At 36.9% G+C, this 126271-nt stretch overlaps 49 protein-coding genes across 49 annotated transcripts; 23 read left to right on the top strand and 26 right to left on the bottom strand.

Moving 5' to 3' along the window:
- Positions 1-8436: 8436 nt before the first annotated feature.
- On the bottom strand, positions 8437-8745 carry B0P05DRAFT_570590 (uncharacterized protein; the record flags this gene model as incomplete). The annotated part of the gene is made up of 1 exon (XM_051581320.1): positions 8437-8745. One exon carries the CDS (start codon positions 8743-8745, stop codon positions 8437-8439), a length of 309 nt encoding a protein of 102 aa, XP_051436042.1.
- A 634-nt stretch (positions 8746-9379) lies between these two features.
- B0P05DRAFT_488814 (uncharacterized protein) lies at positions 9380-10771 on the bottom strand. Its single transcript, XM_051575288.1, has 2 exons — positions 10469-10771; positions 9380-10416 (listed from the first exon to the last, which is right to left on the bottom strand). Exons 1-2 carry the CDS (start codon positions 10581-10583, stop codon positions 9473-9475), a joined length of 1059 nt encoding a protein of 352 aa, XP_051436041.1. The 5' UTR covers positions 10584-10771; the 3' UTR covers positions 9380-9472.
- Positions 10772-14525: 3754 nt separating this feature from the next.
- On the bottom strand, positions 14526-16702 carry B0P05DRAFT_536625 (HAD-like domain-containing protein). Its single transcript, XM_051577601.1, has 5 exons — positions 15831-16702; positions 15366-15809; positions 15123-15312; positions 15000-15067; positions 14526-14953 (listed from the first exon to the last, which is right to left on the bottom strand). The coding sequence occupies exons 1-5, from the start codon at positions 16683-16685 to the stop codon at positions 14636-14638; spliced, it is 1875 nt and encodes a 624-aa protein (XP_051436040.1). The 5' UTR covers positions 16686-16702; the 3' UTR covers positions 14526-14635.
- Positions 16703-17329: 627 nt separating this feature from the next.
- B0P05DRAFT_595821 (uncharacterized protein) lies at positions 17330-19516 on the top strand. Its single transcript, XM_051583112.1, has 4 exons — positions 17330-17573; positions 17620-18538; positions 18590-18704; positions 18759-19516. Exons 1-4 carry the CDS (start codon positions 17341-17343, stop codon positions 19469-19471), a joined length of 1980 nt encoding a protein of 659 aa, XP_051436039.1. The 5' UTR covers positions 17330-17340; the 3' UTR covers positions 19472-19516.
- A 284-nt stretch (positions 19517-19800) lies between these two features.
- B0P05DRAFT_507858 (uncharacterized protein) lies at positions 19801-20601 on the top strand. Its single transcript, XM_051575557.1, has 4 exons — positions 19801-20115; positions 20159-20217; positions 20267-20379; positions 20427-20601. Exons 1-4 carry the CDS (start codon positions 19851-19853, stop codon positions 20515-20517), a joined length of 528 nt encoding a protein of 175 aa, XP_051436038.1. The 5' UTR covers positions 19801-19850; the 3' UTR covers positions 20518-20601.
- On the bottom strand, positions 20602-22755 carry B0P05DRAFT_536613 (Dbl homology domain-containing protein). The gene is made up of 7 exons (XM_051577600.1): positions 22304-22755; positions 21996-22251; positions 21903-21954; positions 21735-21839; positions 21495-21688; positions 20979-21448; positions 20602-20929 (listed from the first exon to the last, which is right to left on the bottom strand). The coding sequence occupies exons 1-7, from the start codon at positions 22659-22661 to the stop codon at positions 20805-20807; spliced, it is 1560 nt and encodes a 519-aa protein (XP_051436037.1). The 5' UTR covers positions 22662-22755; the 3' UTR covers positions 20602-20804.
- A 3393-nt stretch (positions 22756-26148) lies between these two features.
- B0P05DRAFT_536609 (uncharacterized protein) lies at positions 26149-26571 on the top strand. The gene is made up of 2 exons (XM_051577599.1): positions 26149-26376; positions 26418-26571. Exons 1-2 carry the CDS (start codon positions 26165-26167, stop codon positions 26530-26532), a joined length of 327 nt encoding a protein of 108 aa, XP_051436036.1. The 5' UTR covers positions 26149-26164; the 3' UTR covers positions 26533-26571.
- Positions 26572-26578: 7 nt separating this feature from the next.
- On the bottom strand, positions 26579-29038 carry B0P05DRAFT_570584 (uncharacterized protein; the record flags this gene model as incomplete). The annotated part of the gene is made up of 5 exons (XM_051581319.1): positions 26579-26965; positions 27011-27300; positions 27341-28030; positions 28074-28887; positions 28940-29038. The coding sequence occupies 5 exons, from the start codon at positions 29036-29038 to the stop codon at positions 26579-26581; spliced, it is 2280 nt and encodes a 759-aa protein (XP_051436035.1).
- Positions 29039-30982: 1944 nt separating this feature from the next.
- On the bottom strand, positions 30983-32072 carry B0P05DRAFT_536598 (uncharacterized protein). The gene is made up of 2 exons (XM_051577598.1): positions 31974-32072; positions 30983-31920 (listed from the first exon to the last, which is right to left on the bottom strand). Exons 1-2 carry the CDS (start codon positions 32032-32034, stop codon positions 31010-31012), a joined length of 972 nt encoding a protein of 323 aa, XP_051436034.1. The 5' UTR covers positions 32035-32072; the 3' UTR covers positions 30983-31009.
- A 672-nt stretch (positions 32073-32744) lies between these two features.
- On the top strand, positions 32745-33242 carry B0P05DRAFT_448711 (uncharacterized protein; the record flags this gene model as incomplete). The annotated part of the gene is made up of 1 exon (XM_051573854.1): positions 32745-33242. A coding segment is annotated over one exon (498 nt), but the record flags the coding sequence as incomplete, so codon positions are not given.
- A 7940-nt stretch (positions 33243-41182) lies between these two features.
- B0P05DRAFT_610344 (uncharacterized protein) lies at positions 41183-42263 on the bottom strand. Its single transcript, XM_051583384.1, has one exon. The coding sequence runs from the start codon at positions 42189-42191 to the stop codon at positions 41661-41663; it is 531 nt and encodes a 176-aa protein (XP_051436032.1). The 5' UTR covers positions 42192-42263; the 3' UTR covers positions 41183-41660.
- A 6083-nt stretch (positions 42264-48346) lies between these two features.
- On the top strand, positions 48347-49427 carry B0P05DRAFT_610330 (uncharacterized protein). Its single transcript, XM_051583383.1, has one exon. It carries the CDS (start codon positions 48419-48421, stop codon positions 48947-48949), a length of 531 nt encoding a protein of 176 aa, XP_051436031.1. The 5' UTR covers positions 48347-48418; the 3' UTR covers positions 48950-49427.
- A 6084-nt stretch (positions 49428-55511) lies between these two features.
- On the top strand, positions 55512-56040 carry B0P05DRAFT_536577 (uncharacterized protein). The gene is made up of 3 exons (XM_051577597.1): positions 55512-55684; positions 55755-55889; positions 55954-56040. Exons 1-2 carry the CDS (start codon positions 55537-55539, stop codon positions 55769-55771), a joined length of 165 nt encoding a protein of 54 aa, XP_051436030.1. The 5' UTR covers positions 55512-55536; the 3' UTR covers positions 55772-55889; positions 55954-56040.
- Positions 55906-56728, top strand: B0P05DRAFT_47819 (uncharacterized protein). Its single transcript, XM_051575003.1, has one exon. It carries the CDS (start codon positions 55940-55942, stop codon positions 56645-56647), a length of 708 nt encoding a protein of 235 aa, XP_051436029.1. The 5' UTR covers positions 55906-55939; the 3' UTR covers positions 56648-56728.
- Positions 56602-57000, top strand: B0P05DRAFT_536572 (uncharacterized protein; the record flags this gene model as incomplete). The annotated part of the gene is made up of 1 exon (XM_051577596.1): positions 56602-57000. A coding segment is annotated over exon 1 (166 nt), but the record flags the coding sequence as incomplete, so codon positions are not given.
- Positions 57001-57982: 982 nt separating this feature from the next.
- Positions 57983-58662, bottom strand: B0P05DRAFT_47669 (uncharacterized protein). The gene has a single exon (XM_051574920.1). The coding sequence runs from the start codon at positions 58180-58182 to the stop codon at positions 57994-57996; it is 189 nt and encodes a 62-aa protein (XP_051436027.1). The 5' UTR covers positions 58183-58662; the 3' UTR covers positions 57983-57993.
- A 269-nt stretch (positions 58663-58931) lies between these two features.
- Positions 58932-60031, bottom strand: B0P05DRAFT_536564 (uncharacterized protein). Its single transcript, XM_051577595.1, has 2 exons — positions 59933-60031; positions 58932-59869 (listed from the first exon to the last, which is right to left on the bottom strand). The coding sequence occupies exons 1-2, from the start codon at positions 59991-59993 to the stop codon at positions 58959-58961; spliced, it is 972 nt and encodes a 323-aa protein (XP_051436026.1). The 5' UTR covers positions 59994-60031; the 3' UTR covers positions 58932-58958.
- Positions 60032-61020: 989 nt separating this feature from the next.
- B0P05DRAFT_47582 (Scd6-like Sm domain-containing protein) lies at positions 61021-63148 on the top strand. The gene is made up of 6 exons (XM_051574865.1): positions 61021-61127; positions 61186-61267; positions 61327-61523; positions 61575-62354; positions 62414-62466; positions 62520-63148. Exons 1-6 carry the CDS (start codon positions 61092-61094, stop codon positions 62650-62652), a joined length of 1281 nt encoding a protein of 426 aa, XP_051436025.1. The 5' UTR covers positions 61021-61091; the 3' UTR covers positions 62653-63148.
- Positions 63149-63737: 589 nt separating this feature from the next.
- Positions 63738-65865, bottom strand: B0P05DRAFT_536554 (uncharacterized protein). Its single transcript, XM_051577594.1, has 5 exons — positions 65388-65865; positions 64959-65324; positions 64541-64905; positions 64358-64490; positions 63738-64309 (listed from the first exon to the last, which is right to left on the bottom strand). Exons 1-5 carry the CDS (start codon positions 65758-65760, stop codon positions 63936-63938), a joined length of 1611 nt encoding a protein of 536 aa, XP_051436024.1. The 5' UTR covers positions 65761-65865; the 3' UTR covers positions 63738-63935.
- Positions 65866-66157: 292 nt separating this feature from the next.
- Positions 66158-70761, top strand: B0P05DRAFT_536545 (TRAPP II complex). The gene is made up of 12 exons (XM_051577593.1): positions 66158-66585; positions 66627-67081; positions 67134-67668; positions 67717-68385; positions 68450-68547; positions 68593-68811; positions 68860-68894; positions 68946-69072; positions 69121-69399; positions 69443-69907; positions 69966-70360; positions 70407-70761. Exons 1-12 carry the CDS (start codon positions 66358-66360, stop codon positions 70574-70576), a joined length of 3675 nt encoding a protein of 1224 aa, XP_051436023.1. The 5' UTR covers positions 66158-66357; the 3' UTR covers positions 70577-70761.
- An 18-nt stretch (positions 70762-70779) lies between these two features.
- On the top strand, positions 70780-71678 carry B0P05DRAFT_47530 (uncharacterized protein). Its single transcript, XM_051574829.1, has 4 exons — positions 70780-70836; positions 70886-70944; positions 70997-71491; positions 71600-71678. The coding sequence occupies exons 1-3, from the start codon at positions 70830-70832 to the stop codon at positions 71255-71257; spliced, it is 327 nt and encodes a 108-aa protein (XP_051436022.1). The 5' UTR covers positions 70780-70829; the 3' UTR covers positions 71258-71491; positions 71600-71678.
- A 35-nt stretch (positions 71679-71713) lies between these two features.
- Positions 71714-72509, top strand: B0P05DRAFT_585960 (casein kinase II, regulatory subunit; the record flags this gene model as incomplete). Its single annotated transcript, XM_051582479.1, has 3 exons — positions 71714-71900; positions 71970-72082; positions 72129-72509. 3 exons carry the CDS (start codon positions 71714-71716, stop codon positions 72507-72509), a joined length of 681 nt encoding a protein of 226 aa, XP_051436021.1.
- Positions 72510-74539: 2030 nt separating this feature from the next.
- B0P05DRAFT_536530 (uncharacterized protein) lies at positions 74540-75355 on the top strand. The gene has a single exon (XM_051577592.1). It carries the CDS (start codon positions 74803-74805, stop codon positions 75331-75333), a length of 531 nt encoding a protein of 176 aa, XP_051436020.1. The 5' UTR covers positions 74540-74802; the 3' UTR covers positions 75334-75355.
- Positions 75356-77201: 1846 nt separating this feature from the next.
- B0P05DRAFT_578601 (uncharacterized protein) lies at positions 77202-77672 on the bottom strand (the record flags this gene model as incomplete). The annotated part of the gene is made up of 2 exons (XM_051581870.1): positions 77202-77342; positions 77394-77672. 2 exons carry the CDS (start codon positions 77670-77672, stop codon positions 77202-77204), a joined length of 420 nt encoding a protein of 139 aa, XP_051436019.1.
- Positions 77673-78199: 527 nt separating this feature from the next.
- On the bottom strand, positions 78200-79265 carry B0P05DRAFT_603229 (uncharacterized protein). Its single transcript, XM_051583289.1, has 5 exons — positions 78996-79265; positions 78880-78944; positions 78698-78831; positions 78441-78665; positions 78200-78399 (listed from the first exon to the last, which is right to left on the bottom strand). Exons 1-5 carry the CDS (start codon positions 79092-79094, stop codon positions 78227-78229), a joined length of 696 nt encoding a protein of 231 aa, XP_051436018.1. The 5' UTR covers positions 79095-79265; the 3' UTR covers positions 78200-78226.
- A 490-nt stretch (positions 79266-79755) lies between these two features.
- Positions 79756-80510, top strand: B0P05DRAFT_536522 (uncharacterized protein). Its single transcript, XM_051577591.1, has one exon. It carries the CDS (start codon positions 79860-79862, stop codon positions 80352-80354), a length of 495 nt encoding a protein of 164 aa, XP_051436017.1. The 5' UTR covers positions 79756-79859; the 3' UTR covers positions 80355-80510.
- Positions 80511-81635: 1125 nt separating this feature from the next.
- B0P05DRAFT_467894 (uncharacterized protein) lies at positions 81636-84248 on the bottom strand (the record flags this gene model as incomplete). The annotated part of the gene is made up of 10 exons (XM_051574400.1): positions 81636-81749; positions 81798-81935; positions 81981-82130; positions 82183-82347; positions 82392-82659; positions 82832-83342; positions 83392-83699; positions 83850-83903; positions 83947-84111; positions 84157-84248. The coding sequence occupies 10 exons, from the start codon at positions 84246-84248 to the stop codon at positions 81636-81638; spliced, it is 1965 nt and encodes a 654-aa protein (XP_051436016.1).
- On the bottom strand, positions 84231-85912 carry B0P05DRAFT_536508 (beta-lactamase superfamily domain-containing protein). The gene is made up of 6 exons (XM_051577590.1): positions 85509-85912; positions 85399-85461; positions 85253-85354; positions 84859-85197; positions 84716-84813; positions 84231-84673 (listed from the first exon to the last, which is right to left on the bottom strand). The coding sequence occupies exons 1-6, from the start codon at positions 85808-85810 to the stop codon at positions 84501-84503; spliced, it is 1077 nt and encodes a 358-aa protein (XP_051436015.1). The 5' UTR covers positions 85811-85912; the 3' UTR covers positions 84231-84500.
- A 2187-nt stretch (positions 85913-88099) lies between these two features.
- Positions 88100-88963, top strand: B0P05DRAFT_536491 (Acireductone dioxygenase ARD family). Its single transcript, XM_051577589.1, has 5 exons — positions 88100-88373; positions 88417-88481; positions 88543-88663; positions 88720-88816; positions 88869-88963. Exons 1-5 carry the CDS (start codon positions 88188-88190, stop codon positions 88934-88936), a joined length of 537 nt encoding a protein of 178 aa, XP_051436014.1. The 5' UTR covers positions 88100-88187; the 3' UTR covers positions 88937-88963.
- On the bottom strand, positions 88964-89769 carry B0P05DRAFT_536483 (calmodulin). Its single transcript, XM_051577588.1, has 6 exons — positions 89696-89769; positions 89586-89635; positions 89441-89543; positions 89314-89381; positions 89031-89244; positions 88964-88987 (listed from the first exon to the last, which is right to left on the bottom strand). The coding sequence occupies exons 1-6, from the start codon at positions 89696-89698 to the stop codon at positions 88976-88978; spliced, it is 450 nt and encodes a 149-aa protein (XP_051436013.1). The 5' UTR covers positions 89699-89769; the 3' UTR covers positions 88964-88975.
- Positions 89770-89958: 189 nt separating this feature from the next.
- Positions 89959-90699, top strand: B0P05DRAFT_536482 (uncharacterized protein). The gene has a single exon (XM_051577587.1). The coding sequence runs from the start codon at positions 90183-90185 to the stop codon at positions 90453-90455; it is 273 nt and encodes a 90-aa protein (XP_051436012.1). The 5' UTR covers positions 89959-90182; the 3' UTR covers positions 90456-90699.
- A 1779-nt stretch (positions 90700-92478) lies between these two features.
- Positions 92479-92853, top strand: B0P05DRAFT_536478 (subtilisin inhibitor; the record flags this gene model as incomplete). Its single annotated transcript, XM_051577586.1, has 2 exons — positions 92479-92551; positions 92636-92853. Coding segments are annotated over 2 exons (264 nt in total), but the record flags the coding sequence as incomplete, so codon positions are not given.
- B0P05DRAFT_536476 (glutathione synthase) lies at positions 92854-94738 on the bottom strand. The gene is made up of 8 exons (XM_051577585.1): positions 94436-94738; positions 94307-94382; positions 94096-94244; positions 93911-94039; positions 93773-93853; positions 93644-93727; positions 93069-93593; positions 92854-93003 (listed from the first exon to the last, which is right to left on the bottom strand). Exons 1-8 carry the CDS (start codon positions 94708-94710, stop codon positions 92880-92882), a joined length of 1443 nt encoding a protein of 480 aa, XP_051436010.1. The 5' UTR covers positions 94711-94738; the 3' UTR covers positions 92854-92879.
- Positions 94739-95370: 632 nt separating this feature from the next.
- B0P05DRAFT_536470 (uncharacterized protein) lies at positions 95371-96598 on the top strand. The gene has a single exon (XM_051577584.1). It carries the CDS (start codon positions 95407-95409, stop codon positions 96550-96552), a length of 1146 nt encoding a protein of 381 aa, XP_051436009.1. The 5' UTR covers positions 95371-95406; the 3' UTR covers positions 96553-96598.
- On the bottom strand, positions 96598-97047 carry B0P05DRAFT_507800 (Spt4/RpoE2 zinc finger-domain-containing protein; the record flags this gene model as incomplete). The annotated part of the gene is made up of 3 exons (XM_051575556.1): positions 96598-96775; positions 96819-96925; positions 96981-97047. Coding segments are annotated over 3 exons (352 nt in total), but the record flags the coding sequence as incomplete, so codon positions are not given.
- Positions 97030-99262, bottom strand: B0P05DRAFT_536468 (multicopper oxidase-domain-containing protein). The gene is made up of 4 exons (XM_051577583.1): positions 99157-99262; positions 98201-99102; positions 97225-98137; positions 97030-97181 (listed from the first exon to the last, which is right to left on the bottom strand). Exons 2-4 carry the CDS (start codon positions 98782-98784, stop codon positions 97095-97097), a joined length of 1584 nt encoding a protein of 527 aa, XP_051436007.1. The 5' UTR covers positions 98785-99102; positions 99157-99262; the 3' UTR covers positions 97030-97094.
- Positions 99263-99430: 168 nt separating this feature from the next.
- Positions 99431-101505, top strand: B0P05DRAFT_536464 (quinon protein alcohol dehydrogenase-like superfamily). The gene is made up of 2 exons (XM_051577582.1): positions 99431-99629; positions 99679-101505. Exons 1-2 carry the CDS (start codon positions 99483-99485, stop codon positions 101239-101241), a joined length of 1710 nt encoding a protein of 569 aa, XP_051436006.1. The 5' UTR covers positions 99431-99482; the 3' UTR covers positions 101242-101505.
- On the top strand, positions 101358-102994 carry B0P05DRAFT_536463 (uncharacterized protein). The gene is made up of 3 exons (XM_051577581.1): positions 101358-101734; positions 101791-101916; positions 101963-102994. Exons 1-3 carry the CDS (start codon positions 101377-101379, stop codon positions 102922-102924), a joined length of 1446 nt encoding a protein of 481 aa, XP_051436005.1. The 5' UTR covers positions 101358-101376; the 3' UTR covers positions 102925-102994.
- B0P05DRAFT_536461 (uncharacterized protein) lies at positions 102995-106031 on the bottom strand. The gene has a single exon (XM_051577580.1). The coding sequence runs from the start codon at positions 105964-105966 to the stop codon at positions 103006-103008; it is 2961 nt and encodes a 986-aa protein (XP_051436004.1). The 5' UTR covers positions 105967-106031; the 3' UTR covers positions 102995-103005.
- Positions 106032-106440: 409 nt separating this feature from the next.
- On the top strand, positions 106441-107423 carry B0P05DRAFT_536460 (RNA polymerase). Its single transcript, XM_051577579.1, has 6 exons — positions 106441-106546; positions 106604-106683; positions 106728-106832; positions 106873-107094; positions 107142-107220; positions 107269-107423. Exons 1-6 carry the CDS (start codon positions 106472-106474, stop codon positions 107332-107334), a joined length of 627 nt encoding a protein of 208 aa, XP_051436003.1. The 5' UTR covers positions 106441-106471; the 3' UTR covers positions 107335-107423.
- On the bottom strand, positions 107399-109226 carry B0P05DRAFT_636340 (uncharacterized protein; the record flags this gene model as incomplete). The annotated part of the gene is made up of 1 exon (XM_051583622.1): positions 107399-109226. The coding sequence occupies exon 1, from the start codon at positions 109202-109204 to the stop codon at positions 107399-107401; it is 1806 nt and encodes a 601-aa protein (XP_051436002.1). The 5' UTR covers positions 109205-109226.
- Positions 109227-109285: 59 nt separating this feature from the next.
- Positions 109286-113248, bottom strand: B0P05DRAFT_536455 (adaptin N terminal region-domain-containing protein). The gene is made up of 8 exons (XM_051577578.1): positions 112453-113248; positions 111609-112405; positions 110982-111555; positions 110465-110938; positions 110303-110416; positions 110114-110254; positions 109784-110065; positions 109286-109735 (listed from the first exon to the last, which is right to left on the bottom strand). The coding sequence occupies exons 1-8, from the start codon at positions 112984-112986 to the stop codon at positions 109310-109312; spliced, it is 3342 nt and encodes a 1113-aa protein (XP_051436001.1). The 5' UTR covers positions 112987-113248; the 3' UTR covers positions 109286-109309.
- A 1853-nt stretch (positions 113249-115101) lies between these two features.
- Positions 115102-116506, bottom strand: B0P05DRAFT_536446 (Cupredoxin). Its single transcript, XM_051577577.1, has 5 exons — positions 116170-116506; positions 115926-116116; positions 115695-115876; positions 115572-115651; positions 115102-115526 (listed from the first exon to the last, which is right to left on the bottom strand). The coding sequence occupies exons 1-5, from the start codon at positions 116339-116341 to the stop codon at positions 115135-115137; spliced, it is 1017 nt and encodes a 338-aa protein (XP_051436000.1). The 5' UTR covers positions 116342-116506; the 3' UTR covers positions 115102-115134.
- A 470-nt stretch (positions 116507-116976) lies between these two features.
- B0P05DRAFT_467461 (uncharacterized protein) lies at positions 116977-117422 on the top strand (the record flags this gene model as incomplete). Its single annotated transcript, XM_051574384.1, has 2 exons — positions 116977-117052; positions 117097-117422. 2 exons carry the CDS (start codon positions 116977-116979, stop codon positions 117420-117422), a joined length of 402 nt encoding a protein of 133 aa, XP_051435999.1.
- A 650-nt stretch (positions 117423-118072) lies between these two features.
- B0P05DRAFT_488725 (ribonucleotide reductase) lies at positions 118073-121223 on the top strand. Its single transcript, XM_051575287.1, has 7 exons — positions 118073-118416; positions 118477-119478; positions 119532-119735; positions 119780-119845; positions 119893-120103; positions 120151-120898; positions 120939-121223. The coding sequence occupies exons 1-7, from the start codon at positions 118395-118397 to the stop codon at positions 121077-121079; spliced, it is 2394 nt and encodes a 797-aa protein (XP_051435998.1). The 5' UTR covers positions 118073-118394; the 3' UTR covers positions 121080-121223.
- A 481-nt stretch (positions 121224-121704) lies between these two features.
- Positions 121705-122457, bottom strand: B0P05DRAFT_467486 (tyrosine phosphatase family-domain-containing protein; the record flags this gene model as incomplete). Its single annotated transcript, XM_051574387.1, has 3 exons — positions 121705-122097; positions 122145-122307; positions 122348-122457. 3 exons carry the CDS (start codon positions 122455-122457, stop codon positions 121705-121707), a joined length of 666 nt encoding a protein of 221 aa, XP_051435997.1.
- A 29-nt stretch (positions 122458-122486) lies between these two features.
- On the bottom strand, positions 122487-123849 carry B0P05DRAFT_536439 (RNA pol II accessory factor, Cdc73 family-domain-containing protein). Its single transcript, XM_051577576.1, has 4 exons — positions 123465-123849; positions 122779-123420; positions 122657-122733; positions 122487-122607 (listed from the first exon to the last, which is right to left on the bottom strand). The coding sequence occupies exons 1-4, from the start codon at positions 123835-123837 to the stop codon at positions 122506-122508; spliced, it is 1194 nt and encodes a 397-aa protein (XP_051435996.1). The 5' UTR covers positions 123838-123849; the 3' UTR covers positions 122487-122505.
- A 434-nt stretch (positions 123850-124283) lies between these two features.
- On the bottom strand, positions 124284-124714 carry B0P05DRAFT_536436 (uncharacterized protein). The gene is made up of 2 exons (XM_051577575.1): positions 124539-124714; positions 124284-124492 (listed from the first exon to the last, which is right to left on the bottom strand). Exons 1-2 carry the CDS (start codon positions 124708-124710, stop codon positions 124398-124400), a joined length of 267 nt encoding a protein of 88 aa, XP_051435995.1. The 5' UTR covers positions 124711-124714; the 3' UTR covers positions 124284-124397.
- A 765-nt stretch (positions 124715-125479) lies between these two features.
- Positions 125480-126268, bottom strand: B0P05DRAFT_467475 (mitochondrial carrier domain-containing protein; the record flags this gene model as incomplete). Its single annotated transcript, XM_051574386.1, has 6 exons — positions 125480-125612; positions 125656-125723; positions 125777-125874; positions 125921-125955; positions 126024-126141; positions 126190-126268. Coding segments are annotated over 6 exons (531 nt in total), but the record flags the coding sequence as incomplete, so codon positions are not given.
- Between the last annotated feature and the right edge of the window lie 3 nt (positions 126269-126271).

The raw sequence follows: 126271 nt of genomic DNA, 5'->3' as shown, positions 1-126271 counted from the left end.
TTGATTTTTTTTTTTTGTGAAGAACCCATTAACGTTAATTTTGATCTCGTTTTTTGAGAGCAATTTGTGTATTGTATCAGCAATCACTTTCGGGAAACCATAGCCTATCAGCGCTCTTTTAAGGAATGTAAGATGTACCCGATCCTATGCCTTCTCTTGATCCAGTAAAAGCGCTAAATCGTGGTCACTACTTCCGCCCTGTCTCGTATCTTGCTGTACTCTGGCTTGTGCGTCTTCGATTATAGTCTGGACTATTACTTCATTTTCTGCGATAAATCGTCCTGGTATAAAGCCAAGTTGGAATTGGGAAATCAATTGTGGAGCAATCATCATTATACGCCGGTTTAGTATCCTTGTAAAGATCTTATAGTCCGTGTTAGTCAGTGTAATCGGTCTATAGTTCTTCATATCGGATACATTGTCTTTCTTGGGTAGTAACACCATCAATGATTCATTCCATGACATTGGAAGACTACCAGCTAAACTATCATTCTACACATCCGTTATCAATGAATGAAGACTTGGGTGTTTCATGATAAGATTCAAGATTTCATATGGAATACCATCTGTGCCAGGGCTACTTTGTCTTGGAGTTCGTTTGAATTCTTCAAATATTTCATTCATAGAGATACTCAACATCATAGTGTCTCTTTGACTGTCATTCAATTTCACACTGTCAGGAATTTTAGCAATCAGTCTGTTCATAGCATGGTAGTTAGGAAGATCCGGAGTATATAAGTCAGAATAGAATTGTTGTACTATTCTCTCTTTAGTCTCTTGATCTCCACAAAGTTCACCACTGACAGAATTTCGTAGATTGCCTACCGATTTTGATGTGTTCGTACTTTGATCAACCTGTTTAGAAAGCCTGGAGACTTCTCGCCTTTTTCACTCCAGTTTTTTCCTGCTCTCTGAGCGTCTATTTCCGCAGCTTCTTCTTGCAATGCTCCCAATTGTTTTTCTACTATGGGTGATGTCCAATCCACTATACCACGATGTTTCTTATTTCGAAGGATTTTGTTACGTCTCCGTTGTAGCCGTTTTATCTGTTTATTTCTCCAATTGACTGTCTCCAATTGAAATGACTTGGTAGACAGTTTGACTTCAGCTTTAATCCAGTCCCAATTTCTCTGAGCAGTGTAATGTTTTCTCTGATTCTGGAGTTGCAGAACTAGTGTATCCAAGAAAGCAGCTAATTGTTGTCTAAAATCTTTCTTTTTCGACAGCTTAGGATTTGCCTTCCATGCTCCTGGCCCTCTAGTACTTTCTTTGCTCAAGTTAAAGTTAACTGCTAGTAGAGCATGATCTGTCCAAGTACAAGAAATAAACATTTGTTCCACGCTCTCTATATTAGCCTGCAATCTATGGTAGCAATATACGTAATCAATGATAGAAGACGCATTTGAACCTTGCCATGTTATCTGTTTGTCATTGAAAAAGCAATCATAAAACGAAGTCTGCAGCAAATCTATCCATTCTGCCGGTGGACCATAGACAGATCCATCCAAAGTTCGTTTTTCTATACTATAGTTGAAATCTCCAAGAATGATAGTGTTGTATAATTCGCTGGTCAAATATAATTGTACCATTACATCTTCCATCATGTTGTTGAAAAACGTTGCTTTAATCCGAGCGCTTTGAGTTGCTGGAGCATATATATTTAAAATAGAAAGAGTAGGAGGGACTAGAAGAATTACTCGTATTCTCTTCTACTAGGTATACAGCCGCTAGAATGTATCTTCTCGCCACATCCGTGCATACTAACTTGAGCATATATTGAGATTGAGTGAGACAACTCCACAATGTTAAGTCCATAAAGGAGTTCGTCTGAAACTGTATATTTAGTTGATTCATATTTGAGCATTATCGGCATGTGTTTTTGGAAAGCGATAATGTCAAGTCTAAGGAGCGAAGATATCGAATAAAAGTTTTTGTTGAGAGAGATTGGAGGTTTTTCGTAGGCTGCGACAGTTGAGTGTCGCAACTCTTATTTTACATGTATTGGACATATTTAATTGATATTGTAGTGTGTTTAGAGTTGGTCGCTAAGACCACCTTGTCCTAGTTCCATAGTCGGAACTGAATTCATAAAGGCTAATTGTGCTTCTGTGAATTGATGCCTGCATTGCTAGTTGTTCTAGCTGCTCCCAGCTCTAGATACTGGTTGCTCGTTCTCTAGCATCCGTATCTGTTCGCTTGTCAAAATCAAACGTTGTTGTTTCAAGAATTGGATCTACTCAAAGTTCCAATTCATTGCGTTTCAGTAGGACGGTCCTGACTAATCTCATCTCCTGCCTTTTGTCCACAGAAACGCTCGTATTTGCTTAGAGTCTCTGATGCTGTAATACGGAGAGAAGGAGAAGGAGAAGGAGTCTCTTGAGCAGCCTTTGGCTTCTCGGGTTCAGAGGTCTCAATATCCATGTTATCCTCTTCTTCCTCTTTTCCTCAACAATGATAGGAGTGACTTCCTTAGGTTTTGCAGTATTTATCGGCGTCTTACGGACCTTAGAAACAATGGTTTTGGCCTTTCTGTTAGGAGCCGTAATCGTCTCAATTGTATTATTATGAGGACATTGTCTCATCATATGACCTTTCTCATTACAATTAAAGCACTTCATGTAGTTTTCTCAAGTCAGGACAGTCTGCACGACAATGATTAGAAGCTTGACAGAGTCTACAGAAGTCTGGCATATTTTCCTATTGAAGTAATACTCGGCGAATCTTCCCATCATCGTCCATTCAAGGAACGACCCGTTGAAGCGGTTCAAAAGGAGGGTCATTGGCGTTGGCTGGGGTAAGGTTCAATGTCGCATAGCCTTGCCAGTAAAACAGCCATGACTTCTATTAATCCCAAGATCCAACACTCGACCATAATCGGACAAGCAATTTTCCATATCCTTCCTCAATCGTTGAGGGGCCTTTAGAGGAAGTCTATCCAATTTGAGGCGCACAATCTCTGCGTTGGCAGGTAAACTAGGGAAGCCTTTAACGAAGGTTCCATCCTCCAAACGGATGTACGTGTTCAAAATGGCCTTATATCCGAGTGAATCTTTTGTCCATGCAGTTTCAATAAATGAACGATTAAGATATCTGCGGGTAGAAGGGAGTCTACCGCAGTAGTCGTCGCAACCAGTTTCTTCATCAGCATCTTTATTGAAGGCTTGGACTGCCTTTCGCAACATATGAGCATCTTTGATGTCAGTGATTTCATGAGTATAGAGTTTTTCTCGATGCCTTTCAAGTACTGTTTGATGAATTCGACTGTTGGTTCATTGGACGATGAAGGGCCTTCATCTGTATCCTCGATTGCTGCAGTTGGACTGGGGTGAGGATAGTAGGTCGGAAGGAGTGAGTGATACGTGCTTGTCCAGAAACAACTTTCGCCAAGAGAAGGGTGAGTTTTAGGTGCTGTCTTCTTGCCTGTAATAGAGGCAGAAAATGCTAAGGCATGGATCTGATTATTACGTGAAAGAACCATGGGGACTTCTCATGAATGTGATGGATTTACAAAAAAATATATATGTGTTTTAGATTCTGATAACATTTATGCCGAAATTACAAGTATGCCATTTGTGTACATAGAAAAATATTTCTCAGAAGAAAAAATAAAAACCACTGCTTTAAGATAAATCAAGAATATTTTTTGTAGTGAAAAAAAAAAAAAATAGAAAAAGAAAGAATTTTCTAATTTTCTGCTTGAAATCTAAAAAAAAAGCTTGTTTTTCAATTTTTCAGTTTTAAATAAATAAACGAGTCTACCAGATAATGATCTTACTGCTTTATTCTAGAAGATAGATTACTGGCTGGTAGACTCGTTTTTTATTTTTAAACAGAAAAATTAAAAAGACAAGCTTTTTTTTAAAACTTTAAGCAGAGAAATAAGAAATTCCTTTCTTTTTTATTTTTCGTCATTGCAGAAAATATTTTTGATTTATTTTAAAGTAGTGGTTTTTATTATTTTTCAAAAAACATTTTTTTGAGTACGAAAATGGCATACTTGTAATTTCGGCATACCTGTTAGTATTTCTATTATTTTTGAAATGCTTTTTTTTTGTAAGTCTATCATAATGATCATAAAGGCCTGAGGCACACAATTCTTCCCATAGTTTTTTTTCATTGCTCTAGCTACTTTTTTTTTTTTAGAGATATAAGTGCCTACATTGTGGTGTATGGTTGCAATGGTTGCTATGGTTGCTATGATGCTATGATGCTATGATTGCTATACTCTATTTGGCTTCGGGCTCACAAGTCAACTACACCCTTCTCTTGGATAAATTTTAGCAGACTCTAATCAAGCAAGCGTCAGATGAAAATTTAATTTATAAAGCAACTGTCAGCCGTCGACGACGTCTTCACTTCCCAAATGACAACTCCAGTAATTTGAACTCGTTCTTGAATCCTTTTGATTATCAATTTTTTGACCAGATTTAACCTTACAGAATGAACACAATAACCATAGACGCCATAGACGCCATAGCAACCGCCATAACAACCACCATAGGGATCATAGTAACCATAAACAACAGTATAAGCGTTTACATTTCTCCATTAGTGAAATAAACCTTCCGTATTCGAATAAAGATTTGGTCAAAATTTTCCATCTCCAAATGCATAATTCTTCCACTTTTGATGAAAAACTTTTTCTATCGCTTACGCTGTAGCAATATCTCTACAAAAAAGTAGCTAATGTGATAAACACTACAATTAAAAAGACAAAATAAAGTCAATCAGAACCGAAAACGGCCAAAAGAAAGTTGTTCTTTATTACACTCTGTTGTTTCTCTCTATCTATATAAAATATAGCATCCCTTGAAGGAAATGAATATCTTTTCATGAATTCCATTGAATGTAATCGTTGGTGTCCTTAAGGATGAGGGGCGCATAAATCCCCTACTGTTTATTTTGTAGCGATAATTAGTCTGACGGTAAATAAAGAGACTGCATAATTTAGAGTACAGATTCACGGTTCAGTGTCAACTTCACTCCTGAATACTCCTGCAGCCCATTACGGTGCAAAGTCACTCTAAATCATAGTCATGTAGATAGCCGTGTATACAACAGCTAGAGCAATGAAAAAAAACTATGGGAAGAATTGTGTGCCTCAGGCCTTTATGATCATTATGATAGACTTACAAAAAAAAAGCATTTCAAAAATAATAGAAATACTAACAGGTATGCCGAAATTACAAGTATGCCATTTTCGTACTCAAAAAAATGTTTTTTGAAAAATAATAAAAACCACTACTTTAAAATAAATCAAAAATATTTTCTGCAATGACGAAAAATAAAAAAGAAAGGAATTTCTTATTTCTCTGCTTAAAGTTTTAAAAAAAAGCTTGTCTTTTTAATTTTTCTGTTTAAAAATAAAAAACGAGTCTACCAGCCAGTAATCTATCTTCTAGAATAAAGCAGTAAGATCATTATCTGGTAGACTCGTTTATTTATTTAAAACTGAAAAATTGAAAAACAAGCTTTTTTTTTAGATTTCAAGCAGAAAATTAGAAAATTCTTTCTTTTTCTATTTTTTTTTTTTTTCACTACAAAAAATATTCTTGATTTATCTTAAAGCAGTGGTTTTTATTTTTTCTTCTGAGAAATATTTTTCTATGTACACAAATGGCATACTTGTAATTTCGGCATAAATGTTATCAGAATCTAAAACACATATATATTTTTTTGTAAATCCATCACATTCATGAGAGGTTTTTAACATCTACGGCTATTAACGTAATTATTCATGGCTCTAGCTTTATTTTCTGTATATACATCACAAATTTTAATGGCTTCCTGACTTTCCATATCTTTGATCTATGTTGGCGTTGGCCATACACGCCTCATTGTTGATGAGTCACACAAGTAGTCCTAATTCATGAGAAGGGCAGCCCGACTGATCTAGTCAATTACTACTTAATTACTCGGATTACTACTTTCAAAGAAATGCTCAAAAAATGCATCAAGGGACTTCTCCAAGGCCAAACATCGCCCTTAGACACTGCTCAAGGTAGTTTTAGAGAATGCAAAAATGTTCTTGACCAAGCTCATAAAAACACTCAAGACTGTCCGCTCTGTACTTTATTGGAGTACCAAATGGACCTCTATAGGTTTGCTTTTATCCCAAATCACCTTTATGTAACGTGCTGTCACAAACAATCTACTCCTTCTAACATTCAATCAAATGTTTCCATTTCTCCTATAGTTATAAACCTACGCCCAGACACACCATTAGATCAACACTCTCCTTTCTATTCCTTTCTTGCCCTCTTAAGGTATTTTTAGCTTAGTATAGCAATTCTAATGAACTGACCGAGTCCGAGCAGTCAAAGGCCACATCGGGTCATGTGTTCAAAAGAATCTTTTCTATAAAGCTAATAAATCAACAGATTTTGAGTACGGATTTGACGAAATTAATACCAATGCGCAAGTATATTTTTGTCAACAGAAAAGCATTTCTGGAAAATAATTACTTGTAGATCAAAAACACACCCTTACCACAGCGTAAGTAATTGCATCTTTCTTCCATCGATGGAAGCGACCTTCTACATTTGAGTAAAAAGTTAGCTAAAATTTTCTATTTCTGCATTCAATGGAAGATTTCTTCCATCACTTATGCTATAGTACTTTTAGAAGAATCAGATTAAATAAAGAAATGAAAATGTTGTCAAAAACATTGATATAAAATTTGTATAAAATTTGTATAAAATTTGTATAAAATTTGTATAAAATTTGTAAAAAACTAAAAAAAAAAAAAAAAAAAAAAAAAAAAAAAAAAAAAAAAAAAAAAAAAAAAAAAAAAAATTCTGAAGTCCGTTGCTAAGGAGTAAACTAATTTCGAAAATCCAAAACACACACATTTTTTTTATTATTTTACTCATCCATGTTCATCTTTGCTATTTCTTGCTAGCTTATCAATGTCGAAATAAGAGCGAGCAAATTAAAATCAAACAAAGAATGCGGTTTATTGAGTCAAATATAGGCTCATTTATAGATAATTGCTTATATCAGGGTGCAGCATGATTTGTAGAGGCCTTTATTCCATACAGAAATCTTGAATAGTAAAAATTAATCCAGATAACTCACTGATTACTACTGTACAAGAATCTACATTAGATAAGCCAATCAATATACAAACAGCTCGGTGTAATTGACAGGTTGATATCTAATATTTCTATTTATTTTGAGGCATTTTATCAATAAGACAATGACTGCATAATTAGACGTACATCATTTATTGTCTATTGAAGTAATTGTATTAAACCATGCAAATGACATTATAGCTTTTGAACTGGTTGCATCTTAACTATAGATAAAGCGAGTGATTGAATCAGAGCTGTAAATATATGGTAATGTATAGCCATTTGAACCAGATTTAATGCATCATAAAATTTTCCAATAGTTTGACACTTTTATGAGCAAACATTCTTTTTATTTTTATTTAAGTGAAGTAAGTGTTTTTCTTTTATCAAGGTATTCTATTCAAATAAGCTACTTGATGGTACATATCTTATGCATATAATAAAGATCTTAGTCAAATAAACGTTCTAACAGTAAAAAAAAAAAAAAAAACGCGACAATTCATATAAATTTTGTTCTTTTTAATAGATATATAAAGATAGTACAGTGCTTCCACCCTCACTTGGATACTTTTTTGAAAACATTGGCCGGTTTTTAAAAAACAATTGGTCATTTTTTTGAACTCAATTGGTCATTTGTTTGGACTTCAATTGGTCAATTTTTTTGAATCCATGATGTTCCTCAAAAAGTTTCAATTTTAAAGATGGTGTCCCGCGGTGGCTCTCATCATTATCATTATCGCTAGTAGTAAATTGTTTGATTTAAATTGTATACATTTATGGAACTAAACTATGTCTTTCATTTAGCGAAAAGCAAGTATTTAGTGAAGAAAAGCCATATCCTGTTGGCAAGTCATTTGGAGGCATGTTTATCCCTTCTGAAGAATTTAAAAGCACAAACCCATACTCAGCATAACTTGGACAATACTTTTCTCCTCCTGAAAGCAAAGATGATCCTCTCTTGATTCCCCAGATATGGGATCATTTTAAGAGTAAAAGAATATATACAGCTAATTCGATAAATTTTCTATTTTTGGTCTTCAGTTTTCTTGTGACTGTGATTCCACTCAATTCCACTCAATTCCACTCAATTCCACTCCCATTCCACTTCAATTCCACTCGATTCAACTCCTGTTGATCAGTGCAAAAGTTTAACTTTGATTATGCCAACAACACCGAACGGCGTTGAATAAGCAGATATCAACACACCCGCTCCATATATGTCATTGTTGAATTAAACAAATGGTTATCATAAGTTTTATTTCATAGTGATGAGGATATAAAGTGTACAAATATATGTGTGCATATCAACTAAAAGCGATATGCATGTACATGATGATGATGGTGGTGGTGTATAACGAATAACTCAGGAGAATATTTTGGATAATCTTTCTTTTACCACTTGATTTGCAGCAGCTAATGAAGAGTTCATTGTTTTAGCAATTGATTGAAGGTGTTTATCCAGATCTTTGTTACCAATTATGCTGATACGTTCATTTTGACCAAAGAGTTTTAGTATTTCTTTTACAGTAGTTGCAAGTTCCCCTCCATCATCTTGATAGTTTTCCAGCGCTTTCTTTTCAATAAAAGAATCGACATTATTTTTAATTGAATCATGGACATTTGATGCAATTTTTTGAAATATCAGAGAGCCATGCTTAGCTTGTGAATCCATTGTTTATGCCGAGTCATAGTCATAAAGAGTCCAAATAGTATAAGGTTGATAGAGATGGCCGAGTGTGAATGTCGAGCTAGATCTACAAGTGAAATAGGTTTCTATTCTGTAAAATTTTGACCTGACTTGTTTGCATTGATTTAGAGTGTCATGAGGGTATAGTTGAGAGCAACCCTTATCATTGAATAGCTTCTCTGCCGCTTCTATGGATTTTTCATGGAGGAATATTTTGGTGTAATTTGATGGTGTTGTGATGATATGACATTAAATAAGTCTTCATTTACATACTAAAATATATCATAATCAATTTACATCAGAAAGAGACATAAAAGAGCCTCTTGTACTGAATGAGTCAATGTATCTTTTAATAGATGTGATGATCTGACATTAAATAAGTCTTCAATTACATACTAAAATATATCATAATCAATTTACATCAGAAATAGTCATAAAAGAACCTTTTGTACTGAATAAGACAATGTATCTTTTAATAGATCAAGACTTATAACCGAAATCCATAATTTACATTATTTAGTTAATTTAAAGTAGTCTATGATAATAAAGACTCAGTCATTTGCATGAACTCTACTACTACTTACTCCGACATCTCTTCATGTATAAATATGCTAGAGTAATTTATAGTAAAAAAGAACAATAAAATTGTATAAAACAGTCTCAAAGTATCTACCTTTGTCTCTACATTATCTTATTCTATAACTCTCTATTATCAAAACATCACAGGTGTAAAACTATTGGTTGATGGGCCGACACAAATGACTGGGTTGTTTGAAAGTGTACAGCTGGATGTGACAAGTAGATTACAACTAAAGAGTCCAATTACAAGCTTGTCTGAGTTATCAGATTCAAAGAGTTTGACACAGACTTGCTTGTGATAACAGTTCGAATCTGGAATAGATGAATTGCAATCATCCTTTGAATATCTTTCGTAATGGGGATCAATCCGCTTTTTTCTTCCATAAGGTTCAACACAGTTGATTAAAATAGCTTTTGTCCCATCCAAGAGTATACATCCAGCAAACATTTGAGATACAGCATATCTTGCTTCTTGGTTTGTTGGCCAATCAGAGTCTGCTTTCTTCAAATGAAGATCGTTCAATTCATGATAAGTTTCATTCTTTAACAATGATGCCATCGAACTGTTTTTCATCAAAAAGGTGAGCAATACGTCGTTAGTCTCATGATGCTTTGGTGGATGACTGAGATCAGGTGGAATAGAGAAGATAACTTTTGGTTGCTTTTCATAGATTTCTTGCACTTGATTTGGACTTCCAAGGAGATAATATGACTGTTGTTTTGATAGCAATCCAATAGGTGTCAGGTTTGTGATTTCAGTGAGAACCAAGGTTTTTTGTTGGTCTTGTATGGTATACTCTAACCCACCAGCAGCCGCAAGTGTTGCAATAGGCTTTGTAAGAGTCTTTATTTCGTTCGATGTATTTTGGGCAGTTTTGATGTCACTTTCACTAAACGTTTTTGGTAACTTGGTTTTTGGTGGCAAACAAGCATCCTTCTTAACCCTTTTTTCTTTTCTACCCCGCGGTGATCTGTTGTGTCCAACTACATGTCTATTGAAGGTTGAAGTTGTCTTTAAAGTCTGATTGCATTTCGGACAAATGAAACCACTCTCAGTTTTATCCGTCGTGTATGAGGCTAAAAATTAAGTTTCAGAAAAAAAAAGTGAATATGCATTCAAGAGTCTTACTGTTTTGAATTGTAACTGTAATTTGTAAAGTATGATGATCATATTTATGTTTGTTGAGCTGCGCTTGTGTTCTGAAAGTTCCTGTGCAATTGAGTTCGACACAAGAAAAAGACATTTTGCGCACAATCCCTTTCTCCAAGCTCTGTTTGAAAAAGACAAAGGTTGAGTGGAATTGAAGTGGAATTGTGGCTGGAATTGTGGCTGGAATCGTAATGGAATTGAAGTGGAATGGGAGTGGAATTGAAGTGGAATGGGAGTGGAATTGAGTGGAATTGAGTGGAATTGAGTGGAATTGAGTGGAATCACAGTCACAAGAAAACTGAAGACCAAAAATAGAAAATTTATCGAATTAGCTGTATATATTCTTTTACTCTTAAAATGATCCCATATCTGGGGAATCAAGAGAGGATCATCTTTGCTTTCAGGAGGAGAAAAGTATTGTCCAAGTTATGCTGAGTATGGGTTTGTGCTTTTAAATTCTTCAGAAGGGATAAACATGCCTCCAAATGACTTGCCAACAGGATATGGCTTTTCTTCACTAAATACTTGCTTTTCGCTAAATGAAAGACATAGTTTAGTTCCATAAATGTATACAATTTAAATCAAACAATTTACTACTAGCGATAATGATAATGATGAGAGCCACCGCGGGACACCATCTTTAAAATTGAAACTTTTTGAGGAACATCATGGATTCAAAAAAATTGACCAATTGAAGTCCAAACAAATGACCAATTGAGTTCAAAAAAATGACCAATTGTTTTTTAAAAACCGGCCAATGTTTTCAAAAAAGTATCCAAGTGAGGGTGGAAGCACTGTATAAAGCCTATTTATGCACGCACAAATACTTTAGGTACCTACAAGAAGCGTTTAGTAATACACACGGTACTTTGAGAGTTGATTTGGACAAAAAAGCGACTTGTAAAATTTGACCAAAATGTTTTTTTTTGTAAGGGAGACTTGCTCCAATTTTATTTTAAGTCCTTTAGACGTCAAAAGAGTGGAAGAAAAGACTGTGGTATTATAAGAACTAGACTAAGGAAAGGGAAATGAGCCTGTGGTAGAAGAAATTGAGAAAAGAATAAGAGTTTAAGAGAGCTTGATAGATACTTGAAATGGAGAGAACATCATGAGTAGTGAGAGAGGCACTGGAAAGGAAAGCGGAGGAGAGAATTTACGGTTCATAATCAAGGCGGGATTCATCTTGCAGCTTATTTGCTAAGCGGAAAACCGTCTTGGTTATAGTTTTGGAGAGGAATGGGTTTTCAGAAAAAACAGATTGCCAGTGAGCTTGCCAGAGGGCTAGAGCAGTGCATGCAAAGATTTGGAAGGTACTTAAGGAAGGAAAATGGAGGAGAGAAACACGAGGGATAACAACCCGAAGGAGGAGGACTTGACGTAGGAGATTGACCGAAGGTGCACGGATGTTGGGATTGATGTACTTGGAGAAGACATGAGACCAAACAGCATACTTGGTAGGGCAGAGGAAATAAAAGTGATCAAGGGTATCAATGGAAGTAATGAGATTTGAAGGACAGTGGATACAAAAGTTATTAGGAACTGTATGGGGCATAAGACGATGTAGGTGAAAACGGTTGTTGACTTTGTTGTGAAGCATCCTGTAAAAGACATTGCGAGCAGGGAGAGGGATCTTGAGTTTGACCAAAATGACCTTTCAACCAAAGGGTGCTACTCATAAAAATTGCCCATTTGACAATTTCTGTTCTTCTATTTGATGCTACAACACGAGAAATAGAGCTATCGACAAGCCTTGTCAGCTGTATTATGAGAATAGTAAGATATGAACAAAAAAACCTCAAAAACGTTGTTTTTCATGTCGGTGCAATATTTCACCAGCAATAATGTTATGTTCTTTACATCAATAGGCTCAGAAAGCAAAGATCTATGACTTTTGCTATTGCATCAAAGCCTGATTTTTTATGCAGCGGGATGAAGAATTGAATTTATATCACCTTAGGAAAAATGATACAGTATACATAGAATATGTATATTCTATTAATCTCATAGAAAAGCGTCAAAATAGATATTCAATGAGATTCATACAATTATCATACAGCGTCTGTTTTATGCAATGCTCATGCAATATCAATATTCCATATAGCTTATGTAATATGTGTGAGGCGTTCGAACAAGTGTTGCTGATGTGTCTAGACATTTTTTCCCAACTTCATTTCTCTCAGGCGTGACAAAAATATTGAACCAAGGCTTCAACATGTTTTCGTAGCGTGTGGTTACTTTTTTGAATTTTTTTTGCTTCTAATTAAAAATTTGATCAACTACTCAGACAAGAAGAGAATTTCAAAAAGAATTAATAAGAGAAAAAGAATGATCATCAAAGCATAGAGCAAGAGAAAGAAAATTGAACTTTGAACTACATAACCATCCTACAAAACATCCATCAATAATTATGCCTAACATTGCTCTCTTTAGGCTCAGACGTGCCATGTATTATTGTAAGTCTTACTCGTGAGCAATTGATGCATCGAGCGGTGCATAAATAAATACCTACTTACTAGTCAATATCTACTAAAAAGGACATCTTTTGCACTGATTACAGTATGAAATAAACTTTGGATGCAGATTTGAAGGCAATGCTCAAATCAACTCGTCTTTTTTTTTGTCTTAGTAAAGTCGCTTTCTTTTTGCTAGAATTATCTAGAAATGATCTCTCCTTATTTCGGTTGGTTCAGGCCTACATTGGGTCATTCCAAAAATTCTCAAAAAATGAATTTCCCTAGAAGCCATACCAATGGTACCATTCGATTCCTTGACTCAAAAGAGCATGTTTTAAATGGGAAAACGGGCTGTTTTGGTAATGTAGTGTCGAGTAATGCTCAATTAGAGATTGGCTCCTTTTAGCTGTGATTTGAACGTTTTTGCCCTTGATGTCATATAAAAAGTTCTAGCAATGGATCTTCCTAAACTATCTTATGCTATCTAGAGTGCCAAGGAATATACAAAAGCGAAAATAGGGTCGATTGATAATGAAAATATGGGGCGAATGAACGTAGGACATACAGGATGGCTTTGGCGCGAAGATTGAAAAAGGAACAACTCCGGTTCTTCATCCGGCCGCATCAGAAATCCGGCCTTTGCTGAGAACTACATGAAGACGCAGTTATTTAGCATTGGTGCATTAACAAATGCTGTAGGTGTTTGTTACTCGAGTGTATTGATGTAAAGAAAGCAACAAATCTGCTACTAAAATATTGAGCAAACAGGCGAAAATGTCTATGAGGTTTTTTTGCTCCTTGCATACCATTTTTATAGTACAACTGTTTAGCAAGCACATTGATACATTTTGAGTGTTTGAGCTTGTCAATAGCTCCGTTTTTCGTCTTGTAATGTCAAAAAGAAGATTGAAAGTTTCCAGAATGAATATTTTCGTGAATACCACCCTTTGGTCAAAAGGCCATTTTAACCAAAATCTTTCCATATCGCCTTTTTTTGTCCAAATCAACTCTAAAAGTATTATGGATGTCAGCAAACATGACCTGAATGCACTTAGCGTCTCTGTGCGTGTATAAACAAGCTTTACAATACCTTCATTCGCCCAAGTAAAGAAGAAGATGTGTATGCATCGTTGTCTATTTTCACTGCCGAAGCGTTTGTTTGCCTGGCGTCTCTGTGACATGAGCAATCCATGCACTAACAACCTTTATATTTACATGAAAGTGTCTTATTGAGAAGGGCATTTGGCTCATTGAACTGGTGAGTCAGGTGAGTCAGGTGAGTCTGGTGAGTCTGGTGAAGTGAATTCTAGTCGAGCGAACTTGATTCTGGTGCTAGTAAACTGCTTGATAATTATTCAGTTGAAATTCATTGCATAGGCGTATATTTGACAGTCGAGAATTTGCGTCTAAGATCAAAAGGCCGGGCAGTATCAATATCCTTTTCTTAGCGTATAATTGCAGGTTAATTTGCGCAAGAATAGCATTGAATTATAAACTCTTGTGAATGTGATTTACAAAGGATAATGCTTAATACGATAGATGCTTATTGCAACATATAAATCAATTTTTTTTTCGAATATTGTGGATCATATTAGTGGGTATACATTTATTCTTCTTTGTTTATTGGTTTGAGTAATCAGGTCTCTAGATATTATCAGAACAACAATTATCTGTAAATAATCTATAATCTTGTTTATTGATAACTTCCTCCTAATTCTTCCATATCACGATCTGAATAACCTAATAATGTCAAGACATACTTCAAACTCTTTTGGTTGATACGAGCTCTAGCTTGTTCTTGTACACGTGGTTTAGCATTAAAGGCAATACCTAAACCAGCCTTATTAAGCATCCATAAATCATTAGCACCATCACCAACAGCAATAACTTGGTTCAAAGTCAAGCCTTCTGCCTGTGCAATCACTTCTAACAATTCGGCTTTACGAATGCCATCCACAATAGGGCCAATGGTTTTACCAGTTAATGTAAGACCGTCAGAAGATACTTCAAGCTAAACAAGCATTTAAATACACTGACAGAGAAAACAATGATCTTACCTGATTGGCAAAGGCGTAATCTAACCCTAATTCTGCCTTGACATAAAGGGCTAAAGGCATAAAACCACCTACAAAAAAGAAAAAGAGTAAGTATCATTTATACTTTAGGATCAGATACATTACCACTAATAACAGCCAATTTGAAACCAAGTTTCTTTAAGGCACGACACAAGAAGCGAGCACCTTCTGTGAATGTCAAAATCTTTTTCACATTTTCAAGTACACCAACGCTTGTGCCATCCAACAAAGCAACACGTCTACGTAAGGATTCCTTGAAATCAATTTCACCATTCATGGCAGCTTCTGTAATAGCCTACAGAAAAAAAGTTTAATACATGCATTCTTTTTTCTCCATAAATACGTTACGGAAACTTGATCTACGACACCAGCATGTCGAGCGATTTCATCAATAACTTCTTGATAGATCAAAGTGGAGTCCATATCAAATACTACTAAACGCTTGTTCTTTCTAAATACATCATCACGTTGGAAAGCAATATCTGTTCCATGACTTGCTGATAAACCAATCAATTCTGTACGCAAAGCATCCATGTCAACACCACCAGGCACACTCAGACGCAAATCAGCGCAAGATAAGATATGGTTGTCTTTGTTCAAACGGGTCATCTTTTCAACTGAGATACGGTGCTTAAGTAATAAGTGTGTCCATTCGCTCAAGATAACTGTGTTAAGGCCATTCTGGTTCAAGATGGTGGCAGCATATTTGATTCTTTCAGAATACGGTGCTTCTTCAAGAGAGGAAGGGATATAGACAGGCTCGCTAGAAATACGCTTTTCTTTTTTGTCATGCTTGATAGTAGGTTCAGTGACTTGAGAATCAGGAATATCGTAAGTCAATGTAGCATCCCACTTCTGAGCAGCTTCAGCCAAATCACGGAATACGGCCACATTATCGGATTGAAGGGTAATCAAGACACCAAAGGTAACATTGTGGTACAGACGAGAAAGCATGAAATCGTCAATTTCACAAGGATGGCGTGCAAGGCAATCCAAAACAGCGCCAACAATATCTGTACCATGAGGACCAGCCAATGAGACCAACACTTTTTGGTTAGGGCCCACAAAGGCAGGAGGTAGAACAGAAGATGTATTTACATGAGCAGATCGGCTTCTGACCATAATAGGAGAACTGTTGCCGAATTCTAATTGGTGTTCTCGGCTAAGTTTATTCATTACGGAGCGTTTGAGTTTTGTGAGTTCTTCAGCCTTAACAAGAGATAATGCTGCCACACGTTGTAAATAAGGTTCTGATAATGCAAGGCCTGAGTGACGATCATTCTTTTTCAAGATTTTAGTAATGCCTGTATAATTCAAGAATACAAAACGTTCAAGCGTGATGATCTTCTTGAGTAATTCAGAAGGGTCTGCTGTTGAAGACTGGCTGGCTAGCGCTTTTGATTCTTGCTCAAAGAACTTATTGGCCTTGTTTACTTCAATATCCAATTTTTCAATAAAGATAACTTCGCATTTCTGTAACTGAGCTAAACGTTCGGATACTAGTTTAGCAAAGGGTGTGTTATTATCGTTGTTGTCCTTGAGTTTAATCGAATGAGAGTACACATCTGTTTTTAAAAATGATTTAAGTTGTGTGTAATCAATACAGTGTTCAGCATAATCGGCTGACAGTTGTGCTTTTCTCTCGGCCAGATAATTGCCAAACTTCATGCCAGGTTAAAGAAAAAAAAAAGAGAGAGAGAGAGAGAGAGAGTTAAAAAAAGATGCTCTTTGTATAGCAAATCAGACACAGTCCCATCAAATGAGTCAAGATGGGGCGGATCTTTAATTGGTAAACAAGAGTTGCGAGAAATGTAGTGCTACTTTGTCCATACATTGATTTCAATGATCCTGTTGACTAAGGTTGTCAGCCACAGAGGGATTACTGCCGACTTTATTTTGTGGTTTCGTTTTATTTTGAAATGCATGAAAAGATATGTGTTTTGATATTAAATTAGAATAAAGTGTGTTTTTTGTGTGTAAAGACTATAAAACAACGAGAAAGAAAGAGGGCAAAAGCAATATACAAGGCATACTAGATCGAAAGAAGTGTACTTGCAAAACTTCTTGGATTTTGATGCAAGTATATTTTGTTCTAAAGAGGTCATTCGGCTTAAAAGACAACTACTGTGATAGACTAAAGTTAAAAAGCATATTGCTTTCTTCTTTATCAATAGATTAATCATCCCAAGCAACAACAATAGAATTTATCCTGATAGAGCCCATTGATTGTAAAGCAACGTGACACCTAAAATTTTCAAGGGAAAAAAAACACGCACAGCAGTTTTTTGACGCGTCTTTTTTCTTTCACTTATCTTTTATAATTATGACTGAAGGAAACATTTATTCTGCAGTTTATTCAGGCGTACCAGTCTTTGAAATGATTGTCAAAGGTGTTGCTGTTATGCGCAGACGCACCGACGACTATATGAACGCAACACAAATACTTAAAGTAGCCGATATTGAAAAAGCAAAACGTACAAAGATACTCGAAAAAGAAGTGCTCGTAGGCGAACACGAGAAGGTACAAGGTGGATATGGCAAATATCAAGGCACTTGGTAACGCGTTGCGTTGTTGTTTCTTTTTTAATAACTTGTTTTGTAGGATCCCGTTTAACAAGAGTAAAGAATTAGCAGAAAGATATGGAGTTGTTCCAATTTTAGCTCCTTTGCTTAATTTTGAGCTGGATCCTGCGTCTATTCAAGAACGATCAGCTAATGAAACACATACTCACTCTTCTTCAAATACGTTTGTTGAACCAAAGCGTGAAGACGCACCTTCTCAACAACGCAATTATTCACCTTCTTTGGAAGATGCTCTTCCACCACATAAGAAGGCCAAGACAACGTCCAATGAACAAGAACTTTTTCAACCATCATCCAGCAGCAGCCAGCACACAACTAACGAGCCTACTTCTGCAGATCACAACCGTAGTGTCTTGATGTCTATATTTTTATCCGATAAACCTGATCAAATCAATGATTTTTTGAACCAATCGCACGGAAAAGACAATTTCAGTATTGATATGGTTATAGATGAACAAGGAAACACGGCCCTGCATTGGGCTACCTCGCTTGCTCGTATCAATACTGTAGAATTGCTCGCCTCTAAAGGTGCTAATATTGCCTGTACCAACTACGCAGGAGAAACACCTCTTATGCGTAGTGTCATGGTAACCAACAATTATGATGCACAGAGTTTCCCCAGAGTTTTTGATTTGCTTAAAGAGACGGCAACATTTACTGACAACAAGAAGCGTACAGTACTGCATCATGCTGCCTTGACTGGTAGTATTCAAGGACGTATCAATGCTGCTGTCTATTATATGGAAATTTTGGTCGCAAATGATCTATGCAAACCTGTCCTAAATACTCAGGACGCACTCGGTGATACTGCTCTTACCATCGCAGCAAGACTAGACGGTGCTGCTCTTGTAGATGCCTTAGTAAGAGCAGGTGCAGTTCAAAACACACAGAATCATGCTGGCCTTGATGTACAAGATTACAAAACTGAAAATAATGAGGTGAACATTCTTTTTTTTTTTTGATTTTTAATCTAACTCGTTATTTTCAAGGATTCCACAATGGAAGAAGCCTCAAATTCTCAATCCCAGCGTGTTTTTGCTACCTCATCTTTGTATTCTAAAAAGCCTTATGCTCCTAGCCAAAGAGGAAAAGAAATTGTGGCTAGTAAGATCTTGATATCAGAGATATTGTAATTTAATAATCCATCTAAATATATAGCTGTTCAAAAGATTGTAGATGCTCTAGATGAAGAATATGGTAGTCAGTTAACTGCTAAAGAACATGAATTACAGTCAGTTCAAGAGGATTTAAATGCTGTCACTCAAGAACTTGAAAAGACACGAAAGAGTCTAGAAGAACGCCAAGCTGAATCGCAGCGATTATCAGAAGCTCAGCAAAAGACTCGTAATCTTGAACACGCTCTCCAAACAGGCTGGCAGCGACTTGAAAGCCTTATGCAAGCTTCTAGCAAGCCCATGCCAACCCAAGCCGATCTTGAACAATTTGATGAGAACGAGGACATTGATGCTTACTTTAATATACCCGATTTGCAATTCTCAGACACAATAGATGAAGAAGAAAAGAAGCGTCAATTAAAAGAACATATTAAGCATATCAGAGCTAAAGTCAGGGCATATGAAGCCAATAATAATGCCCTTGATGATGAAATCAACGAGTTGGAGCATCAATTTACTGAGAAAGAAATGCAATGCAAGCGTCTGATTGCCGCTTGTTGTAATCTGCCTATTGACAAAATTGACGATTTGGTAGAACCATTAACATTGGCAATTGAAAGTGATCCTCCAGATCTTGATTTAGCTCGTGTGATTGGATTTATGGACAAGATTCGAAGACAAGGTGCCTTTACTGAACCACCGATTGTTACAAATCATACAAAGCCTACAAAGAACACTGTAGATTCGCCGCATTGAGCACTATGTATATGATATTAAAACATCCATGCTTAATTTGATTTTTTTTTTTTTTTTTTTTTTTTTGCTTTTGATTGAATATAAGGTAATAAACGTAACTACACTTTTTGTTTTCTCTAGTGCCATAGCTATTTTTGCAAATAATTTAGAAGCACTTTAATAAGAAAAAACTCTATTCGTTAGTTATAGAATAAATATAAAAGGATGCAAAGAAGTTCAAGTACCATTATGCAGCAAAAGCACAAGCCAGCTACTGTAATCAATCGGATGTAGTTTACCCGGCAGTAGGAATAAAGGGATTCCACGACGTCACATAAAGTTTACTATCCATTTCTTTCTTTTTCATTTATTTTATCTTAAGCAAAAAAAAAAAAAAACCATGAACTTTTCACCTTATTCACCCTCACCTGACGAAGACAGAACTTCACGTTTGCCACCTAAAAAAACACAACAACAAGCTTTGTTTAGTTCTTACCAAGCAGGTAACCCACAGTCGTTTGCTGAGCAAGGTTTTGGAGCAGGAAGTAGTAGTAGCGGCAGTGCAGCTGGAAACCAGACAATACGTGTTAACAAGTACGAGACATCATTGCCTATTCGTGTTGACGTTGAAGCAGCTCTAGCTTATGTTCTTGGTCCTGTAACAGGTAAGCCTTTTGCATAAATGATGTAAGCGACTAAAAGAGATAGGCTTATTATTATTGATACTCGAGAGACAAAACGATTATGTTCGATTTCATGCCTGGCAGGTAAAAAAAAAAGTGAACAATAATATGTTTAAATCGCTAATGTTTGTAGTCTTCGCTTACATTCTCATCCTTAATGTTTGCACAATTTGTGCTATTATTCATTTCATCCTTCTTATCTTGGGTTTTGTTCTTTTTCAACATATTTTTAATGATATATTTAACGTAAGTCTATAGACAAAGGCGAGTACGAGTACTTATATTTTATCTAGCTATAGGGCATATTTAGATGGTGTTTCACTAGAACGATACGAGGTTCCTTATTTCGGTATCATTGCCTCAGAATACGTTGATACTGAGTAGCCTATACACTATACATACTATATATTATATAAGTAACGCCTATACCTCTCCCTTTTTCTTAATTTCTAAATCATAAAAAAAAGATCTTTATTATTATTGATACAAGTTATTTTTTTTTCGCCAGAAACTATGGTGGAAGGAAAGGAAGGAGTACAATATGTACATGTATGAGTATTAGGTAATTTGAAGCACAGTTTTTGTATACATAGAATGAAATAATCATATGAAAATGGAAGGGAGACCAAAGTGAAGGAGATGAAAGATAGAAGCCATAAAAAGTATAGTATTTAATTTGTGTGAGTTGAACCTCGCGAAGAACCATCTTCATTAGAAGAAATAGTTGAAGTAGTTGACGTTGTGCCTCCACTACCTTTAGGGGCTCTGCTCTGAATCATACGGCGAGTTGCTTGTGCTATGTAAAACAATAAATAATCTTTTTTTTAAGGTTGTGTATTACATACCACGTTTGGCTGAAGCCTTTCTGTCTAGGTTTTCAATGACACTTTCAAGTCTAGAGACCCATTCATCTCTTTCTGAGTCAGAGCCAATATATAAAATATGGACAGTAGGTGCAGCAATAAAAGTTGTGTTGAGATTATCAACACCAGAAAAAGATGAAATGAGTTCAATACAGTGAGCAATACCGCCTGCTTCTTCTTTTGAAAGAGCTCGAACCCTAGCTCTTTCCAAAGTTAAATGACCCTTGTAATGCAAGCGGGTTACTTTTCCTTCAACTTTCGGTTTAGCAAAGACCAAAAGATCAGAAAATAATACATAGTGTCGTTCTTCGCCTAAGGACCGTGTATTCAACACTACTCGTGATAGCTGTCCCTGCATAACTAGTCTTCGTTCAGCCCTTACACTAAATGGGGCACCAATAAGTGCTTGGTGAATCATGAGTACTTGATCGACATTATCGGCATCTAAAAGCCTATATGAATGTTAAACAAAGTTGCGAGGCGGATTATCGCTTTTACTTTTCTTTAATGCTATTATGGAACTGCTGAATCCATTGTTTGCATTTTAATAGGCCATGATAATCAGGAAAAGTCTTGGAAGTTTCATCAGATAAGCGTGTGATAATGTCGACATAGCGATCAATACAGCCAATAGGCAATTGAATCAAAGAGAGTAAAGTGAAGCCTTTAAGTGCTTTATCTTTATGAGCCGACTATCTATTATGAATAACACTGTGATTTAACAGCTTATGTACTTACATCTATAAACTTCTTAAAAGGAGGATATCTCGTCAATCGTTCATACGTTGTTAGAGTAACATCATAATTGTTCAAATAAACACGGTAGCATTCTAGATTAGGAAACTATCTTGAAATTAATAATTTATGTTGTACTCTCTCTCCTCTCTCTTCTCCTTCATACGTTACCCAGGCTTGAAAAACGTCAGATATAATTTGAGTTGGTCCCCAAATACGCAGTCTATTAAGCGTGAGTCATTAGTAAAGACGTTGTTCTGTTACCTCTCTTGAAGACTCTTCAATGTCAATTGATGTGTATGTACCAATTCTTCAAAGTTGCCGAAAAGCCAGCGAAATTCACGCTCTGTACACACCATTTTTTTCATTCCAAGAAAACTAAAAGACGAATGATTGGTGTCTTTTCTCAATGGCAATAAAAACAACCGCATGACCAATTCTAAAGATTCTGTGTAAGCTTGTTCTGATGTTAAAAGGCTTTCTATCAAAATTTCTCGGTTCCGATGCGGATTCTCGTGGCCTGTGTGCAACAAAAGGTCAACAAATTGTACAAATAAACACAATAGGTTTACCGATTAGAGTAGTGTCTACATCCTCGAAATCCAAATTGTCAGTAATATCAAAGTCATCGATTGAGTCGCCGAGAAAGTCAATAGCAGAAGAGTTGGTGGTCGAGCTCTGTTGTTCGTCAATAGAAGAAAAAGTAGACGTGGTAGTAAGTCCACCTGTATATCGACTGGCATTTGAGCTTGCAATACTACTTCTAGGACTACTGTGCATCATGTTGGAGGAAGAAGATGTAACGGTGGATGCATTGTTGTTGCTATGAGTGCTGCTTTTTCGATGTGGCCGAGGTTGAAGGATATTGTTGGCGGTGCTGCTGGCAGGCTTGATACCAGAATTTAAGACACCATTGGTTGAAAAAGACATCTGCAAAATGAAAGAAATACAGATGCCTAAAAATAAAAAAAAAAAAGAAAGAATAGAAAAGAACCTAAATACATTTCATTTGTTTTGTCATTCTTAACGACAATCTAGTCCCAATTCGACAGATGCATACACAAGAAAAAAAATTGTTTAGATCCATTTGTATTCTGTTGCTGAGATTCAACATAGTGTGAGCTCTCGAAAAAGTTTAATCAAAAATGATTATTTGTGCAACTTGTAAACACTGCTGATTATCTTTTTTATTGGACAGAACCATGTAGACCGAGCTACTGTGTTACTCTCCCATTTTTTTTCTATTCATAGAGTGAGCTCTACTGTGTGTGTATGTGTATTTTGCTAAATTTGCATTTCCTATGAACGTGAAGCTTAGTATGACTTACGGAACTACCTGAAATAATCAGCTGATTTAATAATATGTAGAAATGAAACAACCATATGGTTAACTAAACAGGTAACAGAACTAGCTTGATAGTATTATCTAATTGTGCACAATTGCAAGTTGATAACAATAATCTGTTTGGACATTGGCACCAATCTGAGAATATTTTTTATTTCATTGGTAATGTAGTCTTGTCAATAACTTTTTCCTGAAAAGTTTATTTAGAGGGGTCTTTTTTATATTTCATTGGTTCGGATACTTGATCTTGGATTGACTCGCATAATGGTCACTATCACTTCTTAATCTAGAACAAAGGCGTTTTCAAGAGCACCCCCTTTTATTTACAGAGGATGCAATTGAACGCTTTTCTTCACACGATAGTAATATCAACTCAAAGTTAAAGATAGAGACGACTTATTAAAAATTGAGATTGCCCCTAATATATCCTTGTACATGCCATGGCAAATTCATGCTTGTGGCACAAGTGTTTGGACTTATTAATTTAGATTACTCTATGCTGTCCATGAGTAATCTGTTAGCATGAATGACTAAAATAGACCTGGCGCTTGTGGTACCTTAATACTGTTCATAATTTCGTGACATATATGTTTCTCTTGCTCATTACGTAAGTCACTTGATTAGAGTGATTGTATTATGTAATGTTTCTTACTCAGATAGTTTGTTCAAGTGGTAGAATTCTGACAAAAAGAAAAAAGAAACCCCTACGTCGTGTCACCCTCATGGCTTGATAAATACACATTTGTAACATTACAATACATTACATAATAAGATATCATTTGATACACAAAATAGAGTTATTCGATCAAGAATGAGAGGGTATATTGACTACAAGCGATCAATTCTGTGTATGTGTGTGAATGCGTGTATGTGTCCTGTTACTCATGCTTTATAGACTGTTGCACAACAGCAAGGTACAGTGCGACGGATTGATTCTGTCGGTCTAGGAAAAACAAATGTCGTTTTGCCAAAAACAATCATCGGTCAATGAAAAGCGATTGTCATAATGATGCTGGGGATCTTCGTGTAAGTAACTCTTTAAATGAAACTTTAGTACCAATGTTTACTTTGGATTGTTCATCTTTTCTTTTTTTTTTCTTTTTTTTTTTTTTACCTTGAACACACATATATACCTGATTATCATAGTTTTATTTATGACGAGTAAAGAAATTCGTCTATACAAGCTATCGTTCTTCAAGACTAATACATCTGTGCGAAGCTGAGAACATTTTGGAGAAGACATTAAAATGAACCAAGCATTATCTTCCCTTGTTGAGAATTGAAGCAAATAATACAGAAAAATAACACATTCCTAATAGGTCGATGTATCATTATACTTTAAGAATAGAAATCTGCTTAACGAAGATTACAAAAAGACATGTTTTTAGAGATAATTCTTCATTAGTGTTCAAGCCTTTGATTTACTCTTGCCATTCTTCAGTTACAATAATTCTTGGTTGTGATTTGCAGTGAGAATCTATAACAAATCTATGTTCTTTCACTGTAAGGCCGTTTATTATATGTAATTAGAAATGGAATTTGTAGTCGCTTTCACTCAATCAAGAAATATTTTGGTAGAAAATTGTCATGCTTCATCTTTTTAGTCTTTTCACCTTACTGAAGATTAGTGATTTTCATGTTGCTATTAATTACTATAATATGTATCCAGTTATTCGTTTGCGCGGAATAAAACTGTAGAAATTACCAGTGAATTTGCAGAGATACCTCGCAATAAAGTAAGTTAAAACTCTTAGAAACATCTAATTATTTTTCACATCTCCCTTAAATACTCACAACTGGCACCAAAAAGATGAAAGTCTGTTCTGAGCACATTGTCAATACTAGAAAAGAGCTTCACTTCACTTCAAAAAGCAATTATTAGTCGGATAAATGCAAATTCTCAGACTGCTTTACTAAGCACTTTATAATTATTATTATCTTTAAAAAAAATAACAGTTAGTTTTGATTCTTTTTTCATATTTGAGGACAATCAGTCAGATAAACCCTATCCTTTAAACTGTTTGGATATAGGCATTATTGAGCAAGCAAATATGCAGAAAAGTTGGAGAAGGTGGCTCGAGTCTAGATCAGCATTGTTGTTCGATAACAAGGAACTCTATTGATGCTCAAGAACGTCTTGTATTATCTGGTTTTAAATATTACGCTTTTAAAATGATGTGATACAAGTCTGAGACATCGTTTGTACTTGGCATTGCATGCAGGTAGTCTGATCACCTTTCTCCGACACAGAGTTCTCGTTTATACTTTATGGGCCCCGTTTCCTTTTATCATTAGGAGGGCCACTTCACAAAGTAGCAACCAAAGAACAAGTCAGAGTGAAGAGCAATACACAAAAAAAAGGAAAAAATGAAACGAACAGGTGTTCCGAGTTTGGTAGGACCACTAGCCATGTAAATGCTTGATTTGTATTTATGACTACTCAGGACCTAACATGTCTAAACGTTTTTCATTTCTTTTCTCCCTTGAGATTTATGTTAATTCCAGGAATAAAGTGAGAATTGAATAATCATACAAACTAATGCAAGTTAAAAACACAATTGTAATCACTCACGTTTTTTTATTAATATTAGAAAGAGCAGTGCCGGTTGTGCCAAATGGCGGTGCTCAAAAGGAATATGGACGACTTTGTGACACTTCAGCCAGCGGCTTTACTACTCCCAAATAATGGTTATGTAAAGGCGTGTCGTGAGGAGGACTTTGTGCTTTCCAAAAAAAAAAAAAAATAAGCTTATTAAAAAGCATTTTCCTTATGATATATAGACTTTTTTCTCTCATCTAACTTACAAACACGTTTGTTTGATGGTCGTGTAATAAACAGCAATCAAAAGCTTGTCTGTTGTTCTAAGTCTAATCAATTGATGAAATATACTTTAACCGACTGCATATATTGATTAAATTATTGAATGTAAATCAAAAAGTTGCAATGGCAAAATTCAATTTTTTATCAGGGAAAATGTCTTCCCATACAAACTCAAATTCCTCTGCTGTGACGATTAATTTATCATCATAGGGTAGACTTACTTTTAGATAATCTCTCCTTCCAAATGGAAAGTTGTGAAAAAGTTAAATGCTTTTTGAAAATAATAATAGAAGCTTGGAAAGCCTTTACCAAACAAAATCTATGCATAGGAAAAGAACTCTCCAAGCTTATAAGAAGGAAAAGTCTGGTCGATCAAAGGTGTGTCTTGAAAGGGGTGTGTCTAAACCCAAATTCAAAAGACGTAGTGGATTAGAATTGGACCATTTTACTCTTTTTCTTTCTTTCCAAACTATAAAAAGGTAATAATCAACTAACAATTCATAAACTGATACTGTAGTAGCATGGTTTCAGACGTTCAACTTTCTCTTATTGCTAATACACTTGGTGTTGTTACCATGGTCTTGATTGTCGCCTACCACTACATTTCTGTCAACGACAAGTCCAAGTCTTTATAAGCTCGCCTTTATATACCAACATACTTGATCAATAAACGTACTTTATTTACAATTTTAATTCGCGTTTTAATTCGAGGAACCAGCCAACAGCTTCTGTTTTTCTCATGTCTGAAATACCAGAACCACTTACACTCTCAAACACGAGCTTCATAGTAGCCTTTTGCATCACCTTGGTCTCTTGACCCAATATCAATCGTCTTAGTTGATCCAAAATAGAAGGGAAAAAAGGACCCAATGATAGAGGCTTCAATAGATCAATAAGGGCAGTTGTATATTGGTTTTTGAGCACAATGTCAGAGTCAATTGAATCAATCTTCTGAATCAGTTGATTCGTGGTAAGCCAAGCCAACGCATCGTCCATGCCACAAAGTGCTTGAATTAATGTTGTAAACCCAAAGCGAAATTGATCCAAATTCATTGGCTCGGGAAAGTTCTATTTTGGATATCAATATTCAGCACAAATAAGTGATAGACTTACATCAATTAATATCTTGGCATAAACAGCAGCTAATTCTCGAGAAATAGGCTTTTCAACAAGAAAAGCACTAATCACTACTGTGTGTGCACTTTCATACAATTCTCTGTTTTCAATACGCTTCCATTTAAGAACAGGATAGATAACTGGTAAAATATCATTCTCCAAGACAGTATCATCAACATTCTTCATGACTTGTTCAACTAAATCAGTGAAGAAAAGGAGACGAGATTGCTTAACCATGGATAGTAGCTCAATCGAATGCACATCGTTATACACAAATTGAGAGGGTGCTATAGACATCAGAGATTGTTTGTTTTCCCTGTGGCTTACCATATTCTTTAAACGCAAGTGACAAGAGTCTATTTAATTGGCAGCGATGGTCTTCTAGTAGTAAATAACCAACGGCATTTGTCAAAGTTTCTTGATACGCTTGTCGACCTGCTCCTTCACCCAAATGTTGAGTAATGAAATTCAAGTTGGAATAAATAGAAATGGTATGTTGAGCAGCATTGGGTATTTGAATCAAGCCTTGTCCATCAACAGCAACTGCTTTTAGTACCACAGTGTTAGCAAATGCAAAACTTTTAAAATAGGTCCAGACTGCATTCTCCAAGTCTTTATAGTTTTTAGATTCTTCAGGTGTCATAGATACTTCTGCAGTACTTATGATATAGCGATCCCAATCAAAGAATATATTGTAAGAAATCCCCTCAAGGCGATTTAGGATAAAAGATACGTATTCTAGATGCTGCTTAGTGGATGCAACTTCAATAAGTTTGGCTAATGCTCGAGAAATACGACCAATGTCTTTAAAAAGGGGTTGGCTAATGAGGGTCTGCACTTCTTTTGTCATTGTAGGAGTGTTTGAAAGTTTTTGGATTAGATTGCCATTGTTGAATGTATGACTACTTGTAATTAAAGTGTTGTTAAGATGCTTGAGAAGTGATAAAACATCTAGCTTTTTAAGTTTCTTTGATGACATTTGAGTGATGCACCTCGCGGCAAAGAAAGATATGTCATCTAATAATGTTTAGGTATTGAATAACAGTCTCTTCATATTCACCTTGATATTTGACACTGTCTTTCGTTTCTATGACTTGATCCAATTGGCTTATAAACGCTTGCTCCATTTCTTCAAGCATATCATTTACTTTTTTTGATTTGACGCCTTGATTGAATTGTAGCATACGAACCGCACCAGCAGAAACAGCTAAACAAGCTAACTTCTCTTGGGATTTAGTGATAGTTTGCTTTATCATCCCAATCAATGTTGTTAAATCAGCTTCAGCACGACTCTCTGGCTTTTCTTTTGATCTGATATCTACTACATGCTCTATAGCTGTCATAACTGCATAATATCCATGATGAGCAGAGGCAAACTGAAAATATGCATTGAGTAGTCTTTGACAGGATTCAATTTCAAAATCATTCAAGCAATTTGTTCGCGCTAATGCATGTGCAACACCTGCATCCAATGCTTCTGCCATAGTTGTATTTCGCTCGTGATCATTGATATGAGCATAGCGCTCAATCACTTGAGACATGCCCTGTAGTAATTTCGGATCCTCTGTTTTGCCTACAAGTGATACCCATCCAATCCAAGCGTCTTTTTGAACAGGCAAGTATTGATTGTCTGTCATGAGTAGCAAACTGAGCAAAGTGTCCATTACCATTTGAAAGTGTCTATCACTCATAGTCGGGTATCTACGTAACCAGCTTGAAAACAAGATAATAATGGATCCAAGACCCTTTAAATGCAAATGCTGAGAAAAATATCTATCTTTGAGTGCAATGGCTGTATCGAGAAACTGAAGCGTAAACCATGATACAGGCAAATCATTGCTATATTTCGAGAGTTGAGACAAGTTTTCTATTATCTAAAAACATTGTATTTATGATGAGTCATTGTGTATAGGTTGGCTTTCTTACTTGTTCCTCATTCAAAGTGGAATACTGAAGTACATTATGATAAGCAGTGGAGAGTGTTCTTGCTAATTCTTGCAAGTTCGCGTCTGTTGCTTGTGACATATGAAGGGAAAGGAGGTATCGTGGTAAAATTCACAAAGAGAAAAAGTATATATGGATTTCAAATTACAAAACATGTCGGTTCTTTAAACGCTGACAAGAAGGGTGTGATTGGCCATAGTCGCTAACAGTTAAATGCATTACAAGATCTACAAGTAAATCACCTTATAGCAACTGGAATCGAGTATTTAGTACTGGAAGTACTTAAATATATATATATATATATAGTAAATGTTGTAGCTACCTCCCATATGATCCTACAATTCAAGCCACTGCAGACATACCACAGTTTGCAAATATTCCTTTCATTTAAACTAAAATTCACTTCACCAGACTCACCTGACTCACCTGACTCACCTGACTCACCAGTTCAATGAGCCAAATGCCCTTCTCAATAAGACACTTTCATGTAAATATAAAGGTTGTTAGTGCATGGATTGCTCATGTCACAGAGACGCCAGGCAAACAAACGCTTCGGCAGTGAAAATAGACAACGATGCATACACATCTTCTTCTTTACTTGGGCGAATGAAGGTATTGTAAAGCTTGTTTATACACGCACAGAGACGCTAAGTGCATTCAGGTCATGTTTGCTGACATCCATAATACTTTTAGAGTTGATTTGGACAAAAAAAGGCGATATGGAAAGATTTTGGTTAAAATGGCCTTTTGACCAAAGGGTGGTATTCACGAAAATATTCATTCTGGAAACTTTCAATCTTCTTTTTGACATTACAAGACGAAAAACGGAGCTATTGACAAGCTCAAACACTCAAAATGTATCAATGTGCTTGCTAAACAGTTGTACTATAAAAATGGTATGCAAGGAGCAAAAAAACCTCATAGACATTTTCGCCTGTTTGCTCAATATTTTAGTAGCAGATTTGTTGCTTTCTTTACATCAATACACTCGAGTAACAAACACCTACAGCATTTGTTAATGCACCAATGCTAAATAACTGCGTCTTCATGTAGTTCTCAGCAAAGGCCGGATTTCTGATGCGGCCGGATGAAGAACCGGAGTTGTTCCTTTTTCAATCTTCGCGCCAAAGCCATCCTGTATGTCCTACGTTCATTCGCCCCATATTTTCATTATCAATCGACCCTATTTTCGCTTTTGTATATTCCTTGGCACTCTAGATAGCATAAGATAGTTTAGGAAGATCCATTGCTAGAACTTTTTATATGACATCAAGGGCAAAAACGTTCAAATCACAGCTAAAAGGAGCCAATCTCTAATTGAGCATTACTCGACACTACATTACCAAAACAGCCCGTTTTCCCATTTAAAACATGCTCTTTTGAGTCAAGGAATCGAATGGTACCATTGGTATGGCTTCTAGGGAAATTCATTTTTTGAGAATTTTTGGAATGACCCAATGTAGGCCTGAACCAACCGAAATAAGGAGAGATCATTTCTAGATAATTCTAGCAAAAAGAAAGCGACTTTACTAAGACAAAAAAAAAGACGAGTTGATTTGAGCATCCAAAGTTTATTTCATACTGTGATCAATGCAAAAGATGTCCTTTTTAGTAGATATTGACTAGTAAATAGTTACTTATTCTCACACCATTAGATGTGCACAATGTAAGTAAGTAAGATGTACTATAATGCATGAAACTCTTGAGGTTAAAAAGAGTAACTTTGAGCACAACTAACGATAAATGCCTTGTACAGTCGACGAAAAAAGGTTGGCCCAATAAAATGTCATTCAATCCTAAAAAAAAGTAGCCAATTTCTATTAATACCATGACTAGAATGACTTTCTTGAGTCATTATCGATAGTGAAAATTTTATAAAAGCTGAAAAGATACGTATGGACACTAAAGGGTCCGGTTGATGCACTTCCAAAGACACCGTTAACAACAATATTGTCTATTTAAGATCCAACGCATTTTACAGAAGTTTGTAATTGATGAGAGGTTATGGGGACGACAAAAATAAGAATGATAGCAAAAACAAATATTTTTTATTCATTTTTTGGCACGAAAGTAGGCTGCTTTTGCGCTATCCATCTTGGTGTATTTTTTGAATAGTCCTTTTTCTTTTGCAAGTTCAAAGCACTTGTTCCAGTCCATATCTTTACCTTTTTCTTTGCGGTAAGAGTCAACAAATTGCCAATCACGATTTATTTTCTGAACATGAACAACTGAACTAGCAGTAGGTTCGTTTGTCGCGTCAGAAGAATAAGGGCTGAGCTTGTGTTTCTTTTTGAAATCATTAATGAACTTAATACCGCTATCAAGGCAATCGATAGTACGTTTGCGAGCGGCGTCATCAGAAACATCTTCAGCTAATAACCTCTTAGCCATAGCTAATTGGTTATACGATTCATTGCAAACTTCTTCCAAAGCATCATCTTTGTCTTTATCAGCATCGAGTTCACCTTCAAATATGCGCTTTGCAATACTGTAAAGAAGTTGAACAGTAGCATCATCATGTCTTTTGATATGAAGCAAAGAAGTCTTTTGTTCAACAAAGAAATGTGCAAGAGCAACAACTGGTTCCAAAGGAGTTTCATCTTCGAAGTTCAGGATTGATTCTTTGTTAATCAAAAGACAAGACTTAGCCCAACCATGTGAAGGCAATTCCTTCATAAAAGATATGCGATCAGAAACAGAACTCATTTCAAGAAGTTCATTGGAAGTATAGTGAACACAGATAGCTATCACGATTGGTGACACGGAGTATTGCTCCCAAACTGATAAAGAATACTTCATGAGTCTTCTATAGAATTTCATGTTTGCGGTGTGTTGTACTTCGATCAAGATTGGAGGAAAATCCTTAAGCTCTTTTTTCTGGATCGGGCAGTAAAGAACATCTGACTTCGTATAGTTTGGCCATTCTGTTGGTTTGGTAATATACTTGTCTCTTGCAGCTTCGCCTAAATAAGTTGATAGTAGTTAATGATTATTCAATTTCCACGGTTATACTTACCAACAACTTTTGTAACAATGATGTTTATTACGTGATCGTCATCTAGAATCCATTTGCTCATTAGGTCAGTGCCAGGGGAATATTTCTTAGATAAAGTAAAAGACCAAAGATTTTCTGAGTCAGGTAACATGGGGAGGTAACAGTTTGAGGTAACAATACAAGGTAAAAGAGGTAACAGAATTCGTTACCTCACAATAGCCCAGCAGTAACAAGGTCCGTTACCTCATAATAACTCAGCGGTAACAAAATTCGTGACATCATAATAGTCCAGCGGTAACAAAATCCGTTACCTCACAATAACTCAGCGGTAACTAAAAATAAAAAAAATTCAAGGTCGAAATAAATTTCTCTCAAGAATGTATTGAGACCTTCGAACATAGAACAGTAAACATAAATTGCTGTGATCTTCTTAGTTTTATTCGATAAATATGTGTAAGTAAAATATATAGGTCCAGATTAAAATCAAGTATAAATATGTGAAAGTAATGTTATTTGTTCTTTGATCTTCTTTTTATTGCTCGCTTTTCATAGTAAATTCCGAAACATCATTAATCATATTCAAATGGCAGTACCAAACAGTGATATTTTAACAGCCTTACAACAGCAAATGGCTGCACAACAAGCAATGATTGAGCAAATCATGCAAAATCAAGAACTCCAGAATCAACAACAGTAATAACAAAGCCAACAGGAACAAGACATAGAAGCAGAAGACCCACTTTTCAACACCCAACAACAAGTACATTCTTTTGAGACACAACCCCATCATGATTGGAATCCTTCTCGAAAATTATCGCAACTATTGGTCCAGGAATGTCTGACAACCAACGTAAGCAATTGATTGAAAAATATCCTGCCATCCAAGGAGTCAATTATCAACCACCCGCTACCATGCCGGAAGCATATGCCAGAATGAGTTATGATCAAAAAAGGGAAGACAAAATGCTCAAGCACCATCAATATGTTACTTCAGCAATATTCAGGCCTTTGGATATCTTGGCACATGAGATCAGCTCTGAAATTGATAATCCAAACGTTCACAGATATTTGCAAATCATCAATGATATTAGACATTTAGTTTTGCATGCTAATTACGATTTGACAGACTCTAGAAAAAACATTGCACTCAAGGCAATCAATCCAAACTTTAGATTATCTACTGCAAACAATACAGACTATATTATGGCACAAGATGAGTTTCATAACTTGATAAATAATCAATTCAGTATAGCAAAGGCCTTGCAAGCAGCTCAAAAGTTCAACAAGAAGTCTTTTTCTGGCAACCGTGTCGAAACACAGTCGTTGGTTCGGCGTTCCCAACTTCAGCCCAGCCAAACGGCCTCTGTTCAACACAAGCCCAATTACAGCAACTACAACAACCACAATTCAACAAAATCAACAGCACCTCAGAAATCATTCAACAAACAACAGTACAGCAACAGCCGCTCTTACAACAAGAACAACAACAACAACCAGTAGGGGGCAGGCTAAGCCAGTACTATTTAGAGTGGACCCAGCTTTCAAACAGTTTCTGGCTCAACAGCATAATAAAAAACGGGTACAAAATACCATTCCACACACCTCCTCCACTCACTACAATTCCAAAATCAACAAAACCGTCAACACCTCAGCAAGAACAACTTCTAGATCAAACAATTCAAGAACTTCAACAGAAAGCAGCAATAGAACTAGTGAACCCAGCAACACCAGGCTACTACAGCTCAATCTTTGTAATACCCAAGAAGGACAAAGGCCTGAGGCCAGTCTTCAACCTCAAAGTCTTAAATCGATATGTCTCACCACCGCACTTCAAAATGGAGACATTGAAGGAGGTATCTCTTTTGATCAAACCAAACGATTATATGACCTCTATAGATCTTGCGGATGCCTTTCTACACATACCGGTCCATCCAGCATTCAGAAAATACCTCAGATTCCAGTACAAAGGACAGGTATTTCAATACTGCACAACACCTTTTGGATTGGCAATGGTCCCTTGGTTATTCACAAAAATTTGCAGACCAATTTTAAACTGGGCCAGACAGCAAGGGATCAGAATCAGCGCATACATAGACGATTGGATTATCATAGCCAACAACAAACAACAAGCCATTCACCATACCAACTTGATAGTCAACAAATTACAGCAATTGGGATGGATAATCAACTTCAACAAATCGACTCTTCAGCCAACTCAACAGATAGAACACCTAGGCTTTACACTGAACACCAACTCCATGACAGCTTCTCTACCCAACAAGAAGATAAAATCAATTCGACAGATTATCAGAGCAGCACTTCAACAACCTCAGCAAACACCAAGATCAATACACAGCCTCACAATGAAAATAAGAGCAGCAACCTTTGCTATCACACCAATCCGCTTATACACCAATCAACTGATGCGGTTCAAGAATCAAGCAGTGAAAAATAAGCAAGACTGGGACAGGAAGAGGACATTGCCAAAGGAGTGTGTTCAAGAACTCAAATGGTGGTTGAAGAACCTCAGCAAATGGAACGGCAAGTCATTCATCGGCCACGAACCAACCGAGACAGTTCACGTAGATGCAAGCAATACAGGTTGGGGTTGCCATTATGGCGACCTAACTGCATACGGGCACTGGACAAGCGACGAAGCCGACCAGTCGATAAATTGGCGAGAACTCATGGCAGCGTATCTCACTCTCAAGACCTTTCCTCAGTTACACAACAAAAAGATTTTGATACGCACGGACAACACAACATCAGTGGCGTATATCAACAAGCAAGGGGGAACAAAATCGCTATCGTTGATGAAGCTTGCAACTCAGCTTTGGAAGTGGTGTCTGAAACGCAACATCATGGTGGAAGCCAAGCACATTCCGGGTCAACAGAATCAAGTAGCGGATCAACAATCAAGAAGACAGTACAGCAAGAACAATTGGATGATACGACGACCAGTGCACAACCAGGTTCAAAAACAATGGGGAAGAAACGACATCGACCTCTTTGCGGACAGAACGACAGCCCTCGTAAAAAAGTTTGTATCATGGACACCAGATCCCGAAGCCTATGCAACAGACGCATTCAGCCTAGCATGGAATCAATTTCGCCATCCTTGGTGTGATGTTTTGATAATAGAGTTATATAATAAGATGATATAGAGACAAAGGTAGATACTTTGAGACTGTTCTATACAATTTTTATTGTTGTTCTTTTTGATTATAAATTATTCTAGCATATTTATACATGAAGAGATGTCGGAGTAAGTAGTAGTAGAGTTCATGCAAATGACTGAGTCTCTATTATCATAGACTACTTTAAATTAACTAAATAATATAAATTATGGATTTCGGTTATAAGTCTTGATCTATTAAAAGATCCATTGTCTTATTCAGTACAAGAGGTTCTTTTATGTCTATTTCTGATGTAAATTGATTATGATGTATTTTAGTATGTAAATGAAGACTTATTTAATGTCAGATCATCACACTTGGATCAACCCGCCATGGAACTTAATCAGCAAGTGCTTACAGAAAATAGTCAAGGAAAAGGTGTCATTAGCAACGTTGGTAGTCCCATATTGGACAAGTGCATTATGGTTTCCGGTGCTTCAAGCACTGGCAGTGCAAGCACCAATTTTTCTGCACACGAAGCATCTGATTTGCCCCAGCAGGAACACACCTTGGCAGTTGAAACCGACTTGGAGACTATCCGTTTGGCTCTTATCCGCAGCAAATTTGACAATAAGCAACTCTCAAACACAGCTTCAGACACAATAAATCAACAATACAGTACAGCCATCAGTACCAATCGTACCTACCAAAAACCACAACAGCAGTTCATTCTCTGGGCACAACGCCATCAGGTCCCTCCTTCGGCATTTACAGCTACACAATTGGTCAACTTTTTACAAGATATAAAAACGGAAAAACATTTTCAATTGTCAACGCTCAAATTATGGCGATCAGCAGTTCTACAGTTACACCCACATGCGGATTCAATTTCACAAGAAAAGGTGCTGAAAGTTTTCATGAATGCAGTCACCAAACAAGCTCCGCCTCTAGCAATCCATCGTCCAACAATCGACTTAAAACCAAGTATACAATTCGTAGCCAAGATCGACATCAAGCGTTGTTCCTTGGCAGATCTGCAAATTAAGACTGCGTTTTTGGTAGCAATGGCAGCCTTTCTGCGACCATTGAACTTACAGAGAATATCTCTTTTATCCGCAACTCGGGACAACCAGGGCAACTTATTATTTGATATTGTGGTACCTAAAGAAACTAGACAAGGCAGACGAATTATCAAACCAGTACTTATTCATCCCCATCAAGTTTCGGACATTTGTCCAGTGTTATCTTTTCAAGCATTAAAAGATCATCCGGTGGCAAAAGTCAAACGCCAGCCTGACGTTTTATTCGTCAACACCAAGCGTCCTCAACAAGCGGTCAAAACTACCACCATCTCTTCTTGGCTGAGAAAGGCACTACGACAGTCTACAAGCGAATCAGGAGTCAGTGTACGCTCCATTGCATCCTCTATTGCGTTAAAACAAGGAATATCTTTTGACGATATGCAGACGCTGGACAACTGGGTTGATTCAAGAACATTTCAGAACCATTACCGGCGGGAACACTTATCGACGGTGGATTTTACCAACCAAGTACTGGGAGCAAATCTACCAATGGTTCAGCTTGATGAAGGCTCTAACAATGATGAAGAAAACCAGGAGTTTTTCGATGCTATGGAAGGTTTTTGATGTTTCTTACGCTGGAGCAGCAATTTATGTTTACTGTTCTATGTTCGAAGGTCTCAATACATTCTTGAGAGAAATTTATTTCGACCTTGAATTACGAGGTAACGAACCTTGTTACCGCTAGGCTATTATGAGGTAACGGACCTTGTTACCTCTTATTTTTTTTTTTTATTTTTTTTTTAATTACCGCTGGGTTATTGTGAGAGGTAACGGATTTTGTTACCGCTAGGCTATTATGAGGTAACGGATTTTGTTACCTCTTATTTTTTTTTTTTATTTTTTTTTAATTACCGCTGGGTTATTGTGAGAGGTAACGGATTTTGTTACCGCTAGGCTATTATGAGGTAACGGATTTTGTTACCTCTTATTTTTTTTTTATTTTTTTTTTTAGTTACCGCTGGGCTATTGTGAGGTAACGGATTTTGTTACCTCTTATTTTTTTTTTCATAGAACTTGTCAGGCTTTTTCTTTTTCGAACCCGTCTTTTATTTTTACACTTTTGTCAAAATAAGGTCCATATTGTCCAAGTTGCCCGAAATCTTGTTCAGTTGACCTACAGAGTTGGCAGAGTAGTGACTTTTAACCTTGTAGCTGCGTCTGTTCAGTGTCTTGTTTCTTTGGCGCTGTTTGGATATAACGTTGCACTAAGACTTGTGTAATCAAAAGCTAGGGACAATAGCTGATGCTTATACACTTACTGATTGGTTGAAGTCAAGAGGTAAACACTAAACCCAAAAGGATGTAAATGTGTATACAGAGATCAGGTTTTTGGGTTTACTGATTCTCAATACATAAATACTTGTACTCCGGGGTACCTGTATACACAAAGGGGAAAAAGAATGCTTAGTGTCCGCCTTCTATAGTAGCATTCATGCATACAAAGACAGAAGACGAGCCATCTTTTGTCTCAAGATCAGGTTTATCATTGCCTGATATTCTGTTCAAGAGAGTGATTAACTCTTGTTCAGAAAAAAAATACATTTGTTCAAGTCTAGTCAACCTGTTCAAACTACTGAAAATACTTGTACTTTGGGGTACTTGTACATACAAAGGGGAAAAAGAAGGCATGGTGTCACTTTCTAGACTGAAACTGGTGTTTCTCTATCGACAAGGCTTTCTCTCAGGTGTCTCCAAGATTACTCAACAAGTCTCAAGGTCAATCAAGAATGGCTCTCATGGCTCAGAGGATATCTAGTAAGTATCTTCCAATGGTATTAAAAGTATAATACACTAAAGTCCTTTTGTATAGGTGTTTCCAAGGTTGGTCATCAAGGTCTGTTACTGATTCAAGGCTGTCTCCCTTTGGTTCTGGCTCTCTTTGACGTTTCAATGTATCCATTCAAGGCTTCGAGAAGTTTTCGCGGTATTGGTTCCCTTTGGTTGAGTCTTCTTTTTTTCTGTTTAAGGGTCTGATCAGCTCTTATCGAAGCAAGGAGAGGATTTGGTTAGGCTTGATCACCCTGATCAAATCCACAATATATTGGTGTTGTGTATATCAAATTCCCTTTTGGTTTTTACTAGCGTGTTCTCCCTCCTTCCAATCTCTACTTTTCTTTTTGTTTCGTTGTTGTGGTTTAACTGTTGAAAAAGTAGGTACATTTCTTCGTTTATGTTGTTTTTCTTTTTAGACTGAAGAAGGTTTTGTCTGGTGTCTTTAATATAAGTAATAGTTGTCTTTCTTGTTTTACAGTCAGTATTTGTGGTTGACTAGATCTTGTGTTTGCGCATTGTCTATTCATCTTCAGTTATTGACAAAAACAATCTTGAATAAAAGCAATGGGTTGAATCCACTTGTACAACTGCTTTATCCACTCACGTCTGTTGCTTTATTGTTGTCTTTTATTCTTAGTACGAGTTGACTAAAGTATAGTTCACTTATTAAACTACAGTGATGTTCCTTTCGATACGCTATGACATTATGTTTCGCTTTTACACATCTGCGCCTAGTCTTTGTAACAACTGGATCAAGACGCGAATGTGGTCTGTAAATGTCAGTAAAGCGGAAAAAAAAGAAAATGATATTCAAAGATATCATTGGAGATTGAACCACATTACCATCCTCTTACTAATAGCCCAGCGGTAACAAAATCCGTTACCTCACAATAGCCCAGCGGTAACTAAAAAAAAAAATAAAAAAAAAAATAAGAGGTAACAAAATCCGTTACCTCATAATAGCCTAGCGGTAACAAGGTCCGTTACCTCTCACAATAACCCAGCGGTAATTAAAAAAAAAATAAAAAAAAAAAAAATAAGAGGTAACAAAATCCGTTACCTCATAATAGCCTAGCGGTAACAAGGTCCGTTACCTCTCACAATAACCCAGCGGTAATTAAAAAAAAAATAAAAAAAAAAAATAAGAGGTAACAAAATCCGTTACCTCATAATAGCCTAGCGGTAACAAGGTCCGTTACCTCTCACAATAACCCAGCGGTAATTAAAAAAAAAATAAAAAAAAAAAAATAAGAGGTAACAAAATCCGTTACCTCATAATAGCCTAGCGGTAACAAGGTCCGTTACCTCTCACAATAACCCAGCGGTAATTAAAAAAAAAATAAAAAAAAAAAAAATAAGAGGTAACAAAATCCGTTACCTCATAATAGCCTAGCGGTAACAAGGTCCGTTACCTCTCACAATAACCCAGCGGTAACATCACCCCCTCCAGAATGAACTCATCTTTGATGGTTGTAAACGGCTTCTTACAATGTGAACATCTAGGCTTGGTATAACATTACTTGACATAAAAACGATTTAGAGTTTTTGCAATTTGTGTTCTTCAAAAGGAAAATAGTTTTCTTCTCTTTCATGTCACTTAGCATTTAATTCTTTTGCTAGCTCTTCTAATTGTGGATAATTTCTCTCTACTTTGTCTAGTAGGATAGTTTCTTCTCTTTGTTCCTGTCTTGTGTAGTACATCATTCTTATTCTCTTTGTTAGATGCAGATTTATCGCTTGATTTTGATTCAATGCGTTCATGCTCTAATCTTTTTAGTTTTTCAACTTTATCCCAGTAGCGATTGATGATTGTAGGATCTTGGAAACTAGATGCAGACTCCCAAGTGTTAGCTCTTTCACCAAAACTAGTCTATTTAACCAAGTACTCTTGTCTTCCTGGCTTGCCACGATGATCACGAATATCTTCTATTTCAAAGTATCCTTCTTCAATGGTTGACTCATCAATGGTCACAATCTTCAGTTCTGATGGTGTATAATTACGATGCAATAATTCATTTTGTTCGTCTTTTAATTCATATGAGCCACCTTTGTTTCTTCTTACAACAGTATAGGGGCCTTCATATAATGGAGACAGTTTACTCGGTCTCTTTTGCAGTCTTACCATAACATGTGTTCCGGGTTCAATATCAACAAGTATGTTCTTTGTATTGAACTTCTTAGTATATTCCTCATTTATCTTTTGACTTCTTTCAAAGATAGCAGGAAAGACAATCTCCTCCATGTGATCAATGCGCTGCTCAAGATCATCGCGCGTCATCATATCTTTGGGAAGTGGATATTTGTTCTTTTCTTCATAGTTTTTAGGTAAGCCGACTCTGCGTGAAAACATCGATGAGAAGGGTGAGCTCAACATCTTATTCTTGATAGCGTTGTTGATAGAAAGCTGGACTACTGGTAAGTAGTAATCCCAGTCTTTGCTATTCGATTGACACATCTTTCTCAGTGTGTTTTCAACAATCTTTACACTGGATTCAGCACTTCCATTTCCTCTAGGATGATAGGGAGTGGAGTATCTGCGATCAATGCCGAGCTTTTTCGAAATAGATTCAAGTAACAAGTTATGGTATGCTCTGCCATTGTCGGACTGTAGGATACGAGGAAATCCATAGTCTCCAAAGATCTGCATCAATGTATGAGCAATGGTATCTGATTGTTGGTTCTTAAGTGTTCGGACAATAATATATTTTGAACAAATATCAGTCAAGACCAAGATTTCAGTATTCCCATTTTCAGTTACAGAAAAAGGACCTGCAGAATCAACAGATACATGATCAAAGGGTTGCAATGCAATAATGCTTGTCAGTGGATGGTAACCTCTTTTTGCTATATTATGCTTTTGGCACTCAGGACATGAACTTACTAGTTCCTTGGCTTCTTGATACATATTTGTCCAATGAAGTCCTTGAGAGTGTAGTTCACGCACTATAACATGGCTGCCAAAGTGTCCAAAAGTATGTGCATCACGCAAGAGCTTTTCTCTTTCAGTCTCAGGCGGTGTAAAATAATCAAGTGGTTCTTTAGTTTGCTCAACAAGTTGCGTGGTAAGAACATGCAGGTTTTATCTCTGCTATATTTTTTCCTGCAAATAGCAGCTCTTTTTATTTTGGCAGCTTGTCCATTTCGCTTTCGATTGCCAGTGCTACCCCCCTACCAGTTTGTGATCACCTTCGAATTGGTCGAGAGGGGAATACAAACGACTTAATAAATCTGGCAGTTTAAGAAGGATACCAGGAATATGCACAGCGTCAAAGTCAGAAGTCAGAAGTCAGAGTTTCTTCGTATCAATTCAACATCATATTGTTGCAATCTTGTTGAGTATGCATATAGACCAATGCTTTGTGATCCGTGTGCAATGTAAATCGGCGTCCCCAAATATATTGATGGAAGCGACGAAAAGCCATCAGAGCACCATATAACTCACGACGAGTAGCACTCCATCTGCGTTGTGAGGGTGATAGAGCATTGGACACAAAGCTAATATATTTGTCTCTAGTGTGATCCAACGGAAGGAATTGTATAAGCTGAGCTGCTGACATAATAAGCTTCTTATCCATACGATCATCCAAGGTGCTTGCTAAGCTAAGTAGTGAAGCAGCTGCATTGATCCGCTCAATGCTTCGATTGTATACGTTTTGAGATACTTCGATGGCTTTCAGCAAAGCTTCTCCAGAGAATTTATGCGTCATATTCAGGGAATCAAGACTACTTTTGCGAGCTCAGTGATATACCTTGTCACCAAAGAACCAAACCATATCTTTGTGTAGTCGGTTGTTGTTTTGTAACAAGAGTATTAATGATAACGAAAGGATCAAATGAACATCAGATTCCATAGTCAAGTGATTATGTTTCACGAAATTATAGACATATTTCTGCATGTTATAGAACCTTTCTGAGATGTCTATTTGTTCAACGTAGAATCGATCCTGACCTGGGATGCGCAATGTCAAAGACAATGGCGTTGATTTATTTGCAGATAAACTGCGAGTGTTGTTTGTATCAACTGAATTGGGAACTTTGGCAGCAGGAGAGGGGGCTTCTTTATTATATGTCTTTTTTATGTGGATAAAACTTGAGTAAATTTCGTTCCAGATAACAGTGCTATATCGCCTCCCTTTTGGTGGCTTCTTCTTTTTTTTTTTTTTTTTTTTTTTTTCTTTTTTGGTTTTCTTAGCCTCCTTGTATGCAGCGGCAAATCTTTCAAACCAAGCTCCATGTAGATCAGTAACAGAAGTAGCATCTATTTGCATTGACCATCCGGGTATTAGCTCCTTATATTTTGATGCGAAAGAAGAAAAACTCGGGTTCTTGTTTTTTTGATATATAGTTTTCAAGGTCTTCTAGGCCAAAATACTTCATGATGAAAAGTGCAGATTAGTTAGAGCAGAAGACATACCTGAATAGAAAGGGGGTTTCGATTTGCTCTGCGACTTATTCACATACTAATAGGTTTATGCAAACGGTGTATAATGCTGGAATCCCCAAGGATGATCCTCGTATGGCAGGCAGATCTTTGGCATCTCTTACCGCACAGGTACAGGCTCTCGCTCCTCTTGCATGCATAAATGTACTGGGCAGGCAAGAGGAGGAAAATAACTCGTGGATGGTGGAAAACATTGCTGATATTGCTCGGGATATACTGGGTGATGATGTGGTCAACTATGGCTCCATTACTGCTGTGTTCTCTGCTGGTGCTGGCTCTCTTCTGTCTTCGTCTACTAGTGGCTCAGAGGATAGTGAAAGAAGAAGTCATCTTCAGAAGAAGCAAATAGAAAGAAGCACACCGTACAGCAAGACTGTTAAGACCTACTTTTGCAAGATGCACGGCTCCAATCCCACCCATGGCACTGAGAATTGTTTTACCCTTAGCAAAAACAAGAACAACAGAAAAAAATGTTGTGAGATGAAGAGAGAATAGATATAAAATAAGAGAAAAGGTAAGAACACAGACAAAGTCCGTTAGAACTTGTATAGGCTTTTATTTCCCAAAAGAAATGTTATCCTTTTCAATTGCTATAAAATATCGGGGTATTTATACTTTTTCTTCTTGGTCAAAATATTGTTTTGGGGTTAGCTTCTTGACTACGGATTGATTTGTCAGATCAGGAGCAATTAAGAGAAATGCCTTTAGAGGAAGTTGTCAGCTCAGACAATAGTACATGATCTGACCTGAACTTGAATAAACTATTACATGTTTGTCAAATGCCAATGCCAATGCTAATGTATTTGTCAGCTCTAACTGTCACTTTATGAGGGCCATTAATAATGACAGAGTCACTAGGTTCATAGTCTCTGACTATGAGGAGGATGTAGTACTTCTAGTAGAATGAGTGAATGTCAGTGACTATAGATCCATTGCAATTGCCATAGATGTGATTTGGTCTTTTGCCATGATCATCATGTATTGGTCTATGCATATAGATTCATATATGTTCACAACACACATGCGGATTCAATTTCACAAGAAAAGGTGCTGAAAGTTTTCATGAATGCAGTCACCAAACAAGCTCCGCCTCTAGCAATCCATCGTCCAACAATCGACTTAAAACCAAGTATACAATTCGTAGCCAAGATCGACATCAAGCGTTGTTCCTTGGCAGATCTGCAAATTAAGACTGCGTTTTTGGTAGCAATGGCAGCCTTTCTGCGACCATTGAACTTACAGAGAATATCTCTTTTATCCGCAACTCGGGACAACCAGGGCAACTTATTATTTGATATTGTGGTACCTAAAGAAACTAGACAAGGCAGACGAATTATCAAACCAGTACTTATTCATCCCCATCAAGTTTCGGACATTTGTCCAGTGTTATCTTTTCAAGCATTAAAAGATCATCCGGTGGCAAAAGTCAAACGCCAGCCTGACGTTTTATTCGTCAACACCAAGCGTCCTCAACAAGCGGTCAAAACTACCACCATCTCTTCTTGGCTGAGAAAGGCACTACGACAGTCTACAAGCGAATCAGGAGTCAGTGTACGCTCCATTGCATCCTCTATTGCGTTAAAACAAGGAATATCTTTTGACGATATGCAGACGCTGGACAACTGGGTTGATTCAAAAACATTTCAGAACCATTACCGGCGGGAACACTTATCGACGGTGGATTTTACCAACCAAGTACTGGGAGCAAATCTACCAATGGTTCAGCTTGATGAAGGCTCTAACAATGATGAAGAAAACCAGGAGTTTTTCGATGCTATGGAAGGTTTTTGATGTTTCTTACGCTGGAGCAGCAATTTATGTTTACTGTTCTATGTTCGAAGGTCTCAATACATTCTTGAGAGAAATTTATTTCGACCTTGAATTACGAGGTAACGAACCTTGTTACCGCTAGGCTATTATGAGGTAACGGACCTTGTTACCTCTTATTTTTTTTTTTTTATTTTTTTTTAATTACCGCTGGGTTATTGTGAGAGGTAACGGATTTTGTTACCGCTGGGCTATTAGTAAGAGGATGGTAATGTGGTTCAATCTCCAATGATATCTTTGAATATCATTTTCTTTTTTTTCCGCTTTACTGACATTTACAGACCACATTCGCGTCTTGATCCAGTTGTTACAAAGACTAGGCGCAGATGTGTAAAAGCGAAACATAATGTCATAGCGTATCGAAAGGAACATCACTGTAGTTTAATAAGTGAACTATACTTTAGTCAACTCGTACTAAGAATAAAAGACAACAATAAAGCAACAGACGTGAGTGGATAAAGCAGTTGTACAAGTGGATTCAACCCATTGCTTTTATTCAAGATTGTTTTTGTCAATAACTGAAGATGAATAGACAATGCGCAAACACAAGATCTAGTCAACCACAAATACTGACTGTAAAACAAGAAAGACAACTATTACTTATATTAAAGACACCAGACAAAACCTTCTTCAGTCTAAAAAGAAAAACAACATAAACGAAGAAATGTACCTACTTTTTCAACAGTTAAACCACAACAACGAAACAAAAAGAAAAGTAGAGATTGGAAGGAGGGAGAACACGCTAGTAAAAACCAAAAGGGAATTTGATATACACAACACCAATATATTGTGGATTTGATCAGGGTGATCAAGCCTAACCAAATCCTCTCCTTGCTTCGATAAGAGCTGATCAGACCCTTAAACAGAAAAAAAGAAGACTCAACCAAAGGGAACCAATACCGCGAAAACTTCTCGAAGCCTTGAATGGATACATTGAAACGTCAAAGAGAGCCAGAACCAAAGGGAGACAGCCTTGAATCAGTAACAGACCTTGATGACCAACCTTGGAAACACCTATACAAAAGGACTTTAGTGTATTATACTTTTAATACCATTGGAAGATACTTACTAGATATCCTCTGAGCCATGAGAGCCATTCTTGATTGACCTTGAGACTTGTTGAGTAATCTTGGAGACACCTGAGAGAAAGCCTTGTCGATAGAGAAACACCAGTTTCAGTCTAGAAAGTGACACCATGCCTTCTTTTTCCCCTTTGTATGTACAAGTACCCCAAAGTACAAGTATTTTCAGTAGTTTGAACAGGTTGACTAGACTTGAACAAATGTATTTTTTTTCTGAACAAGAGTTAATCACTCTCTTGAACAGAATATCAGGCAATGATAAACCTGATCTTGAGACAAAAGATGGCTCGTCTTCTGTCTTTGTATGCATGAATGCTACTATAGAAGGCGGACACTAAGCATTCTTTTTCCCCTTTGTGTATACAGGTACCCCGGAGTACAAGTATTTATGTATTGAGAATCAGTAAACCCAAAAACCTGATCTCTGTATACACATTTACATCCTTTTGGGTTTAGTGTTTACCTCTTGACTTCAACCAATCAGTAAGTGTATAAGCATCAGCTATTGTCCCTAGCTTTTGATTACACAAGTCTTAGTGCAACGTTATATCCAAACAGCGCCAAAGAAACAAGACACTGAACAGACGCAGCTACAAGGTTAAAAGTCACTACTCTGCCAACTCTGTAGGTCAACTGAACAAGATTTCGGGCAACTTGGACAATATGGACCTTATTTTGACAAAAGTGTAAAAATAAAAGACGGGTTCGAAAAAGAAAAAGCCTGACAAGTTCTATGAAAAAAAAAAATAAGAGGTAACAAAATCCGTTACCTCACAATAGCCCAGCGGTAACTAAAAAAAAAAATAAAAAAAAAATAAGAGGTAACAAAATCCGTTACCTCATAATAGCCTAGCGGTAACAAAATCCGTTACCTCTCACAATAACCCAGCGGTAATTAAAAAAAAAATAAAAAAAAAAAAATAAGAGGTAACAAAATCCGTTACCTCATAATAGCCTAGCGGTAACAAAATCCGTTACCTCTCACAATAACCCAGCGGTAATTAAAAAAAAAATAAAAAAAAAAAATAAGAGGTAACAAGGTCCGTTACCTCATAATAGCCTAGCGGTAACAAGGTTCGTTACCTCGTAATTCAAGGTCGAAATAAATTTCTCTCAAGAATGTATTGAGACCTTCGAACATAGAACAGTAAACATAAATTGCTGCTCCAGCGTAAGAAACATCAAAAACCTTCCATAGCATCGAAAAACTCCTGGTTTTCTTCATCATTGTTAGAGCCTTCATCAAGCTGAACCATTGGTAGATTTGCTCCCAGTACTTGGTTGGTAAAATCCACCGTCGATAAGTGTTCCCGCCGGTAATGGTTCTGAAATGTTTTTGAATCAACCCAGTTGTCCAGCGTCTGCATATCGTCAAAAGATATTCCTTGTTTTAACGCAATAGAGGATGCAATGGAGCGTACACTGACTCCTGATTCGCTTGTAGACTGTCGTAGTGCCTTTCTCAGCCAAGAAGAGATGGTGGTAGTTTTGACCGCTTGTTGAGGACGCTTGGTGTTGACGAATAAAACGTCAGGCTGGCGTTTGACTTTTGCCACCGGATGATCTTTTAATGCTTGAAAAGATAACACTGGACAAATGTCCGAAACTTGATGGGGATGAATAAGTACTGGTTTGATAATTCGTCTGCCTTGTCTAGTTTCTTTAGGTACCACAATATCAAATAATAAGTTGCCCTGGTTGTCCCGAGTTGCGGATAAAAGAGATATTCTCTGTAAGTTCAATGGTCGCAGAAAGGCTGCCATTGCTACCAAAAACGCAGTCTTAATTTGCAGATCTGCCAAGGAACAACGCTTGATGTCGATCTTGGCTACGAATTGTATACTTGGTTTTAAGTCGATTGTTGGACGATGGATTGCTAGAGGCGGAGCTTGTTTGGTGACTGCATTCATGAAAACTTTCAGCACCTTTTCTTGTGAAATTGAATCCGCATGTGTGTTGTGAACATATATGAATCTATATGCATAGACCAATACATGATGATCATGGCAAAAGACCAAATCACATCTATGGCAATTGCAATGGATCTATAGTCACTGACATTCACTCATTCTACTAGAAGTACTACATCCTCCTCATAGTCAGAGACTATGAACCTAGTGACTCTGTCATTATTAATGGCCCTCATAAAGTGACAGTTAGAGCTGACAAATACATTAGCATTGGCATTGGCATTTGACAAACATGTAATAGTTTATTCAAGTTCAGGTCAGATCATGTACTATTGTCTGAGCTGACAACTTCCTCTAAAGGCATTTCTCTTAATTGCTCCTGATCTGACAAATCAATCCGTAGTCAAGAAGCTAACCCCAAAACAATATTTTGACCAAGAAGAAAAAGTATAAATACCCCGATATTTTATAGCAATTGAAAAGGATAACATTTCTTTTGGGAAATAAAAGCCTATACAAGTTCTAACGGACTTTGTCTGTGTTCTTACCTTTTCTCTTATTTTATATCTATTCTCTCTTCATCTCACAACATTTTTTTCTGTTGTTCTTGTTTTTGCTAAGGGTAAAACAATTCTCAGTGCCATGGGTGGGATTGGAGCCGTGCATCTTGCAAAAGTAGGTCTTAACAGTCTTGCTGTACGGTGTGCTTCTTTCTATTTGCTTCTTCTGAAGATGACTTCTTCTTTCACTATCCTCTGAGCCACTAGTAGACGAAGACAGAAGAGAGCCAGCACCAGCAGAGAACACAGCAGTAATGGAGCCATAGTTGACCACATCATCACCCAGTATATCCCGAGCAATATCAGCAATGTTTTCCACCATCCACGAGTTATTTTCCTCCTCTTGCCTGCCCAGTACATTTATGCATGCAAGAGGAGCGAGAGCCTGTACCTGTGCGGTAAGAGATGCCAAAGATCTGCCTGCCATACGAGGATCATCCTTGGGGATTCCAGCATTATACACCGTTTGCATAAACCTATTAGTATGTGAATAAGTCGCAGAGCAAATCGAAACCCCCTTTCTATTCAGGTATGTCTTCTGCTCTAACTAATCTGCACTTTTCATCATGAAGTATTTTGGCCTAGAAGACCTTGAAAACTATATATCAAAAAAACAAGAACCCGAGTTTTTCTTCTTTCGCATCAAAATATAAGGAGCTAATACCCGGATGGTCAATGCAAATAGATGCTACTTCTGTTACTGATCTACATGGAGCTTGGTTTGAAAGATTTGCCGCTGCATACAAGGAGGCTAAGAAAACCAAAAAAGAAAAAAAAAAAAAAAAAAAAAAAAAGAAGAAGCCACCAAAAGGGAGGCGATATAGCACTGTTATCTGGAACGAAATTTACTCAAGTTTTATCCACATAAAAAAGACATATAATAAAGAAGCCCCCTCTCCTGCTGCCAAAGTTCCCAATTCAGTTGATACAAACAACACTCGCAGTTTATCTGCAAATAAATCAACGCCATTGTCTTTGACATTGCGCATCCCAGGTCAGGATCGATTCTACGTTGAACAAATAGACATCTCAGAAAGGTTCTATAACATGCAGAAATATGTCTATAATTTCGTGAAACATAATCACTTGACTATGGAATCTGATGTTCATTTGATCCTTTCGTTATCATTAATACTCTTGTTACAAAACAACAACCGACTACACAAAGATATGGTTTGGTTCTTTGGTGACAAGGTATATCACTGAGCTCGCAAAAGTAGTCTTGATTCCCTGAATATGACGCATAAATTCTCTGGAGAAGCTTTGCTGAAAGCCATCGAAGTATCTCAAAACGTATACAATCGAAGCATTGAGCGGATCAATGCAGCTGCTTCACTACTTAGCTTAGCAAGCACCTTGGATGATCGTATGGATAAGAAGCTTATTATGTCAGCAGCTCAGCTTATACAATTCCTTCCGTTGGATCACACTAGAGACAAATATATTAGCTTTGTGTCCAATGCTCTATCACCCTCACAACGCAGATGGAGTGCTACTCGTCGTGAGTTATATGGTGCTCTGATGGCTTTTCGTCGCTTCCATCAATATATTTGGGGACGCCGATTTACATTGCACACGGATCACAAAGCATTGGTCTATATGCATACTCAACAAGATTGCAACAATATGATGTTGAATTGATACGAAGAAACTCTGACTTCTGACTTCTGACTTTGACGCTGTGCATATTCCTGGTATCCTTCTTAAACTGCCAGATTTATTAAGTCGTTTGTATTCCCCTCTCGACCAATTCGAAGGTGATCACAAACTGGTAGGGGGGTAGCACTGGCAATCGAAAGCGAAATGGACAAGCTGCCAAAATAAAAAGAGCTGCTATTTGCAGGAAAAAATATAGCAGAGATAAAAACCTGCATGTTCTTACCACGCAACTTGTTGAGCAAACTAAAGAACCACTTGATTATTTTACACCGCCTGAGACTGAAAGAGAAAAGCTCTTGCGTGATGCACATACTTTTGGACACTTTGGCAGCCATGTTATAGTGCGTGAACTACACTCTCAAGGACTTCATTGGACAAATATGTATCAAGAAGCCAAGGAACTAGTAAGTTCATGTCCTGAGTGCCAAAAGCATAATATAGCAAAAAGAGGTTACCATCCACTGACAAGCATTATTGCATTGCAACCCTTTGATCATGTATCTGTTGATTCTGCAGGTCCTTTTTCTGTAACTGAAAATGGGAATACTGAAATCTTGGTCTTGACTGATATTTGTTCAAAATATATTATTGTCCGAACACTTAAGAACCAACAATCAGATACCATTGCTCATACATTGATGCAGATCTTTGGAGACTATGGATTTCCTCGTATCCTACAGTCCGACAATGGCAGAGCATACCATAACTTGTTACTTGAATCTATTTCGAAAAAGCTCGGCATTGATCGCAGATACTCCACTCCCTATCATCCTAGAGGAAATGGAAGTGCTGAATCCAGTGTAAAGATTGTTGAAAACACACTGAGAAAGATGTGTCAATCGAATAGCAAAGACTGGGATTACTACTTACCAGTAGTCCAGCTTTCTATCAACAACGCTATCAAGAATAAGATGTTGAGCTCACCCTTCTCATCGATGTTTTCACGCAGAGTCGGCTTACCTAAAAACTATGAAGAAAAGAACAAATATCCACTTCCCAAAGATATGATGACGCGCGATGATCTTGAGCAGCGCATTGATCACATGGAGGAGATTGTCTTTCCTGCTATCTTTGAAAGAAGTCAAAAGATAAATGAGGAATATACTAAGAAGTTCAATACAAAGAACATACTTGTTGATATTGAACCCGGAACACATGTTATGGTAAGACTGCAAAAGAGACCGAGTAAACTGTCTCCATTATATGAAGGCCCCTATACTGTTGTAAGAAGAAACAAAGGTGGCTCATATGAATTAAAAGACGAACAAAATGAATTATTGCATCGTAATTATACACCATCAGAACTGAAGATTGTGACCATTGATGAGTCAACCATTGAAGAAGGATACTTTGAAATAGAAGATATTCGTGATCATCGTGGCAAGCCAGGAAGACAAGAGTACTTGGTTAAATAGACTAGTTTTGGTGAAAGAGCTAACACTTGGGAGTCTGCATCTAGTTTCCAAGATCCTACAATCATCAATCGCTACTGGGATAAAGTTGAAAAACTAAAAAGATTAGAGCATGAACGCATTGAATCAAAATCAAGCGATAAATCTGCATCTAACAAAGAGAATAAGAATGATGTACTACACAAGACAGGAACAAAGAGAAGAAACTATCCTACTAGACAAAGTAGAGAGAAATTATCCACAATTAGAAGAGCTAGCAAAAGAATTAAATGCTAAGTGACATGAAAGAGAAGAAAACTATTTTCCTTTTGAAGAACACAAATTGCAAAAACTCTAAATCGTTTTTATGTCAAGTAATGTTATACCAAGCCTAGATGTTCACATTGTAAGAAGCCGTTTACAACCATCAAAGATGAGTTCATTCTGGAGGGGGTGATGTTACCGCTGGGTTATTGTGAGAGGTAACGGACCTTGTTACCGCTAGGCTATTATGAGGTAACGGATTTTGTTACCTCTTATTTTTTTTTTTTTATTTTTTTTTTAATTACCGCTGGGTTATTGTGAGAGGTAACGGACCTTGTTACCGCTAGGCTATTATGAGGTAACGGATTTTGTTACCTCTTATTTTTTTTTTTTTTATTTTTTTTTAATTACCGCTGGGTTATTGTGAGAGGTAACGGACCTTGTTACCGCTAGGCTATTATGAGGTAACGGATTTTGTTACCTCTTATTTTTTTTTTTTATTTTTTTTTAATTACCGCTGGGTTATTGTGAGAGGTAACGGACCTTGTTACCGCTAGGCTATTATGAGGTAACGGATTTTGTTACCTCTTATTTTTTTTTTTTTATTTTTTTTTTAATTACCGCTGGGTTATTGTGAGAGGTAACGGACCTTGTTACCGCTAGGCTATTATGAGGTAACGGATTTTGTTACCTCTTATTTTTTTTTTTATTTTTTTTTTTTAGTTACCGCTGGGCTATTGTGAGGTAACGGATTTTGTTACCGCTGGGCTATTAGTAAGAGGATGGTAATGTGGTTCAATCTCCAATGATATCTTTGAATATCATTTTCTTTTTTTTCCGCTTTACTGACATTTACAGACCACATTCGCGTCTTGATCCAGTTGTTACAAAGACTAGGCGCAGATGTGTAAAAGCGAAACATAATGTCATAGCGTATCGAAAGGAACATCACTGTAGTTTAATAAGTGAACTATACTTTAGTCAACTCGTACTAAGAATAAAAGACAACAATAAAGCAACAGACGTGAGTGGATAAAGCAGTTGTACAAGTGGATTCAACCCATTGCTTTTATTCAAGATTGTTTTTGTCAATAACTGAAGATGAATAGACAATGCGCAAACACAAGATCTAGTCAACCACAAATACTGACTGTAAAACAAGAAAGACAACTATTACTTATATTAAAGACACCAGACAAAACCTTCTTCAGTCTAAAAAGAAAAACAACATAAACGAAGAAATGTACCTACTTTTTCAACAGTTAAACCACAACAACGAAACAAAAAGAAAAGTAGAGATTGGAAGGAGGGAGAACACGCTAGTAAAAACCAAAAGGGAATTTGATATACACAACACCAATATATTGTGGATTTGATCAGGGTGATCAAGCCTAACCAAATCCTCTCCTTGCTTCGATAAGAGCTGATCAGACCCTTAAACAGAAAAAAAGAAGACTCAACCAAAGGGAACCAATACCGCGAAAACTTCTCGAAGCCTTGAATGGATACATTGAAACGTCAAAGAGAGCCAGAACCAAAGGGAGACAGCCTTGAATCAGTAACAGACCTTGATGACCAACCTTGGAAACACCTATACAAAAGGACTTTAGTGTATTATACTTTTAATACCATTGGAAGATACTTACTAGATATCCTCTGAGCCATGAGAGCCATTCTTGATTGACCTTGAGACTTGTTGAGTAATCTTGGAGACACCTGAGAGAAAGCCTTGTCGATAGAGAAACACCAGTTTCAGTCTAGAAAGTGACACCATGCCTTCTTTTTCCCCTTTGTATGTACAAGTACCCCAAAGTACAAGTATTTTCAGTAGTTTGAACAGGTTGACTAGACTTGAACAAATGTATTTTTTTTTCTGAACAAGAGTTAATCACTCTCTTGAACAGAATATCAGGCAATGATAAACCTGATCTTGAGACAAAAGATGGCTCGTCTTCTGTCTTTGTATGCATGAATGCTACTATAGAAGGCGGACACTAAGCATTCTTTTTCCCCTTTGTGTATACAGGTACCCCGGAGTACAAGTATTTATGTATTGAGAATCAGTAAACCCAAAAACCTGATCTCTGTATACACATTTACATCCTTTTGGGTTTAGTGTTTACCTCTTGACTTCAACCAATCAGTAAGTGTATAAGCATCAGCTATTGTCCCTAGCTTTTGATTACACAAGTCTTAGTGCAACGTTGTTGTTTGTGAAGGGCTGAGCGTTGTTTGTTGAGGGGAAGAAGTCTTCACGACCTTTCCCTCTCGACTGAAAAAGTCCATTATGTTGATATTGTCTTGAAAACCTCTTTGGTTACCTCTGAAATATCCTCTGTTAAATTTTGAATGATTATATACATTGCTATGGCCTTGGTTGGATGTAGCGTTTGTAATGATTCGTTGTTGGAACCTGGCTTGGTGTAAATCTGCAATGAATTCTTCATCGGATGCATTGGCTGTGCGTTCGTCATCTGTTCGTCCAACATGTTGCATGCTTGCTGGTAAATGTAATGCTTTTGTTGCAAATTCTTTGACTTCTTTATCTTGGAATTTTGCTGTTCCATATCCAAATATTGCGAGTTTGCAAGTTTGGTCGATGATTCCTGCAAAGATTTGTTGCTGCTCTTCATTTTTAAAAACCATTGTCTGTTGTAATAAAATGAGTTGCTCATAAATCTCAGTGGCTGCCCTTGCTTGTGTTCTGGTGTTTTCAGCACATTTTTAGATAGTGTTGATGACCTGGAATGTATCTGTTTTATGTCTCTTGATCTCAGGGATAAGGTCTTTATTGATTTGTTCTTGTTGAGTCCAAGGCTCGTGTGTGTATTTTGCAATATGTCTCTTGAATCGTTTAAATTCTTTGAGTATATAATTTGGCGAGTTATCTAGATTTTGTGATATTTCCATTGGTAATGGTGTTCCTTGGTATTGTGCTTCTCGTTGTGTTTGTCTTTCAATCTCCAATCGTCTAAACAGTTCGACGGTTTGGTCTGTTGTAATGTATCCATTGTTTTCATTAATATTTGCGTTTTGGTTGATTCACTCATAATTTAATCCACGGTGTGCGGCTTTGAAAGATATAGGGAAGAAAGGGAAATTCTATTGGTTATTTCATATATATTAAAAATAAAGCGTGGATCTAAGAGCATTTACATTAGGAGCTGAGATGGAGGAAACTGAGATTGTTATAGGTACGACAAACAATCCGTTACCTCATACTAGCTTAGCTGTAAAGAAAAGTAATAAAGAGTTCGCGTTATTTTTTCATAATATGACACACACCCTTAGTAATATACTCAGCCCTAGTAGGCGATACTAGTAATATACTCAGTTCTAGTAGCTTTTGCTGGTATAATATTGGGAATATGCAATAGGCTATTATTGAAATATAAGCAAATACTGATTTTACACCAAATTCAAACGATGCTAGTTTTTTTCTGGGCGAACCAAAATTAATTTCCAGATGTTTTTTCTGCCTATTTTGGACGAAATAAAATGGAAATTAAACAGAAAAAGAATTAGCTTTTTGGATGAATGAGAGTTTACATTTAGACATTTATCTGTAAAGGGAAATCAATTGTTAGAGAAGCAATATCACAATGACTGATTATTGTGGTGTTTTGGGACTTTTTAAATAAAAAGATTGAATATAGAAATTATAAAAAAAATAAAGAGATGCGTAGGAAGTACTTTGAGACCGTTTATAAATATTTATATTCTAGGTTTATATGTGATTTGGATTATGTCCTTAGATGTAACCTGAGATAGGACTTGATGAGCTGAAGGTTATATTAGATGGAGTAAGAGTATTGGCTTTTTCAGTAAAATATACTTTGCGAACCATCTTTACAGTTATTTATCATTCAAGATGAGATCTGTTTACTGGTTTCTGGATTATATGACTCTATTCCGTAGGAGTGTAAATGTTGATTCAGCTATATCATTGTTTAGAATGAACTCAGTTCTATTGCTATCAAACTATGACTAGCTGGCATAATGATAATAATAATAATATATGACAAATGTTCTTGTTATGAGAAAAGATTTATTTGTGATAATATACTTTTTTTATTTAAAGTCATTTATACCAGATCATCAACAATAGTTAGATCGACTTGTCTGTTATGATGTTTTTTTTAACGAGATTCATCTTATTAAAGAAAAATTAAGTTTTCCATCTGCTATTGGAGGAGCTAGCCAGTGCATTACTGAGGCCTGCAAGGAGCTGGCAACCACCTACGAGAATGCAGTTGTAGAAAGACTTGAAAATATGTTGAGAAGATTTTTGCAATATCAAATTCAAATTATTCTTGTTGCAAGAGCTAATAATCACATCCATTTACTCTAAATACTTAAATATTATGTATATAGTCCATGGCTCCGAAGGATGTCGATGATATTGTTATAAAATATGGATATCAATATGTCTGCCAAGGTGAAGCGGTGTGGCCTGAACAGAAATCACTTGAAGACCCTATGATCAAACGAAGAATCGATGAACTATGCCTGCCACTTAAAAACAAACTCGATGCTAGAGTTAGTATAAAATCATTAGCTGATAACCCTGGCTTTTTTGTTCCTCTGTTATTTCATATACTGGCTGTCTTTGAAAGGGAACATCAGTCCTATAAAGCGTTTGACGTTAGAAGACTTCCTTTACCAAGGCTGTTCAATGTATTCCCTTCACCGTCATACCATTGGCGATCAGTGACAATTTCAGTCAATGTATTAGCAGCATTTCTTCCTGGTGAACCACTCCCCAGAGGGTATAATGATCAGCTGCATTTATTTTACAAGGTATTTGATTTTAAACCGCTTAGAATCAAATCGTAAATATATAGTTGTAAAGAAATGTTTTTATATAATAGTTATTTAAAATATGCTTATTATTAGGGTTGAATCTTTGTTACCCACTGGAACAAATAAGAGGCTCTTTGGTAACCTGATCAGATCAGACGGTTTTTCTGTTCATTTCGTTTTTAACAAACGAACAATAAGAGGAAAACGTTTTACCGAGCAAATCAATCAAGTTGATCTGATCCTGGATGATTTTGGGCAGCATGAAGTTGACAGCCACTATTTACCAATAGCCGTAGATCCAGGAAGAAAAAGGGTTTTCATTGCATTTGCTGGTTCAAGTGGTAATATAAACGACTTCAGACAATGTTCCATCAAGGAATATTACCACTTGACAGGCTCTACAAGATTCTCAGCAGAGCAACAGAAGAAAAAGAAAGCATGCGGTATTAAGACGATTGAAACAAATATACCCACCAATAAGACTGCCAATGAATCACTGTATATGGAGTATGCCATTTATATGCTCGAAAACATTAGTCGTATTTTCAGTTTTTACAATCAAGAAACTGCAAAAGAAACCTTTTTCTTATACCAGGGTCGCCAACGAGCGCCGGAGCAAATGGTGAAAATGTTGCTAGATGGTACCAAGAAATACAACAAGAAGTCAAGAGGAAACAAACGAAAAAGAGCAAAGAACAAAGGGAAGTGGAAAAAGAAGGGGAATAAGTCTGGAAAGAAGGATAAAGGAAAGAGAAAAATGGCACTGAAAACAATAAAAACAAGGTAAAAAGTTACTTGGGCATGGCTACGATAATTTTTATACTCATAAGTTTATGGTACTTGGAGAAAGCAATTTCTTTCAGTACAAACAGAAGGTACCACTGATAGTATCTGGTAGTGGCATGTCTGGGAAGAACCATGTGGAGATGAAAACGGTTCGGACTGGTGTCACTGGTCTTCTATACAGAACGTTGAAAAGAAGAGAGAGAGGACTGGTGACTTACTCGTTGTGGACATTGATAAATATTTGACGTCCCAAATATGTTCCAAATGTGAAAGCAGGACTTTGGGTGGTATTAGTGGTGCGTGCGGTAATAGTGTTCTCGTTTGCAAGACGTGCAGAACATTATGGCAGCGTGACATCAACGCTAGTTTGAATATGATGAACATTGCTAAGTCAATTTGGAAGGGTGAAGGCCGTCCAGAACGATTCAAGAGAAATTAAAAAGAAAAGCAGTAATCGCCGTAATGAACACGGTATTTCCTTTGGGAATTAAGACTGTTATAAGTAAAATCATCTAACATGCTATTGTACCTTCTCTAATAATTCTTCTCTTTCTGTTCAATTTCCATTTTTATTTCGTCCAAAATAGGTAAGAAAAACATCTGGAAATTAATTTTGATTCGTCCAGAAAAAAAACTAACATCGTCTGAATTCAAAGTAGAAATACTGTATCTGCGACTATTATTGCACTATATGAGGTGCAAATGAAACAAACATTTGGGAAAAAAAGATAACATATATCGATAACATTTACCTTAAGCCTAGTTCATTGTCAATGCACCTAACCCAGAATATCTCAGCATACTTAACCCAATCTTGGCAATCCTGAACAGTAACTGATCCACAAGCTGCAGGAAGGCGAGATGTCAATGTATCTGCTTTCTCAAGTGGGTTCCTTTTAATACTGCTCTTTATTCTTGATCAGCATTCTTTGATAGGGCTCAAAAAAGGAGAGTACGGGGGGCCTGGACAAAGGTTTGTAACCTCTTTTATTGATAGCATCAACAACAGATGCGGATTGATGAATTCTGCTATTATCCATTAGGATAAAGAATTCTTTTTTGTTGCGCCTATCAAGAGTGACTATTACAATTTCCAAGGGCTTCACAATATGATAAGCCGTGGTACTCCCTTTTTTAAAAGCTGTTTCTTTCCAGGCTCTTTTGCTTCTCTTTTTTTTTTTTTTTTTTTTTTGGCAGGGTTTGAATACTCCTGTTCTAGCTTTTTTGCATCGGCCTTTGTTAAAGAGTCAACTTTGGAAGAATTGACCGTTTCAAAATTTGCTATGCATCCAACAATACTAATATTAGCACCTTTTTGTTTGTGAACAGTAAACTTTGCTGATTCTTCTACTTAGACCACACTCGACCTCTTATCATGTACGTATTAAAACCAGCTTCATCCACAAATACGCAATTCTTTCGAAAGTCGACGCCTATTTCCTTCCATTTATTTACCGCCTCATAACGAAGACGAAGTGTCCTTTCAACATCCCTTTCGTCATTGTATAAAGATGCCCTTTTCAAGGAAAAAAGCATACTCAATTGTTACATGCTTCCACAGAGGGGAATAAAAATATTATCCAAGTCTGGAAATTGTTTTAAAAGAGCTTCTTTAGTTAATCCAAGTGTTGAAGACTTGTTGCTATCAAGGTACTGGGTCGAAAAAAGCTTCTGCTTTATACTTCTATTTTCGCTTTCGGAGCAAAACCAGGCAATACACTGTCGTTGTTAGCGTTGAACTCCTTGAGCAGGGTGTAAGCACTTTGTCTTGGAATATTGCAACTTACTACTGTTTTAGATACAGTGGTGCCTTCGTCTTACATTATCTGTATGAACATACACACTTGCTCGGGAGTGTGCTTTTTGTACTTTCTCTTATCGTCATCAATCGATACAGTTTTTAAATTTTCGGTAATGTGGTTTCAGTAACTGAATCGAAGTTGATTATCCTTTCAATGTCGCCGTATTGATAGGTTACATCTTCCTTTTGCTCTTCGGACTCATTGTCAGTAATGTAGTCCATTTTGATCTCTAAGATGTCATTCAATCCTGAAAAAAAAAAAAAAGTAACCAATTTCTATTAATACCATGACTAGAATGACTTTCTTGAGTCATTATCGATAGTGAAAGATTTATAAAAGCTGAAAAGATACGTATGAACACTAAAGGGTTCGGTTGATGCACTGCCAAAGACACCGTTAACAACAATATTGTCTATTTAAGATCCAACGCATTTTACAGAAGTTTGTAATTGATGAGAGGTTATGGGGACGACAAAAATAAGAATGATAGCAAAAACAAATATTTTTTATTCATTTTTTGGCACGAAAGTAAGCTGCTTTTGCGCTATCCATCTTGGTGTACTTTTTAAATAGTCCTTTTTCTTTTGCAAGTTCGAAGCATTTGCTCCAGTCCATATCTTTACCTTTTTCTTCGCGGTAAGAGTCAACAAATTGCCAATCAGGATTTATTTTCTGAACATGAACAACTGAACTAGCAGTAGGTTCGTTTGTCGCGTCAGAAGAATAAGGGCCGAGCTTGTGTTTCTTTTTGAAATCATTTATAAATTTAATACCGTTATCAAGGCAATCGATAGTACGTTTGCGAGCGGCGTCATCAGAAACATCTTCAGCTAATAACCTCTTGGCCATAGTTAATTGGTTATACGATTCATCGCAAACTTCTTCCAAAGCATCATTTTTGTTTTTATCAGCAGCGAGTTCACCTTCAAATATACGTTTAGTAATACTGTAAAGAAATTGAACAGTAGCATCATCATGTCTTTTGATATGAAGCAAAGAAGTCTTTTGTTCAACAAAGAAATGAGCAAGAGCAACAATTGGTTCCAAAGGGGTTTCATCTTCGAAGTTCAGGATTGATTTTTTGTTAATCAAAAGGCAAGACCTGGCCCAACCATGTGAAGGCAATTCCTTCATAAAAGATATACGTTCAGAAACAGAACTCATTTCAAGAAGTTCATTGGAAGTATAGTGAACACAGATAGCTATCACGATTGGTAACACGGAGTATTGCTCCCAAACTAATAAAGAATACTTCATGAGTCTTCTATAGAAGTTCATATTTGCGGTGTGTTGTACTTCGATCAAGATTGGAGGAAGATCTTCAAGCTCGTTTCTCTTGATTGGGCAGTAAAGGGCATCTGATTTCGTATAGTTTGGCCATTCTATTGGTTTGGTGGTATACTTGTCTCTTGCAGCTTCGCCTAAAAGTTAATAGTAGTTAATGATTATTCCTAAATCTTTTCAATTTCTACGGTTATACTTACCAACAACTTTTGTAACAATGATGTTTATTACGCGTTTGTCATCTAGAATCCACTTGCTCATGAGGTCAGTGCCAGGAGAATATTTCTTAGATAAAGTAAAAGACCAAAGATTTTCTGAATCAGGTAACATGGGGAAGTAACAGTTTGAGGTAACAATACAGGATAACAGGTATAAGGTAACAAGAGGTAGCAAATTTTGGTTACCCTGCTGCAAAATGAGTTTAATTTTCAACTTGTGCGTCATCACTTTCGAATTTTTCTGGGGTCCAAATAACGAGTGTCCAAGAACATGTATTTCGTCAAGATAAAAAAGTTGATACACCACTCATAACCCACACTTTCAACAGAATCGCAAGCCTTCTGAACTCATCTAGCTTTAGAGGTTTTTCTTTTCTTCTTCTTTTTTTTTGCATAGAAAGGCTCTTTTCCTAGGTTTAGGAGTGAAAAAAAAAGCCATTTCAGGAACAATGGAGACAATAACAATCTATTCGTTTGAGACATTAAAAGATATTTTCTTGTTTCAAACCAGTTACTGAGGCTTACAAAGCTACTTACGCAATATCCTTTTGAGCTTGCTTTCTTGTTTATTATTTTCAATACTTTTTTGTACGAGACATGGTTTGTGGTCAGCAAAATAGAGAATGATGGAAGAAATAATTTTTCTTGAGTAAAAAAAAGAAGCACAGCTGAGGCTTATTGATAAATTTCATTTATTGATTTTTTTTTTTTATCTGGGTTCATCATGCATGAATTTGTCCACCAAGAGACATTATCTTATTGGCTGGTCTTTTGTCTCATCACCCAAACACAAAAGACTTTGATACGAAACTCTAGACGGTATAGAGCCTTGACATCGTTTTAAGATTTACAAAGTTTGATGTTCTCAAACAGTGCTTTATTGATGTTACTTGTTGACTTGAGTAAGTCAATTGGACAACCTGATATCACTGACAAATATGGCCAAATCCATATCCAGAGCGCCCTGAATAAACGATAAAAACGTGCATTCTATCACAGTCACATCATGACACAAACTGGTTATATGAAAGTGTATTCCCCAATGCCTTTTTTCCTCTACCTTTCTTTCTCTTTCTTTTATACCTTTATTGCTTTCGTTTCACTAGAGTAAGTGAAAAAAAAAACAAGTGCTTAATAATTAATGAGCGGCCAGAACTATATTGGTTCAAAAATCTCGGTAAGTTATACAAAATGTCTGTTCAATTCTCTATCTTATTCATACTTGCATTGCACAGCTCATTAGTTTGAGTGATATACGATATGTCGGTATCCTTCACAACATCAATCCTGTTGAGTCTACTGTAGCTTTACAAAATGGTAATGTATCCTCAAAAAATAAACATTGTACGCGTGTGCTCATAAGAAACTCTATCCAGTCAAGTCATATGGTACTGAAGGACGTAAGGGGAGTCCTAAAGAAGAAATTCCTGCTTCTGAGCATGTATTTGATTATGTCGTGTTTCGTGGTTCAGATATAAAAGACCTTCAAGTGTTTGAGGCTCCTCCTTCTTTCCAATCTTCTTCCGAACCTCAGCAAGTCCATGCTCAACAACACGATCCAACGACCAGTATGGTAAATACATTCATATCAAGTTAACCACACAAACTAACAGGAACACGATAGGCAACTCCTGCCTATCTTTCGCCTTATTACCCAAGCCAACAATACAGAGGAAACATGTCTGCTTACCCTTACGGCAACAATTACTGGCAATCCACAGCCTATCCTGTTCAACAATCGCCCTATTTATGCCAACCACACTTCCCAATGCCTGTTCCTGAAAACTATCAAATATCCACTCCCAATGACGTTCCAGTCACATCCATTCAAACCAATGTCCCTGCTACTACTTTAGACAATAAGGAAGAGTCTATAGTCAATACATCTTTGCAAAAAGAAGAAAAATCAATCCCATCTTCACCTAAAAAGCAACAGCCCTTCTCCCCAGAAAAAAACTCTATTATCATTCAAGAAAAAGAACAAATAGTCACGATTGAACACGTAGATGAAGCTCTTGTTGATTCTTTAGTCAAACAAGTATCGGATCTGGATATCAAACAGCCCACAGCAACCAAAGAACCGAAACCTGCCAAGGCACAATTAAAGACAAGTGAAGGAAAAAGCGATCAAAGACGCACAAGTCATTCTCATACACGTCGTTCCGCTCAAGCCAATGGCAATATGATATCAAACAGCTCGAACGGACAGCGCCATCATAGTGGACGTCGAAACAATCATAACCATCGACGCAATAGCCATGGTATTGTTATTCCCAAGTTTGACTTTGATTTCGCTTCAGCCAATGCTAAATTTGATAAGCGTGGCCTGAAGGAGAGCAGTTCATTGGATACTGAAAGCGACGCTACTCAAATTATTCAGGAGACGGATCTTTTCTATGACAAGGTATATATAAGGATGACAGAGATACGAACAACATTTAACTTTTTTCTTTTTGTCAATAGAAAAAGAGTTTCTTTGATGATATCTCTTGTGAATCAAAAGAATATCAAAATGGGTAAAGTCATAACTACAACATTATCATCTTTTTCTAATTTTTTCTTTTTTTAGTAGTCGTAGTGGAAAACACAAAGAAGAGAGCAAGCTCAATCTAGAGACATTTGGTCAGGCCAATCCAGCCGGACAAAACATGAAACGTCATCGTCATCATGGAAACAGAAAATCAGCCATAAGGAAAAGTTAAGGATTAGATGATGTCTTAGGAAGTAGCATTATTTAGCTGTTGTGTCTATCTCTATAAATAATAAATAATAACCTTGTTATTGATGGCCTTCGTTTCTCTATGCATGAGAAAGTAAATTGCTGAGAGAAGAAATGAACTGTTTAGTGGGAAAGATACGCCAGAATAGTGCTTTCAGCAAGACTCGAATCACCTTAGCTATAGTATCAGTCCCATTATATGATCGTTCAAACTGTCAGTCAATAGTCAAAGAAACGAGCTGTCATGGGCTTAGACAAATGAATTTCTTTTTTCCATCCATCACACAAGATATCAAAAATGCGTATTTCGCAGTACCTCCCGTAAATTGGTCTGACCTAATCTTTAACAGAGCAGTTGCACTATAACATGGACTGAATAAAAATGACTATTTCAATCCTTACTCTTGTCTTCAATCATTTTGACAGGCAAAACAAACGCAAAGTCAAAGTTGAAGGCGAAATTCAATATATTTCAACATAGCCAAGATGACACTGTTAAAAAAAAAAGAAAGAAAGAAACCAGATCATGCTAGATAAGAAAGAACTTGGCCGTTTGTCACAATATAAAAATAACAGTTGATATGTTTGAGAAAAAAGATATTAGCTATACACAGGCTATCAGGTCAAGCCTATGCATAGCAAACTATTTATATCATACCCTAAAGCAAAAGCCATAAGATCAAGTTAGTCTATCTATTTAGAGTCAAACAAAAAGACGTACGAATAACAATCGGATTACTAAACCTGGCCAAGACGTGTTGAATCCTATAGGCTATACAATGGAACCAGCCTGGTCTTTTTTTTTTTGTTCCTTTTTTTTTCCATAAATAAATCTTGCCTTGTTTATCGTGTACCTGAGGTTTTATGTGTATCATGAGGAAAACAATGTATTTTGTGTTGATTATTGCATATTTTAGTCCATGCTCTTGTCCCATAGAAGAGAATATTTGTTTATTAGATGGGATGTTAGAACCTCAATCGAGATCTTTAATTGTATAATAATGAATTGAAATAAAGAAACTCATGTACACAATCAATGCAAATTTCCCCCTTTCAATTCTAAACAGTATGATATTATGCAACTCTCCTTTTCTCTTTAGTAGTCTGAAGCTATTTCGAATAATTATATATATTTCTTTACAAAATATAAAGAGAGAGCACAACATTAATCTACATGTGTGTATATAGTATAAATATGTTTTTTTGTATGTATGTATGTATGTATGTGCATATGTATGTGTGTATGTAAGGGATGTATGTATAGAATTAGAAGTCTTCATTTGCTTGCCTTATTTCATTCATTAAAGCATTATCAGGGTTGAGACTTTCAAATAGGCTGTAATCAAATTCACCATTTGCCATCAATCTTACTGCCATACGATCAATAGCAATCACAGCCAAGACTGTTTGAATGTAAGCATCAATAAGATCGTCAATACCCAAACCAAGTTGATTAAAGTCCTTGCGGTCCATGAGGATCAGTCGAGAAGTATCTGTTGTCCAACCTCCATCAGGTAGCTTAACAGATAAGTTTGTACCAAGCATGTCCCATGTATTAGCATCAGGAGGTAATTCTCCAGCCAAAGGAAGCCTTGCTTTACGGCCATAAATACAGATAGGGCGGAAGCCGTTTGCACTACCTTAAATGAAATCAGTCTTATGAGGCTTTATAATTTTTTTTTCTTTACCTGTCACCATCATACGAAGATCACTCACGTATGTGTTGCTTTTCTTATTTGGAATAGTACCAACATGGTAGAATTTGCCAGCCGTGGTCACACTTGACCAAGAAGCATTTCCAACAAGGGATTGAACAATGAACTTGAATTCTGTAATTAGACACTAACCCTTTTTATTTATATCTTGCTTACCTTGTCATAATGATGGTCTTGATTCATAAAGTCATTTAGTTCTGTTTGATTGGTGATGGTATAAACCCCTTGTCCTGCATTGCTGTAAGGGACCTTTAATACTGCATGTCCTCCCATTGAGCTTATCCATAACGGTATTTCTCCTCGTGTGACGTTGTTGATTGTCTCAGGCGTCTTGATACTTAAACCAGTACCAACAATGTCCTTGTTATAGAAATCATAGGCCCTTGCTGCCATCATCTTGTTACGACCACCAGCCAGACAGCTAATGATTTGGTTCATGACAATGGTCTTTGTCTTTAAAGGGAATCGATTCCAAGGCTTTTGTGTAAGATAACGAAAACATGCACGAATAGGATGCCATACTATTGAAAAAAAATTTTTTTTTTTAATTATTCGCATACACAAAGATATTTACCTTGATCTTTATCACGAATGTACAAGACGCGATCAACCCATTTGACTCCTGGGTCAGGGTCGTCAGCATGCCATTCAGCCAACCAGACATGTTCTTTAGCAACATCAGCCAATACAGCAGCATAACCACTAGATTCCATCATGTTCTTATCGCAAATGACAGCCAAACCACCTAAAGAAGGGTCTGCCTTGGACAATTGGTCTTGAAAAGCAGACTCAATCACGTTGCGATAACCGCCTTGTTCATTGTGTTCATCTGTTTCTGATAAGAGAGGCATGGATTTTTGACCAGAGGGACAAGAGTTTGTTTCGATCACAATCATTTGACGATGGCCAGAGGCAGTGGTAACATTAAATAAATCAGAACCTAGACATAAAAAAAAAAAGTAAGAAATGAAGCCCTATCTTGTTTTCTATAAAGGGTATTTACCTGCCCATTGAAAATGTTTAGGAGAATAAGATAAGATTTCCTTCAAGTCTTCCACTTTTACTTGAGGGTTCAAGTGTGTGTAACGAGCAATGATACGTTCGTTTCCCAACGTAAAGAAACTTTGAATAAGGGGATGAATTTGAGCATTCAAGACACGGGGATAAAAGTGTTGTTCTGGTTCAAATTCACCTTGAGAAACAAGGCGCGTTTGTCCTTTATGATCACTTGCCAATGGATTAGCAATCTCACTAGGAGGCGTCTTGGGTGGAGTTGTCTGTATTTTTTTGTCAGCAGGAGCATCTGTAGCAGAAAGAGAGGGGAGTTCAAGCGCTTCTTTTGGCAGCAATGGAGGAGAACCTAAGCTTGTAGTCATTGTAAGATAAAGAGTATATAGAAAATGAGAAGAGAGAAAAAAAAGAAAAACAGAGATCGCTTTATATAGGATTGTTTCCCTTCCAATCAATCACTTGCATTTAAGCGTAGCATAAAGGATTGGCTATGAAGCAACACGAATTTCCTTATGAAGTAAAAAGAAGAACCAGTCATTGAGATTGATTTACACTCATGCAAAATCCAATCTTCTCCCACACAGTGCCACATGTTCGCAATTTGTGGATTTTTATGCAGAAAATCAAATCGACAAAGATCAAAACACGTGCCTCAAAAGATGATTGCGCAAGGAAACAAGCGTAACGTCACACAATTCCAATTTTTACTGCCTACGTATACCATTCCTATCGTATTCTTGTTTTTTTTTTTAGAAATATTCTCTTTCTTCATGGATTTAAATATAAATATCTGTTCAAGTTGTAAAGTACGCGTCTTACTCATTCCAGTCTCTCCTATAAAAAAATCAACATTTGATAAACATGTTGAACTCTTAAAAACCTTTTGTCTTGTTCGTCTGGGCGATGTTACGCCTGACTTGAAAAAAGGTGCCAGCGGTAAGCTAAAATTTGCTGCATAATGTATGTGTAACCAAAATCAAAAAAAAAAAGCCATGTTCAGTAGCCAGGTTTTTCAAGAAGGTCAAATGCATTTTGAATTCTTGACTCATTATACTCGTGAGCATCAAGAGCTGGAAGAATTTCAGCCACATAGACGTGCTTTTGGTATTATTGGCATCATGGATTGTCAAGAATGGAAAACAAAAGGTCTTTATGAAGGCTATAAGCAATTTGAAAAGGATTTAGATATGGTAAGTGAATCAGGCAGAATACCTTCTTTATAGTGAAATAGTATCCAGCAGGCGTAGTGACAAGATGCTTTGGCTTTGATCCCTCAGAAAGTCAAGAAGACAACACAAAAGGTTTAATCATGATTCCTAATGTTGGCAACATGTCTTTTTATATGAGCACTATGATGTGTGATTTTGCAAGTGACATACTTGAATTGTTTGGAACATTGGCTCATCGCATTCAGAATACAACCATGTTGGAGTCTCCTTTACCTCTGAGACTTAGTCACATTCCAGTTCAGCAGAGAGAACACCCTCGATTTTCTCAACCACCCTTAACACTATCCGCTCAAAATACCTCTATCTCAAAAAGGTCCTCTTTTCCTCTGCAATCACCACGCGTATCTGAGACCACAGGAGAGACCAGTAGGACAAAAAAAAGGACCAGTGGTCGAATCAAAAAACTGCTGGGTGACTTTTACTTATTGGCAGGGCGATTGCCTGATGCTGTCAACTTGTAAACGTAAAACAAGAGTCAATGAATAAACCTACTTACTTTTTTAGTCTAGTTATGAGCATGCCATGGAGATGACCAAGATGACGTCGGATTATCTATGGCTTGCCAGTGCCATGGAAGGTTGGTTATGCGCTACTGTCTTACTTGAGTATTTGCAAATGGATCATATTGTTTCCAGAACACCTATGGGCTCTTATCAGAGTGATTCTGTTGTGGATGATACGATTGAATTCCCGCCTACACCCACTACAGCTAAAGGGCCTCGTTCAACACTGCATGTGTTGGCTGAACATTATGGCCTGCTGATTCACAATTATAGTCGAGTCATGTTAACAGCTAGTTTTCCTGTACCTGATGTGGTTTTTGCAGAAGCATGTATGAAAATTGCACGTATATTGACAACAGCCTATCTAAACGGTGGATGGAACCATGAGACCATCACTTTGATCGTACAAGGTCAATTACACCATGGAATATTAACTCAAGGTCAATTCAAACAAGGTAGTGGTGTATCTCGCTCAGATATTGGTGAATGGGTCACTAAAATATGGGAAATACAACTCGAACATCTTGCGCTGTTGGACCAGGTATATGGCAATGAGTGGGTGAATAAGCTATTCAACTTGTCTGTATAGATATCTTTGACGAATGCCATGTCGTGTGTTTATTCTTCTATTGGCTACCATCGAAAGGCAGCCTATACTATGCATAAAAGCATTCAGAGTATGCTTCCGCTCTTGATACAATACCGTAGAGCCAACTTGAAAGAGAATAACACAGTATCAGATCAAGGTGTGCTTGAGATCCTGAGACGTATGTGTGATATCTATGGTGTTGGCCAACATCATGTACGAGACAGAGGTACTCTTTTTGATCAGACTCAACCTACCCTGAAACCTACCAATACAGCGTGTCAGTTGGGTTGGCCAGAGTTACAGATAGAGATCCTTAAACAATGTATTTCTGTCTCTGAAGCATTGATTGACCATGGTTCTCGACTTTACTATACAACCATTCTATTAAGAAACTTGTATCAATACATACCAAAAGCAGAACAGATCAAGCTGGCAACCACAATTCAAGCCATTGTCATGAACTCAACTAGAGATAAGAAAATCAAGACTTCTTCCATCAATTATTGGGGTGTCAATATTGTCTCTCATGTCGAAGCAAAAAAGCCTATTTCTCGAAAAGCGGTTTATGCTCAACCAATCAAGAGTGATACAGTCATTGACTCAAGCAACACTGAAGCATCGAATGACCCATTTATATATAATCCTTTCGCAAAAAAGACAGAAAGTGAAGTAAGTGTATTTTCATATCCTTTTTTTTTTTTTAATATTTTTTTTTTTGTTTTGTTTTTATTAGCAAAAAGTTATGCTTGTTAAAAATGAGTTATCTGAATTCAAGGTATCATTAGTCAATCCATTTGGATTTGATTTAGAATTACAAAACATTGTTTTGAGGCAAGTAAAGAGGAATAAGTATTGGAGACTTATTGAAAGACATAGTACATCGGGTGTTGCTTTTCATGCTATCCCAACAGCTCTGACTATACCTGCTAATGCTACGATTCATGTTCAATTGATGGGCACACCAGAGGAAACAGGTGCGCTTGTTATACGCGGTTGTTTTATTAGAATCATTGGTTTTGCAGAGCAAGAGTTTCTTGTCAACACATCAGACAAAGAATCATCAAAACATCAACATTTTATCAAGATAAAGCATAGGTATTTACCCAATTTCTCGTAAGTATCTTTATACTGATTTTTATAAAGCGGTTTGAATGCCCTTGATTTTAGTAAAAATAAAGGTAATGGGCACAAAAAGAATGTACATGAAATAACTTGTTTCTAAAAAAAAGAAGAAAAAACCAACGATAGTAGTCCAGCGCATTTCTACACAGTCAATGTTATTGAGGATCAACCCTTACTTAAGATTAAAAAGACATCTTTATTACATAGTGCAGTTATGTTGTATGAAGGAGAAGTGTACGTCTATCTACCATACATATTCTTTACTTATCTTTTTTTTTCTAGTATACAGATGACCATAGATTTAGAAAATATTGGCCTTGTTCCTGTTGACTTTGTTACTTTGTCATTTGTAGACTCTACTACTTCTAGTCCTGTCTTTATCAATCCAGAACTTCCTCCTGAAGATCAATACGAAATTGAACTTTATACAAAAGGCACAAGTGTATTCTCATGGGAAGGCACATCTGAAAAAAGAAGCAATGAATTGATTGGAAAAAAGATATGGTTACCACCAGGCGCAATTACTACCATCAAAATCAATGTCTATGGCAAAAGAGATTGGTATGTAGTATTTACGATATGTCTGTATTAATGCGTATCATAGTCGAGGAGGAACCATTCAGATTGATTATGGTTATCTTGATCGTACCAAGTCATCTTCAACTTCAAGACCAGAAACTGCTTTATTTCATACAAGACAACTGTATCTTAATGTGCTTATTACAGTATATCAAAACCTTGAATGTTTGAATTGGGATGTAGCGCATCTTAGACACAGTATTCCAGCTTCTAAAGAAGCAATTGAGGTAGCCATGAAACGCATACGTCAAACAACTCTCAATGACTTGAATATTCCTTCAGAAAAACAACCTGTTGAAGACGTGCTGCTTGTCACTCGAAATATCGAACTAGAGAATCAAGAAATAAACGATTTTTGTCTGGTCACAGTTGATGTTCACAATATCTGGACTGTACCCTTTGATGTTGAATTCACAATCAATCATGCTGACAAACGAGAAAAAGACCACATTCTATCTCGGACAACCATTCAAGCTGGATCTACAGTCAGGTAAGAAACAATAGATCTTATGAGGAAGTGTTGCCTCATCTCATCTGTTGTTGAATAGAATCATTCTGCCTATCAAGCGTTTGTTCTTACCTAACAGCATTTGCAATCAAGCCATTCCTTCTTTTGATCCTAACAAACAATTTGTTGTATCTCAAGGCCCTAACATCTCAAAAGAACAACAGGCAGCACGCCTTCAGATGTTTTGGTATAGAGAAGAGTTGTTGGACAGCATAAAAGCAAGTTGGAAATGCAGAGTATCTCATCGTTCTGGTAGACTCAATCTTCGTCCTTCTTTGCGTATGTCATCTACACAACTAGGCATACTCAAAAAGGAAGATGTAGCATTTTCAATAGACATGAAAGGCAAAAGTGTTGAGAAGTTAAGCCATCGAAGATTCAGTTGTCTTTGCAATGACTATGTGATCCTGACCATTTCTGTTAAAAATCGATTTTGTAAGTCTATAAGGCTTTTTTCATATTCTTATCTTCTTTTCAATAGCCTATCCAATCAAACTGATACTTAGACTTCAGCCTGTTCAAAGCTACAATGATGGTGTCAAAGAATATGATCTTTCAGACAAGTTGTTTATAGAGGGATTAAAGCAAGTTGTCTTGCCAGAAGTAAAGTACTTATTCTATAAATCTGTGTGTCTCATGTGGCTGCTTTAGATTCCTGCTATCCATGGATTTGCATCTTATTCATTTCCACTCTATTTCCTGTCTCGAGGACAATTTGAATTGCTATACCATGCAGAGGATATCTACAAACGAAAGGTATACTATGATCATGAATGGGTTATTGTAGATGCTACTGAATAATAGTAATAACAATAATAATAATAATAATAATAAAAAGTGATTTCATAGCTTTGTTTCACCGTTTCTATTATTTTTTTTCTTCTTCTTCTTTTTAACATCACTTATGTCAGGTAATGCTAAACCATAAAGTCAGAAAAGAGAGAGTAACCTGTTATTAAGACACTTTGTTAAAACGATCTCCTCCTGATGACTTTGACTGGCCAGCTACTATCTTTCTTGTGAGTATGAGTCCATAAGAAATTCAGTTAGAATAACACACTAGGCTTGTAGTATGTTATCTTGATTATGTTGGGTATTGGCATGTGTTTCTGTCTTCAGAGAGCAAATAGGCTGATACCCAATCGATTTAGTTTCCCTTTAGTGGAAAGAAGAAGAGGTCCCTTTGATTTAGGAACAGAAGAAGAAGGCTTATTAAGTCATTACAGTGATGCAGAAGAGGATGCTGAAATTATCGATAATCAGAATGCACTAGGCATTACAAGATACAGTGATAATCAAGAAGATGACGATGCTGACCATCAACCAAAATAAAACCATTCATGCATCCTCCCTGATAAAGTCCGCGCACGCTTCTTCTTTTACTTCTTCGGTCATCTAAAAGCGAATTTTAGCAGTACTCTTTTTTTTTTTTAATGTGGCTTACTAGTTGTTATTTTTTTTTATATTTCTTTTCTTACTTTGTAAAAGAAACTTCTTTTTTTTCTTCTTCTTCTTTTGTTGGACGCTTATTCATTTTTAGTGGCCATTTTATTTAAAACTGAAAAGGTAAAAAAAAAAGAACAAAACTATTTTTTTTTTGTTCAAGTAACCCTCTTGTCTGACTTTTTATTTGGTTCGAAATTTTTTTTTCTTATTTCTTTTCTTTTTAAATAGAGAAAACGAACTACTTCAAGACTTGGCAGAGTCTTCAACAAAGAAACTAAAAAGTAAGAAGAAGAACAAGAAGAAGAAGAAAAAGTGTAACTAAACTACTGATTAGTGGATGATATGAGCAGTGGATCTGAGAGTGATTACGCAAAGTATTGGATCGACTGGTTCTTGAGTACAAAAGGAAACGAGTATTATTGTGAGATTGATGAAGAGTATATCTTGGATCGTTTCAATTTGACAGGACTCAATGTTGAAGTACAACAATATTATGCAGAAGCACTGGATATGATTACTGATAATTTAGGTATGAAACAATACCAAGCACAACATGATTGACACAGTTTTTTTTTTTTTTTTTTTTTTTTTTGTTTAGATGAAGAAAGATATGATGAAAAGGCTAGGGATCAAATTGAAAGAGCAGCTCGTCATTTGTATGGTTTGATTCATGCTCGCTTTGTGATCACCACTCGCGGTATAGCAAAGATGGTAAGGTAGACAGAACATGACATTGATGGGCTCATATTCCATGTAGCTTGACAAGTATAAAAAGGCTGAATTTGGTAGATGTCCCCGTGTGCTTTGTAATCTTCAACCACTTTTACCTTTAGGTTTGTCTGATATTCCTGTGACTAAGACTGTAAAGCTATACTGTCCTCGCTGTGAGGATATTTACAATCCCAAGTCTTCTCGCCATGCATCTATTGATGGTGCTTATTTTGGTACATCTTTCCCTCATATGTTATTCCAAGCTCATCCCAACTATCTGCCTACTAAATCTACTGAACGATATGAGCCTCGTATATTTGGTTTTAAGATTCATCAAATTGCTGAACAACATAGATGGCAAGACCGTGCTCGTGAAGAGTACGAAAAGAAATTAAAGCAGCAAGAAGCAACAGCAGATTTGGCATAAAAAAAAAAGAGCCTCATTTTTATTTGTACACATTTACAGCATTTCTATCCTTAATAAAATTCACTATCTCTGGTTGAGAGAAGGGGAAAAGACATCTTGTACTTTTAAGACGAATTAAATAGACCAAGGTGTTGTTTTTATTCCATGAAGGTAAGTTTTCTGTTGAATATCTGATCAATATTCTAAATTCTAAAATCAAGTAACATACCAAACCACAGAAAATCAAATGGGGTTTCTTTCATTAATCAATGAAGAAAAAAAAACTGAGACCATATTTTCATTGTTATTTAATGTATAAACCTGTAATTCACTCAATTTAGACCAAGTTTCTTTAAATAAACCTCTCTGCTTTTCTCTCTTTTTTTTTCTGGAGGGAAACATTCAGTCCACTTTATAAAATGCCCATGTTTGTGTGGATATGAATGTAAACAGGACTGTAGCTGTAAGTATTTTATCAAGTAAAGTTTATTCATCAGTTAATTACAATTCATAATAATTTATTATATTTTCTGTGAAGCATGAATTAGTCCGTTTTAGCCGCAAGATGTCATTGATTTCATTATATTGTACCTATTGAAATAAATGTACCTTCTCTTTCAACAAAATGAGTAAAAAGCCTATTGATACACGAATACATACTCTCAACACTTATGAACAATGTTTGCTAGCACATAAGTTGTCTTTTGACCAAAGGGTACTATTCATGAAAATTGCTCATTTGAGAATTTCTGTTCAACTTTTTGTTGTTACAGGACCAAAAGTAAAGATATAGACAAGCTCAAATACTCAAAATGTGCGCCAAGGGCACTAGTTTTGAGTCAATGTGTCTACTTGCTGATTGTACTATAAAAATGGTACGATATGAGCGAAAAACTTTAAAAATGTTTCCACTTATTTGCTCGAAACTTTGCCAGCAAACCTGCCATTTTCTTTACATCATTATACTTAGAAATTAAATATATACAGCTTTTTTTAATGCACCAACGTCAAATAACAGCATCTTCATGCAGTTCTCAGCAAAAGTTTGATTTTTTTTTAAATGATTTTATTTGCCGCACGTATTTTGTAGCGCTATAGGGCTACAAAAAAGAGGTGCTCAACAATGAGTTATTATAAAGTATTCTTGATTTTGATGCGGTGAGATGGAAAATTGAAGTTGTTCTATTTTAAACCCCAGACATACAATCATTTTGTGTGTATGCATGATGATACTTTCATACGATCAAAAACACTCAAAACCAAAGAGAGCTTGGGTTGACAACTTGGCAAAGTCTATGTAAAGACTAAAGAGAAACTAAGAAACCATAAAAATATTAGTGCATTTACTATAGAAACAAGGATCATAAATGGCTTGTACATCATTGTCGATTGACAGAATCTCTATATTTAACAGAAATTTTTCAACGCTAATTGCCGAGCTAACGATTTCTGAATGATTATTACTTAGATAGGCACAACTTCATCGTCTTTGAACGGAGTCAAGATTCTTGTGATTAAGGAACCACCCTTTGGCATTGAAACAGCTACAAACAGGCTTTTCTGTTCTGACATACAATCTGTCCATCCATTACGATCAGTATTTCCCTTTTTATGCTAGCCACGACATGTTGATTCTCTCCTTTGATTGTCTCAGATGCAATTTATCTTTGATTCTGTCTCAACTCATTATCCAGAATTAAACTAAATTTTCTAAATAAATAGCACCAAAAACAGAAAAGAAGAAAAAGGTGTGCCCGTGATTTTTTAAAAATCTGCCAGGAAATAGTGCAAAATTGAAAGGGAACTCTTAATGCATGTGGCTCGTCTTACGAATCATTTCTAAATGAAATACTAAACAAAGGAGAGGCGCTGCGCTTGTCCTACGTAGCATCTTATTATCGATCTTTTTATACACAGCTAATTATTTCCTTTTTCTCTTAATTAGAATCGAATTCTATACAATTATTAGTTGAATGTTGTACAACATCTAATTATTCTTCGGGGCAAGAAAATTATATATAAACAAGCTATTTTTCTACAATTAAAAAAACAACAAAAAGAAAAACAAGCGTTGATCGCACTCGTTCCCTATTGTATATTATTCCCCCTTTCAATAGCAGGCTATTCTTTACCCCCCCCCCCTTCCCTCAATTTATTTCCAATGAAGTATTCCAACATTTACACCATTTTATTGATCCTCTGTACATCATTCATGACCACAATCGCTGCTCCCCTTGAAAAGCGTGGTCTCAAATCCTGTTACAAAAAAGTACGAATTACTCAATATTGGATTCCTAAAGAAGGAGACAAAGACATGACCAACAATGGCAAGAGAATCACTCTCAATGGCAGTAGAAACAAGTCCCTCAAGACAAGCAATGGTAAACTCATTGCGAAGGTCTCAAAGAACACATATGAAAAATTCCAAATGGAAGGCACTGGTCTTTTAAAATCAGGTGTCATGGTCAACTTGGATAGCGGTAATAATAGTTTTATGAAGCTCAATCGTAAAAAGACCCCTTATGGTCTTGGTTCGAATAGTGACAAATTGACACCTTGGGTTAGCGTGGCAGCCAATGATATCAAGAGGGGTACCAAACTCTATATCAAGGAACTAGATGGTCTCAAATTACCCGACGGCAAAGTGCACAATGGCTGTGTTCGTGTAGATGATCAAAGCTGGAGTTACGGTGGTTGTCAAATTGATTTTTTCGTCTTGCAATTCAGTGCTTATGAGAAATTGACAAACGTGATTCCTGACAGAGTTACTGCTGTTCAGAAACATTGTACAATTAAAAACTATGTGAATAACTCGGTCAAGAAATGGGCCGTTTTAAAGAAATAAAAAAATAAGATTATAAACGGAAATTAGATCTGGGAATGACATGTCTTTTTTTTTTTTTAATTTTCTTTAGCGATTAGGTGTAGGTACTGGGATAGGGATAGCAGTTTTACCAGATGAAAGGCGTCGCGTAGTAGTGCTGGCACTATAGCTTGTTCTTCGTTTACTAGCAGGTTTTTTGTGTTCTACTGGTTTCATAGGTAACACTTTGTGATCTTGAGCAGCGACTTGACAATGAACAGTGTCCATCTCTTTAGGCTTAGTGGGTTCATTTGATCTTGTGCTACGAGTCTCTTTTTGTGTTGCCTTCCTCCCTTGCTCCTTGTATTGTTGACTCTTTCTGTGCAACGCTTTTATGACTGGGTCATTCTCATCGTTGTCATTGTCATTCGATGTCTCCACAGAACTATATGTTTGCATTCTTACAAGTGGATCATCTGCAAATACACCAAGTGATTTAGGCGGTGAAGATGGTTTGATGGGCTCTTTTGAATAATTTTGGTGCATTTTTCTGACAGCTGCGGCAATAGGGTCCTGTTCCGTACTCGTCATTTCTGTCTTCTTTTCTGTAGTTGGGTTGGGTATCACAGGTGTATCAGAAACGACGGGTTTTTCAATGCAAGTTGAGGGTGGTGAATAAGCTTTAGTTTCTGAAATAGACTTCTTTGGTAATATGTTTGTTATTGTCGTACTAGATTGGTTACATTTGGGAACGATGTTTTTGTCTGCCGCAGACTCAAGTTCAGATGGATTCTGACAAAGTTGCTTGTATTTCTGTATCAGTTCTTGTAATAGACCACGTCTCTCTATCAACTCTCGAAGGTGTTCCTTTTTCGACCGTATTTCAGCATCAAGACGCTGGTGTGGTTTGAGCAATGGCTTGTCATGGCTTCTATCTACAGCTAATAGCGTTTCTTCTATTTGGTGTTCAACAGGCGCTGATGCTTGAATATGAGTAAAAGTAGATGGCAACGACGTCCAGACGTGAACAAAACGTGGTTCAGATGGTACTTCTTTTTCTGGCTTTTTGTCTTTTTTCTTTTGTAATGTTCTTTTACGACGAACAGGTTTAGGTGGATTGCTGGATAAAGAGACTGGTGTTAATGGTAGTGGTGATGGTGAAGGTGGTGGAGAAGCACACAATTGAGCTGCGAGTTTTAAGCTCTGTTTAGTCTTGGGATGTATTCGCTTCTCTCTTCGCAATGGCCATTCATGACCAAATATTTTATAATGACGATAACATCTTGCACAGAAAAGATGGCCTTCTGATGTCTTGATAGTATCAAAGTCACTTGCATTTTTACAGCAGTGAGCAGTCTGGACATGGCTGATGTGTGACCTTGCATCTTCAGTATCAGATATGTCTGACTGATCATCAATCCAAGCATAAAACTGATCCATGGCATCGTATTCTCCTTTTGACCAACAAGTGTCAAACAATTTGTCCCTTGGTAATTGTGACTTGGCTTGATCATGACAGATAAACCATAGGTTCATTTCTTTTGAGCGATCACTATCAAAAAAAGCAAAATCAAAGATATCTTGTGCTTCTGGTGGATTTGAAGGATTGTCTGTCAAGACTTGCTTGTCATCTTCTGGACTGAACTGTTTAGATTTTTTGTTAGCTGTGGCTATAAAATAATCTAGACATAAAATTAAACATTGGTTATTCAATAACGCACTCAAAATACCTTTATAATTCACTTGTTTTCTTTTCCGTCCACTTCTTCGTGCACTAGAATCCTCTTCTAACGAGGTTGAGGTGCCAGAAGAAGCTTCTTGTTCTTCTTCATCACTTATTTGAACTGAAAAACTACCCTGTTGAAGCCTACACCACATATATTCAATACAAGAAACCAGGAATGCATGGCTTACCTTTCACAAGAAGAACAACGACATTCACAATTGTCTTCACCAAAATAATGCTCAGCATAAAACACTGTCATTTCCTCTCCACAGGCAATATCACGCTCAATTCTGAATGTAATAGCATTCTGTCCAATCAAGATAAACTATCAACAAATAAGTAAATAACACAAACAAACAAAAAAGAAGACGCGTACTGAACAATTGGCATCACAATCGTGATTCATAAAACGAGCAGGCCCAAGAAAAAGACAAGAACATTTCTTTCGTTGAGATACCATCACACTAAAATCACGTCCTTCACGCTTTAGTTTTGCATCGTCTTCTTCTGTAAGTTCGGCTATAGATCCAAGGCAGTATTTTACTTGTTCCCCTGCTTTCCAATCCTTTGTTGCTACAATACATGCCTCCATTTGGCCTGTATATCGCTTGGTCGAACTCACTTCAAACCCTGCATTTGGCATATACCTATTCATAAAAAAAAACCCCTATCAACACATATAATCAGAACAAACTTGACAATTACATGGCCAAATAACGTTTCATATGTTGAGAGAACTCAAGTGCCTGTTTCTTGGGTAAATCAGATATAAAATCTTTAAAGTAAGGGAACCTGTAATAGAATGATTAGCCTGTCAGATCTAAGACGGTCATCGCTTTCTCTCTCTCTCTCTTTCTAATTCTTTTTCTTTTACTTTGAATTACTCTAAAAAAGCAGCAGCAGCTCGCCGTAAGCCATCACCCATCGTGCTTTTGAACAGATGATTATGTATAACATCAATCACTTTTTGTTCATCAACAGCGGTTCCAACAAAATCACTATTCATTCGCAGCGTGTTGAACCATAGATACAAACTATCCACAAAATAGCTTGCAAGCATATCATCATATCGAGAAAGAACGCTAAAGTCCATGGTTGATGAAAAAAGAAGAGGAAAAAAAAAGAAGACGTGTTAATATTGCCCCCCTCCCCCTTTCCCTCTCTCTTTTTTTTTTAAAACAGCGCGTCTGTGCAAGGTGAAAAACTTTATTAAAGACTTGAGGAAGGTATAATTTTACGATACTTTTCAGTGCGTGTCCAATAAGATTTGAGCGTATCATCTGATGAACCAAATACATTCAATACAGCAGACTCAAATAACTCAGGCTCAAGAGCCTCTAAAAAGACAAGATGGGACATAAAGACAACATCAGCCCAACCAACTAAAGAAAATGAGCAAATAATCCATGCTGCCTAATTTTACCTTGATCACCCGTAATAAATGGGAATTCTTTCAAGAGTTGAACAATGGAAGTCAATCCTTGCTTTAATGAAGCGATATTTGCTTCTCGGTCACCTGCTACTTGTTCCAAAGAAACACCATATTTAGCTTCACGGTCTTCTTTAAACCAGTCTTGGAGTTCTTGAGGACCTACTGATTTATGAATCTTGAGGATGGCCAGCTTAAAAATAGGAAAAAAAGGTTTTGCTCCGAGTATTTTTGGAAGAATCGATGAATACCAATGTTGCCATGAAAAAGACTGTTTTCAGGAAACTCTTTCTCGAGATAGTGTGCAATATTCAATGAATCGTCAATGACTTGCTCATTTTTTGAGTCAATAATAATAGGCACAGTAGGTCTTTTATCTTGTTTACTGTTAGAAATGATTTAGAAACATATATTTGTTTACAAACAACCTTACGTAAGGGAGGGAATAATTGTCTTCATGCTACCAAAGTCAACCCATTTTGTATCATAGGGAATACCCTAACAATATATAAGATAAAATGCGCGTTTTTCTTTTTCTTTTTTGTTTACCTTGACGTTTAAAGCAAAGCGTGTCTTACAAGTATTAGGTGACCATACCAAGCCTGGTTTGGCCAAAAGTTCAAGGTCATAGAAAGTAATACGCGACATAGAGAAAAAAAAAAGAGAGAGAAAAAGAAAATAGCTTTTATGTTCGGATTTGCGGTATTAATTCAATTAATAGTCAAATGTGTGCTGAGGATGTTTGGCTTCTCTTTAAACCATGATTGATTCGATATTGTACAACACCAAGCCTTAAAAACAATTGCTTCTCTCTCTCTCTCTCTCTCTTCTTTTAGGAACACTCCGTTGTTTATGGCTGCAATTTATCCTATGTGTGTGAATTGAAGGTAAAAGAACACACTGTAATAAGAACATTGTAGAATAAAGTGGAAAGAATCAACCTAAGTCAAATCTTGCTAACATGTTTACAGTAGCTATCCTCTTGACATGTTAGCGCCAAAATAATTAAATTGAAATAGACAAAAACTGCTTTACTCTAAGCTTATATCTTCTACAGACTTGATGTCCAACAGTTGGAATTTAAAGTTTAGACTTTGCAATACTTGACGAAGCTATACATGGACAAAATACTTGCATAAAAAGAAAAGAAATATCCCAAAATAAATTCAAAGTGTATCCCAATAACCTTGGGAAATCATGTCTATATTTTTACTATCTTACTCTCACACAGGTTGTTGATAAGATTCCGTTGAGATATCTTATTGGCTGTATCGGATTGCTCACAATCAATTATTGGCTTTTCTTTGCATTTTTGGTTCCTTGAATTTCCGTTGAATTCATGTATTTAAGAAGATCTACATGTACCTCTTTATCATCCCTCACTCCTTTGTCTCCTTCTTTCTTTTTTTTTAAATGTCTTTTTCTCAACTCGTTTTCTTTTCATTAACGCCAGAAGACTCTCCATTGGCATATGAAGACGAGCAAGAAGCCTGTAAATGGATTGATGATTCAGAATGCCAGGAGAACCTATCTCATATTGTCTCTCTTACACCAGAGGAGTCTATTATTGACAAAGATAACCATATACATTCCTTTTATCAACTCTTTTTTGAAGAGCTAGGGTACCTCACTGAAGAACCTGAGCCTATTGATCCTAATAGAGATTATAATCAAGAAGCAAAAGACTTGATGAACCAACGAGACAAGAGAATGCGTCAAAAACATGTTGATCTTTCCCGCTTGCCCTCCTTAGAATCTTCCTCTCAATCAGGGGTCTCTTCTTCTTCTTCCTCTATACACCATGAATCTCATATAGATATCAGATCGCCCTATTACTACATGACTATGCATTGTACAGCTTCACCTTATCACTATGGAGTCAATCATCGCCCCAGTAGAATTCATTAGATTCTTTTTATTACATAATAATAATATACCCTTTTCTCCCTTTTTTTTATGTCGAAAAATATGCCGAGTGTACACAGTTGAAATAAATGATATTCCTTAAAACGAATCAGACAAATAATCTTCCCTTTTATGAATAAACCGTTTACATTATGAAATACAATTGAAACATTTTGATGGAGTAGATATTTTCTAGTTAGAGATTCTTAGAAGAGATACGTCCCAACAAAGAATCCTAAATTGGAATACATCTCAAATTAAAAACACTTCAAATGGACGATATAGAGTAAACAAAAAGTTTTATTTCTGATTTTTGATTAAGCTTGTTTCTCTGTCTGAAAGCAAGATTTTTTTTTTTTTTCGTCGGTTGATTATCGTTTGTTCTAGTCTAGAGTATTTCTCATGGTATTGGTTAATTTTTTGAGATTTCTAGATTGTCTTTAAGTCAAGAGAAGCTAGTGGATACGAATTAGAGCAACAACATGAACTAAGCACTCCAATATTCAATTTAAGTATAAAAAAAAAGAGTATTTCATTGCTTGGCCATGGTTCATAGGTGATATCACACAAAAAAACTGCCATTTATCAAATGTATATGAGTCAAAGACAAATGATTTTGTGAAAAAATCCCTTTCAAAATCAATACATTTATGTCAAAATGGTCGCTCTTTTCTTTTTGGAGTGGAAGGAGCTTTTCTTTAAGCTTTTTATATAGTTTTGATCGTCTGGAATGAAACTAACAATATCATTCTAAATGTTTCCTCTTTACAGCAATGATTCTTCTGTCTAGTACTCGAAATTTCACTATTCACCACCTGCTTTTTCTCTATTTAACACCAACATTCTTATTTCTGTACCAAGTTAAGAGCGATTGAACAGGCTCATATTACAATGCAAATTAGCTGTTTCAGATATGTACTTCATGTTGATGTACTTTTTCTCATAGCCTGATGCTTCAATTGAAGCAATAGGCACAAAGACATGGTTCATTCGTATCTTAATTGCTAATTTTATTTATAGTCAATAGCAGAATAAAGCACATAATAGTTATTATATAGTATTTACTCCATTGAGAGTACGTCTTCTTCATTTTCGGCTGATTTCGCAACAGGACGCTTAAAAGAATAAACGTCGCCTAAAGTTTTAAGTAAAGAGCTCAAAACTGGTTTTGTGAGATCTTCTAACTAGCAAAGATCTGCTTCACTCATATCTTTATTGAAATATTTAGAAAATCCAAAAAGCGATAGCTTCTATGTACCAAGAAAGAGATAGAGTGCTACTTTATTAATAGTTTTCTTTTGCTGCTTTAGCTAATACTTCGTCCGTTCGTTTAATAATGCCCATATGGACAATACGATCACCAGCCATAGCTACTGGATTAGAACTATGTCCAATAACCTAAAGAACGTTTTAAGCTATCTTTCACTCTCTTACAAGTTCATTTACCACGCCTGTACAGGGAGCAAAATATTCTTCTACTACGTTGCCAAACATGTTTTTTATACGTGCAATAACATCTCCTTTTCTGATTAGCGCATTGACGTTGGGATATACTTCTAATATTCCTCCAGTTTTTGTATAAAGCTAGGCAAGATATGAGTCATTATCAACATCATTTTAATCTATTACCCAAAATCCTCTTGAACACAAGACAGTGTGTGAAGGTCCTGTGTGGTCATCGCCCGTTTTGGAAAATCGCAAAGCATCTGATACGTTGACGTCTTTTAACGAGTACATTTCAAAATGGTCCAAAATTCGCATAATACCCATAAATGACCACTATATGCATCATGCTTAGTCTGTATACTATGTCTTCTTGTTTCGTTTTTACCTGAACATAAAGATCTTGAAAGGTTTGTGGATTACCAATTTCGACTGTAATGGCTTTAATGCCTCTTGCAGCCGCAGCAGATCTTAATGTACCATCTTGGCCTGAATTATGCAACAAGATTTGCGGTTGTTGTAATTTAGCCATACTTCCCCCAACATCGTCATTCTGAGACATCATGAATCACCCTTGTCTTATGATTGTGAACTTACCATATCTGCTCTCACGTAGTATGAATTAACTCGACCAAAACTAGCAGTGTGCAAATCAACCATATAATTGAATTGAGAAATAATTTTGCTCATCAGATGATAACAAAAAACCTGAGAGGCATAACCGTCTTCTTTGCCTGGGAATTGACGATTCAAATCACGCCCATCTGCAAATTCTCGTTGAAACTTTAGATAGCCCCAAATGTTGACACAAGGTACGGCTACAACTGTGCCTTTGAGTTTACTGACATCAATCTGAGATATCACTCTAGATTTGAAATTAAGTAAATGAATCAAATATATATATATATATATATACATATATTTACCTGTGAATACATGGTACGCCATTTAATTCATTTCCATGAACAGCTGCAGTAATACCAAGAACAGGTCTATGTATGTTTGAGTTAAGAAACACTATATTTTTTTTTGTTTACCCGTCTTCTTTGCCTCGACAAACAATCACTGGAAGTTTAAGCCATTCACTCAAACCCTGTGTCATCATCTTAATCCAGGCTGTACTGATCGTATTCAAAGGGAAATCATCCACTTCTAGTTTATCTCGAATGACAGGTGGTGGCATTTCTGAATCATCATGCATTAACGCAAAAGCGGGTGGTTCATAAATAGCATCAGGATCAAAGAGTTCAGTATTTAAACTGTCTCTTCTTTTATTTTGATGCGTAGGTCGACGATGCTCAGTGTCTTGAGAAGCATGAATATCCAATAAATTGATCTTGTCTTGTATTTCATTCTGTGCAGTGGGTGCCAGCATAGGTTCCTTCTGTATGGGAACAAGTAGACTGGGACGACGAAGAGAAGGTCTTCTTTGACTGGGTACAATACCTTTATGATCAGGCTCTGATTCGATTGCTTTTGCTTGTTTTTTAGGTAAGATACCACCAAACGTTTTGCCTTCTTCGACCTGAATCATAATGATAGTAGCCTCTATTTTATGTATCTAGCGTGTGTGTATGCTTATAGATGCTATATTTACCTGTTCCAGGAGTAGCAGCCTCGCCATTTTCATCTATTGCGTTTAATAAAATACTGGTAGGACTTGCGTCTTCATCGCGTTCCACAAAAAGTGTTTCACCATGCTTGAGTTCAAATCGTTGTCGATGTGCATGATTTTCATCCAACTTGACACTCACAAACCCCTCTACCACATACACAAGTGCAAACGCACCAAACAACATGTTTTTTCCAGAATCAACATCGCCTTGAAGATCTGTTTCAAAAGAATCGATTTTTTCTATACGTACTTGAGCCTTTCCGAGCTCCCGCTTCAGCATGAATTGCAGGCTTTTGACAGGTGGACTTGATACTTTACATGTGGTGGTCCTATCAAACTATTGGCTGATTGTTTGATTCTCAGCAACTTACCATTCACCTTGCCAAGTATAAGGAAACAAAGGTTGAATTTTAGTAGACGATTCATTGCCTAGATGAGACAAAGAAAGCGTAGGTTTCTTCTTTTGATGTTGACCAGGCAAAAGAACCGTAGTACTAATTATTGTTAAAACGATATTCATGCATCATGAGTGTTTACCAATCATATCCGGGAAAAACAGAGAAACTACAATTGGCTTGCATAAGGTTCGTACTAAACCTCCAAAAGAATTCATCCTTGACAAAATTCTTATCAGGTGGATAGATAGCAATCTCATCCGTGATGCCTAGACCATTTTTCCAATTTTGAGATTTATAATCATGCCTGTTTATTTTATCAATTTATTTTTCTTGTTTCTTTACCACTTACTCTGGCCGAAGTATAGCGGCTTGAATAAGACTAGGATCAGGTGATTCGGATTGAAAAAGAGATTGCTCTTTATTGCCTAGTGTATCGTTCATGATAAAGAAAGCAAAAAGGAAAATATAAGAAATAAAAAGGAATTTTTTTTTTTTAAAAAAAAAGAACAAGTGTCATCAAATAACAAATCATGCCGTGGTCGTAGTGAAACTTCCACCCAATGGGAGAACACTAAAATCCGTTTTATCAAGTCCACGTTGAATCAAGGCAGATTCTAGACGCTTTGGTGGGTCTTGTACTGCTTCGTCTGTAAGGACATAAGTGCCCCAATGAATAGCAATCTGATATTTAATTTAGTAGATTGTTTGTCGAATATCAAGACTTACTGAATGTTTGCTCTTGACATCTTTATGAAGATCCACAGCGTCTTCAGGAGAGCAATGGACAGCGGACATAAACCATCGAGGCGAATAAGCACCAATGGGTATGCATGCCAAATCAAAAGGACCTATTTTATCTCCAATTTCTAAACAAATAAATCATCTTGATATAACAAACGAAAGACTACCTTTGAAAGCAGGACAATGAGGAAGTGTATCTAGATATTCGTAATTGTATTCCTCTTCAGGTTTAGTAGTAGCAGGAATTGAACGGTAACCCGTATCACTAACAGAATAAGTATGCTATCACTTTCTTGATTTTTTTTTTTACCCTGCGAAAAACACTTTTCCACTGACTGTTGTATCCTTGTTTAATCCTTCTACACACCAAGATGCCCAAAGTGACTTGTCTTTGTCAAACAACCCTCTTCCAGATTGATGTTGACTAGGTGTACATGTAAATCTGATCTCTGAATCCTGTTCTTTTTCCAATTGCTTTTTTAACACGACACTATCCCACCAATCCAGTTCAATAATACGATCGTTTCCTTGACTGTCTACTTGACTTGATAGGTCCAATAATTTCTTGTTACCTAAAGGCACACAAAATTTACAATCAGGGTATAATTTATCAATTTCATGCAGCGTATTTTGATCCATATGGTCATAACTAAAGTAAGCCACTCCATTGTCAGTCCATAAATTATAATTCATTCTTTCCTTACTGGTTATGAGAAATAACAACAGCATCAATCTTGGGCAATTGATCTAATTGACACGGTGCTTCAGTGTATCGTTTAGGCCCCATAAATTGTACAGGAGCACACCTTGTTATAATGAATAACATAATTATCACTATTCTAATATTTACCTTTGTGAAAAGATGGGATCAAACAAGATATTGAATCCTTTGATCTGTACAAGTATACAGGCACTAGGTAACATAAATAACCACATTTATATATATATAAATTTGCTTACTGTCCCAACCAAGTAGCGATAATATCATTCTTTTGCTGTTGTTGTTGTTTCTTGAGCAAATCCCAATCCACGCTTACTTTTTCAGGTAAATCTACAGCACGAATTCTTTTTTCTGTTCCACTTATGTCCATTGTATAAAACATTTTAGCCACAGAACCTAAGCCAAAAGGAGTAAATGAAGCCCAAGGATTCTTGAACCTATTGTTATCATGATGTGGTTTCTTAGTTTCCGAGTACACCTTGGGTGTCATTGAAAGAAACACAGTAGTGGGTATAAATACAGATAAAGAACGACGAATCATAAAGAAAAAAAAAACTCGAGTCGGATGAATTCTTATGTTTTCCGGAATCCTATTTATCCATGCTTGCCAAATAAAGACAAAAGGTATACGTGTACACCAAACGGAAAAATTATTCGCGCATTTCTGAAAAAAAGATGTGCGTACTTTTAAAAAAATAAATCGCACAGAAAAAAAAGAAAATTTAGCGTAGTATTTGAAAAAAAATTAGCATATTCAACAGAAAAAAAATGGCGTAGTTTTCCAGCTCTTTTTTTCAACATTTTATTACGAAAATGAATAACATTATTTTTGAAGACGGGTTAGGAAACCAACATGACATTGAAGGAAACGAAGTTGTAGAGTTTGAAATGGAAATTGACAACGAGATGTATCCAGTCGAAAGCGTAACAGACTACGATAGATACACAGATTTAAAGCCTCTCGAGAAAGGGATCGAAAAGAAAGCTGAGTTACCTGCAGAGCTGAACAAAAGCATATAAGCACTACAAGGATGCTGAAAAAGAAAATTTTTTTTTCTTGTCGAAGAAAAAGGGATGAGTGTTCGTGCTGCTGCCTTGGCCCTCAACATTAATGTTCGAACAGCACAAGGCTGGGTAGCCAAGAACAACAAAGATCCTCAGGAGTATATCCAAAGGGCTACAGGCAGTGGAAGACCTGTAGGCAGACCGCCCATTTTAACTGATGAGCACAGAGATTTCATGATCGAATGGGCAGACGAGAACACAAATTCCGTTACATTGGACGACATGCTTGACGTATTGACAGAAAAATTTGGCAAACTCGATATCAGCAAAAGCGGTTTCAACAAGTTTGTCAAGGATAAGTGTAAGATTACCTTCAAGCAGGCTCGTTTCCAAGCTTTCGAGAGAAACAGCCCTGAAAAAATCGAAGAGCGCTATCAGTGGGTGAAGAGATGGATGAAAACAGATATGGACTTCACTAGCAACTGTGTGTTCATTGACGAAGCTGCTTTCCATATCAACCTTAAGAGAAATTTCTCTTGGTCCAAAGAAGGCGAGCGTGCGAGCGTGAAAGTGCCCAAAACAAGAGCAAAAACTACTACCATTTTGGGTGCCATCTCGCCTTTTGGTGTTGTTAACATTAGTGTAAGAAGACCAAGAGCATTACCCTCATCAAAGAAAAGAAAAGCAGCAGGAGGTTTGAATGCAAAAGTGGCCAGTAACAATGGTACAGTTACTGGACATTACTTCAATTTCATCAGTAGTGTTTTGGATGTCATGGATCGTCATGAGGAATTCCGTGGCCATTATTTGATCATGGACAATGCTCCTATTCATAAGCATCAAGATATTCAGAATCTCATTGAGGGCCGAGGCTATAAGTGCGTGTACCTCCCCCCTTACTCGCCTGAGCTTAATCCCATTGAGCAATTCTGGTCGGTTTGCAAAAGTAAACTCAAGAGGGAACAGCTTTTGGAAGAGGAGACATTGACTTCGAGAATTGCAGATGCTTGCAATAGAATTTTGTACAGTGATCTTAAAGGCTTCTGTAGATGCTCTGCTGCCAAATTTGAAGATTGCCTTCAACGCAGACCTATTTAATAAACTCACGCATTTTGCGCATACACAAGCATGCTAATTTTTTTTCAAATACTACGCTAAATTTTCTTTTTTTTCTGTGCGATTTATTTTTTTAAAAGTACGCACATCTTTTTTTCAGAAATGCGCGAATAATTTTTCCGTTTGGTGTACATTAAGACTGAATAAAGTACAACTTTACCCGAAAAAAGAAAGTAAACAAAAATACCTTCTTGTATCCTCATCAGTGTAAGTGTTATGCTGGGTGGCCTTCTCTCCTTTAGGCTGAAGCTCCTCTACGATAATTATCATGCAGTCAAGCGACTGTACTTGGTAAACATTCACAGGTCCCCCCCTCCTTTTTTTCCCTTAGGGACCATCTCCTATCGGACATGTTCAACGTGAGCTTCGCAGACTACCGGATGGCTCATATAACTGTGGCTAAAAAAATATAAAATGTATAGATGTATGTTTGTCCTATTATTGCAGGACACTGACATTGTTATGGACAACGATCCAATTGACATTACCAGACACGATAAGCCTAATCATAACTAAAAAGGTATATCTTCCTCAGTATTCATCTAAGCTCAACTCTGTTGAGCAATCTTGAAAAGCAAAGTCAAGCGTATTAAATTTAATGATGTTAAAACACTCAGCTCAAAAATCATTGAAGCAGTTTCTATTGAATACTTGCAGAATTTTATTAAGCATTCTACAAATCAATACCTGTCGTAATAAAAATCCTATCTTTCAAAAAAAAAAAAGTGTACAATTTAAAAAAAAAAAATCTTTTTATTTCCCCTCTCGTTTTTTTTTTCTTAGTCTTACACTACACAATGAGAGCTTATGTTTACGATAACCAAGATCCCGCTGATCAACGTGCCCCTCATGATTTGGGCATCTCAAAAACTGTAGAGGATCTCGAAAAAGTCGGTGTAAAATATTGGAGAATTGATGGTGAAAATGCCATTGATAAGATTGATGAAATTGCTAAAGAAAGACACTACAAGAATAGAGACACAGTAAGTAAATTATATACTAAAAAAAAAGGATATTAAGTAGTAGATTGTTGTATCCCCTGATGCTATGGGTCCTATTTATGAAGATAAAGTCAAGTCTTTCTTTGACGAGTAAGTAGTGTGTGTGTGTGTGTGTGTGTGTGTGTGTGTGTGTGTGTATTTATGGCTTTAGACATCTTCATGAAGATGAAGAAATTCGTTATATTCTAGATGGCTCTGGCTATTTTGATGTGCGTGATCAAGATGATGTTTGGGTTAGAATTTTTATGGAAAGAGGAGATATGATTATTTTGGTAATTTTTTATTTTATCTTATGAATACGAGCAAGATACTTATTATTACTTTTTAGCCTGCTGGTATTTACCATCGTTTTACTACAGACGAAAACAACTATATTAAGGCCATGAGATTGTTTAAAGAAGATCCTGTTTGGACTCCTCTTAACCGTAAGTTATTTTTACACAAGAATGACATACACGTACTTAAATTTTATTTTAGGCCCTGTCCTTGAAGACAACAAATTCCGTCTTGATTATGTCAAGACATATAGTGTTTCTACTCGATAAAATCTCTTTATTAAACAAACATTTTATTTATGTATTCATTTATTTGGACATCTACATAAGAGTTAAAATGAGTCTGTAAAATACATATACTTACCATCATCTTGACAAATTCTTGATAATTAATTTGACCATCTCCATCAACATCAGCTTCACGAATCATTTCATCAACTTCTTCCTCGGTCAACTTTTCACCAAGAGAAGTCATGACATGACGCAATTCAGCAGCAGAAATATAACCATTACCGTCTTTATCAAAAACCTTGAAGGCTTCTTCGATCTCTTCTTGAGAATCAGTGTCCTTCATCTTTCTATCATAGTGTTTAGTCTACAGAACATATATATATATATATATATATATCTGCATATTTATAACTTACCTAGCCAACATGGACAAGAATTCGGCAAAGTCAATGTGACCATTACCGTCACTATCGACTTCATTGATCTAAACAAAAAAAACATGGTTATACACACTTATTTTACCCTTTTTATATTTTTATTTACCATGTCTTGGAGTTCAGCTTCGGTGGGGTTCAAATTCAAGGAACGCATAACAGTACCGAGTTCCTTGGTAGTGATAGAACCATCACCATCTTTATCAAAGAGACTAGATGGTGTTAACCTCATCTGTATATAAGAAACAACTTACTTAAAAGCTTCACGGAATTCAGCGATTTGTTCTTCAGTAAGTTGATCAGCCTAAAGTAAAAAAGACTTGAGCAATTTGTTTCGTACCTTATACGTCTATATTTTACTTACCATTTTTTTTATATAAATTTATAAAGAAGAAAAAGAAAAAGAGAGAAAAGAAATGAGAGCAGTTAAGCGCCTCTTCTTTTTTTTTTACGCGTGACTTCAGGACAACATTCGAGTGCAAGTTGCTTTTGCGTACATTTGGGTTTCACATACAACTACAATTTGAGATTCAGATGCATCTTTTTTTTTTAAAAAAAAGAATAAGAGATAGCCAATACACGGTGTATAGACTACGTAAAGCTTTATACACTAAAGAAGAAAAAGAAGAGTTTATTACAGTTATTGTTGTATGTATATCAAGTGAGGCTGATGGCTTTGCCCTTTCTTTCTTTCGAGCACCGCTTCCAAAGTTTCGTTTACTATAGTCACACAAATTTAACTTTCAATTTTGATCGTGTTTTATGGGATTGCGTAAAGACATCGTTTGTTCTTTCCTCCCATCCCGTTAGTCTATACTTGTCTGCTCAAAAAACCAATAGCAACATTTTTCATGGGTACGAAAAGTAACTTTGTGGTGTTTACTGGTTTAATAAGGACTAAAAAAAGAGCAAGACAGGTCGAACGGCCTTTATCGACTGTCGAAAACATAATTGAAAGAATTAAGCAGACTGGCAGTCCTCTTCCTGCTAAACCAACCATGAAGACCTACAAGATTAATGAGAGGAATGAGAGGCACCTTGGTCGTATCATTTGGAAAAATCCCTTTTGCTTCCTACAACAAATCAAAAAAAGAACTTGCAGCAATGAGTATCCATGTTCATAAGGACACTGTAGTCTTAGCTATTCATCGATTGAGGTTCCTATCGTTTGTAGCAGCAAAGAAGCCTCGTCTCTCTGAACAGAAGAGAAAGAAAAGACGTCGCTGTGTCAGCAGTAAGATCAACTGGATAGATGGTTAGTGGCATAATATCATCTGTTCATATGAATCAAAGTTTGGTCTTTCCGCCTATCGCCTAACTGGAAACGCTTTTGGTCTCTCAAGATCCCTCTCCCTGCTCGCAATGTCCTTTACAGGATGCTTCACAACAAAGTCAACAACCGTTTTCACCTACATCGTCTTATGCCCCATACAGTTCCTAATAACTTTTGTATCCACTGTCCTTCAAATCTCATTACTTCCATTGATACCCTTGATCACTTTTATTTCCTCTGCCCTACCAAGTATGCTGTTTGGTCTCATTGCTTCTCCAAGTACATCAATCCCAACATCCGTGCACCTTCAGTCAATCTCCTACGTCAAGTCCTCCTCCTTCGGGTTGTTATCCCTCGTATTTCTCTCCTCCATTTTCCTTCCTTAAGTACCTTCCAAATCTTTGCATGCACTGCTCTAGCCCTCTGGCAAGCTCACTGGCAATCTGTTTTTTCTGAAAACCCATTCCTCTCCAAAACTATAACCAAGACGGTTTTCCGCTTAGCAAATAAGCTGCATGATGAATCCTGCCTTGATTATGAACCGTAAATTCTCTCCTCCGCTTTCCTTTCCAGTGCCTCTCTCACTACTCATGATGTTCTCTCCATTTCAAGTATCTATCAAGCTCTCTTAAACTCTTATTCTTTTCTCAATTTCTTCTACCACAGGCTCATTTCCCTTTCCTTAGTCTGGTTCTTATAATACCACAGTCTTTTCTTCCACTCTTTTGACGTCTAAAGGACTTGAAAAAAAATTGGAGCAAGTCTCCCTTACAAAAAAAAGTTTGGTCTTTCAAGCATTTCAGACAGAAAAGTGCTTCAAAAGATTAGTGAGCGATACGAGGAGGCTCATACTGTCTCAACAATAAAATAGGCTGGGGGTTTCGGGCCTCTGGCTGTTGTTGAAGAGGACTCCTTTAACAAGGATGTATATGCCAATATTTTGGCTCAGATATTCCATCCTTAGTTAAAGGAGCTCACCAACACTCAAGACAAGGACTTCACCTTGCAAGAAGATAGTGCCACTTGCCACACGGGCACCTATACTCTTTGATGGAAAAACACTCATCAGAACAAGTGCTTTGAAGCCCTCATCTGAACCTCATCGAGCATATTTGGAATGCTCTTGATAAGCTTGTGGACAACGGGGAGGTCCGATGTTCACAATATTGAAAACTTCAAGTCGATAATTCGACAAGAGTGGGAGAGCCTCGGCCAAGAATATGCTGCACGCTTGGTTGGAAGCATGAAAAGCCGGTGCCAAGCGGTGATTGACGCAGAAGGTGGCCACTCCAAATACTAGTTCTATTTTAAAAAAAACTAAGCTTTTATTCTGCATAGTTTATAGTGCTCGTCTTTTATGCTTTGGGAAACTTATTCAAGGATGAAAAACATGCAATTTTTCTGTGTCTATCTTTGTTTATTTGTTTGTCATCAGATAATCGTCAACCTTCTTTTTAAAGAAAGTATGTCATATAAGCCTATTTTAACATAGTATGGTTTGACAAAAGAAAAAAGGGATCTACAAAAGCGATATTTACTACTAAACAAAAGGAGGGAGGGGACTTATGAGATACAACACAACACATTCTCAGTCCTCGGACTTTTTGTACAGAATACCAACATGCATAGAGAATGAATTGTTCAAGAAGGTTAAGATTAAACTGCAGGAACAAATTACAATATTATGTCTTGATATACAGAAAAAAAAGCTTGATATTCTTAAAAGAATAGAAATAAGAAGACGAAATCAAATTTACGGTACATAGAATATGTAGATACAGAACAAAAGGATATATCTATTTAAGCAGTGTCTTTTTCTTTTTCTTCTTCTTTTTTTTTTTACTCCTTAATTGCCATGTTCTCTTTTTCAAGCTTTATATCATTGCCTTTGCTCTTTTTGTCTCCTTGTCATTTGCTCAAGCAGCACCTTCCCTCTTGCTTATTCTAGTCAAAACAGAAAGCACCGGAAGATCCAATTTCCTCACCTTAACGTGTGATCCTACAGGCGGTAGCCATCCTAACCCTCAGCAGCATGTGCTCAATTAGCTGCTGTGAATGGAAATATCACACAAATCCCTCCTACAGCTGGTGTAGCCTGTACCTTGCAATACGACCCTGTCTCTGTCACTGTCCTTGGAACTTATGGTGGAAGAGGTATCAGCTTCCAACAGACATATGGCAATAGTTGCACAATGGGTATTGCTTTAGGCGACTTTCTTTAAATAAACATAGTCCATTCTTTAGACATTCTTTTTTATTTATTTATCCATACGATCTAAACAAGCAGAGGACTATCAATCACAGCAAAACCAGCAGCTACACCTCCTTCAAGTGTAGTAGTAGCCTTTGTTCTTAACAAATGGCCACCTGTATAATTAACAATCTCTTTGTCTTGATCACTAGTTGTAGAAGAAAAATAAGTGAGCATGGATGTATGTGCGTGCGTATACTGACACAAACTTACCCAATATAAATGCCATAAATACCAAGTTCACTCACGACTTGGCCTGCAATTACTTGGCCTTCACGAATCATATAGTTATCCAAAGGAGGACTACGGATCAGGTCCATTAGGATATAAGCATTTCTTTCTTCTGGTGTCAACTTTTTCAATTCAGCAAGAATGTCTTGACCATAAATATTGTGCCCTCCTCCTTCTCTTTGAGGCTTCATGACCAAATGCTCAGGTTCTGCCAATGCCTTTTTGTAGGCTGCCAATCCTTCAGGACTATTGTCCAATGGATAAAGACCAGCAAATGATTCACGCATGGCGTCTGCTGTCTCCTTATCCACATAACGTTCCAAACGTCCGGGTTCAGCCAATACTTGTTGCACCTTTTTAGATCCTACAAGTTGGTATGCGACTGTAGGACACTTGATAGACAAAGAGCGCTCGATGACACGTCGAGCATCCCATTCTTTTTGTGTAGGATAGTCTTCTGGACCATAACCAGCACGGAAATAAGAGACAGCAATTTCATAACCATCACTATAATACACATGAGTCATTGTTCATATCGACTTGATAAAGTGGCTTACATGAGCAAGGCTTTTGTGTTGGTATCAAGCTTTGCTCTTGTTGCAATGTCTTCTAATGAAAGTCTGACAAGTGGTACACCATGACTATCCAAAGTATAAGTAAAAGATAGATGCATCAATGATACGTACTTTTCAAGCAATGCATATTCGATCCAACGCTGATCAAATGCATTGCGTTCACCAGGCTGAATGATCATTGCCACACGAGCACTAGATAAGATAAAATCAATCAACATATATACAAACATAAAAAAAAAAGAGACTCACTCAGGGTTGCCATAGTGCTTCCATGCATCAGCTAAACCACGAGCAATGGAATCAATGGCTTTGTTTTCAGGCAATTGGTTCATTTGAATCTGGTCTCCTGCATATCCTTTCAAGGCAGATAAGAGATAACTATCGTAACAGAATCAATTAAAAAAAAGAGGGGGGGGAACATTTGACAGATTTACCGATGAAGTTCAGTTGTTCTGTGACTAAGACTCATAAAACTAGAAGAAATCGTATTGAATTCAACTTGTTGTATTTTAGCAGATGCTGCATCTGCACCTACTTCAGCATGTAAGAGGTAATCATTTCGATGAATACCTAGGCTTGCGGTCTACTAGCGATGTTACTCCCTTTCCTGTCAGTGGCCCCCCTTTTTTCTCTCTCTCTTTATACCTGTACAATGCCTTCATTCTTTACAGTCAAATAGATCTCATAGAGTTGGTTCATAAAATCATCTAATTTAGATAAGCTATACATGAAAAAAAAGTAAGTGTTTTGGTCATCATCCTATAGAGCATTTACGTTTCCATGGTCTCAGAAATCAAATCTTCATCTCGACTCATTTTATGAATCAATGTGTTCCATGGTTGCTGCAATGTTTTAGCTTTTTCATATTCTTTACGGGGAAAAGGGGTAGGATAAAGGGAAAAAGGGGCATGAGTGACAGCCGCGTTGTTTGTGAATATGGCTTGTTTCTCTAAAGGGGGTCGTACAACAAGACCGTGAGCCAAAGCCCAATCAATCGCTTGAGCAACCGTATGTTCGAGTTCTTGAGAAGACGCTTGAGGAGGATACATGAAAAAAGATAAACAAACAAAAAAAAAAGAAACAGAAGAGACTCAACACTTGCTGATTAATATGCTTACAGATCATTTCATTGTGACCGCCAAAAACTCACTGTGTAACTATTGTATCACGTACATGTCTAAGTATGCTTGCTAGGAGTAACCATTTAGACAGAAAAAAAAAAAAGGAGAAGAAATAATAAAGAGAGGAGAGAAAGGTAAACAAGAGGAGAAGAAAGGAGAGAGACAAAAAGTGTCAATCAACGACTATTACTACTCATTCTACTTTATTTTTTTTAATATCTCTTAAGCTAATGACTAAAAATAAACTATCATGTTGGAATGATATACACACATCTTGTATTTAAGAAATAGAGAACAACGTGACTAAAAATGACGAATATGCAATCAACTGCATATAAACAAGAACAAAATAAGGAGTGAATTTTAGGAGCAAGAAAAAAAAGAAATTGAATAAAGAAAAAAAGAAAGAAAAAAAAATAATAGTGTATACGCCCACTTCTTTATAAGATTTGTTTAGAATTGATCCCATGCAGAAAAAGAAAAGTAATATGACTATATATAGGCGTAAGCCCAATATCGATCGCCCTAGTTGATTACATAAAAAGCCCTTAAAGAACAACAGATTTCTCTCTTTTTTTTTTGTATCTCTTTTTGCTTTCTTTCTTTCCTTCTTTCCTTTCAACAATGAATTCAAATACAAACAACTATTGCATTGATCCTGTTTCAAGAAGAACCTCTCTTTGTCCTCCTCATCATGAAAATCATGTTCTTTCACCGCCCCTTACGCCTGCTCTTTCTCAACACCATCCTTATGACAAAAGACATTCTACTGATTTAAGTTATCATCATTATCATCGTCCATCCTATCCAATTGATCCTTGGATAAATCAACACTCTATGTACCCACCTTATAACCTTCAAAGCCCTATTCCTACTTCTCAAATGCCTAATAATACACAACGCTCTTCTGTATTGATAAACAACAGAACCAAATCCGCTTCTTCTGGCAGCAGAAAGCAACCTACCAAACAAAATAAACATGCATGTACTTTTCCTGAATGTTCATGGAGCTTTAAACGATTTGAACACTTGAAGCGTCATATGCTAGTCCATACCGGGGAAAGACCTCATGTATGTCCCCATCCAGGATGCGGTAAGCGATTCAGTCGATCCGATAATTTTCATGCACATTATCGCACCCATGAAAAGAAAGCATTCGCTCGACAAAAACAACAACAACAGCAACAAGATCCTCATGCGTCTTCCTCTACTTCTACTTCTTCTTCAGCAGCTACTCCTACGAGTTCCTCATTTATCATGAAAGAAGAAAAGGAGTTTTATTACTCTAGTTCTTATGCACTATTACCCAAGGAACAGGACTCATTTATCAACCAATATCCGCAAGATTCTAATTATAGCCCAACACCCTCTAGTAAGATAAAGGTTGAAGAAGACAAAAAGCCTCATGCTTGTACACATCCTAATTGTGATAAAAGGTTTCGTCGTTTAGAACATCTCAAAAGACATACACGCATTCATACTCAAGAACAGCCTTTTAAATGCAATTTTCCAGGTTGCTTAAAGGCTTTTAGTCGATCAGACAATTTAGCACAGCATAAAAAGACGCATGAAAGACGTGAATCTAGATATGGCAATAATAGCAGTCCAATAGAATCCTTTATACATCAAGAACAATTTACGCTTGTCGATCTTATTCGTGATAATAATACAGATACCAATAACTCATTTCATGACAAACAGCAGCAGCAACAAAACTCTCTAATGAATTGGCAACATCCTAATGATTCAACAGAAAGTGTAGGATGTTAAAGTCTCTTTTTTCTTTTTCTTTATAATAAACTATATAAAACGCGCTTAATCTTTTACACTGCCATCTCTTGGTCTATATGTAATTCCGCGTCGATCTAATTCGTCTTCCACATCTTCTGGTACTCTGCCATACACTACAATAGCATATACGCCTTTTTGAAATTTATCAATGCGTTGCCACCTTGCTACCCAACTATCTCTTGGGTGCATTAAAGCTATCACACTATACAAAACATAAGATACAGTTATTATTTGCTCATCTATACCCTTCGAATTTCCCACTTGTACATTCAGAGACACGATCCATACTGCCTCTCATTTGCAAGATGTCTTCACAATTTTCACAACCATTAGCTCGAAACTGAGAAGCATTCTAAGCAGTTGACTTGTAAATAAGCAACTTGTATTCTAAATTTTACCAAGTATACCTTTATTAAAGAACATAATAAACAAGCTCGAAGTTGTTTTTTATCAATAGGTAAGACTTGAGACATGATATAAAAGAGAAAAAGAAAAAGAAATTATAAAAAAAAATAATCAAGTCACTTATGAACTCGTAAAACTGTCATTTTGCCTTGAAGCATATGTGCAGTGATATGGCAATGAACAGCCCAGACACCAGGATTATCCTAAGCATGGTTATGATTTCCATTGAACGAATTTCTTACTTACTGTAAAAATACGGACTCTTGTCCATCCACACCCTGTGGAACCATTAAGGGCACGGGGATAAACAAGACTGACATCTTTAAGCAAAGGTGCTTCAAATGTAACTAGATCTTTATCAGTCTCGTGATTATAGTCGCCAGCACCTTCAGCCAATAAATAATGAGAAAAGCCATGGATATGCCAAGGATGAAGGATACAAAGCCCAGGTGGAGCAGGTGGAGGTGAATAATGGTTTTGAAAGACAAAATCAACAACCTTGTTTTGAAAGACAGGATACATGTAATGCCTGGTAGAGAAGCCATCGAATGCTTCCAATTCACCTATTTCTGGATCATCTTCTATGATATCAAGTAAAGAAGCATTTGCTGTTCCCCAAGGGAAATGAACATAAGGGCGGCCATTATTAATAAATCGAGTCGTATTGTCTGGTAACAAGACTTGTTGCATATTCAGCTGAATAGTATAGTCTGCTGTTGCGTTTAGAATCTTGGCATCTCCGGAAACAAAAGGCTTTACTTGAGGCAAAACCCAACCAGGGATAACATCTGTAGCATTGTAGGGCATTAAAGGTTCAGGTCTATCCATGATACAAATATCTTTTTTGTCTTTAGGATCCACATAGCGAAGGTAGCCATAGCCAGATTGAGTGTAACCAGGATTCAGCGGATCAAAACGATATTTATATTGAGAAAGAATAGGGAAAAGAGAGCCAGCACTATAATTTCCTGTTCGAATCAAGGTAGACATACGCTGACCAGCAGTGATTTCAAGTGACTTAATAGGATAAGGTTCTGTATACTCATTATCGACTTCTATAAGCTCCATGTCATGACCAGCAATAGTGATATCAAGTAATCTAAATGTCAAGGCACCAATATGACGAAGACGATAGACCTTGTTGGGTTCAACATCAAAGTAAGCAAAGCCTCTACAGTTCTCTGAGAGATTGCCTGGATAAACACCTTGACCATTTAACAGGATACTATCAGGGCCACCGTCTGCTGTAAATGTGGGACTCATATAGTAGTCTTCTCTATCATACATGGATTGATGCCACCATTCACTCCATTTCAGGATATGCTCACCGTCATAGGGATAAGGGCCATCCGAGACATGTTGCTTTAGTGCTTCTTCAGATTCATAGACAATCAAAGGACCTTGGACAGTATCATCTTGAGTGCCTACATGAGCATGATAATAGAATGTACCTGACTGATCAACTACCTGAAAGGCTTTTGTGAATTCTTGGCCAGGAAGAATAGCCAATTGAGTAATACCAGCCACACCATCTGCCCAGTTACTTTCAAGTTGTCGAATACCGTGTAGATGAATACTGGTTGTAACGTTGTTGTCCACATCGTTCCTGACAGTTAAATGAACGATGTCGTTCTTGACCATATGTAAGGCAGGGGCAGGGAATTGATCATTGACAATCAGGACAGCATAAGACTGATTAAAGCAGTCTGGGTTAATAAGAGCTGATTTGATATGAAGTGTAAAATTGGTCGGTCTTGCTTGGGCCCAAGCAAGATAGAATACAAAGGCAAGCAAAGGATAGACCATAATGAACAGTCTATTTGTCTTAACATGGGCCTCGTTTTATAGCATCATTATGTTGTCAACAATGAAATATTGATAGACATGTACAAGATTAGAGCAGTGAAACATAAATAGCTTTTTGATAGAGAAGAACATAAAAACAAGTATAGCTTACTTGATATTTCAAATGCATAGAAAAACATCATTTCAATTATTTATAAAAAAAAATAGTTTTGTACTTGTCAAGAACAAGTCTGAAAGCAAACTTATAAAGCATTTCTTTAAACCACATATAGTGTTCCCTTTACTCATGATTTTATAGATATCTTGAAAACAAGTAGTCTATGCAACGAAGAAAAAAAATAAGGAGAACAGAAATTCCTATTGGCTACTTACTTTTGAGTGATTCACAATCATTACATTGACAACTTTTGTTAGTAAAGCAAGGAGACATATCGGGGAATTCACTTGTGAAATTTTTTTAAAAAAATAAACCACAAACAGTTGCTTGTTGATAAAAAAAAAAAAAAAAAAAAAAAAAAAAAAAAAAAAACTTAGTGACATGACATGAAGCTATGACATCTGATAAGAATAAACGCTGTCAGTAACGTTACAAAACGAAAAAAAAAAAAAGTTTGTACAACGTCCATTTTTCCTTTTAAAATCAAACAAAAAGGATTCCTTCATTTCTTCCTCTTTTCTTTTTCTCTTACTATTATCAAATGAATAAAAAAGAACCTTTGCACCCCTTTTTAACCCGCCATGTACCATCACAAATCAGCAATGTTCAGAAACTATGCTATCGACACCGACCAGACCTGGTTAAAAACTGTGGCCCTGATGAGTTTGATCTGCTACAAACTCAAATTGTAAGCAACAATCAATACAAAAAATAATTTTTATATAATGCTTTGATAGCAATTAGAAAAGCTAGAGACAGCAGACAGAGAAGCCATATCGCATATTTGGTCTTTATTTTCAGCAGCACCAGCAGATCAACGACTTTTGATTCTGAAAGGACTTGTTTCAACATGTTGCATGCCACAGCTTTCATTCCTGCACAACGTTACAAAACCTTTATTACGTATTGACTTTGTGTCTATTTTACCTAGAGAAGTCTCTATGACTATCTTTTCACATTTGGATGCTAAAACACTCTGTCATGCTGCTCAAGTCTCTCAGACATGGAAATCATTAGCAGACGATGATGCATTGTGGCACCGTATGTGTGAGCAACACATTGATAAAAAATGTGCCAAATGCGGATGGGGACTACCCCTTCTTGACAAGACTCGCTCCAATGCTGTTCGAAAGAGACCTTCACCACTTCAAACTGCATGCGGACCTCTAAAACAAGATGTTCAAGAGCCACCTAAAAAGAAGCGGATTAAGACTACACCGCATAAAAGACCATGGAAAGACGTCTATAGTGAACGATCGATTGTAGAACGTAATTGGCGAAATCATGCTTACAACGTTATTACCTTACAAGGACATACAAATGGCGTGATGTGTGTTCAATTTGACGAAATACTTAAGCTGGTTATGACGGGTTCATTTGACAAAACAGTGCGTGTCTGGGACCTTGAAACAGGAGCATGCATACGTACACTAGAGGGTCACACCCGTTGTGTCCGAGCACTTCAATTCGATGACTGCAAAGCCATCACTGGTGCTATGGACAACACACTTAAAATTTGGAATTACCAAACTGGGCAATGTATTCGTACGCTTGAAGGTCATACAGGTGGCATTCTGAGTCTCCATTTTGATTCGCGTATTCTGGCAAGCGGATCTACGGATCGCACCATTCGTGTTTGGAATTTTGAGCTGGGTGAATGCTGTACTTTAATAGGACATACCGAATGGGTTAATTCTGTCCGTATTTGTCATGAAGGTAACATGCTTGTCTCTAGTAGTGACGATGCCACTGTCAGATTGTGGGATATTCAGCAGCGTGCATGTGTCAGGGTCTATCGCGGTCATGTTGGACAAGTGCAAGTGGCTCTTCCTAGCATACATGGGTTTACACCACAACTTATCAAGTCGCAACATCCAATCAACGCATCTGATTGTACTAAAACCATCATCGATAATGCTACCGCACCCAATAATGTTCAAGTGTTTTCAAATGATGAGCTCTTATCTAAACGTAACAATAACCCCACCATTGTCTCTAGTTCATTAGATAATACGATCAAGATATGGGATGCTATTACAGGCAATTGTGTTCGCACACTGTTTGGCCATGTTCAAGGTATTTGGGCCCTTGATTTTGATAAGCTTCGGATTGTGTCTGGCTCTCATGATAAGACAATACGTGTCTGGGATACAGAAACAGGCCGCTGTCTCTATCCTTTAGTAGGCCACCATGGTCCAGTAACGACTGTGGCGCTAAGTGATACAAAGATCGTCTCTGGTGCTGAAGACGGCGAAGTCAAGATTTGGAATTTTGGCATAATCAATAAAACTGCACTTTGAAACGGAGAAACAAAAATGACGCGATTCACAGCAGTTATCTCGCACTTATTGCGACATTTCTATAATTGAGGGTAATACAAAGTTTGTTCATCAACAAAGAACCTTTAAAGATATCAGAAAACTTCAATTCACAATATGACGTTATTCCTTTCTGGTCCCTTTTTTCCCTTTCTCTCTCTCCCTCTCTCTCTCTCTTTCTTTCTTTCTTTTCTTCCCTTTTTTTCAATGACACAGTCAAAAGATCAAGGGCAACAAGATAATGAAGATAAGCAGACAAAGGATAGATCCTCAACAACATGGGCTCATTTAGAAGTATTGAATCAAATGATGGCCCCTACACAAATTTTGACAGGGAATGAGCTACAGCATGAACTTGATTTTTATGCCAATACTCAATTCAGATATGCCAACGACACCATTGATGAAAACGCTCTTGTGACTCCAACACTAAACATAAATCATGCAGCCTTTCTTGAAACTAACAATTTCCAGGGTAAAAAAAAAAAAGGCTTTGATCTAGGCAAATCTAATTCTTTCTTTTTCTTTTAGCTCCTCAACGTCCGTATCGAAGTAACAGTCAACCTATGAATCAACAAACCTTGAATAATTTAGCTTTGTTTCTTGAACAACAGCAAAGACCGTCTTCATCAAATATGGATATGCTATTAGGGCATGGTAAACATCATAAAACCAGTTATGACATACTTATTGAATGATAAAGAGCCTGTCATGCACGATCCTATAGATTCACAACAACAGCAAAGGGATGTATTATATCCCACAGAATCCTCTTCTTCACCTGTGCATCGAAGAAGCATGCCTTCTATAAACCCATTCTCTTCAGAACAAAGCGAGGTATCCAATGACCATTCAGATCGATTTGCAACATTATTTGCCACACCTACCTCGCCTGTTCTGAATACAAACAATGACACTGATACTGCTCCTAAAAAGACAAAAGCAGCAACTCAGAAAGAACAGCAGTTCCGTTTTCGAAAAAATAGTGTGGGTAACAAGGGCAAAAAACCACAACCGCCACAAAAGCAACCACTTGATGTTGATATGTTGACTCAACACAACATGCTGCAGGAAATGACAGCCACAAGAACAATTAAACTGGGGGATACGACATTCACTTTTTCGATTGATTCATTACTCAATGATCATAAAGGAAAAGGCAAACAAAAGGAATCTATTTCTGCAAAAAAGTCAACTTCTAAAAACGAAGAAGACATGGAGGAAGACGAAGAAAGTGATCAACATGAGAGTGACAAAGATGAAGATAGGCCTGTGATTGGCGATGGTGCTCTTAGCTTTAGTAGTATAGGAAGTAACGGCAGCCAAAACTCACAAAAGAAATCAACCTTAACAAAAGATGATAAAAGAAGAAGAAATACAGCTGCTTCTGCTCGTTTTCGTATCAAAAAGAAAATGAGAGAACAAGCATTGCAAAAGACTGCTTATGAAATGACTGAAAAAGCTCAAATGATGGAAAGTAAAGTGCATGAACTGGAGCGTGAAATCAAGTGGTTAAAAGCACTTGTGGTTGAGAAGAATGAGACAAGACTGGAACAGCTGATGCGTGAAAGACCATCTCATAGTACAGCTTTTCCTTCTCCTTCTTCCTCATTTACGCTTTATCCATCACACTCATCTTCTTCTCGTTATCATGAAGACGATTAGGATATGATTATGTTTTTATGTCATGTATGCCCTCTCCATTCCTTTTGTTTTTTTAAGTTAGAAATAATAAATTATGTATATTTACAAAAATCTTTCTGAAATGATAGCAGCAACATGAGCTCCAACCTGTAACAAGACTTGAAATAAGAAGCGTGGTGCAAAGATCTTCCAAGTCATCAAATGACGTCTAAGTACAAATACAAAAACAGCACACAGAAAAGTAGGAATCAAATGCAACAAAGTCAAGAGATGTAAACATTCCTTGCTGACTTGTGCCTTGTGTTCTTCCATAGTCTCTAGCAAAATGACAGACCATCCTAACCATGTTAATATATAGCCAGCAACTGTAGAGAGTGTGACAAGAACCATGCCAGTATAATAATGCATGTCTTGGAACCCAATAAAAGCCGCTTTCCAAGGTAGCGAAGTAAATGTAGCTTGATGTCCTGTCGTAAAGAACAAGTGGTGACCCAAGAAATGAAGGATCGTCAAACGAATCAGAAGACTAGAAGGAGCGCCTTGACAAAGCAATTCAATCAAGAAAGGTGAGCCTAGAATGATAGCAGAACCAAGAGGACGTTGAAGCAGGGCAAGCACAGGTGTGGCTAAAATAAACAATGTCCAACACATACGACTTGCACGCTTTTCTTGTCCTGGACTATAATAATAAAGCTGGATAAAAGCAAGGAGCACACCAAAGAAGAACAAGCCATAAACACCTCGAGGAAGATAGATTTCAACGTATTTTTGAATCATAAGAGCAAGCTCTGTCTTTTCTTCTACTCCTGTGTCTAATGTCTTGGAGAAAATTTCGTACACAGTGCGATAAAACACAATGATGCTCGAGATTTGATATACACCACCGACAACCATGTTGGTGATGCGGCCCAGATGAGCACCAAAATAGACGAGAAGAGTAAAAGTCACAACCAAGAGTGCAATGGACATGTAGCCTTCATTGCTATGTTCGAATATGAGAAGGCCATTGTGAAAGTAGTTGCAATGAGGAAATTGCTCTTCACGGCATTGACCCGTAAAACTAGCTATACGTGCCAATGTCAACAAGCCCATAGGAAAAATTATAGCTAATATGACTTGTACAAAACTGAATTGAGGGATTGAAGTCAAATTACGAACCATCCAAAAGATGCAGAGTACACCCAATACAAATAAAGTACCACGATCTTCCCAAATTACAAGGCTATTTGAGCCTAATGTAAATGACTGCACAATACTAGCTAAGATTAACAGAGGCCAATCTAGCTTATTCCAGAATTGGCTTGTAGTTGCTTGGGGTTTGATCACCAAGAGAGAACTACAGATAGCAATGGCAACACTGGCACCTATCCAATCGACAAAGTCCATCTTTTCAAACCAGCCTTTGCTCATCACAAGATCATCTAACACAGAATAGCGAGCATAGACCATGAGCAAACCAACAGATAATACAGGTAAAGCGACCTTCAAGATGGATGTTGAAGAAACAGTAGGTTGATTCAATAGGCAGAAGGAAGTCAGTGTACCAAGACCCAAAATTATCACACCAAGCAACATGCATCCAGTATCAAATTGAGCCCAAATACTCTGGCAATATTTGATAGTACTAATGAGAAATGTATCATACGCAAAAATGGCTTTTTCCAACTGCAGAGTAAAAGCATCTAAGGAAGAAGGTGAGTCTGATTCTAAATCAGTCAAGAAACTAGGCTCTTGTAAGAGGGATAACATGATAGACTCTGCTCTATATAAATGTTGCTTTAGAGGGTTTAGTTTTGAGAAAGAAAAGTCTAGTTGGCTTGTTTGTTGAGCATATTGATCAAGATAGTCATACACTTGTAGTGCATTTGTTCTGAATTGTTCAACCATATGTAAAAGATGATAAAGTCGGTTCTTGCCTTGATGTAAAGGATGCAATACATCAGGTAGAATTGCACCAAGATTACCAAAGGGAATAGGAATTTGAAGCAAATAGGCTAAAGTAGGCACAAGATGAATTTGAGCTACGATAGGATATTCTTTTGCATTATACAAAAGTCGTTTTGAAATACTGTCTATATCATAGTCAAGTTTCTCTGCTCGCGATTGGTGAATACGACGGGAAAATTGTTGCATGTACTCGTCTTTGAATGAGGGGCGACCAGAATACAAAAACAAGGTACTCATCAATTCTTCAACACTTTCGCCACCATGATCTCCTTCAACAGACATGCCATGATCACCCATAATAACGAGCAATGTGTCTTTATCAACAAAAGGCAGTAATTCTTCAATCACGCTATTCATTTGGTTCAATTTACGCTGCATGTTGGGATCAGAAGGACCATAGGTATGACCACAATGATCTACGCCCAAGAAATGAGCCAGGAGTAATTGCCAATCGTCTCTTTTGACAGTAGGCCATAAATGGGACAGGATATCATTGTCAACCGAGTCTAAATCAAGCATTTTGAAGCTATCACTGTCATAGGTTTGATTGGCTTGATTGAATACTTCTGGAAACAAGTTGACCCAAGTATCGTCACCCATAAAGTAGATGTTGGGATAGTTCTGCTTTATATGGTACAAGAGATGGTCTTCTCCTACTGCTGATGAGGCGAAATTCGATCCTGCATCAATAAATGTAGGCAATGAGCCTGTCATAAGTCCCTTAACGCGTTGCATTGTGGTGGTAGGCGGGTCTGCACGAAACTGGTACAAAAGTGCTGACTTGGACGTATAAAGGTCATGGAGAACTGGAAATTGGTTGATGAAATAAGGATCATGCGAGTTATTACTGGGAATCACAAAGTCAAATCGTAATGCATCAATCACAATGACGATGGCACGCTTAAAGGGCAAACTAGCCGGTATGCTGGTAGGTGGTTTAAATGACGAGTGCACTTGTGAAGACTGACTCAGAGGAAAGCGATCCCAAGAAGGATATGTTTGGCCCTTCAAGTCAAACATTTGACGGGTGAGCAGGAAACCCTTAAGGAACAAATAGAGACCAAATACTTGGAGACATGCCAATAAAGCAAATACGAACCCAAGTGAGAGTCGCATAATAGTGTAAAAGGTAAACGAATTTGTTTGCTGGGTTTTTTTGTGAACAGATCAAAGTAGCGGCGCTCCCTTTTGTTTTCGTATCTAGAATCCACGAAGGAAAAGCAGTCCATACATGGAATGGTCATATCAAGTTTCTTGAGCAAGCCTTGATAGCTATACACTACATGTAGACATGCATTGAAATCCTTTCTTCTAGTGTGGCATTCGTGTTGTCGTACAGTGACACTATTTATTGAAATCTACTGCATAATTTGGACTCATTTCGCACATTGAATAGATAATGTCATGGATCTAGGCTGTAGTTTTTCATCTATGTATGCCCCACAACCAATAAGGGCGTCTGTTTCGTCTTTGTTGACCTTTGTAGAATCTCTAAAAGCAATACATACCAGTGGCTAATGGCTAGCAATGCTTGTGACTGCTCTTGCGTCGCGGTTTGTAATCTTCTTGAAAAAAAAATTGGATAACCTTCTTTTTTTTTTCTCTAAAGACACTATTCACTATGGATCCCAATAACAACGAGGCCACCAGATTATGGAGAGTTTACCGTACTGCACACCAAATGGTGCATGATAGAGTAAATATGAGCACGCATATAAGAATCGACATTTTATGCTGACATGTTCATCTCTAGGGCTATGCTGTCACTCAAGCAGAACTCGATATGGACTTGGAGTCTTTCAAACGTACATTTGCTCCTTCTGGTGATGTCGAGTAAGTCTAATCTCGACACTAGCCAAAGACTAAATTGTATGTAGTCGTGATCAATTGACTTTTGTAGTTCAAAAGAAAGACGATCCTACTGATCAATTACTCGTCTTTTTCCCCAAAGATCCTTCTGTGGGTGTGAAGCCTTTGAGAGTGTAAGTACATAGCCTATAGACCAATGCTAATTATGTATAGGTATGTTGAACGTATGGCACAACAACAAATCCCCAAGGGTATCTGTATCTATCAAAAAAACATGACCTCTTCTGCCAACAAGGTCATTCAATCATTACCTTCAAAGCATACATTAGAATCCTTCCAAGAAAACGAACTATTAGTCAACATTACACACCATGTTTTGGTTCCTAAGCACGAAGTCTTGACTACAGATGAAAAGGCCACCTTATTACAAAGATAGTAAGTATCAACAAGAATGATGTCTGTATAGTTAACAAGTCATTTAGCCGTTTAAAGGAGACTCAATTACCTCGTATTCAACACTCTGATCCTGTTGCTAGATATTATGGTTTGAAGCGTGGACAGGTAAGATAAATGAGCCATACGCGTTAATTTGACGCGTTTTATGAATAGGTTGTCAAAATCTTGAGAGAAAGTGAAACTGCTGGTCGTTATGTTAGTTACAGATTGTGTATTTAAATAGAGAAAGAGAAAGGGAAGGGAAGCAGATTTAATAAAAGAAAAAAGAAACTGTATACATTTATTAAAACCAAGGAATATCATACGTATTAAATAAACCCCAACCATGAATAGTAATTTTCTGAAGTGATTTACATCGAACACAAATAGTCAAGTTCATAGGACTCGATACAAGCAATTTGTATTCTGCATGGGTTGTAGGCATCAATCTGACATAGTCTCCTCGGTAGTAAAAGTCACCAGACATTGTACTCACTTTGACATGAAAGAACGTATTGGTCTCAGGCGCATTCTTTTCAGCTTTCAATGTCAAGTTATCAAGAGAAGAATAGGGCATATCGAAAAAGAAGTTGAGGCGTTTGTCTGTCTTTTTGTTGCCATCAGGATTGACCGATACTGGGTCTTCTACATAAAGTGTTCTTAGGTTTGGTAGACGGATAGAAAGTTGATAGTAGACAGGAGCAAATATATGACACTTTCTTAGGCGCAGCTCTCTTATAGTTTGGCTCTTGCCTGCATTTGGCCTACAGTAGATAAGTAAGGTCTTTTCAAGCCAAAGAGTGTCTAAACAAGAGCAGCTTTCAAAGATGCGATCGAGATAATAACCTGCAACTAAGCTCTCGAAATCAGCGTCACCTCTTGCTGAATCAGGATAGATATTGCCATCATTGATAAGGAACAAGTCGTGTAATAAACTTCCACCTTCTTCAAGCACATTTAAGAAAGGAAGGGTGAGATTACAACTCTTGGATTCTAATTTAATATAACTAATCTGCTTAGCAATCGTTGCATCAAGACTGCAGTAAGCAATGTCATCAATAAAGTCTTCAACCACAAATCGAATAGTCAAATGGCCATCTGCCAAAATACCGGACAAATAGCGTACAACGTGTCCCATATTTTGTGCAAAGAAATGTCTTAAAGTACAGAGACTCCTCTCTTGGGCATATTTAGTCAACCGCTCTAATAATTCATTGCTGATGGCGGGAGCTAAACTGATCATTTCTAGTAGAGGTGCATTTTCAAAATGACCATCTAAATCAAGCACCTCCAAGTCGGGAAACTTGTCCATAATGTATTCTATTGTTTTTTCTGAACGGATAGGGTGTCGCACAACAAATTTTGTGATGTTCTTGTTGGGTGTAATTTTATCGGGCATACGACCGGAGCTTACAGGTGCTTCTTCAAAAGGATAGAGTGTCATTGAGAGTTCTTTTAAAGTGGGACACTTATCGATAATACGGTCAAATTCATACAATGCTTCGTTTGTATGGCGAATAATATTTAAGTTTGTAAGTTGAGAGAAGTCGCCTAGTTTTTCAATTATGTTTTTGTATTCTGTATTCTTTAGATCAAATGGACTGTATGCTGTTTGATCGCAAATGGTAATACTCTTGATCTTTTTTTGCATGGATAAGATGGTGGTGTTATAATATTCGATTTCTTCTGGAGAAGTAGGTGGATTGATAGAATTGAGCTTCTTCCAATTGCCTTCATAACGCTCTCTCATGACTTGTGAATAAAAGGGAACACAAGAAGGTATCAAAATAACGACTTCTACATTAGGACAGTGCTTAACTAACATTGAAAATCGATTATACGTGTCCCAATTTTTTGTTGTATTGCCAAAGCGGTTGCTTAAAAGTAATCTCTTGACATAAATACCAGGTAATTTGGGGGATTCTTTTATGGTCCGAATAAAGCAGTTAAGTTTGTGTGAGTTGAACAAGTGAACATAGGTATATGCTACTTTTAAAGATGTCTTTTCCCATTCTCGACACGTTAATTGACATTGGAAAGCATCCTTTTCTGTCAAGTGCTTTAAAATGTTTTCTAATATCTCTACAGGCAAACTACTCCAAGCTGCCATCGCGTCCAAAAGAAAGTAAACTAAAAAGAAAGATTACAATCAAGATCTACTCTTTCCCCTTATTTTCTTAACCCCGAACAATGCAGTCCAAAAAAATAGTTTATTTTACACTACTTGTACATTTTCTAATTCATAGACCAAGCCTTCTAACAATCCTTCTTCTGTACTCTTTAAATCAATATCTAAATTAGCAGATTCTTGTTCTGTTTGCAAGTTGCATTTAAGCAAACCAGCCACTTGGACACCTTGAATACTTTTACCATACAATGAAGCAGCACCAGCAATCACTTCCACGACAGCTAGACCAGAAGTACGTGTGACAATCTCGAAAGCACGAATAATAGCATCTTGCATCGACTCTTCTTTGGAAAGGGGCACATCAATGGTGATATGAGCATGGTATTCAAATTCGTTACCACGCTCTGCTAGCATACTGGCAAATACGCTAGGATCCATCAAAGCATCGTGTAACAAGAATAAACTGACAGGTATAGGTAATTCAAAGGCATTTTGATGCAGAGCAGATGAATTCTAGACATAAAGTGGTTATTTCAATATCACTATACAAACTAAATTTACCTCTACATCATAAAACAAATCACCACGAAGACAAAGCCCCTTTCTAGCATTGCCCTTGACTTCAAAACAAGCCTTTGATTCGACCTTTTCATTAGCTTGTAATTCAAAATGCTCAGTAGCAGATGCAACATTGGTATCTGTGTTTTCAACCCAGGTTAAATCAAAGGACTGTGCAAACTCCATATGAGCACTAGGAAGCATTGTTTCAGCACTCTTGTTTTCCATCACAAATTGAATGGAAATGGTAGGTGTTTCTTGATCAAGTAAACTCAATGTGGCCATCTATTTTCTCTTGTCAGTATGATGTTTTTTGTTACATGTATATCTTACTAAAGAAATCTGATCATCACTGAAGACTTGGATAGGCTTTAAGTGGCGATTTTCTTCTTGATTGACTACATCCCGTACTTGTTCCGCATTGACAGATAAATCTTCTTCTGCCAACTTTTGCTCCTCTTCTTCTTGCTTTTGCTATTGCATTATGTCAGCTACAATGTTATTCATTTGGATCCATCTTACCTTGGCAGATTTTTTGCTTGTGGACTTCTTTTTCTTTTTCTTTTCTGGTTGAGTAGTAGAAGAAGAAGACTTGGTTGATTTCTTTTTAATTTCCAAAACTTCCTTGTTCTTTCTCTGTTTAAATGTCATGAATTCATCCAATTGTTTCTATAAAATAAATACCTGAAGTGCTTTGAGTTGTTTGCGTTCAGCTCTATAGCGAGCTTCTTCCTTTAAGCGAAGTTCTTCAGGGCTAAGATAAGTCCGAGGAGCTTGGAACTTTTCATCTTCACCCAAAGGTGTGTTCAAGTCAACATTATTCAAGCCCTGTTCTTCATTATTCTCAAAGATATCACGAGTAGACTTTTTAGTGTAGACAACACCCTTCTTTTTCTTCTTTTGTTTTTCTTCGTCAGAGACAACGGCATCTTCAGGCATTTCTTCTTCAGCATAAACAGGACGAGCAACAGGCTTTTTAGCAGAGCGCTTGGATGATTTCTTAGCAGTACTGGATTTCTTAATATCATCCAAGCTTAGTTCTACCACGGGAATCGATTCAATGTCACTGTCGTCCAATTCCAAAAGTTTTCTGTTGCTTGTATCACCACCAATATAGTAAGGATCATTCTTGCGAGCTTCTCTTCTGATAGCACGGCGCTAATGATTATGTGTAAGCTTGATTCAAGTGTATGTATTTTACCTTTTCTTTCTCTTCTTCGTCTTGGCTGCTCTCATAATGGGCAGACTTGCTTGATTTTTTCTTACGATGCTTCTTTTGAACAGAGACATGTTTAGGTTCTTCAACATCATCTGAATCCAAGTCTTGAATTAAATCAGGTAAGGGTTCATTGATCCAAGCATCTAAATCAAGACCTTCAGGCACAGGCACTTTTGATTGAGCCTTAGGCGCCACGGGGTTCAATTCATAAATAAAGAACAATTCAGGCAAACCCTCAAGCACAGAAGGAACTTGATCTGTGCTGCTCTGAACTGCATCCAGAATTAAAGCAAATAAAGACTTGACATCATAAGCCCGCTCTTGCACTTCCAAATCAGCACTGTGAGTAAACATGTCCATTTTATCATGCATCACCTGAGTTACTTTGATGAATTCGCCTTGGAGTTCAGCATTCCATTGAGGAATCAGTTCAGTTGTCCAGTAAGCAAAGATTTTGATCACACTATGAACATAGATAGTCTGTACCTTGACAGGCAACTTTGTTACTTGAGGAGTCAACAAACATTCGAGTGTAGAGGGAATGTCTTCTAAATAACTAGTCGAGTTCTATGAGTACACAGAGATAGTCATGACAAAAAAAAAATTTACTTGCAATATTCACCACAGATCCATGCAGCAGCAGACAAGACTTCAATGTTGGCATCTCGTTTTTTAGCTGTTTCCAAAAACTGTTTGTCTTGTAGCAAATGATACATTTGCTTTACAGAGTATTCTCGTACACTCTTGACTCGCACACTGACATCCATCAATTGATTTGTCAACATATCGCCCACATTCACACCAGCAGCATAAGTAATGTCGACCAGCACAGACAAGTACCACTCAAAATCATGAATGTAGTGATAATGGTTTTGCGAACACATAAATATGATACGGTGAATGATATCTGTACGATAAGCAGGGTCAAAAATAGTAGAAGAATCATGCAATGATTCCTGTTGGTGATGCAAAAATTGATCCTTGGGCATAATGTGTACAATCAAACGTTTGACAATATCCATAATGTTCTTGCGGTTAACCATGCCTACCACTAAATCCAAAGCACGTAAGCGAATACTGATATCCTCATCGTCAATGCATTCCAAGATAATGTCTTTATGTTCAGCAACAAGTTTGGGATGGGTAGCCAGTAGTTTTCCCATAGCCAACAAACCCACATATTTCAGGTTTTGATCAGGATCTTCGAGGAATCGACGCAACTTGTTTGTACAAGTAGCTGCTAAAGCATTACCTGCATCGCCTGCAGCTTCTAAAAATCCGCCTGTAATGACAGTATAGATACATTCATACAACAGAGACATCGCAGGCGTTGTTTGAATCAAGGAAGTCAATGGAGGTAATAGTTTCTTAATGAGTCTTGGTTCAAGAGGGGTTAAAGAAGCAAACTACAACAGGACTTAATCTCTGTGATTTTATGAGGCTTAATACTTACCAACTTGATGATCTTGATCAACATCCAGTTATTGGACGAAGTGGTCAACAGCTTAAACAATTGAGGGGCAAGTGACAAATAATTTTTGGGATTTTTACGGGCTAGTTCACAAACAACGCTTACGACAGCCGAGACAACAGATGGATCAGGATCCTCCAACTTTTCTTTAAGACGAGGGAAACTCAAACGTAATGCTTCAGGGAACTTGAGGAAGATCTTGTAGAGTACTAGTACAACTTTCTTTCGAATGTAAGGCCGAGAGTGGTTTAACATGCTGACTAAATCAGGGGATAAATCTCTAGCTAAATCTGGTGTGACAATATGGGAAAGACCACTGAGGGCTGTACCGATATCAACCACAGAAGGGGCAGCCAAATCTTTCTTGATCAAATTTGTAGTCAACATGAGCACGTCTGTGTCTTGTTGAAAGGAAAGACTAGCTGCTAAATAACCTGTACGTTTATGGGTATACTTTGAACTAGACATAACTTCTACCATATGAAAAGAGGCCCAGGACATATCATAACCAAGCATATGAAGCTAGCAATAAACATCAGAAAAAAAAAGGGTTCTTTATAAGAAACACGTATAACTTTACATAGGTCAATTTGGCAACAGCATTTGACTTTATATCGAGATCATTAGACTTGACTTCATTACGAATTTCTTGTAAGCAAGCAGCAATGTATTTTTGCTCGTTTTTTTTGTTGGCCCTGATACCTCGTATAAGGTCAGTCAAGGACTTTTCAAACATAATTATTTGTCAAGTAAAAGAAGAAGAACACGTATACAATCGCTTTGAAATAAAAAAGGTGGCCGGACTTTAGATGAAACCTGATTGCTTTTTTAAGCCGCTTGATCAAAAAGAGGAAGTCTGATATTTCTCATCCATGGATCAAAAGATGCTTTTTTATAAACTATTGCTACTATTTGAGTCTTATGGCTAAGGTAACATATCTTTAGCTAAAAAAAAAAGGCGGTTGTTTCCATAGTATGGCTGAAGAGAAATAGCTCATCAAAGAATGACATATGATCAGCACTATCAAGCTCTTTCTGAAGCTTCTAACCCTTATAATTGTAGTACGTACATGATTTCTCTTGTATTATCTAACTTCATTGTGTCTTCTGTGTAGGTTTTATCCGTGCACTTATCAGACAAGCATCAAGATATCATCATGCACACACAAAATGAGTTTGAGTCGGGAATTGAAAACAATAAAAAGATGAAAGTGATTTGATTTCCTCAAGATACATCTGTTCCAGAGCGCTTACAAGCTATATCTAGCGCCTTTTGGCTCGATTTTTGGAGATGGTCTCTGCTACCAGTTGCTCGTAATATGCTGTACCGATTCCTTGTTTCCAAGCTACCCACAAGACAATTTCTTCACTCTATAATTCTTGATACGTTCCCCTCGCCTCTTTGTCCAATTTGCACTATTCATCTTGAAAATGAAACAACATCTCCTTTTCTAGTGTCCGCCAAAGAAGTTTTTCTGCAACAATCTCATTTTCGAATTTCTTTGGCCTACGACCACTGTCGAAGATATATTATTCAGGCACTTGTTACACTAAACTTCTCCAGAATAGATTGTTCACGAAAGAAACACTTAACTGTTGCTGGCATTATCATTACCGCCCTCTCGCAAGTCTGGAAAGCACACTGGAGATTTGTTATTGACAACGTCTCTTTTGATGCCTACTCTACTCTACAACAAACATGTACTGCTTTACAGCTGCTTGCAGATGAAAAGCAAGTACACACAAGACTGTAATTCTTCTCTTAATTTTTTTTCCACTCATAGCAGTGGCATTCCTTTCATATTATCCTATCTAGTTCATTTGCAGCATAATTGCATGATATAATTCCGTATGAACTGCGCCCGTCTCTTGAGTGTCACCAGGGTAACTTTACGCGGAGCAATAATAAAATCTTAGAGAAGTATCCAAAATTGGGCTTTTGCTTGGAACTACATAAAGATGCAGTTTATGGGCTTTGGTATAACGACAAAAGTTGTAGATCTTTGCTTTTTGAGTCTTCTAATATAAAGAATACAACAATATTGCTGCTAAAATATTGAGCAAATAGGCAAAAATGCCCACATGGTTTTCACTCCTATCATACCACTTTTATAGTACAACCGTTCAGTAAACAAATTAGTCAAAAACTAAAGCCTCTGCCGTACACTTTGAGTATTTATACTTGTTGATAGCTCCATTTATCGTCCTTTAGCATCGAAAAGAGCAAAAGAAGTTGTCAAACTCACAATTTTCATTGGTAATACCCTTTGGCCGAATGGCCACTTTGGCCAAATTTTAAAAGTCGCTTTTTTGTGTCCAAATCAACTCTAAAGGTACCATAGATGTTAGTAAACATAGTTTGCAAGTGTTTCGAGTACTTATGCGTGCATACACAAGCTTGAAGCGCCTTTATATGCTTAAAATTTTGTATGGATTGTTTAAGCCTCTATTTGCCTGGTGTCTCTACCGGACTGATGACTCACATACAAATACCTTATTAAAAAGACACTTGATGGCACTTAATAGTTCTGTCTTCAGTATTATGTAGCAAGTGAAAGACAGAACAATTCGTACAACGATATATCTAGTTGGCATATAAATGACGCGTTATTGATACACAAGTTATACATCATGGACCTGACAAGTACGTCTTTATTGAACAACTCATGAAGCTATATAATTCATCACCATTTCCTCTTTGCTACTCTTCAAAACGCCAAACTGATATGTCCCTTTGTGACTATTTGGCGTAATAATAGCTGTCTGAAAAGAAGCAGGCATTATGCGAATATGATCCACTTGTTCTTCGTCCCAATAGATCTGCGCATTCTGCCATTGAATGTTACGCATATCCCAGTAGGTTCCCCAACCTATCAAATGCCAAGTTGTGTTTACTTTGACCACCAAGTCTTTTGGAGAAGAAGACACAAGTCCATTGATCGTATGGAATTGGTTTGCTTGATACAGTTGTTTGTCATTGTATTTTGTTGAATCGAAATCTGGATATAATGTTGATTTTGTCTGATGTAAATAAGGGGATTGATTTTCGTCTGTCACTATAAATTGGTTAACGTTTTTGTCTAGGCTGTTAGCACAATTACCGAAAATAGATGTAACTATGTCCTTATTAGATAGAGTACCAGGTCTGTAAACTACAATGGCGCCATATAGACCTGCATAACTTTGTTTCTTTGTTAGTTTAGTACATTTGTAATGTTACCTACAGATCTGCTTCAGTGACATGTGAATGATAGCCCCAAACAATTGAGTTACCATCTTTAGGCCCAGGTCCTGCTCGAGGTAATACATTCCAAGTATAAGTATAATTGTGATTTGGCTTTACAATACTGTCATCAAAAGATCCTTTAAAGATAGCGCCTTCCATTTCAAATTCATAAAAGATACCCTGTTAAATCGAATGAGTATTTATTCAAATAAGCATAGGCATGGCTTACATGAGGATGAATGGTGAAATTCCTCGACGCTTTGTTCCAAAAGAAGACTTGAATCACATCGCCTACTTCGACTCTCAAGATAGGGCCCATGTTTCCCTGCCAGTAAGGTCGCTTCTTTTTCTTGGTATAGGATTCATCTTCATATTCGTGGTATAATGCTTTGTAATACCGAGTGCCCAAAACATGAATATCTATTCGCGATTGTAAATGTATTGGTCCTACGAAGCATGTAACCTTGTTTTACCTGGCACAGTTATTTGACTTTGACTAGCATAATCCCAAATTTCCTCTTCTGCTGTAATAAAAAATCTGCGAACTCGACCTGTAGGTGTCTGTTCAAATTCCTCTTTTAGTATATCAAAATAGTCTGAGTAAACAACCGAGATCAAGGCAAAGAAGAGCAATAGTAACTTCATGATCTCGAGATTTTCAGATGAGCAACAAAGCGAGAAAAAAAAAGAAATACTCAAGTTTCCCGAGGTTATTCTATGTTCAAAAAAAAATCTGCTGATTGTTTTTTTTAAAAAAAGAAACAAATCGAGGCAATATTGTTGCTATTGCTTTAAGAGCACACACGTTGCTTGAATCATGCTGCACAGATCAAAACCTCTCTCTCTTTTTTAACCATATGCTATGTGAAAAGCAATCTCATTGGTTGTCAAGACAGAATTGGGTCACATTACACAGCTAAAGATTTTCAACATTTAAAGCAAGCCCTTTTTTTCTTTGTTTATTGTATTTTTTTCTATTTTATACCAATATGATGATCAAGTCTGTTTTGTTGCTTTTGGGCGCTGCGTTTTGTAGTTTAGGCGTTTCTGCTGCACCTAGCAAAAAACAAACCCCTTTGGGTGTTCCATGGAAAGGTGAATGCATATAGCGTATAGGAAAATTTTTATTAAAGAAAAAAGATTAGGTGCTGATATAGCTCTTTCCAAGAACATCTTGGATACTAAAAAAGTGCCCTTTATTGAGCATGTTGCTGGTAAGCGATAACATCACAGATATAAAAGAATTGACAATCAAAAAAGGCAATTCTTCTTGGTTGGGCATGAATTTTGATTTTCAATATGTCAAACCTGTCTTTGATGCTGTCAATTCAACTAAGGTTCCTTTAATTAACAGAGGTAAGCTGATATTTCCTCAAGTCAATACTTATAGAGATTAATAGGTGAATCTCATATTACTGTCATTACACCGCCTGAATTTGCTGTGCTTGCTACCGCCAATGTCACTATTGAACAAGTAAATAAGATTGCTCGTGATTTAAAGATTCAATCCAGCAAAGTCAAAGTGATTTGTCTCGGAAAAGAAGATGTTGTTGTCTCTGGTGTCGAGAAGATTGTATATCAAATCATTGTAAGTGCACCTAACCTTGTCAAGATTCGTGAAGAAATCTTCAAGATCTATGCAAAGAATGGTGGTAATACTGCACTTTTTGATCCTGAAGTAAGTGAAATGGGTCCCATCTATACATGTTGTTTTGACAGTTTATAATATAGTCTTTCTGGCCTCACATTACGGTTGGTTTTACTTCTAGTGATGTGTTCCTTGAACAAGGTGTTTACAAGGGATCCAATGTCTGTTACAGTCCTCTTAAGTTAGTGAAGCATTAAAAGACTCTACTGTTACACCAAATTTTGATAGAAAGCTGTTCAATAAAGTTAAGGTGATATTACACAATTTCATTGTGAGATAAACTGTATGGTTTCTATCATAGTTTGCTCGACCATTTCCAGTCTGAACATCCAAAAAGAAATGTCTCCATTCATATTTTAGATCATTCATTGTTTGTGAATACACATGTTGCACAACTTAAACAAGTCAAAGGTGACTCAATAAGCACAAACCACAAATTGTTCTATGGATACAATACATGTCTGAGAGAATGAGCTATATTTTCATTTTTAAGCAAACATAAAGTATCTTCTTACGGAATATGACATACTTTTAGAAAGAAAGAAAAAAAAAACAAACATGTGCCTTTCTATTGAATAATATTGGCCAGTTTATCTAGTCGAATCCATACGATCCATTACCCCTTTTTATAATCAAATAATGTCTTTGTAAAGAATGCAAATGGACTTAAATTAACTTCCTAATTCTGTTGCTATCGTACTTTTTTTTTTTTTTTATCATGGTTTCTCTGAATACAATTTTTTTTTTTCGAATCTCCACTTATGAAAGGCACCATGTACTTGATTAATAATCTCTGAATAGATACATTAGAGATATGTCAATCGCAGTATAACTTTTCAACGTGACGTCAAAAAGCGCGTCGCGTCTTTTAAAAAAACAATTTTTTGACCTTTAAATAATCGCGTCTTAATTTTCTACTTCCTCTTCTTCTCTCTCTCTCTTTCTTTCTTTATTCTTGGTATCCTTCAGGTCCTTTACTCTCTATTAAGACCTTTATTGCCTTCATCAAAACCACTCCTCTAGATATAAAAAAAGAATTGAAGAAAAAAAATGATGTATGTCATCAAAAGAGGTAAATATAAAACACTGCACATCTATTTTATCAAATGACTAATATCTATCATACTTACAGACGGCAGCAAGGAAAGCGTGCACTTTGATAAAATCACTTCACGTATCTCTAAATTATGCTACGGTTTAAACGAAGAGTTTGTCATTCCTGCTCAAATTGCTCAAAAGGTCGTATCTGGTGTCTATCAAGGCATCACAACGGTCGAATTAGATAATTTAGCCGCTGAAACGGCTGCTTACATGACTACCAATCATCCTGACTTTGCTGTCTTGGCTGCTCGTATCGTTATCTCCAATCTTCAAAAAGAAACAGATGACAAGTTCAGTCATGTTGTCTCAAAGCTCTATCATCATGTTCATCCTAAGCTTAAGGAACCCAACCCACTTATATCTAAAGAACTCTATGATGTTGTTATGGCTCATGCAGACAAGATTGATGCTACCATTATCCACGATAGAGATTATGATTTTAGTTTCTTTGGTTTCAAGACATTGGAGCGTAGTTATCTGTTCAAGATCAATGGTAAAATCGTCGAGCGCCCTCAATACATGATCATGCGTGTTGCTCTTGGCATTCATGGCAATGACTTGGAAAGCGCTTTCAAGACATACGATCTCATGTCTTCCAAGTACTTTACGCATGCTACACCCACACTTTTCAATGCGGGTACACCCAAGCCTCAGCTGTCTAGCTGCTTTTTGGTTCAAATGAAAGAAGACAGTATTGAGGGCATTTATGATACCCTGACAACCTGTGCTCGTATCTCCAAGGCTGCCGGTGGTGTAGGTGTCTCTTTCCAAAAGATTCGTGGTTCTGGCTCTTATATTGCGGGTACAAATGGTACTTCAAATGGCATTGTGCCTATGCTCCGTGTCTTTAATGATACAGCTCGCTTTGTTACTCAAGGTGGTGGTAAGCGTAACGGTAACTTTGCCATGTACCTTGAACCTTGGCATATTGATGTCTTTGACTTTTTGGAGTTGAGAAAGAACCAAGGTGCTGATGAAGTCCGTGCCCGTGATTTATTCTTGGGCCTTTGGGTGTCAGATCTTTTCATGCAACGTAAGTGACTGAAAAAGGTTTGATATATAACATATTTATCTTCTTTACCGTAGGTGTTGAACAAAATGGACCATGGTCCTTGTTTTGTCCTAATGAAGCTCCAGGCCTAGACCAATGTCATGGTGAAAAGTTCAATGCACTCTATACCAAGTATGAAAAGGAAGGCAAGGCCAGAAAGACCATTGATGCTCAAAAGCTTTGGTTTGCTATCATGGAAGCTCAGATTGAGACTGGCATGCCCTACATGCTTTATAAAGGTAACCCTATCATCAGCTATGGCTGTTTCTAATGGGTTCATTAGATGCTTGTAACGAGAAATCAAATCAAAAGAACTTGGGTACCATTACTTCTTCCAACTTGTGTACAGGTAATGATACTTGAACATACATACTTGATACTCATGCCTTTCAAAAGAAATCATTGAATACACTTCTCCTGATGAAGTAGCTGTCTGTAATTTGGCTTCTCTTGCTTTACCCAAATTTGTCGATACGACAACAAAGACATTTGATTTCAATAAGCTTCATGAAGTTGCCAAGGTTGTTACACGCAACCTGAACAGAGTGATTGATGTCAATTATTATCCTGTTGAAGAAGCTGAAAGAAGCAACATGCGTCATCGCCCGTGAGTAGCATTCAATCACTATTTTTTTTTTTTTAATTGTTTAATAGTATTGGTCTTGGCGTTCAAGGCCTTGCAGATGCTTTCATTTTAATGGGATTCCCTTTTGACTCTCCTGAAGCTAGACAACTCAACAGAGATATCTTTGAAAGTATCTATTTTGCTGCTCTAGAAGCCTCATGTGAATTGGCCAAAGAACAAGGCCATTATGCATCTTACCCTGGATCTCCTGTCAGTCAAGGTATTCTTCAGCACGATATGTGGCAAGTTAAGGGATCTGATCGTCTTGACTGGGCCACCTTGAGAGCCAATATTAAACAACACGGTGTCCGTAACTCTCTTTTGCTTGCTCCTATGCCTACAGCCAGTACAAGTCAAATCTTGGGTAACACAGAATGTTTTGAACCTTACACTAGTAACATCTATACCCGTCGTGTCCAAAGCGGTGAATTCCAAGTGGTGAACCAACACCTCTTGAATGATCTTGTTAAGCGTGGTCTTTGGAATGATAATATCAAGAACATGATGATTGCGCATGGTGGTAGTGTCCAAGAGGTCCCTACAATTCCTGATGATCTCAAGAAGCTCTACAAGACTGTCTGGGAGATTTCTCAGCGTACTATCATTGACATGGCTGCTGATCGAGGTGCATTTATTGATCAGTCTCAGTCAATGAATTTGTTTACTGCTGAACCTAATTATGGTAAATTGACTTCTATGCATTTCTATGCTTGGAAGAAGGGTTTAAAGACTGGCATGTATTATTTAAGAACAAGACCTGCTGTTGATGCCATTAAGGTAAGCATAAATAGTATGCATAGTTACTCATCTTCTTTAGTTTACTGTGGATCAACTGGCTCTTAAGAGCATGAGTTTGAATAGCGAAGAACAAGCTCTAAGTGAAGAAGAACAAGCTAAAGTAGCACAACTACAGTGTTCTATAGACAACAGAGATGCTTGTCTCATGTGCAGTGGATAAATAATTTTCAACAAACATTAACCTATACATAGTCATTTAACATACACACACACACACACATATATATATATACACACATACATATACATATATATTTATACATACAAAAAGAAAAAAAAAAAAAGAAAAGAAAAGAAATCCCACCATGAAGGATTTAGTAAATACTACAAACATGCTTGTCTTTTAATAATTAAAACTCAGTCAATCCTTCTAATGCTAATGCGTCTAAAGTTCTACTGATCACTTCTGTAGTGTATCTGTTCTTTTCATCATCTTCTTCCATATCGTCATTGAATTCATAAACACCAGCCAAAGTATTACCAGCTGTTCTGTTCTTGTATTCTACTTGATCTAATCCATCCATCATCACACCATCCACATCTACATCCACATCTACAAGGTAAGAATCTTTTGATTCATGCTTCATTTCAGAAGCCATGGCTGTATCATCCACATGGGCAGATGGTATCATGGGTGAATTAGCATTGGTTATGGGTGTAGACACAGTGCTGTTATTTGTTGTATTGGGATTATTGGAAGTAGATCGATGTCGAGTAGGTGCACTTGATTCAAACAGATTATCCAGTAAATCTAAGCTTGATTAATCCCTTTATTACTCTATAGATTACTTGCCATTCTTTCGTTTCTTGTAATAATCTTCTTTTTCTCTCTCTTTCTTTTCTTTCAAGTCTTTCAGTTCTCTTTCTTCTTCAGTCATCATTTCTGAATTCAAGAATTTAAGGCGCAAACTAGCATGCTTTCTAAAATTCACTTGTCCCCCCCATAACCAGAGTGGAAGTGTCATAGGAATAGTGACTTCAAAATTCTTGAAGTTTTCAATAAACTCGAATTCTTCACTAGAAACGACACTTGTATGCAAGTTTCTAGCAAATTCACCCATGGCACTTGAATTACTCCACATTTGTAGTTTGCGTAAACAGGCAATAACAAGTCCTGTCACATCTGCACCATCAAGGCAGTGAACATATAGTGGATGATTGACAGGATCTATAATGAGCTGTATGTTTTGTGTGTCAATCATGAGTTGATAGGGTTTCGACTTACTTGTAGAGCCATCAATGTCTTATTGTATGTCAAGGGTATATTATCTTCTTTCATTCTATCTACAGTCAAGTGCAATACTTGGATATTATTTTGGTCACAAAACGCTTGCATTTCTGGCATCAGTTTGTCTGGTATAAGAGACAGGATTGTCTTGAGACGTAATCTATCAAGATGAACACTTGAGACTGTAGATGTCAACCTACCTCTTTAAAAAGCGTTTATTACGAGGCTTTGGATAGCCACCTCGAAACAAGTTTTCTTCTACTATACTAAACCTAAAAGGTGGAATCAAGTTGGGTAATTTAGCAACCATGTTCAGAAAAATAAAGAGAAAAAAAAAAAAGAGTTTATTTTATCTTTCTTAAAAGTTAAGGTATGGTTTATGTGTAGCATTGTAACTATCAAGTGCATCCCAGAATTGAGAGACAGTAGCTCTATCCATATGTCTTTTACTTCTATGAATCTATACGCGTGGTTATTTATTTAGTCAATATGGATTTACTTGGACTTACATTCACTTCAGTAACAGCCCATTCAGAAGCAGGACTATTGACTTTATCAGAATTCCACTTGGGATAAAAGCCTTTGACTGTATAGAGATATGAATCAATAGAACATATTATTGTGCACTCACCATTACTAAAGAGATCAACGGGTCTTTCCCATTTCCAACCCTTAAATTGCCACAACTGTCCTGCTACAAAGACACAACAGACACGATCCCAATCACTCTGTTTAAACTGTGCAACTGAATCCACTACATGATAAGGCACAATTTGTCCATTGGGTTTTTTGCGTTCTATAGTCACTCTCTCTGGTTTCTTCAATCCACCCTCTCTTAATTCTTGTGAATCAATGTATTTCTGATCTTCCAAAAATTGCTTGATATTGTACAATGTGAATTTGGCTGTAGGAGCAGCAGGCACAATCACAAGTGGTATTTTGTCTTTGGAAGACAGTTTTTGACTCTTGGCTGCTGCTGTAACAGGTGTTGTGGTAGTGGTTGGTTTTGTACTCGATTTATGGCCTGCTTTTTGAGTAGTGTTGGTTCGGTTGGCAGGTGGGACATCTTTTCCAAGTACTAATTGTTTAGCCAAGTTGATAGCATGTGTAAAGTTCTTGGTGCCTTGCAAGACAGAAGAGCGTGTGATGATCTCTCGTTCACGAGAATTGACTTTCTCAACTACTTTTTTAGAGTCTTCAGATTGAGGTGGTGCTACTTTAGCCTTCTTGGTCAATGACTCTGTTAGAGTGGTATCATCGCGAGCTCTTTTTTCTATTGGTTTATAAGTGTCTTGTGTTATGATCAACGATCTTTACCATTCGACGTAGAAAGAGAGACATTGGGTGATTGATCCACTTTGCCTGTTAAGTAATCTAGAATCTTTCTTTTGTCGACAATCGATACATGTTCAATACCGCGTGTACGGCACTCTTTAAAGTAGGCTGAGTTGTCTAGTTTTGCATTTTGGACCAAGAATATCAGGGTTTCTAAGGTATACGTGTCTGTCTCGGCTGCATTTGTCTTTTTAAAGTTGGTAGGTACATCGCGTGGAAATGTCGTATTGTCACTAAACTTGATAGTCTTTGCTTCTGAAATATTGGTGACAGTCTCGCCAGCCCCATTCAGCAGTACTACAGGTTTATTACTGATGGTCGAATCACGAAGAAGAGATAGGGGATCAGCAGACATGGAGTAATAAAGTAAGATGTAAAAAGAAAAAAAAAAAGACCAAGTGTCATTGGTCTTTTAAGTGACGTATAAACTTTAATTTGATTGGCTAATTGGAAAGAAATGTATCTATGCACTTACTTTACTATGGATAGAGTAAAAGACACGCTCTCTCTTTTTCGTTTTTGATTCCATTGAAGCTAGATTCTCGAGAAATCAAAAAAGAAAAGAGACAATCATTGAATGAGAAATACTGTTATTCATTTTGGTTTTTTGATCTGGAAACACATCATTCTATTCTCTCTCTCTCTCTCTCTCTTTTTGATCTACAAGCAATTCCCTTTTTTTTTTTTTTTACTCTCTCTTTCTCTTTCTTTGTACTTACTTACACTGAATGTAAAAGCGAGTCTTTTTATATCTAAAAGAAATTCAAGGCTGTCATTGCTGATACAGATTTAAACCCCCGGATAAATAATGACAGAACGCGATCGAAAGTCAAAAAGAAAACCCTGTACTAACCTCACATTGTTTAAGAATTGCTATTTTTTTTAATCATAATATACAAAACGCGCAAATAATGTCTACACTCTTCTACACTCCATATAAGTCTTTGTGGGATCCATAGGTAATTGACAGAAAAAGCCCAATTCCTGCATTTTAGTGAACATTTGGGTATCTATAACAACGCATAAGCCATTGAAGATTTTTTTAATAGTACTCACATTCCAAGCGAAGTCTAATACACTCGCTTTGTCCACCGGGAAAATTACGACAAAGCTCTTGCTCCTTTTGATCAATGGTGTATTCACTACCTGGTTCAGCCTTTACAAATTTGTCAAGACGAGCAAGTTCTTGTTCAGCAATATTGTTGTTGTTGTTTTCTTCGGAGGACATGATACTACCATATGCATTAGCTTCTTTCTTCTATGTCGTCCTTGCTACTTACACTTTGTAAAGAAAAGAGAGAAAAACAACAGAACATAGTGTTGGTTTGATTTGATTTATATTCTGCGGCTATTGAATCCTCATGATTACCCCGGACTTCATTACGTCAGTGGCTATGATACCTCTGATATTCACCTATACGTCATGTTGAATTGTGCGCATAAATACTCTATGCAAGAAACAAGATGTGAAATTCATTGATTTGTATATATGTAAAAGTGCGTGTGTGAGCAGAAAACAAACTTTGAACAGTGCTTACCGACAATATCCTATGAAATTACAGAATCCAGACCACTGTAATTATTCAGTCCACAACCATTTTGAATAGCCTCTCAAGAATTAAGGGACAAAAACTTAAGAGAGCCTCTTTGAATGTTTAACCCTCAATAGAGTCCTAAAGAAAGATAGATTTCTGATAAACATTGAACTGTGAAAATCAATGTAAAAAGCGACAATAGATTGTTATCATCAAAGAAGAAATGTCAGTCAAGATCTACCATAAGTGAAAGTGTTTTTATGTGATGATACTTTAGATTTATTTTTGAAAGCATTGCATGCGATTTAATGACTGGCTGTAGCTCATAACATACAAGCAATACAAGTTCTTCAGTCTAATGTTTGAGAGCGCTTGTTCAACCAACTAAGAATTTGTTCGTAGCATGCAAATTGAATAGCACCACCTTTGAACAGGGATTTAGTGAGTGTATGGATTGAATGACTAGAAATTACCTGGTGCAACGCGGATAATACGAAGCCAAGATCCTCTAAAAAATGATCTGAATCCTTCTTGACGTGCCATCGACTTGATACAATCCCAAGTACTTGTGTATAGTCTTCCAGCATCTTGCATTCTATTTATGCATCAATATTCCTTCTCTTGGTTGTTTCATTTACCTTGTCTTTACAATATCAGGCGGTGAGTTTAGTACACCCACAAGTACATTGGCTAAACCTCCACTTGCCTATATACATCCATATGAGCTCACACTAACGAAAAGAATAACTTTAAACTGACCATATGCTGCCATGGTTGTAAAGTATCATCAGATCTCCCAGACGCTTTTTGAAACATGGCCTTGATCTCGGTGTATCCAGAGAATTTGACAAATAAACCTATTTCATAAAGTCAGTTGGTTGCTTGCATCTATGTACTCGTTACCCCAAGATTGTTTTGCGACAGTAGCCATCAATCCACTGTAAAGAGCTTTGATGCTAGAGAACATGGTGAATCAACCACACCAAACATTACTTGTGCACTTTACCCTTCTTGACGTATGATGAGGGACCCTGTTTGAATCAAGCCAGTATATTTTCTTACTTGACTTTTATGGGTAACCAACTCTGTTTGTTGTCGCACTTTAATCATCTCCAGAGGTGTCACTATAAAGTATATGAGTGATACTGCTTATTGCATCTATAGACGTATACCTAACGTTACAGCTTGTGCGATGCCGGTGCATACACCTGCTAGACCAGCAGAGCTATGTGCAGGCAAGTAAGATTGTTCTTC

Source organism: Gilbertella persicaria (assembly GCF_025201335.1).
Source record: "Gilbertella persicaria strain CBS 190.32 chromosome Unknown B0P05scaffold_14, whole genome shotgun sequence".
Classification (NCBI taxonomy): domain Eukaryota; kingdom Fungi; phylum Mucoromycota; class Mucoromycetes; order Mucorales; family Choanephoraceae; genus Gilbertella; species Gilbertella persicaria.
The sequence above is the reverse complement of the archived record's forward strand: the minus strand, read 5'-3'. Positions and strand labels throughout refer to the sequence as shown.

Excerpts from the sequence above, each read along its gene's own strand:
- B0P05DRAFT_488814 (XM_051575288.1), bottom strand. The coding sequence starts at position 10,583 with ATGTCTTTTTCTTGTGTCGAACTCAATTGCACAGGAACTTTCAGAACA. Across the intron at positions 10,417-10,468 it reads TACAGTTACAATTCAAAACA|CCTCATACACGACGGATAAA; the intron begins GTAAGACTCTTG and ends CTTAATTTTTAG.
- B0P05DRAFT_536625 (XM_051577601.1), bottom strand. The coding sequence starts at position 16,685 with ATGAAGTTTGGCAATTATCTGGCCGAGAGAAAAGCACAACTGTCAGCC. Across the intron at positions 15,068-15,122 it reads CAAATTGGCTGTTATTAGTG|GTGGTTTTATGCCTTTAGCC; the intron begins GTAATGTATCTG and ends TCTTTTTTGTAG. Across the intron at positions 14,954-14,999 it reads ATTACGCCTTTGCCAATCAG|CTTGAAGTATCTTCTGACGG; the intron begins GTAAGATCATTG and ends ATGCTTGTTTAG.
- B0P05DRAFT_595821 (XM_051583112.1), top strand. The coding sequence starts at position 17,341 with ATGACTGAAGGAAACATTTATTCTGCAGTTTATTCAGGCGTACCAGTC. Across the intron at positions 18,539-18,589 it reads ACAAAACTGAAAATAATGAG|GATTCCACAATGGAAGAAGC; the intron begins GTGAACATTCTT and ends GTTATTTTCAAG. Across the intron at positions 18,705-18,758 it reads AGGAAAAGAAATTGTGGCTA|CTGTTCAAAAGATTGTAGAT; the intron begins GTAAGATCTTGA and ends CTAAATATATAG.
- B0P05DRAFT_507858 (XM_051575557.1), top strand. The coding sequence starts at position 19,851 with ATGAACTTTTCACCTTATTCACCCTCACCTGACGAAGACAGAACTTCA. Across the intron at positions 20,218-20,266 it reads TTCGATTTCATGCCTGGCAG|TCTTCGCTTACATTCTCATC; the intron begins GTAAAAAAAAAA and ends TAATGTTTGTAG. Across the intron at positions 20,380-20,426 it reads TTTTTAATGATATATTTAAC|CTATAGGGCATATTTAGATG; the intron begins GTAAGTCTATAG and ends TATTTTATCTAG.
- B0P05DRAFT_536613 (XM_051577600.1), bottom strand. The coding sequence starts at position 22,661 with ATGTCTTTTTCAACCAATGGTGTCTTAAATTCTGGTATCAAGCCTGCC. Across the intron at positions 21,449-21,494 it reads CATAATAGCATTAAAGAAAA|GCTTTTAGATGCCGATAATG; the intron begins GTAAAAGCGATA and ends ACATTCATATAG. Across the intron at positions 20,930-20,978 it reads AAAGGCTTCAGCCAAACGTG|CACAAGCAACTCGCCGTATG; the intron begins GTATGTAATACA and ends TGTTTTACATAG.
- B0P05DRAFT_536609 (XM_051577599.1), top strand. The coding sequence starts at position 26,165 with ATGCTTTTTGAAAATAATAATAGAAGCTTGGAAAGCCTTTACCAAACA. Across the intron at positions 26,377-26,417 it reads TCTTTCCAAACTATAAAAAG|CATGGTTTCAGACGTTCAAC; the intron begins GTAATAATCAAC and ends ATACTGTAGTAG.
- B0P05DRAFT_536598 (XM_051577598.1), bottom strand. The coding sequence starts at position 32,034 with ATGAGCAAATGGATTCTAGATGACGATCACGTAATAAACATCATTGTT. Across the intron at positions 31,921-31,973 it reads CATTGTTACAAAAGTTGTTG|GCGAAGCTGCAAGAGACAAG; the intron begins GTAAGTATAACC and ends CAACTTATTTAG.
- B0P05DRAFT_610344 (XM_051583384.1), bottom strand. The coding sequence starts at position 42,191 with ATGCAAATAGATGCTACTTCTGTTACTGATCTACATGGAGCTTGGTTT.
- B0P05DRAFT_610330 (XM_051583383.1), top strand. The coding sequence starts at position 48,419 with ATGCAAATAGATGCTACTTCTGTTACTGATCTACATGGAGCTTGGTTT.
- B0P05DRAFT_536577 (XM_051577597.1), top strand. The coding sequence starts at position 55,537 with ATGATCAAACGAAGAATCGATGAACTATGCCTGCCACTTAAAAACAAA.
- B0P05DRAFT_47819 (XM_051575003.1), top strand. The coding sequence starts at position 55,940 with ATGCTTATTATTAGGGTTGAATCTTTGTTACCCACTGGAACAAATAAG.
- B0P05DRAFT_47669 (XM_051574920.1), bottom strand. The coding sequence starts at position 58,182 with ATGCTTTTTTCCTTGAAAAGGGCATCTTTATACAATGACGAAAGGGAT.
- B0P05DRAFT_536564 (XM_051577595.1), bottom strand. The coding sequence starts at position 59,993 with ATGAGCAAGTGGATTCTAGATGACAAACGCGTAATAAACATCATTGTT. Across the intron at positions 59,870-59,932 it reads CATTGTTACAAAAGTTGTTG|GCGAAGCTGCAAGAGACAAG; the intron begins GTAAGTATAACC and ends ATTAACTTTTAG.
- B0P05DRAFT_47582 (XM_051574865.1), top strand. The coding sequence starts at position 61,092 with ATGAGCGGCCAGAACTATATTGGTTCAAAAATCTCG. Across the intron at positions 61,128-61,185 it reads ATATTGGTTCAAAAATCTCG|CTCATTAGTTTGAGTGATAT; the intron begins GTAAGTTATACA and ends TGCATTGCACAG. Across the intron at positions 62,355-62,413 it reads CGGATCTTTTCTATGACAAG|AAAAAGAGTTTCTTTGATGA; the intron begins GTATATATAAGG and ends TTTTGTCAATAG.
- B0P05DRAFT_536554 (XM_051577594.1), bottom strand. The coding sequence starts at position 65,760 with ATGACTACAAGCTTAGGTTCTCCTCCATTGCTGCCAAAAGAAGCGCTT. Across the intron at positions 65,325-65,387 it reads TAAACATTTTCAATGGGCAG|GTTCTGATTTATTTAATGTT; the intron begins GTAAATACCCTT and ends TTTTATGTCTAG. Across the intron at positions 64,491-64,540 it reads AAGACCATCATTATGACAAG|TTCATTGTTCAATCCCTTGT; the intron begins GTAAGCAAGATA and ends ACAGAATTCAAG.
- B0P05DRAFT_536545 (XM_051577593.1), top strand. The coding sequence starts at position 66,358 with ATGTGTAACCAAAATCAAAAAAAAAAAGCCATGTTCAGTAGCCAGGTT. Across the intron at positions 68,548-68,592 it reads TTACAAAACATTGTTTTGAG|TACATCGGGTGTTGCTTTTC; the intron begins GCAAGTAAAGAG and ends TGAAAGACATAG. Across the intron at positions 69,073-69,120 it reads ATGTTGTATGAAGGAGAAGT|TATACAGATGACCATAGATT; the intron begins GTACGTCTATCT and ends TTTTTTTTCTAG.
- B0P05DRAFT_47530 (XM_051574829.1), top strand. Across the intron at positions 70,945-70,996 it reads GGCCAGCTACTATCTTTCTT|TATGTTATCTTGATTATGTT; the intron begins GTGAGTATGAGT and ends CTAGGCTTGTAG.
- B0P05DRAFT_536530 (XM_051577592.1), top strand. The coding sequence starts at position 74,803 with ATGACCAACAATGGCAAGAGAATCACTCTCAATGGCAGTAGAAACAAG.
- B0P05DRAFT_603229 (XM_051583289.1), bottom strand. The coding sequence starts at position 79,094 with ATGTCGCGTATTACTTTCTATGACCTTGAACTTTTGGCCAAACCAGGC. Across the intron at positions 78,666-78,697 it reads TCTTTTTCATGGCAACATTG|CAAAACCTTTTTTTCCTATT; the intron begins GTATTCATCGAT and ends AAATACTCGGAG. Across the intron at positions 78,400-78,440 it reads ATTTATTACGGGTGATCAAG|TTGGTTGGGCTGATGTTGTC; the intron begins GTAAAATTAGGC and ends CATTTTCTTTAG.
- B0P05DRAFT_536522 (XM_051577591.1), top strand. The coding sequence starts at position 79,860 with ATGTCTTTTTCTCAACTCGTTTTCTTTTCATTAACGCCAGAAGACTCT.
- B0P05DRAFT_536508 (XM_051577590.1), bottom strand. The coding sequence starts at position 85,810 with ATGATTCGTCGTTCTTTATCTGTATTTATACCCACTACTGTGTTTCTT. Across the intron at positions 85,355-85,398 it reads GATCCCATCTTTTCACAAAG|GTGTGCTCCTGTACAATTTA; the intron begins GTAAATATTAGA and ends CATTATAACAAG. Across the intron at positions 85,198-85,252 it reads GTTGTTATTTCTCATAACCA|TTATGACCATATGGATCAAA; the intron begins GTAAGGAAAGAA and ends GGCTTACTTTAG.
- B0P05DRAFT_536491 (XM_051577589.1), top strand. The coding sequence starts at position 88,188 with ATGAGAGCTTATGTTTACGATAACCAAGATCCCGCTGATCAACGTGCC. Across the intron at positions 88,374-88,416 it reads ACTACAAGAATAGAGACACA|ATTGTTGTATCCCCTGATGC; the intron begins GTAAGTAAATTA and ends ATTAAGTAGTAG. Across the intron at positions 88,817-88,868 it reads TGTTTGGACTCCTCTTAACC|GCCCTGTCCTTGAAGACAAC; the intron begins GTAAGTTATTTT and ends ATTTTATTTTAG.
- B0P05DRAFT_536483 (XM_051577588.1), bottom strand. Across the intron at positions 89,382-89,440 it reads AAGCTGAACTCCAAGACATG|ATCAATGAAGTCGATAGTGA; the intron begins GTAAATAAAAAT and ends TTTTTTGTTTAG. Across the intron at positions 89,245-89,313 it reads TTCTTGTCCATGTTGGCTAG|AAAGATGAAGGACACTGATT; the intron begins GTAAGTTATAAA and ends ACACTATGATAG.
- B0P05DRAFT_536482 (XM_051577587.1), top strand. The coding sequence starts at position 90,183 with ATGGGTACGAAAAGTAACTTTGTGGTGTTTACTGGTTTAATAAGGACT.
- B0P05DRAFT_536476 (XM_051577585.1), bottom strand. The coding sequence starts at position 94,710 with ATGTATCCTCCTCAAGCGTCTTCTCAAGAACTCGAACATACGGTTGCT. Across the intron at positions 94,383-94,435 it reads ATTTCTGAGACCATGGAAAC|CTTATCTAAATTAGATGATT; the intron begins GTAAATGCTCTA and ends TTTCATGTATAG. Across the intron at positions 93,594-93,643 it reads AACACAAAAGCCTTGCTCAT|TGATGGTTATGAAATTGCTG; the intron begins GTAAGCCACTTT and ends TGTGTATTATAG.
- B0P05DRAFT_536470 (XM_051577584.1), top strand. The coding sequence starts at position 95,407 with ATGAATTCAAATACAAACAACTATTGCATTGATCCTGTTTCAAGAAGA.
- B0P05DRAFT_536468 (XM_051577583.1), bottom strand. The coding sequence starts at position 98,784 with ATGGTCTATCCTTTGCTTGCCTTTGTATTCTATCTTGCTTGGGCCCAA. Across the intron at positions 98,138-98,200 it reads GACGGTGGCCCTGATAGTAT|CTTTGATGTTGAACCCAACA; the intron begins CCTGTTAAATGG and ends AGGCTTTGCTTA. Across the intron at positions 97,182-97,224 it reads CAAGAGTCCGTATTTTTACA|GATAATCCTGGTGTCTGGGC; the intron begins GTAAGTAAGAAA and ends AACCATGCTTAG.
- B0P05DRAFT_536464 (XM_051577582.1), top strand. The coding sequence starts at position 99,483 with ATGAATAAAAAAGAACCTTTGCACCCCTTTTTAACCCGCCATGTACCA. Across the intron at positions 99,630-99,678 it reads ATCTGCTACAAACTCAAATT|CAATTAGAAAAGCTAGAGAC; the intron begins GTAAGCAACAAT and ends ATGCTTTGATAG.
- B0P05DRAFT_536463 (XM_051577581.1), top strand. The coding sequence starts at position 101,377 with ATGACGTTATTCCTTTCTGGTCCCTTTTTTCCCTTTCTCTCTCTCCCT. Across the intron at positions 101,735-101,790 it reads TGAAACTAACAATTTCCAGG|CTCCTCAACGTCCGTATCGA; the intron begins GTAAAAAAAAAA and ends TTTTTCTTTTAG. Across the intron at positions 101,917-101,962 it reads GGATATGCTATTAGGGCATG|AGCCTGTCATGCACGATCCT; the intron begins GTAAACATCATA and ends TGAATGATAAAG.
- B0P05DRAFT_536461 (XM_051577580.1), bottom strand. The coding sequence starts at position 105,966 with ATGCGACTCTCACTTGGGTTCGTATTTGCTTTATTGGCATGTCTCCAA.
- B0P05DRAFT_536460 (XM_051577579.1), top strand. The coding sequence starts at position 106,472 with ATGGATCCCAATAACAACGAGGCCACCAGATTATGGAGAGTTTACCGT. Across the intron at positions 106,547-106,603 it reads ACCAAATGGTGCATGATAGA|GGCTATGCTGTCACTCAAGC; the intron begins GTAAATATGAGC and ends GTTCATCTCTAG. Across the intron at positions 107,221-107,268 it reads ATGGTTTGAAGCGTGGACAG|GTTGTCAAAATCTTGAGAGA; the intron begins GTAAGATAAATG and ends TTTTATGAATAG.
- B0P05DRAFT_536455 (XM_051577578.1), bottom strand. The coding sequence starts at position 112,986 with ATGCTTGGTTATGATATGTCCTGGGCCTCTTTTCATATGGTAGAAGTT. Across the intron at positions 111,556-111,608 it reads ATCTGTGGTGAATATTGCAA|TTATTTAGAAGACATTCCCT; the intron begins GTAAATTTTTTT and ends GAACTCGACTAG. Across the intron at positions 109,736-109,783 it reads ATTTGTTTTATGATGTAGAG|AATTCATCTGCTCTGCATCA; the intron begins GTAAATTTAGTT and ends CTTTATGTCTAG.
- B0P05DRAFT_536446 (XM_051577577.1), bottom strand. The coding sequence starts at position 116,341 with ATGAAGTTACTATTGCTCTTCTTTGCCTTGATCTCGGTTGTTTACTCA. Across the intron at positions 116,117-116,169 it reads AAGTCAAATAACTGTGCCAG|ATATTCATGTTTTGGGCACT; the intron begins GTAAAACAAGGT and ends AATCGCGAATAG. Across the intron at positions 115,877-115,925 it reads ATTTCACCATTCATCCTCAT|GGTATCTTTTATGAATTTGA; the intron begins GTAAGCCATGCC and ends TCGATTTAACAG.
- B0P05DRAFT_488725 (XM_051575287.1), top strand. The coding sequence starts at position 118,395 with ATGATGTATGTCATCAAAAGAG. Across the intron at positions 118,417-118,476 it reads GATGTATGTCATCAAAAGAG|ACGGCAGCAAGGAAAGCGTG; the intron begins GTAAATATAAAA and ends TCATACTTACAG. Across the intron at positions 119,736-119,779 it reads GCCCTACATGCTTTATAAAG|ATGCTTGTAACGAGAAATCA; the intron begins GTAACCCTATCA and ends TGGGTTCATTAG.
- B0P05DRAFT_536439 (XM_051577576.1), bottom strand. The coding sequence starts at position 123,837 with ATGTCTGCTGATCCCCTATCTCTTCTTCGTGATTCGACCATCAGTAAT. Across the intron at positions 123,421-123,464 it reads CTCTCTTTCTACGTCGAATG|AAAAAAGAGCTCGCGATGAT; the intron begins GTAAAGATCGTT and ends ATAAACCAATAG. Across the intron at positions 122,734-122,778 it reads CGTTGATCTCTTTAGTAATG|TCAAAGGCTTTTATCCCAAG; the intron begins GTGAGTGCACAA and ends ATCTCTATACAG.
- B0P05DRAFT_536436 (XM_051577575.1), bottom strand. The coding sequence starts at position 124,710 with ATGTCCTCCGAAGAAAACAACAACAACAATATTGCTGAACAAGAACTT. Across the intron at positions 124,493-124,538 it reads TATTAGACTTCGCTTGGAAT|ATACCCAAATGTTCACTAAA; the intron begins GTGAGTACTATT and ends GCGTTGTTATAG.